The sequence below is a fragment of the Fistularia commersonii genome, chromosome 13, assembly GCF_037954325.1.
Source record: "Fistularia commersonii isolate RoL2024-O1a breed Wild chromosome 13, RoL_Fcom_v1.0, whole genome shotgun sequence".
NCBI classification, from domain to species: domain Eukaryota; kingdom Metazoa; phylum Chordata; class Actinopteri; order Syngnathiformes; family Fistulariidae; genus Fistularia; species Fistularia commersonii.
In genome coordinates, this window is record NC_141296.1 from 6,591,015 (window position 1) to 6,734,502 (window position 143,488).

General features: G+C 40.3%; 10 protein-coding genes across 16 annotated transcripts in view; 3 read left to right on the top strand and 7 right to left on the bottom strand.

The window, feature by feature from the left end:
- Window positions 1–292: 292 nt before the first annotated feature.
- npas4a (neuronal PAS domain protein 4a) lies at window positions 293–4,664 on the top strand. The gene is made up of 8 exons (XM_086157999.1): window positions 293–607; window positions 974–1,134; window positions 1,236–1,338; window positions 1,428–1,725; window positions 1,844–1,953; window positions 2,121–2,256; window positions 2,359–4,118; window positions 4,240–4,664. The coding sequence occupies exons 1-8, from the start codon at window positions 433–435 to the stop codon at window positions 4,266–4,268; spliced, it is 2,772 nt and encodes a 923-aa protein (XP_086014125.1). The 5' UTR covers window positions 293–432; the 3' UTR covers window positions 4,269–4,664.
- A 2,945-nt stretch (window positions 4,665–7,609) lies between these two features.
- Window positions 7,610–58,090, bottom strand: mrpl11 (mitochondrial ribosomal protein L11). 4 transcript variants are annotated; one of them, XM_086158000.1, is made up of 7 exons: window positions 58,009–58,090; window positions 54,159–54,236; window positions 38,688–38,866; window positions 18,569–18,664; window positions 12,544–12,637; window positions 12,027–12,186; window positions 7,610–7,850 (listed from the first exon to the last, which is right to left on the bottom strand). In XM_086158000.1, the coding sequence occupies exons 3-7, from the start codon at window positions 38,808–38,810 to the stop codon at window positions 7,736–7,738; spliced, it is 588 nt and encodes a 195-aa protein (XP_086014126.1). In that variant the 5' UTR covers window positions 38,811–38,866; window positions 54,159–54,236; window positions 58,009–58,090; the 3' UTR covers window positions 7,610–7,735. The 4 variants fall into 4 exon arrangements, with proteins under 4 accessions (XP_086014126.1, XP_086014128.1, XP_086014127.1 ...); XM_086158002.1 differs by having other exon boundaries at window positions 54,164–54,236; window positions 58,009–58,079; XM_086158001.1 differs by lacking the exon at window positions 54,159–54,236 and having other exon boundaries at window positions 58,009–58,078.
- tmem265 (transmembrane protein 265) lies at window positions 24,244–29,794 on the top strand. 2 transcript variants are annotated; one of them, XM_086158607.1, is made up of 2 exons: window positions 24,244–24,370; window positions 27,311–29,794. In XM_086158607.1, exon 2 carries the CDS (start codon window positions 27,313–27,315, stop codon window positions 28,360–28,362), a length of 1,050 nt encoding a protein of 349 aa, XP_086014733.1. In that variant the 5' UTR covers window positions 24,244–24,370; window positions 27,311–27,312; the 3' UTR covers window positions 28,363–29,794. The 2 variants fall into 2 exon arrangements, with proteins under 2 accessions (XP_086014733.1, XP_086014732.1); XM_086158606.1 differs by lacking the exon at window positions 24,244–24,370 and adding an exon at window positions 24,483–24,604.
- A 2,096-nt stretch (window positions 58,091–60,186) lies between the features above and the next one.
- Window positions 60,187–76,357, bottom strand: LOC147227773 (uncharacterized). Its single transcript, XM_086158619.1, has 16 exons — window positions 76,039–76,357; window positions 75,631–75,736; window positions 74,007–74,220; window positions 73,350–73,492; window positions 72,440–72,608; window positions 72,258–72,310; window positions 71,859–72,049; window positions 71,655–71,765; window positions 71,391–71,516; window positions 65,349–65,447; window positions 65,108–65,266; window positions 63,462–64,029; window positions 62,144–62,207; window positions 61,884–62,059; window positions 60,849–60,937; window positions 60,187–60,768 (listed from the first exon to the last, which is right to left on the bottom strand). The coding sequence occupies exons 1-16, from the start codon at window positions 76,225–76,227 to the stop codon at window positions 60,670–60,672; spliced, it is 2,556 nt and encodes an 851-aa protein (XP_086014745.1). The 5' UTR covers window positions 76,228–76,357; the 3' UTR covers window positions 60,187–60,669.
- A 2,639-nt stretch (window positions 76,358–78,996) lies between these two features.
- Window positions 78,997–81,063, bottom strand: slc25a5 (solute carrier family 25 member 5). Its single transcript, XM_086157892.1, has 4 exons — window positions 80,870–81,063; window positions 79,739–80,225; window positions 79,499–79,639; window positions 78,997–79,409 (listed from the first exon to the last, which is right to left on the bottom strand). Exons 1-4 carry the CDS (start codon window positions 80,978–80,980, stop codon window positions 79,252–79,254), a joined length of 897 nt encoding a protein of 298 aa, XP_086014018.1. The 5' UTR covers window positions 80,981–81,063; the 3' UTR covers window positions 78,997–79,251.
- A 164-nt stretch (window positions 81,064–81,227) lies between these two features.
- Window positions 81,228–90,370, bottom strand: slc25a43 (solute carrier family 25 member 43). Its single transcript, XM_086157890.1, has 5 exons — window positions 89,967–90,370; window positions 87,048–87,289; window positions 86,415–86,587; window positions 83,158–83,292; window positions 81,228–82,589 (listed from the first exon to the last, which is right to left on the bottom strand). Exons 1-5 carry the CDS (start codon window positions 90,236–90,238, stop codon window positions 82,377–82,379), a joined length of 1,035 nt encoding a protein of 344 aa, XP_086014016.1. The 5' UTR covers window positions 90,239–90,370; the 3' UTR covers window positions 81,228–82,376.
- An 11,732-nt stretch (window positions 90,371–102,102) lies between these two features.
- On the top strand, window positions 102,103–115,893 carry lnx2b (ligand of numb-protein X 2b). Of its 2 annotated transcripts, none has more exons than XM_086157893.1 (10): window positions 102,103–102,308; window positions 106,373–106,958; window positions 107,791–107,984; window positions 109,368–109,567; window positions 110,742–111,173; window positions 112,097–112,243; window positions 113,163–113,337; window positions 113,790–114,033; window positions 114,115–114,273; window positions 114,354–115,893. In XM_086157893.1, the coding sequence occupies exons 2-10, from the start codon at window positions 106,552–106,554 to the stop codon at window positions 114,487–114,489; spliced, it is 2,094 nt and encodes a 697-aa protein (XP_086014019.1). In that variant the 5' UTR covers window positions 102,103–102,308; window positions 106,373–106,551; the 3' UTR covers window positions 114,490–115,893. The 2 variants fall into 2 exon arrangements, with proteins under 2 accessions (XP_086014019.1, XP_086014020.1); XM_086157894.1 differs by lacking the exon at window positions 102,103–102,308 and adding an exon at window positions 105,674–105,788.
- Window positions 115,894–116,392: 499 nt separating this feature from the next.
- chic1 (cysteine-rich hydrophobic domain 1) lies at window positions 116,393–123,657 on the bottom strand. The gene is made up of 6 exons (XM_086157896.1): window positions 123,512–123,657; window positions 121,824–121,878; window positions 120,290–120,445; window positions 119,870–119,926; window positions 119,370–119,429; window positions 116,393–118,706 (listed from the first exon to the last, which is right to left on the bottom strand). The coding sequence occupies exons 1-6, from the start codon at window positions 123,655–123,657 to the stop codon at window positions 118,656–118,658; spliced, it is 525 nt and encodes a 174-aa protein (XP_086014022.1). The 3' UTR covers window positions 116,393–118,655.
- A 1,540-nt stretch (window positions 123,658–125,197) lies between these two features.
- Window positions 125,198–127,694, bottom strand: cdx4 (caudal type homeobox 4). Its single transcript, XM_086158567.1, has 3 exons — window positions 127,259–127,694; window positions 126,064–126,209; window positions 125,198–125,431 (listed from the first exon to the last, which is right to left on the bottom strand). Exons 1-3 carry the CDS (start codon window positions 127,692–127,694, stop codon window positions 125,198–125,200), a joined length of 816 nt encoding a protein of 271 aa, XP_086014693.1.
- Window positions 127,695–138,082: 10,388 nt separating this feature from the next.
- kdrl (kinase insert domain receptor like) overlaps window positions 138,083–143,488 on the bottom strand; it is a 44,220-nt gene continuing 38,814 nt past the window's right edge. For both annotated transcript variants that reach the window (XM_086158653.1, XM_086158654.1), the window contains exons 28-30: window positions 143,215–143,293; window positions 141,785–141,888; window positions 138,083–138,416 (exon numbers count right to left, since the gene is read on the bottom strand). In XM_086158653.1, the coding sequence (XP_086014779.1) occupies window positions 138,233–138,416; window positions 141,785–141,888; window positions 143,215–143,293 (367 nt within the window). In that variant the 3' untranslated portion in view covers window positions 138,083–138,232. The remainder of the gene's footprint in view (window positions 138,417–141,784; window positions 141,889–143,214; window positions 143,294–143,488) is intronic.

Here is a 143,488-nt window from a genome sequence, read left to right on the forward strand (position 1 = left end):
CCTCTCCACCCTCCCTCCTCCGTTTTACGTCGGTGTTGGTGCGTCGGGAGCCCCCCTACACCGGCGGAGTCCCAGGCTATATAAGTGACCGGCGAGCAGAGTCCTCCAACCAGACTGACGGGATCCGGGACTGGTCGTGCAAAGAGACGCCGATTTTCAACCCCCATCCCCAGAGCCAGCATCCTGGTTCCGGGCGCTGCGGACGAGAGAGAAGGGGTTTCAAAACCCATCTCTGGAGGACAGAGAGAGTGGGGGAAAAAAAAGGGAAAATAACATAAAGCTGACATGAAGATACAATAACAAACCTTTGCAGCTCCGCCACCACCTGACCCTCCTCACACACACACACACACACACACCACCTCCTCTGGCAAACACCACAACTTCTGCACCCGGAGGAATCTCGGCGGCTCCTCAGCGCGCCAGCCCGCCATGTACCGCTCAACCAAAGGCGCGTCCAAGGCTCGACGGGACCAGATCAACGCCGAGATCCGGAACCTGAAGGACTTGTTGCCCATATCCGACGCGGACAAAGCTCGTCTGTCATACCTGCACATCATGTCTCTGGCCTGCATGCACACCCGGAAGTCCGTCTTCTTCACTCAAGGTGAGCGACTCCCAGTACGGCGACCTGTTGATCGAGGCGGCCGCGTTACCGCAGAGCACGACTCACTCCGCTTCGTCTTCAGTTCAATCAACAAGTGTTTTCTGTTTTCTTTTACTTCCCTCCGTGACACGACTGTTCCTAGGTGAACGGTGTTTCACGGTCGGGCGTCGGAACGGTGCCACTCGTTTCAGCACCGCGGACAGCGACTCCCCCGAACCCGCTTTTTACGCGGAGACGAGGCGGCGTGTCGCTGTCCGTGGTGCTGAAACCACCGCGGACCTTCGCGTCACCTCACTCCCCGGCGAGTTTTATTAACATCCGCATGGCCTTCCGTGGCTTTTTTTTTTCTCTTTTCTCCTTTTCCAGAAGCGGCGAGCGGTGCCGGTGAGGAGAGCACACGGTTTATGTCTTTCCACGAGCTGTCGGAGTTGATGCAGGCGCTGCCGGGGTTCTTGATGTTGCTGACGGGAGAGGGGAAGCTCCTGTACCTGTCAGAGAGCGTCTCCGAGCACCTCGGACACTCCATGGTAAGACGACGCAAGTGTGTGTGTGTGTGTGTGTGTGTCAGCCGCGTTCACGCTGGCGGTGAGGGGGCTTCGTAAATAACAGATTTTTTTTTTTTTGTCAGGTGGATCTCGTGGCGCAGGGAGACAGTGTGTATGACATAATCGACGCCTCAGATCATTTTATCATGAGGACCAATCTGTCAGCGGCTCGACCGGCAGAGGCAGGTAAGGCTGGACGGATGCATGGATGAAAATCACCTCCCACCTCCGGCCCCCTTGCATGAGTCGTAACCCCAATCTCTCCTTTTTCCAAGATCGCCTCTTTCGATGCCGCTTCAATACGTCCAAGTCGGTGCGGAGGCAGAGCGCCGGGAACAAGCTGGTGCTGATCCGAGCTCGGTGCCTCTCCCCCCCCTCTGCCACGCCCGCCGCGGGATCCTACTGGACCTCCAACCCGGTGTGGGTGTGTTTCTGCTCACCTTTGGAGCCCCACCCGAGCCGCCCCGGACCTGAGTCCACTCCGAATCCGTCACCGACGGACGCCAACTTGTTCCTGGCCTGTTTCCAGTCCGCGCACAGCCGGGACATGCGGCTGCAGGCCGCCGAGGACAGGTGTGTGTGACACACACGGCATCTCCCTCCTTTTTTTTTTTTTTTTTTGCATGTTTGTGCACATGACAAATGAGAGAACGAATTGTGACCCCCCGCATCGTCCCCCTCCTCCCCTCAGCGTGAGCGCGTATCTGGGTTTCGGCGTGACAGCCTTACGCGCTCGCTCCTGGTACAGCCTCCTCCACCCACAGGATCTGTCACATGCCTCCGCGCAGCACCGCAGCCTATGTGAGTGTACTCATACGTTCCTACACACTGCCATTACAACCGTGCACGCCCACACGCTGTACCCACTATGCGCATCTGCACGGCGAAAAACACGACGACGATGATAATGATGGTGATTAATAGGGTTACAAAATTGAGCTAACGCGAGCTGTGACTCTTCCCGGCAGTGAGAGATGGAGGAGAGGGCAGAGCTGAGATGGTGGTGCGTGTGCAGACTCAGGACCAGTCGTGGATTTGGCTGTACATGGTGCTCCAGCTGCAGCCCGGAGAAATCCCCATCAGCAGCAACAACTACGTCATCAGGTAAGCGCCGCCTTCTCTGAGCCGCTCCATTGTTTAAATTCTACCCACGTTTCAGTCTAACTTCCTGTGTCTCCTCTTTCTTCTCCCCTCCCCTCCTCTCAGTGACTCTGAGGCTTGGTCAGTGCGTCAGCAGCTCAGCTCAGAGCAGACTCAGCTCACTCTGGTTCTGAGTTCTGGTGCATCGCAGCAGGAGACTCTGAGCCTCCAGTCTCCAGACACCCTCTCCAGTCCAGACCAGGTCTTCACCCCAGGAAGCAGCGGCCTGTCCGCCCAGTCCTTTGACTTCAGCACCGCTGGCTGCAGCGTGGGCTCCTCCGACGACCCCGGCAGCTCTGCTACTGAGCCCATGCAAGTGGAGGGAGACCCCCGCTCGAGCATCTCCTCCTTGGAAGAAGAAAGTTTATTTCAGCAACATCCAACTGAGACCCCCTCGGCTGCTTCCTCTCCCACCCCTGTCACTGTGGAAACAGTAGCAGACTTAGACTTTCTAACCCAGAACATTCTCCTGCCGCCATCGTTCCAGCTCGACCCTCCGCTGCCAACGCTCCCCCTACCGCTCCCTCCCGTGCCCACCTCACAAGCTCAGCAGACCAAAGAGTTTGTGTGCACCCCGCCCTACACGCCACACGTTGGCGGGGCTAGCTTCCCTTTCGGCGAACCCCTCTTTAGCTTCGACCCCACCGGCACGACCACGCCTCCTCCCTCTGCCACGACCACCACCGCCACCACGTCCTTGGCCCCATCGACGACCCCGCCGGCCCCGCCAACAACCGCCTCCAGCCCTGCCCCTCCCTCTACCCTGTCTGCCAAACTCCCCCTCACACTGCCCACTCCAACCACTGAGCTGCTTTTTCCAGTTGAGCCTTGCAGCGGCTCGCTTTATGAGAAACTGCCCCCGACCCCTGATAGCCCCAGTGACGGCGACTGCACAGTGATGACCCTTCCTGAGGTACGGGGTCCCCTGTATGTAGATGTACCACTGGGTGCTCTTCAATGTCCCCCCGACGGCCTCCTCACCCCCGAGGCGTCACCTGGTAAGCAGCCGTGTCTTTCCTTCTTCTCCCCAGAAAGGGAGAAGGAGAGGGCAGAGATCTCCCTCTTAGCTCAGCATATCAGCTCCCTGGCGGAGGGATTCTATGTGGACCCGCTGTTGTCCAAACTCTCTCCCCCCTCCATGTCACCCTCATCCTCCCCGCCGTCTCCCTTTCTCACTCCGGCCATAGAAAGCGCTGAGGTGGATACAGTCCATATGGGTCGGGAATTTTATCCCATCAAAGCATGGAGAGGTCTGGACATTCCCATGTTCCTCGATGACGACGACTCTCTGTTTGAAGAGAACATCCTAGAAACTCTCCTCCAAGACGACTATGCTCTACCCCAGTCCCCAGCCCTCTCCTCGCCTTCCCCTCTGGCCTCCCCTGTTCCTAACTCCTCAAGCCCAACCTCTCCTCAGACCCCAGTGTGCTGGCACCAACCTTCCCAGTTTGAGGGAGCGGGCCACATATGTAGCGTCCAATCGTCGCGATCTAACCCCATGGCTGGGTGCGGGGAGACCGTGGCCGCAGAGGCTGTGACCAAGGAAGAGGGCGAGGGGCTAGCGGAGGAAGCAATGGAGATCGAGGTGGTGTCATCTCCTGTGTCCTCTTGCTCCTCCATCCCAGCTTCCCCTCCGCTCATCCTCACTGCTTCCCCGAGCCCCGCCACCTCCTCACCCGCCATGTCTTGCACTCAGTCCCTCCTGGAGGAACTGGCCGTCCTGGAACCCATGTTTGGGGCAGGTGCCTCGATCGCCCCTGGTTTAGGGCAACAACCTGAGTTGTATCAACTCCAGTGTCATCCATCGCCACAGTGCTTCCACAAAGGTACGAGTCTTGGCTTTTACTTCTCATTCATCGCCCGCTGATGTTAAAATGAGTTTGCCAAATACCTCTTTGAAATGGACTTGCTAACGGCCTGTTTTTTTTCCCCTTGTTTCTCTTTCAGATGGGAGTGGAAGTGTTCCTCCGTTCTAAAATAAGTCTGTGACTTACTTCATTAAGTATGGCATATTGTCATATTTTGTGGAGCCCCTTTTACTGAAAAGTAAAAACTAATTAAGTGTATAAATATACATAATGTATATACAACTTAAGGACTTTAATTCCTACATGTCTCCCGAGAACAAAGATTGGCTTTATATTTTTGTTCAGTAATCTGTACAAAATCGGTGCAACCTTTACACAATGGCAAAACCACATGGACCCATAACTGACTGGGTTTTGGGTCCATGAGGGGTCTCAAAGTGTCTCTGTAATGAACTATGATCTGAGAGAACTTGTCTGAACTTGTAAGCATTGTTTAAGTTACAGAAACGCATCTGTATTCACTCGTAGTGAATTATCTGTTGTGGCAAAAAAAAAAAAAAAAAGGGTTAAAAAATTCTTGCTATTTCAATAGGGAGATCAAGTATAGCCTTTGTCTGAGCTGCGGCAATGCAAACCCCAATCTCAAACACTTTGGGAGTCAAATGTTTACAATTTTTTTTTTCTTTTTTTTTTTATCAGAACGAGCACTATTGGCACAACAAACCAGAAGATATTTTTTTGTCGCTTTATACTCTCCAGTCTTTCAGCTCTGATTTGGTTGCATACATCAAGGTAACATGAAAATCAATAATGTAATAGAACTTAAAAATCTGAGACGCTTTGAGCTTTGGGTTTGCAGCTTCGGACCTTTAACATTTCATATTTATCTCTCCATCTAAAATCTTGTGTATCAATGTGATGTGCAAACAAACATACAGACAAAAAAGACACATGGAGAGATCCTGGCATGTGTGAAGATCTCTGAAATGTTTAAGGTTTAAGTTGCTTCAATAGATGTCACACCGGACAAGAGAATTGCCTGGAGGGTTGCCGGAGCTCTGATCACGCAACAAATCCACATTGTACTGTATATTAGACTCTGAATGTGGGCTCTTCAGGTCACTCCTGGCCTGAGATCAGTAGGCTGGATATTCTTGCAGCATCAATATTTGCAATGCTGGCAGCTTATAGCGGCTCCTGTGTGCCTGAAATGGTGCTGACCTGCTGAACTCTGAACTCTTTATCATGTCCATTCAACATGGACAGTTACATCGTTACTCCACTGGAGTGCGGTGCAGTGAGGCACAATTGACTATGTGAATGCGCGATTCTTCTTTTTTGAGAGGGGTTAGAATACAAAAGTTTTGTTTTAAAAAATGAATATAGGGAAGGGGTGCTATTTCTATTCAGTTACCAAGCGACACGGGTTGAGAATGGTACTATTCCCATGGTGTCGACATGCTCACGTAGAGTTGTCTACGGTCAAGTAAAGGATTGATTCCTAGTTCTAGCTATTAAAGGCTAAGTTAATATAAATGTGTAAAATTATATTATTGTATGTGTGATATTTGAAAAGATTAATGCATATGCATTGTTTGTGATTAAGGGCATATGTTCTTTTCAGGAAGGCTGTGCACATTCGTACATTTGTATGAAACAGTTTTGGGTTTGTATATACGAGATTTTTATTGCATAAAATATACTACATTCATCTTACCTATTGCAGAATGGACATTGTGGACCAGTGTTCTATTGTGTTGCTTATAAGTGTATTTGGTTGTCATACAAATGCATTTATATTAAAGTGCACTTAATGCGGCTGATGCATTTGTGTCGTCAGAGTCAAGCCCTCGGTTCCTCCCTCAGTCTCATCATCATACCAGCATCCTGCCTCATTCCCTCCCGCCCATACACTCTCCTCCATTTCTTCCCCTGGAGCGAATTTCGCTCAGCAACAGCACTGACGCACACACATGACGAGACACAATGAGACTATCTGACTCAGACTGACGCACACACTTGGCATCAAGGTTTTCGCGTATGAGCATTCGCATTGACAATTGGCCTCCCACCTTTAATGATGCACGCACGCACACACACACATACGTAGGTGTACGACTCCCACCCTCCCGTCTCCACTTTACAAATCCAACTTGCCCATATTCACTCCATACCTGTGACCATCAGAGCTCAGAATGGCGTTCGACTCCATATATAGGCATTCCTGCTTACGACTTCTGACTGAAACAGCCTCCAATCTATTCTCAGCCTCCACTGAAAAGACTCAGTGAGGGGAGGGGGAGAAGAGAGGGGAGACAAAGGAAGCATGAGGGGAGACTAAAATTAGAGGTACAGTAGAAAGGGATGTGGAGCAAATCAATACGGTTTCTATTGAAAAAAAAATTGCAATAAAATAAGAGAAACACGGCCATTAAAAGGGCATTATGATGGGAATATGCCCGTGATTTTTGTAAGAGTGCTTACATGGGTGTATCCTGTGCAATACAAAAACATAATTTAATATAAGTTACAGGGGAAAAAAAAAAAGCATAGATTTCGTACCTTATAGTTTCTTCAACTGTACATTTTGTTCCAACCCAATGAAGAGCACTTTCTGTAAGCGTTAGCGTGAGCTACAGCGTTACAAGAGTGACTGCTGCTATCTTCTGGCCAAAGGAAACATTGCAACTAGAATGGTCCGTTGTGTAAGAGGCCATATCAGGAAAGGTTATAGAGAGGTTACACATAAGAATGTTATTTCAAAATTGCCATTTGCGCTAAAATAAAACATCACATTAAATAAAGATTCTGTCAATCCATATTCAGTGAGGGGCAGAAACATATGACAGAGCTGATCTACTTAATTTTATATTTCATGAGTCTTGATATTGAAGAAATCAGTGATCTGCTGACGGTTGGAGATTCATTTCCTAATTAAATAGTCGCTTTAGTTTAAAAAAAAGTCTAGAATTGTAAAAAATGTCATGAAAAGGTCTGAGGTGGCTACAACAAACTTGTGGTTGTCTGATTACCAGTTCAATCACAAATATATTTCACGTATGGTAGTTTTTGCAATGAGACATAATAAATAACCTTCGACAAATCTGAAACACGAAGGTCTAACCCCGCATGACAATTCAATATTTAAGGAATGTAGAAAATATGACAGATCAACACTAATCCCATGTGGTATTTGTCATAGTAACATATGGAATCAATTACACATTGATGTGCCGTGGGTATAAGATTTGGGAAAACATCTGCCAAAGAAGGGAAAAAAAGCTAAATTGCCTCAAGTAGTGTTAATAATAGATATAACATCAAAGACTTTGAATATACAAACTCCTCCATGGCACTGAAATTACACTTTCATAAGCCTGGCTCAGTTGAAAAGCAACTTTGGGATCATTGATGCTTTCAATATGACGGAAATATAATGTGAATTATTTGAATAGTTTGCCTAAACAAGACAATATGGCTGTGAGATACTGAAGGACACACAGGAAACATTCAATGTTAGCCAGATGTTCTATTTATCTAGAGCTCAACTCTGCACTGTACACTTATTAAAAAAAAAAAAAAAAAAAAAAAAAAAAAAAAGAGGAATGGGGGACAGTAACAGAAATGGGAGGTCTTCACTTCTTCTTGCCCGTCGAAGCTTCGGCTGCAGCAGCTGCTGCTGCGGCTGCATCAGCTTTCAACTTTTCTTCCCTCTCCACCAGGAAGGCTTGATACTCTTCTGCTGAGAGGCTGACAAAAACGTGGGAGAGAGATAAGAAAAATGGATATCGAGCAACTAGATTTTGTTTGAGTTACCGCGAAAGGAGAGTGTAGTCAGCAGTAAAACGCTGTGGAAAGAAAAAAAAAAATGGATGATGACTTTTTTTTTTTTTCGGCTGGTCTTTGATTAAATTAGGCGGCATGCAGATGAGGTACCTAATAGAATGAAGTTGTTTCAAGAGGAATTATCATAAAATGTAACACTTGATAGCAGAAAATCCTTCAAACATCCATCTTTCAGTGTCATTCCCACAAAATGCCTTTATGTCTTACTCAACGCTATGTTCAACCACCGTTCAAGGCGGATTCCATTAAAATACAGGCACAGATTTATTTCTCTGTAGACAACACTTTCAATAAATCATAATGCAATGGAGCTGCAGGACACGTTAACTTTTAAGTACAGCTGAGAAAGGGATTCTGGGGAATAGTACAATATCATTAACTGAATCACATGTCTGGTTGGGGGAGTGAGGATGTGCTCAAGTAGAAAAACCAAAAATAGTTCAAAGAAAAATATGTGGAATGCTGTGAACCTTGCGAATGATAAGTAGAAAAAGCGTGGTATTATACACAGGTGGAGCTTTAGAAGAAGAACAATGTACGTGCCTGAGTGTGGGCGGGGAAGTCGCACCCACAACAGGTAATGCAATCTAATCAGCATACAAGATATTTGATGTTTCAGAAGCTCACAGAGTTCATTTTTGTTTACACCACTTGAGGCCTTCCACTTCTCTAATTTTCAAGACTGTGGCATTTTCGCCTTGGTTGGGATGATTCACCGCTAACTCCGTTCTTCCCGGTGCTTGTCCTGGACTGCAAATGATTGTTGGTCCTTATTGTACACGTTAATTCAATCCAACAGGTGTATTTTATATGTAAAAGAGGACATTTAGAATTTCTATCAATTTTTTGCAAAGTAATTTCTGTTATCACTTGTGTGAAAGTCAGCCTTGCGCTCTTTTTATTTTCTTATATCTGACCTCTAGTGGCAATTAAGAGGAACAACAATCTCATGATAATCAGGATCATTCACACAAACAACCCAGCAATGAGTGTATGGCTCTCGATATTTAGGAAACTGTGGCCGCGATCCGATCGTCATTATTGGACCGTAAGGTTCCTTACTGAGAGAAATGCACCCCGACAACATGGCAGCCATAATTAGATCTCTAAATGCTGCTTTGGTTCTTTCTGTTCAGCCTGCATCTTTGACCCACGAGGGATGATATAGAAGGGGAAACTATCCACACATTTGAAAGATTATACCAAACACAACAGAGAGAGGTGAGTGTGAGGAGACACTGATAACGCACCACGCAAGATATCAATGATTACAGGGTAGCTTTTATCTTGTGCCACAGCTGAATAATAAGCTTGTATCTTTTGGCCTTTAAATCTCATACTACAAAGAATGAGGGAAACGTGACAACTGAAGCTTCTCCTAACTTATTCTTATTCTTATTTGCTGGGTTTCTTGCTGGTGTCCAAACTACACATATAACACCAACTGGAAAAACAGACTCTTGTTGCACAAAAAACCCAATATGGGATGTGTTTTTTCAGAAAATATTTCTAATCCAAACAGATTGAAAACAAATGATAGCACAGATGGAAATGGTCTAGCATATTCTGGATATCTCACGCTGAATTCTTCTTTTAATATATGAATTGGATGAAAGTACATTCATCCGAGTGGTCAACATCAGTAGACAAAATGTACCCCCCCCCCAAAAAAAAATTATAATAATAATACATATAAATATGATAAATAATAATTATTTTTTACTCAAGTTACAACCTGATTAGTGTGATATTCTTCACCACGCTGTGAATTACACAGTGGAACAACACACATGGACCAATTTAAGTGGCACTTTTGTATTAATTGCAGTTCCACCATGGCGGAGCCCATATTATAACAGTCATCACATTATTAAGCTAGTGTGAGCACAGCTATTATATATTCATAAGTCGGTAGAATTTTTTAACTTCAGTTTCTCAGTAGCAAGAATTATGTGGTGAGCATCCATGTGTCTTTTAAAGACCGTTGCGTGCTTGTTTTATTATTGAGAACACAGATTAATGTGGGTACGTCAGAAGTGAATCAGCCTCTCCAATGACAGTTGAAATGTCTTCAAGGCAAAAAAAAAAGAAAGATTTGACACAGATCATGACCCGGATGACAGAGCCCTCACAGATTTGACGTGGGTATACTAATTTTTAAAGTTTGCGACACGTTAGATAAGAGATTAGGTTATTTTTTGACAAAGAATGCCAGGAGTTTCATGGACCGACTACGGGAGTGTTTACTTCAGTCGTAGCTCCCCGTATCTTTTTCAGAAGCAGGAGTGTGTCAGATTGATGACTGACATTTGACTAAGCCAATGCCAAGGACCTGATGTAAAAATTCTATTTTAATTTGAATGTTGAATTCTTGTTTAGATCTCCCCGTTGCCAAGACAAGAATTCTCCATGATCCGGATGAATGAGAACAGACAATTTGAATGGTGTTTTTTTCTTTCAACTAAGAATTCGCAATCATTTGAACACTACAAGAGCGTCAGGAAAAGTAAACTTCAGCGTGCTCGTATCAACAGTTACGGTTTATTGCTAGATGGGCTGAGTGTCATGTCAGTGGTGTCTACATCAAGCCATCTATCCCGCTGTCGCTATAAAGTCCTGTCTCCTCTCTGAGCCTAAACCGTTAACAATGCATGCTAAAAGTACAGTATGTATAGTGTCAGGTAGATTTGTGCACTTTAAACATTCGCATTGCTGCTAAGCTGTGAACTTTTTTTTTTTTTTAAATAATGAAAGAAGGATGTTTTGTAATGTTCATAAAAAACATGGATTGCTGTGGGTATATAATATTGAGAATGGGTTGCTCTTTTACCAAAACCTTATGAAGGTGCAATTACTGGAGTTTACAATTTGCAATAGGAATTATGGGACAAATTCCCAAAATGTGAACAAAAGCAAATATTTAGCAGTAAAAAAAAGACAAAAAACAAAAAAAACCAGAACATTGAAGTGACTTCTGTCATTGGAGCCAGTTGTCATTAGTTGCACTAACAGCCATATATGCCAGCGTAAATTGTGTTTACCACTGATGACATACCTTTTTCGAGTGTTTTATGGTTGTTCCTGCAAACTACTGCAATAGTCGACAGAAATTCCACGAGCAATGAATAACATTAGCCTCTAACAACCTAAACACTCAGACTCTCCTGCATGACAGGAAAAAGCAGAACTCATATCAATACTGCATAAAGGTTCCTGAGACTGATATCAGGGCACATTCCAGTGTGACTGTGTTTGATTTAAGCTTTCAGCAAAACAAAACCCCTGCAGTTGAGGTACTGTGAGATTGAAAACATAATGTAGACACATTGTGGCTGTATGGCAGATAGAAGCATTCTTTTGCCAAGAACCATAGCAACAGCAAGCGGTTGTCACTGTGCATGGAGTGAAGTGGCTGTATCTGGTGATCAGAATGCAAAGCATGGCAAAACTGTTGGTTTTATGAGGCTGTTTTAATTAAGAGCTCAGCTTGAAAGAAAAGGCAAATAATTATTTTCCTTTTTTTTTCGTCCTTACATCACAACGAAAGTCGCAAACATCATGTATCGACCAGGTCGTTAAAGTAAAGATGGCAACGTCCCCTCCCCTTACAGAGGCAGCAAGAAGTTAACTGGTCAACACAATCCTGGAATTATATTTTGGGGGGGATGTTACAGTAAAAAGAAAGAATCAGAGAGCTGAGCTGAAATATGAGAGCAGCTGTTGCACGAGAGCACCGAGGAACAACGAACCCGAGTGCAAGCGTTACATTTTGAGTGCAATTATAGCCTATTTCGATCAAAGCGAGGCTGATATGACTGCAAGCCTGAATTTGAACGTAAAATAATAAAGGCGCGTTCAATTTTAAAAGGTCACACTACTGAAGAGAAAATGAAGAGAATACAGAACAAATGCTCTCAATTGTTGCCAAAGATGATTTGCATGGGGGCTGCAAACAATTGACACAGACATGCTTGACATATTATTACGCCGGGTACATCTGTGAATCTAGTTTCTTAGCTCTTAGACATTATTACGACCGAGGTTGATAAAAAATGCACCAAGCATGAGAGAAGTACTCACTCGTTGACAACCTTGATGCCCAGTGAACGGGCTGAGCCAATGATACTTTTGACGACCGTCTCGAGGGAGGTGTTCCTCGTTTTGAAGCACTCATCCTCAGCTTTCACCTGTGCAATTTCATACACGGCTCTTATTGAAACCATTCCTGCGGTCTCGAGGCCTTCAAACACATGAAAGAGACGAACGGAGGGCATAAAGTGAATGGAAAATGCAATAAACGCAAAAACATCATCATGAAAAGGAACTGAGTCGAGGTGATGTGCGAGCTGGTGCGAACGTTGAAAAAGTTTTAAAGGTGGAATTAGGTGGAATCAAGGGTTTAGAGACTCTTGCTAAGAGCATAAAAAGGAAATCCATAATTCCCTTTTCTTATTTCTCTACCTTTTCCACCTCCTTCATGTGCTTGCTCAGCATGTAATGAATAGAACATCAATGGAACCCGTGGCGAGAGACAGAGGGAGAGACACGTGTCATTTGAGTGCAGGGTTACAGGGTTGAAGGCAGATGCACATCTCACCCGTCTTTCCAGCGCCTTTCGCAATGCCAGCCGCCTGCTTGAGGAAGTATGACACCGTGGGCTTTCCAATCTGCAGATCATATGTTCTGTCAGGCTGCGGAGATGAATTGAAAGCTTATGAAGTGAGTACACGTACCAAAGGCTCAGAATTCACACCAGATATGTCAGGTTTAACAGTTTAAAGAAAAAAGTAAAGTTTACTAATGCGTCAACGTAAGGAGAAAATGGCTCAAATAATATCCAACCATCCACCTCTCAGCAATGTCGACAGGCCAGTTACTTATATAAAAGGATAATAAATATCGAGGTAAATTAATCCAAAGGAGGGGAAAAAAAAAGAGACTGAAACGCAACATGAAGGGAAACAAAGACGAAACTACAACTTTAACAAATACTGACACCCAAAAGAAGTTAGTCAAGTGCATTCAACTTAGCATTCTTCATGAGCGACTCCTTTAATTTGCTTTAATTTTCCTCCGGTGCCTTTTATTGTAATTTGGCACAAAAAAAAAAAAATTAAAAGACAAAATTAAACAAAATTAAATGTATTTAATTTGATTATCAATCTTACTCTTTTTACATCTTTCACTAAAGAGATGATAGAAAACTACTAAAGTTGCAGGTAAAACAACAGTAAATCAACCTTCAATGCTGCAACTGCATCAGCATCATGATTACTGTGTTTCAGGGCGCTCATCAAGAGAGGGACAGTTTGTTTCGTATTCCATAACTGCTTTGATTCAGGATAGATGTCGGGTGTCCCATTTGCCAGTCGATCACAAGCCCACGTATTGAGATCAACAGCCATTCTCGCTCTCATTCACATTAGGGTCTTAAATTAACCTTTTGTATGTTTTTTGGGGGGAGATTGTGGGAGAAAATCAGAGAAGCCCATGCAGAGAAGCCAAATCCCCCTGTCTACATCTAAAATGTGGTAAATATCAATTCATAGAGGTAAGAGAGGAAAAATAATTTTGCCGGATTAGGCCAGGAATTCTTTCAGTCATGAACCTGTCACACAATTTTGTGATCAAATTTCCCTGTTTGAGGTGGAAGCATATTGTGAGGAAAAGGCTGCAACCTGTTAATTTAATTGTTAAAATATGAAGCAGAAATGTTTCAAGACCCACTGCATATAAAATGTTTTTCATTTTCCCCAACTTTTATTTCAAAGTGAAAGATTCAGTTTAAAAGTACACAGTGAATCTAATGCTACACAGATAATACATCAGATGGGAGATGACATCTGCTCTCTACGCTAAAAGGCAGACATGTCATGATCTGCTCCTTCTACAGCTAATGTTCTAGGAACTTGTATCTTGGTGTCAACAACTGTGGAATGACTACAATTACAAGACACCATAGAAACTAAAATCCCCCAAAATATGTAAAAGAAAATTACATTGGCTGCTAATGAGAAAGGGACTCAGGAGACTTTTCCAGCAGCTTTGCATAGACTGCAATCCTTTACAGAAAAACAAAAAAAGACAAATGTGTGTCTTTACCTAGAGTCGCCATCCCTAACATTTGGTGACAACAATTTAGTGAAAGTATATAAATAAATACAATTGCACAAATCCATTATGTGTGAAGGAAGACTGGATTTGGAAAAACATCACACCCACTCACATCCAAGAAGCGTCTCAGAGACAGCTATGATTACATGTTGTCAACTGTCAGACGCAGGTACATGAAACATTTCCGCTGGAGTTCTACTTGTTAAATCGGCTTCTTGCCACTGAGCCAGGAAATATTGATCAGGACGTCACAAATAATCCTTTGTTCAAGTCACCGGAAACTTAAAATAAGGCTACATCAGTCTGGTCAATGAACGAAAGATAATCTGCCTCTATTTGAAAATCTTTGTATTTTTAAAAGAACTGTGGCTCTAAGCGGAACACAATTGTCTGGTTTTTGCTTTATTTCATAAGGCTATAGATATTCATATAAATAAATGATGAACGATATATATTTTCTATAAATTAATAAAAATGAAGTAGCTACAAATAGATGTGAGATTAAATATTCAGCATTACGTCATGATTAATTAAAATACAGAATTGATTAAAGCAATTTATGGCGTCATTTTCTCTCTCTTATGGCGTCATCAGTTTCTCTTCTATTCATCAATCATTGAATGAACCTTGTGTTTGTCATTTAAGGGACTTCAAAATTGGGAATAACAAAAAAAAGGGGCTGAAAATGAACGGTGGAGCTGATGAAGTGAATCAAAAAGCATAGGGATAAATTCTGCACCGCTTGGACGTTCACTTATTCACTTAATGGCCCACTTTTCACTTAAATCATTTAAATAGTTCTAGAACTCCTATATCCTTTCACTACATATCCTTTCACATTCATTGCCGCTTGGCCTGATTTTTATCGATACTTTAAATAGCATAACTTCGATCAAGGGATGTTGATTTGAGAATCTTCAACAAACGCACGGGTCTGAGGTTCTTCTCTTGAAACTTTACTTTTTCTCTCTGGAATGAAACCCCACAGCTCTTACAGGTTTGAGGCTAACCTTCCTGACACTACCTTTAGGTCTAACTTGATGGCTCTCCTGATTCTAACTCCACTGGTCAAGATCAGCCAGCGGCACAGGTAAGATCTGCTCAGATTCGAGCAATGTTTATCACTGGCGGAGTAAAAAAAAAAAAAAAAAAAAGCATTGTAATGACTGAGGTGCAATGGTTGGGTAACATTTCTAAGATCCAGCTGAAATGTATGCGGTGATAGAGGACACTTGCATTTAAATCATGCTAAGTTGCATATCATTTGTGGTTCCGTATTTTAAAGATACATCCAAAATGGCTGACGGTAAGAACAGCATTACTGAGGATGACATTTTGTCTCCAGAGGATGGAAATATTCCATCCGACTGATGACAGTGCTGAGAGACTTTATGATGGAGCAGATGAATTCTTATTTTAATATTCAATTTTTTGATTGAATTTTCCAGTCATGCAGATGGATCTCAATCTGGAGAAAAAAACTGTTCATTATTGAAGACAGTGGGAACTGAGAGCGAACTAGACCAGTTCGCCATTTCTGAACTCGTATAGTGCAACGTCATTAGAACTTTTGCATGTCAATGTATTCTGTTTTCATGCTGTTTCACTGACTAATACTAAAAGGACATTATTTTCACATTAACCACTTAATTTGTCTGACACAGTCTTTGACTTGGAGGAATTCCACGAGTCACCGGACGTATGAGAGCCGAAGAAAGTTCATGATACTTCGAGTAAGACGGAAATTTTCATGTGAATTCACCTTTTTGTAAACACGGCAGTTTTTTTCATTCAATTTGTGGGTCAAACCTCAGTGCTCTCTGAGCCAAACATGGAGAAAAATAGAAGATTAGATGGGTAATAAAAACAGCAGGCATGCAGTACATCATCTGAAGCCTCCTTTTCAGTTTCTCTTTTTGTGCGAGAGAATAAGCATCTCCTGAGAGCATCTCAACTACATTAATCATTTGGAGATTTGGTTACATCATTTTCAAATACCCAAGTCAGGGAAGAATTATAAATACACTGCCCTTGAATCCTGGCTTAATAGGACCATAACTGGCTAGTGTTCAATATAACGTGAATACTAATGTTAATTGAAATTGATGTGAGTGGTGCATTTTAAAATTAACTTACTAATTTTCGTAGACCTCTAAGACCTATGATAACTCTGTGTGTGCTTCTGTCATGATTTATAACCTCATAATGTGATATTTCTAAAAAAAAAAATAAAAAAAAAATAAAAAAAAAAAAACAATTAAATTGAGGTATTAACTTTATTTTGCCTGTCTGTTTGCTCTCTAGCCTGGATCTCTCTCTACCTTCACCTCAGGAACAAAAACTCTTCAACCACAATGACTTATTTTAGCTCTAAATCGTAATCCAGGCTTATACTGTAAATAAGGGACCACACTTACTAAAATCTGGCATTCCAAGTCCATCAATATGTGAAATGAGGACGGTTTTACTTAGATCATTCTCTAACTGGGCAACGATCCTAAGGCTGAAAAACTGACTTGATATTAAAACCCTTTTTCTATCTCCCAAAGATGACCTTTCTATGGAGCTAACACTTTTTCTCCATCGCTGGAGAAGCTATTGGGTCTAAAGTCTGCCATGACTCAGTGCTTTTGATCGCGATGAGCTTCTTTTTTTTCGGAGGGAAGAAAAAAAAATGCAAACAATCAATGAAAGAGAGTAACTGCAGAAACCATTATCCAGGCAGATATGAAATTAAAATATTAAGGCGATAGTTTGACATTTTGATACCCATTAATTTGCTGTCTTGCAGAGAGTTTGATAAAAATATTAATGGAACTTGGATGTCTGTGTAATAACATCTAAGTTAAGTCCAGGAGCCAATTAGCTTAAAGACTGGAAACAGTTAGCCCAACTGTCGTCATCTGTGCAAGTGAAGCCGAGAGGTAGAGGAGGTGGAGGGCACCTTCATAATGCATTTTTTTTTATCTAACAAGTAATGAGGAATGTTGGTAGTTGCAAGGGAATCTTTAATTTTGCATGTATGAATGTCATTATTCAGTTTGGAGAAGACTATAATGTCTTTTTATTCACTGGTGGTTGGAGAGGTCATTAGCATATTTCTGTATGGATGCAGAGAAGACTACAATGCTGCAACTGCCACATTAGGAGTACATTGAAAACATTAAATTTTGTTTTTAAAGGGACGGAAAAACAAGGATAAAATGTTATCAATCTCTAACATATGATAATATGATAGTATTATGTAATATGATAGATATAATAGTATGATAATAGGTAGTGATACACATTAAACATCGAGAGTTCAAAAAAGCAACAACCCAAAACAGAAAACAAAAGAATTGAAAAACACAAAATAAAACTGTAGACTTATTGCTATGTCCACAAAAAGGGTTTAATACTAAAAAAAATTATTAAAATGATGCCTTTGCCTTTTATCAACAATGTTTAACATTATGATTAAACCATAATTTAGTTGATCAGCATTCCATTTAATAATATTGTCTATTAAATTTCCCTGTTTCATTCAATAGATTTAGTGCATAAACAGTTTCTTACTGTAATACAACATCAGTGTTGTTTTCAATTCAATTATAAGTTGCTTTTGATAAGCCTAAATTTCTCAACACGGGAGCTTCAATGGAATCCTGCAGCAAAATAATGAGCCGGCTCACTTAGGACAAAAAAAAAGAACAGACATTTCTCAATGTAACATTCGTGACAGCCGAGGTCATATCTGTCCCCGACCGTTGATGCAAAGATACAGTTTCATCTCTGGATGTTAGGGCTAACCTAACCACTTTCTGGCTTCAGATCCAAGCGGTAACATCATAAAGGTATCGATCTTTTCATCTCAGGCCCTGCTAATAAGGTGGAATCTCTCTATCTGTTCCCTTGAACTGAGATGATGGAGAGCTGGAGATGGGCTGCAGTGAAACCCAGCTGTGAACCAGTCGTCTCAGACAATGAAACATGCCGCACACTGTAGACGTCTGGTGCACTGTGTGTGGAGTGAACTAACCAGCACTGCATTGCAAGCTACCAGCAGATGGCATTGATGGCCAGCATCAGACAGCTGTTGCTGGATATTGTCAAATAGATTAATCCTTTTATAAAAAATGAAAAAAAAAAAATCAGGCGTCTCCTCTTTCACCAGACTTTATTACAATACACATTTGCTCAGCTCTGAGGATTTATCTCGGGAAACCAGACATAAAGAGATGTGTTCAGGGGATGCTGAGTCAAATTACGTGTGCGTGAATGAGAAAAAAAAACTACCCTTTTGTCTTTTTCCTAAGTAATTTGGACCTCTTGAATGCCAATAATTCTTCTTGTCTCCGTGTTCCTCTGGGTATTGCTTCATTAATGAATGCAAATGGTTTGGCTTAGTAATGTGGTCGTGTATGAATAATGGAGGCACTCTGATAACATTACATAGCTGTGGAATCGACCACAGACGTAGGGGGTGTAAAGGGTCAAGAATGGGTGAGAGGAACCCGCAGACGCACCTTCACATGGATCTTGATTGGAAGAGGGATGCCTTCCTTCAGCTCTTTTGTTTTCTCGTTGAAGTCTTTGCAGAACTGCCCGATGGGGATTCCTCTCTGGGTGAGGAAAACATGGAGAGAAAAAAAAAATGATACGTGAATTGCTTGAACGTGCACAAGAAGCCTGGGCCTCTAAGCATTCAGCTGAATGTAACTTGTGTCACACTGTGCTGTCAGAATACAGATGCCGGAGATGCTGTCACCAATCACAAAGTGTCGGAGTTCTGACTACATTCTCACACATGAGCGGCTCAGGGAATGGACGTCTGACGAGATATATGTGTGATGGCCAGCAATGTGTTTTGGTGCTGGAACATTTCTGAGTTGTTTTTTTTTTTCTTTTTCTCCCCCCGGTTCATCTTGTTACTTTCACAATGAAATACATCTTTGTGTGTGATATGGGAGCTGTTGTTGTTTCAGACTGTAAATATAAATGTGTGTGCCACTCATGTATGGTAGTGCCCACAGCCAAAGAAACCAAGTGATGAATGAGCCCCCCGTTTTCCAGCTCGTGCGAGGCCAACCAGAGCGAAAGTAAAATGGATGGGTGACATTAAGTCAACATGCGGCCAACGCTACTCCTTTGCACCATTCCTCTTTAGGGCTGAACTCAGTGGCGAAGCCTAATAAAGAATCTAATTATTACAGCTGAAATTTATACTGGCCTTCACCCACCATCCTTCCCTGGAGGCAACACGCTGATTGAAATGTTCATTCCAGAATTGCGGGAATGGAAAAAACGGGTTTTACACACGATTTAATAAGACTGTGAGTCCACGCCAAAGCCCATTGAGCAGCCTCTTGATTTTAATAATGGATCATATGAAAAATCATTCATCATAAAGACGTTCTGCGGTGATTGGGAGAGGGATGGCATATTTGAGATTAACGAAGTAGAACATTTCCTGAACGTCACCTTCACCGAAGGTTTCACGAGCACCTGATGAATGTTAAGAATCAGCCATTCGATCACCCGCACCGTCATTATCTTGTGTCTACAACGCATCTCATTACCCGCTGCGGTCGCTGTGCATCCGCCAACACAATAACAACATGCGGACCGAAACTTTCACACGTCACATGAGTTGATGCAGATTACAGTTTCAGAGCTGATGGTTGCTATTTGAATGACAATAAATAAAATGCGGCTACATCCCCGAGGGCTGCTCTTGGCTCTGCGGTTTACCCTCTGCCTCCTCAATAACAGTAATCCTATGTCAACCTCACTACCTTCTCAACAAGCCCATACATCCTGCTGCCTCCCATAAACCAACATAGTAAGGGTACCAACATAGTGAGGGTAAACACTAAAGGAGGGGGCGCTGAAGGGAAGTCCAATTAAATATGGATTAATATAAAGGCTGTTATGTGGAGTATGAGTCAAAGCAGCCCCCCAGGCGCCGCCTCACACGTTCAGATCCCGTTCCTTCTGCTCAGTCCATGCGGGATAATGATCTCTCCCACTGACTCAGACGGCCCTTTCATGTCACACAATGACATGAAAGGGCCGCCCCGTCCAGTCCGAGATAAAGCCTGATGCCTCCGAAATTTGCTTAAGCATGGACAGGGAGACAATAGTTGGGCAGAAAGCACTGTGCTAAAGATAGAGAGCGAAATCTGCAACGGCCCTCCCAGATCAGACTGTCCTTTTTGCTCCTAAAAGGATTTGAACAAACTCGGGGAAACACATTTAGCAAATAAAAGAAAGAGTGGATGCAGTACAAGACGTGGCTTGATGACAAACACACATGCACGCCCACGCACAGGCACACAGGCACACACACACACACACATACACTGTCCTGAGCCACACACACGGTTAACTTTACACCAGGGACAGGTAATCATATTTTAATTAAGCAGCACAGGGGACTCAAACTATGAAGATGACAGCATGAGCAAGTTTTATTTTGGCCTTTGGCTATTTAATAGCTTAACAGCAGTAATTACTGCAATGGAGCCATGTTGGTAATTGCTAGCACAGCTTTTAAATGTGGCAGAGGGCTGGCAGGCCATGAAAGAAAGGCTCAAGGTTGGCTCCACAAACTTCCCATGACATTTATCAGAGTGAGAACTGGAACAATAACATTCATGCCCTGGCCAAATGGCTAACCCCCCTCACTGCATCCGAGCATCTAATCATCCTAGAGTCCGAGCTGCTGGATAAATCCTCTCCCCTCCACCATGACTGATGAGAGCCGGGTGCTCTCCAGTATAAAATGGCTGCAGCCCAGCAGCCGAGGCGGGACCTTCCGTGCTGGATGTAGGCGAGGACTTTCAGCCGCACATCATCAGCCGCACATCTTCAAAGCCTTCTGAGATCCTGGATACTCGGGATTAAAAGCTAATCTATGAAGATATTTCTTGTAATCATATGCAGTGGTGACAGCGGTGAGTAATTGCAATATGATGTATTTTAAATCGGCACAATAGCATCTTATTTCTTATAATTACGAGGGCAATTAGGCATTTGCAATTAAAATTGGAGCAGTGTCCATTTGATTTGACCCTTCAACCAGATTCTTTGCAGCTATTTGACACTCTCTCCGTGTTAATGTGATTGGCCTTTCAGCTTCGCTAGCTCTTTTTAACAAGATGTAGCACTCCTGTGGCCCCACAGTGTATGTGTGTGGAGACGGGGCAACTTGAACGGGAGGAGAAAAGTGATAAGACTGTGGGAATGGGAAACAGTCGGGGTGTATTAAAGTTGTCAGGATGCGGCCAGGGATTGTAGTCAATATTTGAACAATTTAGAGGCGTTTGTTTGACCATGGTGAAAGACGGGAGAGTGAGGAGGCGAGGGCCACAGCAGGTCCTCATGAATATGAGTATATTTCTAGATTAATGCAGTAGACTCATTTCAATCAGACAACACTATCAAGTTGAAAAGTGTACGTGTGTGCATATTAAGCTGCCGGGGACTGCTGACAGCGAGGAAATCTTCACTCACTGTGCATGGTCGCAGGTGTCTCTGCGTCTGACTGGACAGGAGGGGGGAAAAAAAAGAATACGGGAGGTGAGAAAGTGAGGGAGAGTAGGTCAAGAGATGTATTGTGCTTATAGAAGCGTGGCAAACATTAAGGGAAAAGGGACACAGATGTAGGATGTGGCCTTGGGGCAGGAGGCAGGATTAATTGCCCCTGGCACACAAGGCCAGTGGATAAATTGCCACGGGCATTTGACTTGGAATGGGGATGTGATACGGTGACAAAGGCCTTACAGTGGAGGGAGGCCGGTGGGTGGTGAGGTTAATTAAAGTCTTCGGTGTGAAACACTCTCATTCATTACCTTCATTACCTTGTTCATTTAATCTGCTCCACATTTGGCATTTTATCACATCCAGCCCCATTGTAGCATCATGCAGCTGATTAGGTTTCATGTTGGACCGCTCGGCCGCAGGCCGCCCGCCCCACACAAAGGGTCTGAGATCGCCTCTGCCAGGCTGCGTGACGGGCGGACGGACAGAAAACGCCATCGGCCAGGTTTGACTGCTGCACGTGGCACGCGGCACCCCTATTGAGTTAACCTGATGGACACACATTTGACAGGATTTGCCGATCCAGAGCAGGGGTGGATTAGTCTTAAAAGTGGAAAATGAAAATGATTTTAACCCCACGTCTCCAGCGGACTGTGCTGAAGCCAATTTTAAAAAAAAAAAATTGAAGAGCTCTGGTCAAGTGGAGCGAACAACATCCAGGGACAATTTGTGACCGCAAACAGGCTCGGGACTTCTTGAAATGGTGCGTTTTTCTTTTTCTCCCCCCCCACCCCCCCTCCTCTTTCTCATTTTTCGTCTCATGCTTTTGTTTGCACCTGGCAGAACAAGAAGAATCTCCTGTTTGAGGGCACACGGATCGAGACCAGGCGATGGCGGAACAAAATGGATTGCATGAAAGAAAAACATTCCATTTTCAACTCCATTAGGTCTCCCTGACCGTCTTGACAGTGTTGTGCTTTTTGCCACTTCACATGATTAATCACGTGCAGAGGCTGCAGCAGAAACCCAGGAGCCCGAACAGCGGGCAGCTGAGACTCAACGCCGGAGATGACTGAATGGTCTCGCCGAACACTGTCAGCAAGAGACAGAGAAGGCAAGAGAATGGGGTGTTTGTGCATCCTTGACAGAATGAAATCTGACTACTACTAATGGTGGTGTTATTAGAAAGCTTGTTGGAGTCTGCGACGGGGCGGGAGGGGGGTAAACTGTAGCAACAAAAGGTGGAATTTAATTCTAGCCTCAGACTCCGAAGAAGGGGGGGCTTTTAAGAAGAATTTTAAACACTGTTGTACGGTTTAAAACCAGGAATCCTTCCAAAACTTCCCTCAATCATGTCTGTAGCAACAACAACAACAACAACAAAAAAAGTGATGACTAAACAGAAGTGAGGACATGTGTCTGCTCCTCGCTCTCCTCTTCCATTCAGCCTCACTGCCCTTTCTCTCTCCATCCTGAAAGTGAGCCAGAGTGCAGAAAGTGACCTTCAACCACACCCACAGGGAACACAAAAGAGGGATAGTAGCAGGGTGGAGGGTAGAGAGGGATAAACACTGAATGCGAGGCAGAGCTTGGATGACGAGGGGGCAAAGAACAAAAAAAAAAAAAAAAAAAAAAAAAAAAAAAAAACAGGCACAAGTGAGGGGGGAAAAAAAAATGGAAAATCTCTGGTCTCTTGGAAGCCAGCAGAGCGCAAAGCTGAATCTGACAAGAAAGATGACTCTCCATCCCTTTTCTCACAAGTGTGATTAAAAATCACTCTAAAATGAAGCCGACACACTGACAGCCGGAGAGTGTGGAGCCTCCGCTTGGAAGTGCAGGCTCAGATGCCTACAGATGAAGGTGTGGGACCTTGAGGACAAGGTGATGCTGCGCAACCAAAAGGAGGCTAAAATTAATTGATTGAAAGAAGATGGCAGTGAGCTGGATCTAATGACTTAACATGGTGATGATTTCCAGTTAGAGAGAGAGAAGAGGGTAAGGGATAGGGGGGGGGAATGGAAAGGGGGAGGGGTTATTAAAGTTGTAACATCTGCCTTTTGAGTTCTAAACGTGTCCACGGGGCAAAGAGCATCTTTCGCTCTACTTCCCCCCCATCTCTGTCTCTCTCTCTCTCTCTCTCTCCACTAAAATGGGGCGGACGCTAAATAAAGGCGTCAACAATGCAAATAATCTACAAACTGGAAGCATAAAGCAGAGTTGGTTTTTTTTTCCTGCTGCCGGGCGCACTGAAATATTCATCATATCTTCAGCCTAAACTTCCCACAGCTGTTGGTGGAGCGGGATGATGGTGGTGGGTGAGTGGGTGGGTTGGGTGACGGAAAAGAGAGGGGAGGGGGGTCTGGATCGCACGCAAGCTGCCTACAAATGAACGCCACGACCGAAGTCGGACGGCGTGAGTTTCTCGTAGTCTTCATCGACCCTTCTCCGTGGCGACGCGCCCTCCCGGTCGGATCTCTGAAGCGTTGCGCATCGCCGCTCCTCGCCCTCTACTTCTCACCGACTTCCCGGTTCGCCCGCCGGCTGAGCGGCGGCGGCGGCGGCGGCGCACGGATCTCTGCCCCATCGCCGCGTCGAGAGATAAACCAGACACCGCGGATCCCCACCCCCCGCCCCTCCACCCCCCATTCCCTACCCGCCAACCCCCTCCGATGCTGCGGGAGGGGACGGATCCGGATCGAGCCCCCCGCGTCGCCCATCCTGCGTGCCCGCCGAAGCGCGGAGGCATCTGCCATGCCAGATCTGCAAGGAGGAGGAGATCTTGATAAGTATGAGCTGCGTGCGTGTGTGCGTGTGTGTGTTTGTGTGTGTGTGTGTTTTAATCCTCCCCTCCAAACAAACTCGGGTGTGTTTTTTTTTCGGTGTGACGGTCGGTGATGACTTTTCGCTCCCGAACAGTCGCCCTCACGGAGAATAACACTTTATCCGCGGCTGTGAAAGAGAGACTTCACGCGTCACCCGACGAGCGAAGGCGACCGGGAGCGGAGACGCCGATGCTTCGGGTAACTGACAGCCTCACTTTGTGCGATCGGCATTGCCCGGGACGAAACCCCCCCCCAGCGGTTAATAGCACAGTTATAAAACAGGTGTTGCAGAGACGCGTCGATGCGACCGTTGGTTTTCTTTGATAAATAGATAAATAAATGAGTAGCGATCGTTGGATTTTTTTCCTGGATGTGACACGCCGGCGCACGGCGACCGCGTCTGAGGCGAAACCAAATGCGATCGATTCGAGAGAGAGAAGCTCTGAAAAGCGTCACTCGGACTACCTGAGGGGGAAAAAAATCAACAGATGTTTTTTTTTTCCGGTCCTGTGGCTTCATGGCTGGGGATGGAGGACCTGTGAGAGAGGATTATCCCCTTCGCTGTTAATGAATTAGTTTGGACAAACTGGCAGGGATGCTCCTCTTGGAGCTTCTGCTGCCAACTGTACAATAACTTGTTATTTTTTTTCTTTTATGGAGGAAAGAGCTTTGGTAGGGAACCCGGTGCGCTTCGACTTGCAGACAAATCCATCTTTGTTCAACAAGGGGTTTTGTCCGCCTGGAAATCATCCAAACACCTCTTGTTATCTTTGCGATTTTGTGTGTGTGTGTGTGTGTGTGTGTGAAGCGCTTTATTTAATGACTATTTGGATGTGATGAACATGGCTCCTCCTCTGTGTGTACTGGCTTCACATATGATGAGCCCAAAGGCAAGCAGTGGAAAGGGAAGGGGGGCCGGGGTGGGTTCCAGTGCACCAGAACACACGCTTAGTGATGTGTGTAAAATCATAACACACTATTACGTGCCATTATTCATCTTTACAGTCAAATAGGGAGCCTAACCTTGCCACTTGCCAGACAGGGGGATGATGAATCTTACCATTATTGAGAAGAAGAGTGGACACATGGGCTGTCATCCCAGTCCCTCACTAGGGGGAGAATAAATTACACCATGTCAACCGCGCATCAAAATACAAACATGGGCTGACAGCGAGATTTTCCAGGTAAATGTAAACGGCGCAGGTAGAATAATTTAGGAGATGCGACCTGGAGAGGGAGAAAAGCTGGGGGGGGGGGGAGAAAAAAAAACAGCTGCAAAAGAGGCTATCAACTTCTACACCCTTCCCGCCTCTGCTGAATATCAGGTTTGGCACCTCGGGAAGAAAAACCACATTTAAATTCCAATATCCTCTAGATCTGCAGCTTTGTGGAATTCATTCAACTTTGGGAGAATGATAATCAAGTTGCAGAGAGTGGTGAGACAAAAGGCTTCATAGACAATCAGATATTACTGGCGTGATCCACGCCTGTCCTCCCACCATGCCTTCGAGCGGATTAATCACTCCAGATCCTCGCCTCATCTCTTTGATTCATCGGTTTCAGAACAAACCCTATGTGTGATATTTCAGCACTCCCTCTGATGAATACATTTGGATTCATCCAGGCCAAGCTCACGGAATCCGTGTCTTCATTTAAGTGGGTGGAAGTCACTTTCCATCGGCGTTTGAGCCTTTTCCATTCCACCACATTCACCCCCTCCCCTTGAGCTTATTTATGAACTATTACCATCTTGCAGTATCACTTTATTAAGCATGTAGAAAGCCAAAAGGCCTATCAATCTTTTAGTTGGATTCGTCTCCCTCTCTCCCTCTCTCGATCTATCTATCCCAAACCCCTTTTTTCACTCCGAGTTCCTGAGCGATTCAGACAGCGCTGAGGAGATGGCAGGGCTCCTTGTTGTCGTGCGGTGAGGGAAGCAATGCGTCTTCCATCGGCAAGATATCAATACAGATTTTTCCCTTGCAGACATTAGTCAGATGCTGCAATCACACTGACAGTCTCTCACTCGATCACGCTCAACTGTTGCCTTTATGACACACAAGAGCTGGTAATGATTTTATATTACAATGTCATTGATCCATTTGAAGGGTTTACACCCCCGGGGAGCAGCGAACAGATAACGGACGGCCCGTTGCCCGTGTTATGCCGCGCGGTGAGGAGTTGTCGGTTCGATCACAGCATAAAGTCAATGATGATTTCTCAAGCCGAGATCGATAGTGAGGTTTACGCTGTCCCCGGCTGAGGAATGAGCCGCAACGAAAATACAGTCAAATTAGCATTGCTCACATGCACTCGCTGCGATATACAGTGAGTACACAAAGACTGGAGTCAAACACCTCTCAAAATGAAAAGCAACTTATCAATATTCATCTGAAAATGATCGAGGCATTTGTGAAGATTAACGACGGCAGCGCGGCGTGAGGATAACCAGGGCACACAACAGAAGCGAAGGCAGGACACATAGCTGTGCCAGAGCGTAATTAATTAGTAATGACTAAGGTGAGTGCAAAAAGGAATGGAAACAACAATAGAACAACAGAAAGAGTCGGAGCAGAGCTCTTGGGAATATCTCAGATAAGAAACAATGTTATTGCATGTATGGGAAAGCTAACAGATTAAAAGAGCTTCAGAGGGGGGAAAAAAAAAAAAACAACATAATTTTAAAAGCTTCTCAGGTTGAGCAACCATGGAAGATATAACTGGCTGAAGATGTAGGCGGTTACTGTCTCCAAGGCAGCCAGTGTCCTCAACAACAACAAGCAAAGTGAAAAATTACATTCAATTAGTTTTAAGTAATCAGTTTAAAAATGTGTTTGATTATGTGTCACCTAGATTGGAGATTTTTGAATGACATTTCCCTTTCCATGTGTGTATGTCTTCCAGGCATGGTGCCCACGCCCCAGGTGTGCGTATCAACCCTGGTCACTGTGAGCACGATGGCAGTGTTGGACCTCTATCTTCTGGAACAGAGCATGCTGGGGGCTCGGGGTATTCCAGGACCTACTTTGTGGCAATGTGCAGCGGTGTTGCTAGGTGATGCAGGCTTCCTGCTCGCTTTGCGTTTCGTTTCAGCGGGGGTGGTTTCAGAGGCCCGGTCACCGCGTCGTGGTTTCGCAAACGCCCTCTGGTTCCTGTTTCTGTCCCTGCTCCAGCTCAAACTCTTCTTTGTCTGCCATAACTACCGGCAGGAGCGCCGGCCGCCCGACCCGCTGGCCAGGAAGACCCTGACGCTCCTGCTCTCCATCTGCCTGCCCTCCTTGTTTCTGATTCTCACCGGAGCGGACCACATGACCCCGCAACGTAGGAAGCAGGAGGTGCGTGGACGTCTTCTCTGGGTGGTCGTGGACCTGCTGGATGTGCTCGACCTGCAGGCGGGGCTGTGGGAAGCTCAAGGTGGGGCCGCAGGGACTGAGCAGCGGCTGCCCATGTGGGCGGAGGGACTGGTCTTCTTTTACTGTTACGCCCTACTGCTGCTGCTGCCCTGTGTGGCCCTCACAGAGCTGGGGGCCACTGGCCTTCCAGGACAGAGGGGGCCCCGTAAGGAGGCCCTGTACCCTTGGCTCAGCCTGGTCACCATCAACATCTTCACTTTAGCACTCAGAGGCACGGGCATGCTGTGGTACCGGGACCCTCGGGTCTCCACGGTGTTCCTCGGAAAGAATCTACTGGCTCTGGCTGTTAAGCTGAGCTCAGCCTGGGAGAAACACAAGCAGGAGCGCAGCTCCACAGCAGCAGAGACCGTGGCAGGAGCTGAACCCTCAAACTCCACACTGCCGAGCCAGAGTCCAGAGCAGGGAGAGGGCCAGGATCAAGGGAAAACCCCTCCCAGCCATTATCAAACACTATCTCACTCCCAAACCCACACGCTCTCCCATGTCAGTCTGGAGCCCACCGAGACTCCCCTGGGACCCTCTTTTATCTCCCATGAACTCTAGAGAGTTTCATCCAAGTGCAAACGTTTGAATGCAGACTCAAAACACGGACGAGGCAAGGCAGCATTGCAGCCGAGCAGATAACCATGGATGGTATAATGCAGTGCTGTGAAAAAAAGACATTTGGTAAGCTTGGGTTTTGTGGTGCCATAAGTAGCACCAAGACGTTGCTGTGATTTGTGGGTGTTTATTTTAGAATTGTGAACACACACACACACACACACACACACACACACACACACACACACGGAGTGGAATGAATATTTCCGAGGTGTACTGTTCAATGGCACAATTGCAGACGTCGGTCAGTTCTGTCCTGCAACAATCATCTAGGTCTTGGTGTTTGACAGTTTTCTTTCATTGGTTAATTTTAGTTACTCGATAAAATGGGACTCAAATGACATTTAATCACTCCTTGTTGCTGTGATTTCTATTAATATTGGGTAAAAGTGGCAAAGTTCTACAATTAAACAGACATTTTTTTTTTTATGTTGTTCAGTAGGAAAATGTTTGTCAGGAAGTAAGCAGAGTTCTTGGAACTGGGAGAATTAGGTGTCTGAAACTAAATATTATGGGTAAATGTATGGTTAGTCGATTTTCCAGTATTTCACTGGAAATAAGTGACATTTAGGGAAGTGTTGCAGTTTATAGGTCACCTTTCCCCCCCAACGTGAATGTTTCATTTAAGTTAAGGTGCAGGACAAGATAAGAAGGAGACTTTAGAGGAAAACCGATGTTGGTAGTCACTCAGCAGCCGTGGCTCGTGTGTTATATACAGTCAGCTGTCTGTCCCAGTGTTACCCATTGGCTCTTCCAGTGATTAAACACCAGACTCGGGCTCTGCTTGAGGGGGCCGTTGGTTTAAGATCCACCCCGGTACATAAAATCCATCATCTTTACGGTTAGGTGGTTACAGTCGAAATTTAGCGGCAGTGAAAGCCACAAAGATCATTATCATTTAAGCTATAGTTTTTACTTTATACACCATTATGTGTGAAAGATAAAACATGGGAGGTGTGAAATATGGTGTACATCTTTAAAGGGGATAATGGACAAAAAAAAATATGCATACATTCTTTCATAATATTTTCACCATCATACTGTGTGTTATAGTGTTCTTGGGATGCACAATGCAAAACTCTTTGTTTGGCAGTAAATGTTTAAATGCATTGCTAGGAGGCAAAGATATCATCACATTATACACCCAAAGTAAATTGTTTTGGGAATGTTGTGCAATTTTACACAAGATATGATTTGATAAATCCAAAACACTGTCTGAGTTTATTTAATGTAGATGGAAAATTCAGACTAGTGAGCAGGTCTGCTCTCTTGGTATGTCTGCGGTTAGTACAGAGCAGGTTAGTTGGACTTGAAGGTTGAGCTCAGTTCATGTCATTTGTTGGGAGGAAAATAAAGATCAAGACTGATAGCAAAATACGGAGGGTGACCTCTCTGTCTGCTACTTTATAGGATTCTTTAGGAGAAAAAGTTATAGATGTAGGGGACCAGTGATTTATTTTTTTACTTTAGCGCTACAGAATCATAATTCACAGCCATCTACCAATAAAATCCACACACTCTGCTTCAGTGCGTCAGAGCAGAGTTGAGCCTGCACAAAGGTGGGGTTTTCATTCAAGCAATAGCAACACTGGCGAAAATCATGCATTAGTTGTCAGGCACAAGATGTTCTTCAAAGAAATCACTCATTGTGGTGTTTAAACTGTGTAAAATATGGCAACCACTTGGGCGGAGAGAGTGCTCAAACTATTGAAGACAGAGATTTGTAAAAGACCAGCTAACTATTTGATATCAAGTATTTAAAATTGGGGCTTGTTTTGCACATCTACAGCTCCATATCTTTATCTTGGGATGCGATCAGACTAAGTTTGCGCAAGTGACAGTTAAAGAAATGAATTACTGATCTTATACTGGCCCTTTAAGCAACCCATCATCGTCTATCTGGAACAAGCCGTTCCAGCGTCTCTGTGCTTCATTCGTGAGCAGAGCTTTTTATCACAAAGATACATATAAAATACTTGAAGCCAAAAAGCCAAAAGTGTCATACCGGGAGAATGACTATTGTATATCACAACATAGCTCCCAGTGACAGATCTGATTTTTTTTTTTTAAAGCAGACTAAATGAAACATCTGAAATGATGATTCACTGTTTGTGATCTAAAGAGAGCTGACAGGAATAACGGGAAATGTGGGGGTTTCACCGAGCGAGCTTACGTCTAAAAGAGCATAACCTCCCTTATCCAAAATTGCACTTCTGATCATTTGGCTCCAGACACTTGATTTGGATATTTCAAGCTTTGGCCATGTTTAGTACCAACGTGCAACATTATGCAGCATATGCAAGTGAGCATAAAGAAAAGCAAAATGCCCCTTTAGGGCTGCATACTTTTGAAAAAGAAAAAAGAAATTGTACTTATTCTGACTCCTTTTTTTTTTTTTTTTACTTCAGAAGGAATGATAATTTTTACATCATCATGCAATTATTACAGTGTTTTTTATGGTGATCTGTACAAAACAGATGTTTTTTTAAAGACTGTAAAATTGGATTTATAAGCAGAATGCATTATACAATTAAAAATTATATTCTAACACATTTTCCCTTCAACAAATTGCATGTTCCTTATGTTTTTTTTCCCTAAGAAATTGTGCAGTCCCTGTCCCCAGTGATGAAATCCTACAAAATGTGCATAACTCATTATTCCCAGGAACTCGTTTTTGTATAAACGAAACGATTCAGCAGCGAGGCTTAAAGAAGAGCACCAAGCATTCTGCACCATCTTAATTCCCACTTTAAGACAAAATACAGGCCTATTTAATCACACTGTTTGCAAAGACAGGAAATCGAAGAGAGTAATCCCTTTACAGTTATAAAAACACATTGCAAATTAATGTTTGTTGTCTTCTATCGTTTGTACTTGTCTTTGGGTCTGTCAGTCCTATGAAAAGATGGCCAGCTGCTTATAAAGCCTAAATATCACTCCACTGCTCCCACACTTTAGATAAATGATAAATTCGTTGTCGGTGTTGCATCTGTGCCATGGTACTATGGATCAGAGCAGAGGGTGTGGAGGATGCACAGTCAAGTGCCTTGTTTCCCCACGAAGCACCCGCCATGTGGGACCTGGACATCCGCCATGCGTGTGCTGTGAAGTTGCTCCACAGCTGTTGTCACCTACACCCCCAGGACAGAATGCAACCTAATAAAGTGTTTCATACATGCATACTGCGATGACAGTTCACTGGAGATTATTTTGGATGGGTATTGGCGGTCTGTCACCCACGCGGGAGGAGTCTCTGCAAATTATTCAAAGGGCCAGGAGGCCTCAGGGACCAATAACTGCCTCAGTCTTTAAAATCCTCTACAATATTAAAGCAAATCAGTAACCATCCAGCGAGTCTCGGAATATTGCATGTTTGCATGTGCTGCTGATTCTGGATTAATCAAGTGAATGAAGTGCCATACAGATTCAAAGCAGAATATTGTGCTTCATTGCTTTACATGCTGACAGGAGGCCGTCATTAATCATAATTATGCCCCACATCCTCTTGCAGAAATCTTTGACTGTGCTTTTGTGTTGTCTGCCTGGAGGAGAAATTTGTGTTGATGCAATGGCGTGTGCGTGCGTGTGTGTGTGTGTGTGTGTGTGTGTGTGTGTGTGTGTGTGTGTGAGGGAGAGAGAGAAATTTAGGGAAGCTCTGAATGCCCTCTTCAGCCTCTCCTCTGAGCTGGAATGGTCATGTTAATTTATAATTAGGCTATTTGTCAAAATGAAAGTGTTTTTCTCACAACTTTATCTCTATCCTGTTTACAAGATATATTAAAAGTATAAAATATACACTGTCAGCCACAAAAGGAAATTCATTTAAAGTCTCTTAGGGGATTTTTTTCTCTTGTTCGTCGAGTCTTTCAGAGAGGAAAAAACAACCAAGAAGGATAACAAGGGTAGTAGACAGCAATCAAACTCTCGCCGACCCACTTCTATTCATCCACTCCTTCCTCACTCTACATTTCAATCACAGGCATTCTGATTGCACTCCCTGTTGGGCAACGTCTTACATTTCTATTATACTAAAAGCAACAGCATCGGCGGCAGGCACAGAAAATGACTACCTTCTAAAATTTGTTTCACCTGTTAAGCTCTAGATACACCAGTGAGCATTTTCCTGGAATGCCCGCAGACTTTCATTACCTGTTCCTGAAGAAAATTACATGAGCCAGTACCCTATAGTCTGTCTTCTCCTGCCACTCTTTCCTGCATACTCTATTCTTACTCTTCATTCGCTTGTGTTAATTTCATGATGGCCCGTAATTGCTCTCCTGTACCAAAGCTGTCACTTTTTCATTTGTGCCGCCTGCTCCTTCTTTATATTTTTCTTATTTGTAGAAACTTAGCCAACGGTAGACAGGAAACCTATCTTTCTACATTTCTCCCGTCAGGAGTACTAAGTCGGATTTGAAAAAAGGCGCAGGTAAGGCTGGATAAGATGGGGCGATTGCACAAAGCGGAGCCTTAGACAAATGCAATTTACTGGTTGTGGCACACAAAGTGAGCTTGATGAAGTATGGGTGCCAGGAGGGGAAAAGGAACAAGAGCAATGACATCCCAAACGGTCCAAAATGGAATAACCTTTCAACAAACATATGGCCCTGTTCTGAATGGTTGAACACTCGGGTTGCGACACATCTCACCTCCTTATCCCCGACACAGTGACACCGACAGTGTGCCTTGGAGCTCCCGCCCACCTCGTCGGCAGAGAGAGCCACATTCAACGGACAGATGTCTAAATCATTCATCATAGCACATACACTCAGCACAGCCGCTTGCAGAGAGAACTTCAAAGTATCTCTGATGAATGAGAAAGAAATGATGCAAAAGACCCTAACGCTATCAAAATACACACCGTAATTTCACCGACAACTAGATACTCGTGGACTCAGATGCTTGGCTTCGTGATGATCTTCAGGTTGCTGATGCCAAAATAAAGAGCACGACATGAACATATTTCCCTTGTTTGAGTAGTGAATTTGAATATATTGAAAATGTATAGTTTCAAGTACAGAAAGGTCGGCCTCAAACTGCCTCAAACTTTTTCTGTTATCGGCTTTTCTTTGATTTGGTGATTAGCAAAAACAAACAAGTCCTTTTGAAGCAACCTGATGTTTTAGGTGGAATTTTAACAAAGTTTCTGTATCTATGGGTGAATATTCTGCCAAATTTTGTGCTTGCTGCTCCTGCAGGTTTTCCCAGTTGGCTTAGATTTATTTTCATAGACAAGAACTGGTGGCGCAGTGGTGAGCACTTTGGATTCCTACTAGGACCTTTTTGTGTGGAGTTTGCATGTTGTTCCCGTCTGAGCAGGATTTCACTAAATTCTCCAGATTTCCTCCAACAATCCAAAAACATGCAGTAGGTTAACAGAAGATGACAAATTGTCCAAATACGTGAATGAAAAAGTGGATGGTTGCATGTCTTGGTATACTTGGTATATTGCATGGTAAGCAATATAAAGAGTGAACAAAAGAAATAAGAATTGTTTAGCACTAAATACAGCTGGCAGATTAAGAACATTGACTTTCTCTGACAATATGGGCTTGGTAATTTATAGCAATTTTCTCCGCTATCATAGATATCGATAGATAAGATAAACTTTTTTGATCCCCATAGGGGAAATTCTTTTGCCACAGCAAAAGACTGAATATTTAATTGAAAAATGCACTTACAAAGACAGATAAATACTGATGTTACTCTGCATCTCTTTGAAAAAAAGAATAAATGGTACTTTGTTTACCCGAAGGTTTGCTAGTGGGATTTTTATTTTTTTGGTTTTGTTTTGTTTTGCTCTCGAACTTAGTTTCACAGATTGGGAAACAAAATTATGAGTAAGAAAAAAAACTGCTCTCAAACTCTTGCAAACAGAGTAATGAAAAGTGAGTTTGTTTTCATTCTTTGTAATTGAACATACATTGAAAGAGTACTGAGCCGTGAGCTTTAAATTGTCTATCGAACTGACTCGATGTGGCTGTACCATTAAACCGCTCCTCAAGACAGATAAGAAATATAGCAAATGGACATAAAAAGAAAAAGGAGACAATATGATAAAATAGTTGTTAAGAGCATAAACATGGAACAAAAACTGATTTTTTAAAAGTATATTTCATGATGAGCAAGTGCGAAAAATAGAAACCAAAGTATATCAAAAATGATTTAAATTCAGTTGCATATCCATAATTCAACAGGCTTCTGGTTGAAGCAGAATATGGGCACAGGAGACAGTGAAAACCACAAACAGGCAGCAGGGACCACATATAACCAGCCTTAACAACAAATTTTCCCTTTAAGTCGCTTTTTGTTCGAGAGGCTTTAAAACGACCCAGTTCAAAACAATGGCAAGTGGAAACCATGATTTTGGGAAGGAAAGGGGGCACTCAAACCATGTGAAAACACTGGTGCTGCTATTTCTGACAGCCGCCATGATGGGGGAGACCAATAATTGTTGCAAAATGTATTGTTTGTAGTTTCTTCATGTGCTAACGGCAGGCAGTCTAAAGGGGAACTCCGCCAATTTTTGACATCAAACGCACTGGTATTCAGGCAGCTGAAATCAGGTAATTTGCATTTGGTGATAAGTTTAGCCTGAAGACAAGGAGCCTGACTGTCAGTCTAAACTCTTATTCAAGTGATATAGGGGTAGAGGATGAAAGAAAGCTTTTCCTCTGTGGCATTCATTTAAATCCTGAGCAGTGTTATTAATATTGCTTTAGAAAATCATGTGCATGAACAAATGCTCCAATGATATGTGTGAATGTGACGCAAAATACTTGTACAGAATATTTTTCACAAAAGTTCTGGTAACAAACTGAAATAATAAATGATAATAATAAAAAAATAATAATAAAATCAATTATACTGCTAACTCTTGAAGTACTGCTTGGCAGCAATTAAAATCACGGCTGAGGGGATCCAGAAAAAAAGGACGAGTGATATTTGAATTGCAGAAATTAGCCACTCGCTGTTTGCCCTTCAAAAATGAAATCACTTTCGAAACCTCAATCTTGAGTTTGTGAGATTATTGAGGAGTGAATTATATTAACTGATTTTTGCACTCTTTGAAGCCATAGTTCATACAGCCCATCGACTCCTGGGAGAAATATCTGGTTCTTAAGCTGTTCAACAGCAGGTCGATAATGTTGTCAGTCTGCTCTTTGAGAGCTGAACAAATTGGTTGTACGGGAGGCCTTTGTTGAATTTTTTTTTTGTCCTCTGAAATTAGCCGCCTGCTGAGTCTCAGAGGACGGGTGAAGCGAGCGAAACAAAACTGCAAAGTAGTGGGCAGCGCGGCAAGACATCAAGTTTGAAGCTCCACCGAGGAACAGGGAGAGGTTACGTGGTATTTCGAACACAGGCAGCAGCATTTTTCTTATGATTATGAATGATTTGTTAGCATCGCCGAGGGAAGTGTCTTCTTGGCCCGATTGTACACCTCGCCGTGCAACCTGGACAGATCGTAAATGAATGACCTGGCGTCATTGGGTGCTTCGGGTCTTATCTTCAGACACCGTCTTCCAGGCGACCTGGCCGGGGATGATCGGGCCCCAACCTGTGTCCGGGCAGCTAACTGCACCACTCATCACCCCTCTTGATCCAGAGCCACATAGAGTGGAGCTTTTTCAGCAGCTTCCAAGATGTTCTTGGTGGCTTGCCCACAGACTCCTAATCTGGTTGAATATCACAACGTAGAAACAATTTTACTACACACTAGAACTTGCAAATAGTCGGGCAACTCATTTGAAAAGTACTCTGCAAAGATTCAATGACAAACTTTACAGGGGCGCATAAACCGCACTTTACCAGGCTTGCGACCAGAAACATGAACCGACCCACGACAATTTCTGTTTCTTGCAATTCTGCATTTCCCCTTAACACAGTGAGTCCGTGAGCTCAATTTCCATAAAACCTTTGGCAGGCAGATGAGATGTAAAGATGCTGAGGTTGAACTTGATTAGTATTGTTTTAATAATTCTGTTTTGTCATTTATTAAGTCAGTTATCAGCCTTGGTTTCTTAGAAGCAGAAATAAAATCACTGAAAAAAATGAATTACCTCTGAGATTCTCAGTATTCTATGACTGAAGTCATTGGCTTTCAAGGAGGGTAAAGAGGAATGTCATCTTCATAGCCATGTCTATACACCGATGCAAACAATTGAATTTGGAGACAGGCTGGAGCTTGATCCGCATTGCCGTTTGTAAGTCGGACCCATTTGCGGTGAGTTGGACTCCGCCAGGGCTGCCCTTTGTCACCGCTTCTGTTCATGACTTTTATGGACAGAATATCTAGGTGCAGCCAGAGCATTGAGGAGATCTGGTTTGGTGGCCGCAAGATCGAGTTTCTGCTTTTTGCAGATGATGTGATTCTGTCGGCTTCATCAGGCCATGATCTCCAGCTCTCACCGTCTCACCAAATCTGAGACCATGGTGCTCAACCGGAAACGTGTGGCATGCCCACTCACGGTCGGAGAAGAGGTCCTGACCCAAGTGGAAGGTTCAAGTATCTTTTGCGTTTGCTCATGAGTGAGGGACGGACGGAGCGGGAGATTGACAGGCGGCTTGGTGCGGCATCTGCAGTGATGCGGACTCTGTACCGGTCTGTCATGGTGAAGTGGGAGCTGAGCCAGAAGGCGAAGCTCTCAATTTACCGGTCGATCTATGTTCCCACCCTCACCTATGGTCAGGAGCTGTGGGTAGTGACCGAAAGAGCGAGACTGCGGATACAAGCGGCTGAAATGAGTTTCCTCCGCAGGGTGGCCAGACTCTCCCTGAGATATAGGGTGAGGCGCTCGATCAACTGGGGCGAGCTCGGAGTAGAGCTGCTGCTCCTCCGCATAGAGAGGAGCCATATGAGGTGGCTCGGGCATCTGGTCAGGATGCCTCCAGGACGCCGGCCGGGGGAGGTATTCCAGACATGTCCATCTGGGAGGAGACCACATGGAAGACCCAGGACAACCCGACTCCGAATAAGCGGGGAAAGATGGATGGATGAATGGATGGACAGGCCAAGTCAAAACCAGGTTGATGTACTTTTTTTGGTAGTACAGTATAGTATAGTAGTATAGTAATAGGATATCCGGTGGCACAAAATCTGCTTTATGATATGTAGAATGCCAGTATTCGACAATTTAGAGTTCAGAGTTGCTGATGACCAGATTTTTAGACCAGGTTTTTAGACAAAAACATTTTCTTATTATGATGCCTGTGACTCTGCCAAATGCATCCCTTCAACTGGATCGTAAATTATGGCACCAATAATGTAGAAGATCGCATCAGTCACGCCAATACTGCTTTCTGACAACACTTGCAGCATTTTTTTATGTTGTTGTTTTAAGCCATTTTCTTCCAGTTATGTTCACTTTACAGAGATACTTTAACTGTGCGAATTGATCTGGATCTGTAACAGCATCCACGGCTGTTGAAGGGTATCCATAAAAGAGGTTAACAAGATCATTTGTATGTACAGAGCAAGCCATGAGGTTGCTTTCATTCAATTTTGCAAAGGACAATTAAACTTTAATAGCTGAATGACTATTAACTGCCGACAGGTGTAAACTATATTTTTTATAGGATCTCCAGCAACTTCCTTGTCAGTTTAAAGGCAAAATGTGGACGAGTGCATTTAAAAAGATTTTTTTTTTCAACCACATTGTACTTCGAGATAACATTCATTGATCCATGCCTTAGGATTACAAAATCTCCTATTTCAGTTAGCGCGCTAGCATATACATGGAGCCATTTTTCTCAGCACAACTGGAGTCCATCAATGGATGAAAAAGACACCATGTGCATCACTGAGCTCCAGCAAAGAAGACCGACTCAACACTGTCACTCCACAACAATGGAAGCAGGAGCGAGTTCATATGAATTGATGACACAACCTTCATAGTTTCAATCCTGTTTCTTCAATTGGTGTGTAACCGTTCAGGCTTATGCATGTAGGCAAGTGTTGTTTACGTCTCTGGCTTGAATGTTGTGAGAAAATAACGGCAGGTTGACACCCATCAGCGTGATGGATATGTGCAACTGGAATGAGAATGGTAGAATGATTTGGGTTAAGGGAGGAGATGGATGTGGAGGTGGAGGTTGGGACCAAGAGTTAAGAAGCAGTGTCTGTGTGATTGACAAAGTGGAAAAAAAAAAAAGCAAATATCAGGTTTCTTCACAGCTAAGGGCTTTAGCCATAGGCTCTGGGGCTAAATTCAAGCTTCACGCTCAAAATTAGATAAATACTCCTCATTTGGAATCGAAAGTAATTTTACCTGTCCTAGGATGGGGCCCAGTGGCGGTCCAGGAGCTGCTTGGCCTGATCGTACTATGGCTCGGATGACATTGGTTGTGTCCAATTTTTTCACCGCCTTGGCTGCTTTGGAGATCTTTGACATGTTGGTCTGTCTGGAGAGTCTTAAATTTGCCTTGAGGTCAACCAAGAATCCATGCACTGAAACAGCAGAGCAAAAATAAACAAATCAGCCTTCCAAGCACAAACAACTGCAGTAAATCATTTACGCGGCGGGCTCATTAAAACATCATACACTCAAGTCAATACTGATACCCACAGGCAAAACCTGTGCTTTTTTCATTCTGCAGGGGGGCAAGTAATTAAAAAAATCTTTCCCTTCGATCGGCTCAGCGAGAACCACTTTCCAGGAGGCGTTTGAGGTGTGGATCAGCAGTGGAGTGAGATACTCTACATGATAAGGAGCGGGAGAACTGGCAGGATTTAAACATGTCTTTGAAAATCACTGGGTGTGTGCCAAAATGCCTTCCCTCTTGTTTCAGACGTTTCACTACTAAAGTTCCTGTGGTGCAGCAGATATTCCTCTGCATCAGCAGCAGTCAAGAGTCAAGGGCAGTGGAAGGATAAGAAACAACACTTATACTTGGAGGAGGGACGGAAGTGTCATCCTCATATATGAATGCAGAGAGGGGTCAGGTTTTTCATTGCACCTTAAAATGCATTTGACAAATTAGCAGTCAATCAGTGGAGTGGGGAGAATGGCCTGAACTCATAGCTTCTCTCTGGGGAGGCAGAACACATAAAAGCAGGCCTATAATCCTCTGCTGGAATAAAAGTGATACAGACAAAGCTTTAAAAAAAAAAAAAAAAAGAAGAGGAAAAAAAAAAAGATCAATGAGTAGAGCCAAGGGACAAATAGAAGTTTTAAGGTTGAGCCTTGTGATTTGGGGAATCCTGCATTCAATGAAAAATAAATACGAGAGGTTAGAGAGGCGTTCCAGCAATGATTCACCGTGGGCAACAGAGGGTATCCAATTAGATCAGCGGGAGCGAGTACCATCAAAATGTACGAGGCCTCATGCTGCTTTAGAGTAACAAACACAGAGAAACTGCTCGCAAAGAAGTGTTGTGATTCTATCAGGACTACTGATTATCTAGCCGCTATTAAAGTGCAACTACCATGAGGCACTATTTGTAAGAGCATTAAGGTGATCTGCATGCTGCTGAGTCCCAAATAAAAACAATTTAGTCTGAATTCACTCAATAGTTACAACGTAGCACAGAAAATCTTTCACTTCAGAGGTCAAAGTCATGCTTCTAAAATGACTTCTGCAGCAAATGTTCTTGTAGCAACAATGTACACTACTTCAGTCAAATTCTGTGGCCAGGAAGAAAACACAGTAATCATCTCCTACGAAATCTTGAATAGAACTGAACAGATTTCTTGAGTGTCGGTGCAGACCCCTATAGGAGCCAGTACAAAGATTCAGATGGATGAATCTGCTGTTATGTGCAATACTTGTAGCATAGTCTGTGACATTCAGCTCTTAATTGTAATGCCAGAAAGGCACGACAGATGCTACAATTATGTAGGAAATAAAAATTAGTCTGGCGTTGAATTCCAGCAATAGACTTAAATGGCTAAAATATGAAAGGCAATAGGCGTTATGATGTAATGGAGACTTAAACATTTAAATGATTAGAACATTACAGATTTCGGTCCAACAACAACTTGGGACACACAACTACATCGACATTAGCTATCACATATCTAAATCAGCTGTTTGGCGCTGGATTTTCAGACACTGATTTAACAACCGGCCGGTTGTAACTGAATATACAAACTAATCAGATCCTTCATGTCTGAAATATTAAGTTTTATCGTCATATACAGGAGAACATATTCATCTATGAGTGTCCTAAATCAGCTGACTGATATTCTGGGGGAAGTGAGAACACCATCTTGAGTTATCAGTGACTGAAAGACTGCATAATGCAAGCACCAGAACCACTTGAGTGGAAAAATGTGCTACAAAAACTCAAGTTTTACCGAATTTTGTGACTGTGACGGGGGGGGGGGGGGGGGAAGGAGTGCAGGCATCAAATGATGGCTTCAAGTCCAATTTGGGGTAAAGGGAATAACAGTTCTGAGAGAGGGGAAAGGACTGTGTCATGCTTTAATGCACCGCAACCTCAGCCTCTGTTCGAGTATGAATAATAAAACCATAGTTCCCTCTCTCACAAAATTAAATCACTCATCACAAGGCCATGCAGGGAACACTGAAGAAGAATTGACCTACATAAAGGCACCACAACTGCACTCACTGCATGTTTCACTCAGCTGAATTTACATTAGATTAGAAGAAAATAAAAAGGTGCACCAACACAAACCCGGATCATCGTTGTACAAAAAGCCTCAGTCAGAAACGGTTAAATGATTGGCAAAAAAAAAAAAAAAAATCCAATCAAAGCCCCCTTAATCTGAAAGGAATAGACACTATTTTCAACTGCTCTTTAGGCTGAATATGAAATTCCTAAACCATTTACTGGCTGCAGCATCATTGATAACAAGGGATACACAGAAAACCTATTTGTTTGGGTCTATGTTTGGTTATTGCGTAAAGGCACTTTGTTAAAACATGATAAATGACATGCCACAAAGCAAAGATTTAACTCACCACCTCAATAACGCAAAGTGAGCTCAGAGAGAGTGAAATCCTCAGCCAATGTTGGAAAATTCCCTAAATTGCTGTTTCATGCAACAAAGTTAAATGTCTTTGCCCTCAAAAACAAATCACTTAGGATTTGGTAGGAAATCATTGTTGCAGATTTGATTGATTCTTCCCTCAGCAACAAAATCCCAGAAACTATTTCTTGGCTTCTCCGTCAAGAAAATATTTTGACTTCCCTGTTGACTGTCAAATCACCAGGGTTGGAAACAGAGGACCTTTGAAAGAGGTAAACATGTCAATAAAACCCTGCACACAGGGGGGTGTGAGCTGGAGGAGGGGAAAAGCACCTCGAATATTGGCCGGTTTGCAAGGTACTCTTAAATCGGATATTTTAACATAACATTTTGTCACCTATTCATTGTAAACTAACAGAAACTGATGAATCTGCATAATCAGAAGTGACACCACTTCAATGACAAACTCAAGACAAATCAATTTCCTATTAAAAAGTGTGTTTAATTACACAAGCGAAGTGGAGCAATTTGCTGTTTGTTGTTCTGATAATCTGTTTAGTTCATCATCCATGGCTCCTATCATGTCATATCAAATGACATCAATCATGCGTACTCTCTTATTTACTTAAAAGTCCAGCATCTAGACATTGGTCCTCTTCAAAAATCTAGATAAAAACTATCTTTTTAGAGATCACTCTATTTTGAAAGTTGCACTCTCTCGGTACTACAAATACTATTGATGTTGTAAAAGTGCCAGATCATTATCTATTTTCCTGCAGTCTGATGAAAACAAATTTGAATACTAATTGATTTCTTGGGGATCAATTCTGGTTCCCTGACCTTTGTTACGCATGAACCCCCTTCCTATCCAAGAATTTGGTGAAGTGAAATATTTTGTTTTACAAACTCTTTGTTGCTATGTGATTAATAATAATCTGGTCAGAGGAAACAGCAGTGTTTATTATTTCTATAAAAAGCACATTCATGTGAGTACAGGGTTTCTCCACATATCTTACCCTCGACATGTTTTAGCACCTGGAAGGTGTCAAGGATTTCTTCCAGACGAGAGCTTTTGCTGCTTTCCCTCGCAAAGGTTTATGACCAGCATGGGTGGCGGTTCATTTTACCTCTTTGGTGCCAGAAAGTTAACACTGTGCAAAAGTACAAAGGAAATGTTGAAACTACTGTAAGCTCTAAACTTCAAGGCAATATTTATCATCCTGAGGGCAATTTGTTGCCAAGCCAGCAGTAAATAAATACATACAGTGCAAAAAAAAAAAAAAAAAAAAAAAAAAAAAAAAAAAAAAATCAATAGCCACCAAACCACACACGAGACAAGGAATCCCAAAAAAACGAGCCTTTCCACAAATCTGAAGTCAGTGGAATACAGGCCCCTTTATAAGTCTTCAATAAAGATGTTTTTAAGCTTGGATCTTTTGCATTATTATACAACTCATGAAGGATATTCCTGTTTACAGGATGGCCAAATTGCAAGGTCCTAGTTTGAACAATATGCCTACTAGGACTTCTTTTATATCTCAGTATTAAGTCAAATAGCAGTTTATTATGGAAGTGGTGCAATGACAATTTCTATTGGACAAAAGCACAGAAACTATTTAAACCTTTACAATAGGCTTTACAACTTGAGAATGTTTCGAGCATTCAGAGGAATGTTTTTCTACAGACAAAAATTTCAATAGAATCCAATCTAGAAATATTGAAAAATACATAAAATAACTAAAATCATATGTAATACTGCCATGTAACAAAGGCCATGCCGAAAACCTTCCTCGCCTAAGGGTAGATGGAGTTTTTGTTGGCTTGCTGGATGGCTGGTTAGCTGCAGCTGAAGCAAGGATGCATGAAGATGCTGGGAGAGCCAGTACTTCAGAAGCCTCAAACATGTCACGCACTGCTTTAGAAATCTGTAACTAGGGTTTTTGAGAATTGTGCTTTTCAGTAGCTAAATGTACTGAGAAATGAAGGCTGGATAGCCTGGCTGGCCCTGCGTGTTTATGATTGGGTTTGGCTTCTTCTCTACCGCCTGGGCATTTCTTTGATGTCGGTCTCCTTCTGTACGTATCACACTTAATGTCCATTTAAATCCTCCCTAAAGTTTAAATCTCTAACGCCATTCCTTCCTCAAGCAGCAATAAACAATTGTGGAACAGGGGTGCCAGAACAAGTTGACACTTTCTCACCCAAATACGATGTTAAATCTGTCCAATTCAATAAAAATCAGCACAAATATTACACTGCTTAAACTAAATCTTTCCCCCAAAAACATCCCACAATTACATCATACCAAACCAAAAAGACTTCTTTACAAAACATCATATCTGTATTAATAGCGGCAGGTTAAATGAATCTAAATATCAAAAAATGTACCTCTGACGTCACAGCTCAGCCACAATGAAGTAATTAATCTCTACTACTAAATATCAATCACATAAGAAAATTCTCAAATCTTTTTTTAAAAACTAGTAAAATTGGTGAAAAAAAATGAAAGGCAAAGACATGGATAACCCATTAAATGAATGAATATTATAATTAATACACCAAAATACTAAAAGAGAATACATGACAACTTGTGATGTGTTAGATCAATTGTTTTATGACCTCAGCAATAAAATAGCTGTTAATATTACAACAGCAAAAAGGCCAAATGTTGACAATAATTAATTAACCATTACAATTCTAGATATGTCATATCAGTCCAGTGAAAACCATTCAAACAGGATGAAAACCCATCAAATCTGGTATTAGAGTAGCAAAGAGTATTTGTGTAAGGTATTTAGAGGCCATTAGTCTTAAGCATGACTAATATAATAAAAGGCTTAGGCTTAAAAAAAAATTATGTAAAAAATTTGCACTCACTACATTGGGTGTCAAACTCAAAAAGACAGTGGGCCAAAATTTAAATATTGGTACAAGTCAAGGGCTGGAGTGGTTCAATGTTTGTTGAAAAACTTATTGAGATGAACTTTTGCATTTATTGCCCATGAAACTAACAAAGCTTTTAATACCTATTAAAACAACATTACATAGATTAAAAATCAGTTGCAACACTTTCCATTTGCTCAATCTGCAGCATTTCCGAGGTAATATCTAATGAAAATATTTTTCCACATTCAAAAAACAACTCCTTTTAAAGAAAAATCCAACATGCCTAGTGGTATCAAGAAAAAAGTACAAAAAGGAAACATATCACAGCTCAGTTTTCTGCTCTGATGTTTTCTAGTCTAAGGCAGAAACTTGAACCGGGAACTGACAATGCTTATACATAATACGTATATATATATATATTGCCAACGAACAACAACATCAGACATAAAATACAAGAAAAATCTGTTGTATGTATTTCTTATGGCTCTATAAGAAACACATTCTCATACCAGTGTGTCAACTGCCTGACAAATAGAGAAGCTTCCCTCGGCGTCACATACCGACGCATTAGGTGCCCCTTTTTCACAATTTTTCGACAAAGCTGTAGAAGCGTCTAATTTTGTTCCCAATTTTTCATCGTCACATACAGTATCAGCGCATTAGGCGCCCCATTCTCGCCGGAGGAACATAACCATATGCAAAATCCTAACTTTGCTTTTATTTTTGTTAGGTTTACAGAGAAATACAAGTGTTGATCTAGATATGACGCTCCAGGTCCAGCAATAAATGACGAGATAGGGGTTTCTGATGCGTCGGTATGTGACACGAAAGAAAGCCCTCAACATTCGGCAGGCGGTTGACGCATTAGGATGAGAATGGGCTGCCATACCCAGCTTTTCCTGAGAAATTTCCTGAGTAATTCCTCATGTATTTTCTCCCAGATTCTGCCTCTTTTGACCGCACATCGCAGGCGATCCATCTATTGTCAGTGCCACAACTTTATCCCAAGGCAGGCTCATTTCATTTACAGGTCTGCGTACTACATCAAAGTTATCCTCTCCCGTAGTGATGCCATGTATTGATCTTAACCCCAAAAGTCCCTCCTTAATGCACAGATCTGCATCCCCGTTTAAAAATAAACAGCTGCGCAGTATCAGAAGAGTCGCTGCTCTCTCCGCGAACAACTTTGGTCTTGAAACCCCCCGTTTTTAAAGTCCACCTTTCGTTTACCCATTTTTGGGGGAGAGGGGTAGCTGACAGTTGACAACAGGCGACTCACTGAGGCCAGATGAGCTGGTGCGTCTCGCACTCGCCAGCACTCGACTGAGGCGCCACATCACTTGTAGTGCATTGTGGGACTTGCATTATCAATGGTGCTTGCAACATATCGGTGGGCCAGCTCTAATAGTAATAAATATTATCCTGCGGACCAAAGATAATCCCACCTCGGCCCAGATGTGAGTTTGACATATGTGCTCTGCAAGATGTTGGGCCAAAGATTCAATAAGTGCAACTATTACATTCACACAGGGAGTATAAAATGTCTGATAGGAAGTGACCCTTAGATTGTAAAAATTAGGTTGTGAAGAATATCTAAATTGAAAAAAAAGATAAATGTAAAAAATTAACGTTGACAAGGTCAGCAGCCTGGGCAATGATCCCACGAATCAGACTGATGGTTCAGCCCTAATGGGAATGAATTCACCAAATAAGACCGGTTTCTTCGAGACTGGTTCTAAATAAGTTTCCATCTGTCTGTTTCTCGGTCTTCCACATGTGATGTAATGACACGCTATCTACAACTTTTTGTAATTTCCAGGCTCAATTAAGATTATTCCAGTAGATATAATAACAAAAGCTTCTGGCCAAAAGTCAAGATTTTACTTGTGTGATCCCATAATGTGAGATTCTATTTTTCTGTCCCAGGGACTTAATATTAAGATCTTCTTAAGCCAGACGAAAATATTCTTATTCTGGACTCATCACATCGTATTAAGAGTAAAACCAATTTCATTTTCTTTCTCCACATCTATAAACAGATAAAAACCTGTCAGGAACCATTTTCAAACAGCGACAATTAATCTTCTATGAAATGACAAGAAAAGAGGAACAATTCCCTCCTTATCTCCTCAACATACATTAAACCTGTTCTACAAACATTAATGTTCTTATTCAACTCTTAGTTTGGCATTCCATCTAGTGGTAGAATTCACTTTTACATTACAAATAAATAAAATTAGCTGCACAGTGAAGATATTTGTGACTTTCCAGATGGCTTCAGTTGCCACTGGATGTCCTTCCCGGAGAACGAATTTTAGATAAACCAGAAGAAATGCCCTGAAGACAGACAAAGTCCCTGGATACCCCCAAAGCCTAAAACAATGGAAATTAAGACAAAAATTACCTCTTTCTGCCATCTTTGCATGAAAGTTTGAACACCATTGAAGCCAGAATAAATGATGGGCGTCCTTGAATACAAACGATAACATATCCTCTGCTAACAGCACAGAAGGGACCATCACTGGCACTGGGGAACTCTGGGATGTCGAATCTGCTTAGACGGCTGAGTGTTATAAATCTGGAGCAACACATTAATTGGAATTGATGAACCTAATCCCAGAGCCAAAAAGAACAAATATACTGGTTCATGATTTGTCACAGAGCCACAGGAGTTTGGAATACGATGAAGAAATAAAGTAAGATATAAAGTTATAGCTAGGCCAGTCATATGCTATTGCTGTTCCACAGCATTAGTATTCATCCCATCAAACTCTGGCACTGGTACTATTGATCACTGAATGCCAAGTGCAAAAGGCCAGTCAAATAAAACAAAGAACTCATAAGACTATGAATGATCCCTAAAGACTTAAAAGAAGACGACCCGGATGACATGGCATGACCATTGTCCCTTTGAACTTTAATCGTATCGTTTACCCTTTCTCCCCTGATTATTTGGAAAAACAACCACCCTTCATTTCCTAATGTCTTACAAAAACCTTGTATAGTGTTCCAGACAGATATCAGATTTGCAGTCAGCGAAAGAAGAAATTTGTATCTTTTTAAACTTAAATCTCATTTATCTGATATTCAGATATTTATGCATTATTCATCTTATTCATCTCAGTTTGGTAAGTATCAAGCGACATACTGAATACTGATGATAAAGGTTGGTCGCATGTCATTAAGTCCCTTTCATACAGGACTGTGTGCGCCATCTCACAACTCATTTATTGTCTATGTGAGGCAGTGTGACAGTGAGAGCATTGGTGGTTCCATCATGCCACCGGAATCAAAGTTCCACAAGTTTGTCTTTCGTGACCCTTGAAGGGCAGGCTCTTTCTGTTGGGATAAATACAATAAGGCTAGTTAACTTGAAAAACTATACTGGAAAAGTCTGTCTAAAAAAACAACACAAAGAATTGAATTTATGCACATTAATGCTGGAAATGATCTGTGAAAACTGATGTAAGGCTGTCAGCTACAGTGATCAACATCATGTTTTTACATATGAAAGAATGATGGAAAGAAGTGTGACTCTGTGGCAGTTAATATAAAGCCCACCATGTTGGACTTGTTTTATGTTCCTCAGGGTGGCTAGCACAAAACTACACATGGTCAAAATACTGGCAGCTTATTAATGGCAGAAGCAAAAAGTAAAAACAGAGCAGTTCTCACTGAGCTTTTTACCATTTCACCCTCCTTTGTCAAGCTCGTGGGTAGAAAAATTGCAAGCAGAAATTTTAAGTAAAAAAAAATCTTATACTCATTTGATTGTGAATTAAAATGTTGCCTATCTATGGAAAAAAATCAGTAAAACATGACTGAGTCCCTAGATAGGATATGCTCAGAAACTATTCCTGTTCATGGACCTGCATTTTATTTCTCATACTGTAACCTGTTCTTTGAAGAACTGTACAATATCCCAGCTATCAGAGCTCAGACAGGAACAGGACACATCCGCTCCTGCCTGCACTAACAGATCATCCTGCAGCTAGGAGGAGAGTTTTGCCATGCTGCACTGGTCCCCAGTGTCCCCATCCATCAAATTGTCTTCCTTGCCAAAAGAGAGAAGCTGCCGGCAGAAGCAGAGTCTGTCTGTGCCTGCAGGACAGAACCTGTAGCTAATTGCCAACTTTTAAAAGGAGACACTACAGTGACACTGCTGGCGACCCAAGCTTGTAAGTACTGTTGTGCTCACCGGACAAGCAGAGGCTTCCACTTCGAACTGGCAGACTGTTAGACTTCTCCAAAAATCACTGTCTTTCAAAGGGGAGTTTGCAGACTGTTTGAACTCATCACAGAAGTTAAGCGCTCTACTTTGCAATGAGAAAGTCTCGGAAGACCGATGGGCTTCAATTATTAAAAACCTAACTTGAAGCAGCAAAACTTGCGAGAAGTGACATTTTATTGGAGTCTGGATGGCAGATCTGAGCTTTGAACTGCTGTAAACTGTTCTGTTAAAGTTACATTCAAATATTGAATAGCCAGTGGTGAATAAATCAAAACATTATAGATCTTACAGAAAACAATGCCAGTTTATTAGTGTCAGATGTCACCCTTTGGCGCTACAGGTACATTTACAGCAAACTTTTTGGCTCAGGGGCCGCATTGACTTTTAAAATTTGACAGACGGGCTGGGTCAGCACAAAATACAAAACGTATAAAAATAAATAAATAAATAACACATTTGTTAGCAGTACATATCAGACTCATCTAACATTTTCTGAACATTGTCTGATGTTTGCTTGCATTTCATGCACAAAACGTTTTTTCCCTTGTAGCTTCACATCCAGCTTATTCATGTATGTCCGCCACAGTAAAGGCTAAAGCACAAAGCCAATCGGTGTCATTCAGCTCAGGAAAATTCTCAACTAGCTCCAAAAATGAAATGATCTCCTGTTTGAGCTCTCAAATTCATTGATCCAATCATTCAAATCAAGTGTGGAGTCTGTGCCAATCTTTGACGGGCCGGATCGAAAAGACCAACGGGCCGGATGTGGCCCGCAGGCCGTAGTTTGCCCACCCCTGGCTTAGACCATGTTTAGAATAACAGTAGTTTTTCTAAATTGCATTAAACAATCTTATATATAATCTATATATGAGGAGAACACACTGTTGTTGTCTCACCAAGAACATACACCAAACAGGACATTCTCTCCTCAGCATCCTTTCCTGGCAGGTAATCCACAAAAACACCCCGCTGTCACTGGTGTGACAGGAGCAAATGCAATGTGACTCAACCATCCAACATGGAAGGTCAAACTGATGCCAACACAACAACGTACAAGATATTTTATTTATGACCACAACTTCCAGCTGCCTGTCCTCTGCTCATTAAAGGTGCTTCACATATCCAGTCAACGCTGGATTTTCGCCATGTTTTCCAAACTTATTAAAGCAAAGCACTAATGGTACAGCTCACTCAAAGTACTACTTCTAATCCATCCAAGAAAGAGCATTTCAGTGCTGAACAATAATTGTGTCACTGATTGCTGTCATTTCTAAACAGTGCGAAACATATCAATATATTTTTTAATTCTCCACAGCTTTGACAAATGCAGTTTTCTCAGACTAAATAACTATCATTCTAACCTTTTCACTTCAACTTGCAGTCTTTATTGTCACACCTACAATATTCCATTGCATTGAATAACCTGATTAAAACAGCAATTGTCTGATCCCCAAATGACTGCATTTGGCATCAATCCTGGATTCTGAGGTCAACAACCAGTTCTATCATTTTACACAGTCTTATCTCTGCAATAATTTAATTTAAGAGACATTTTTAGTGATCATATATCTGCTTTATAGAAAAATACACTGCTGCCCTCTGCGAGGACCTGTCCAAAGCCTGTGACACAATTTATCATCTTCCGCTCATGAAGAAAATGGATAGTAATCAGTTAGAGACAAAGCCTACGACTGGTTGTGAAGTCATTTGCTTGAGCTTCTCCGTGAGGGAAATGAGGAAAAGTCCAGCCTGAGAAGGTAGCAAATGATGTTATACCAGATAGATAATGAGCCCTCCTTCTTACTTTGACAATATAACCTCCACTTTTAATTTCTGTCAAAGTCATTTATATCCAGAATACATTCCAATTTACTGAATTTCTTACTGTGCTCAGTTAGCAATGAAAAAGCTGCAATGTTCATTCAGCTGCTGAGAAGTCCTGTTGAACATGAACTGAAGAGTTAAAATTTAATAATTAACACCCTGATGCCACTCATTGATGTCCACTACATATGATGTACATTTCAATGTCAATGTCTATATTTAGCTTGGTTTCTGGTATCTCTTGCAAAAAAAAAAAAAAAAACACCTTAAATAATCCTCTATGTCAAAACCACCTTTCGTTTGAGTAGTACAATGTTTTCCAAAGCACTTTTCCAGCCTGTTCTAGATTCAAGTGACGATATTTTCATACATTTAGCTGCCATTGTCCTAGAGCCCATAGAGATGGTCTCACATTCTCCTCTCAACTTCATTACTTGTTATAGGTATGTTATTCCGAATAAAGTGGGGTGGTCTTTTCTGGCAGAGTTGAAAGTAGCTCATCTTCAAGTCCAGAGATGCGAAGCTGCCACCTTAAATTTCAATGAACTAGACTTGAATCAGGGACCTCATCTAACATTTGCAAATGACTGGCTTACAGTTTAGGTTCCAATGGTTCATTCTAAAATTGGGAAAGTGGTCCAGTTTTGTCAGATGACAACACCCAAGTTGCTGTTTTTTGTGGACAGTTTTTTTAATCCTTTCCTTATTTATAGTATTAATCTTCTACTGATTTTTTTCCTCATATTTCATTTTTATGTTATGTTGTCATCAATAGAAATTAAGTTAACCTCCATGAGAATTCAATAAAGGTTGAATGAAGAAAGTCATTTTGGCTCTGCAGATTTATCGATGGGCTCTGGTCAAATTGAGTGCAACAGAGGCAGCTCTTCATTGTCTTCAAGAGGCTCCTCTACACATACAGAATGAAAAGCCACAAGCCCAGTGCCGCAGGCTCACAAAATGGCACAAATCCCACTCTTCTGTCAATCAGAATTCCTCAAAAGGACCTGCTGCTAGGACCAGTAGGTCACCCACCACCAGAACGAGGAGGAGGAGTTCACAAAGCTGCGACTGTGGCTTGATCTTTAGAAAGGGCTGTGGCATGTCATTAAGCAAGAAATAAAATTAATCAAACAAGGTGTACTTAACGTTGGAGGACAAATGAAAGCCATTCAGCAGCCTCACATGCTAACACATAGAAACTGTATCTAAGCATTTTCCTGTGCAAACCAGCTGAAAAGAGCAACATCTAACCACACCCTGCAACCATTATTTTGGTGCCTCCTTTTATTATTTCTGAAAGCTTTTGTCCTTTTAGCTCCACGTGAGCCAGAGAAACAAAAGCTTCAGCCACCCTGCAGGTAATACCATCTAATCCCCTATAATCTCAGGTAGGTATGAAAATAGATAACACCCAAGCCTATTTGCCATTCCAATCAGAAATATCGCTGTAATGCATTTTTCACATCCATTTTGACAAGAAACAACAGAATCGTGTACTTAATCACACACACCTTGTGGTGAAGTGGTCTTTTACTTAGCAATTATCAGCCACTGATCTCAATCTCGGGTCGTGGTTGAATATTGCAATAGACCTCAATCTTATAATAAAGGATAAAATATTTCCATGTGTGTTTGTGAGACTTTCAAAACTGACATACCACCATAAAAATGGGAAAATTATGGAGGGAAGCAGCTGTTTTGTGTTCATGCTTAGGAATGAAGAAATGATAAGAACAGCAGCAAAATCACGCCCATCACTACACCTTGGATTCAATGCAGGACCTCATGCGGGTCTTAGAGATGACACCCTGTCCAATCGCCACTCCAAGCATTATCTGTCTCTAGTCAAATCCCAGGGAGGCCCCTTTCTCTCTGGCTCCTTGAAATTACATTTCTTCCTCCCCGTCATGTTTGAATGACAAGACAGAACGAGTTACAACGGCTTGCAATTGAAATAAATATACGGAGCAACCAACAGCAACCATGAGCAGCATGCAGCACTGTTGGTGTTTGAGAAACTTTTTTCAAACAAAAGAAAACAGCATTCAGCAACTAATAAATTTCAGCTTTCATTACATGTTGTGAATACTGGTGTCCCTTTTTTTCCCCCAATCAATGAAACCAATGCAAATCAAAGCGGTGACTGGGATGTCAAGACAAATTGGAAGCAAAAGTAAAACTCTTTGTGTTTGATTCACAACGGGATGTATTAGGTTACAAATCTGTAAACAAGAATTCCTCTGGTGTTGAGGTAAAAACAAGAACACAAAAGCAAAAAGACATTTTCAAGTAATTAATTGGAGGTGATTTGGCTCATTGCTTCAATGGGCCTCTGGTGTGGATAGTGTCTTGTCTCAATATGCTGACATACGTGTGAAGAGTGGAAATAGAAGAACTTTGACGCAGTCACAGATATAAATGATTAAATCCTCAGGAGAAGCATCACAGTCAGCGCTCAGCACCATCTGGTTACACAAGGCCCTGACATTATAAATTTTGCTCCTCAGAGTTATAGCTGAGAAACTGCAGGCGAAGTGTGACTGGCTTCTGACAGTGAGTAAATTCTCTGAACTCTGGATTCATTTGCTTCTGTGAGTCTGGATTTCTACTGCAGCCGAAGCCCATATTCAGATTATTAGGAAAGCATCTTTGCATAGCTTGACTGGTGGCTGATTAATTTAGATGATGATCATAATATTGAAATCACAGAAAAAAAAAATGCCACTAGCCTCCCAATACATGGAGTTAAGATCAATAAGTGGGGGGTTGATTTTGAGGAAAAAAAGATGCACAGATTTACACGACTAAGGCTGCCATCACATGGAAACCAACAGACAGACAGCAGACAGACAGCCTCTGGACGGTATAGGAAATACAGTCTGGTGGAGCATCGGGTGGCAAAATAATACATTGCTATGAGAAGGTCATGAATAACCAATAGAAAATCAAATCATTTAGTGTATGAAGTTTCATGTAATTATTCTATTAAAAGACATAGGTCTAAATGTAGCTTTGTCTTGATATTCTACAGCAAATTTTTGCTCTCCTTTCAGCTTTTCCATTCAGGGGTCGCCACAGCGAATCACCGTCTCCATCTAACCGAATTCTCTATATACTCCTCTCTCACACCAACTACCTTCATATTCTCTCTCCCTACGTTCATAAATCTTCTCTTTGGTCTTCCTCAGGACATTCTGCCTGGAAGTTCCAATTCCAGTATCCATCCAGTATACATCTATCCTCCTCTTTATATGACCATCTCAGTCTGGCTTCTCTGACCTTCTCTCAAAAACACTTAACATTTGCTGTTCCTCTGATAGACTCATTCCTGATCCTATCCATCCTGGTCACTCCCAAAGAGAACCTTAACATCTTGATCTCTGCAACCTCTAGCTCCTGTCTTTTCGTCATTGTAACTGTTTCTAGGCCATATAGCATCGCTGGTCTCACCACTGTCTTGTAAACCTTTCCTTTCATTCTGGTTGATAGTCTGCTATCTCCACCCATTCCAACCAGCTTGCACCCGTCTCTTCACCCATTTTCCACACTCTCCGTTGCTCTGCACTGTTGACCCCAAGTATGTGAAATCCTCCAACTTCAATGCCTTCCTCACTTCACTTTTCCTAATCTGTGCAACTTTGTGGTCTACAATAGTCACCTCTTCTACCCTTGCCTTGCTTTCATTTTCCACACTCATTAGCTCTTCAAAGTACTCTTTCCATCTTCCCATCACTCTCCCAGCATCCATCTTTATCTCTCTGTTTCGCCAATCTATATAGATTATTCTCTCCCTTCTTACTGTCCAACCGAGCATACAAGTCATCGTATGCCCTTTGTTTTGACTTGGCTACCTCTATCCTTACCTTACGTTGTATCTCCCTGTACTCCTGTCAGTTCTCTTCAGTCCCTTCAGTGTTCCACTTCTTTGCTAACCACTTTCTCTGTATGAGATGAAATGAGAACAACTTTATTTATCCCGAAGGAAATTGTTGTGCCAGAGTTTCAAGTAAAAAACATAACAGTAATAGATAATAGTATAAAGGAGGAAGAATAAGAATACAATGAAATATGAATTGTCTTAACTGTTAACTGTAACTACAAAGATTGAAGATTCCCTGCGGCTGAGGGAAGAGGAATTAAAAAGTCTGATAGCCTCAAATATACTCTAATATATACTCTAATATATATAAATAAATATATATATATACATATATATATATATACTCCTGCACTTCCTCATTCCATTACCAAGTCTCCTTATCTACTTTCCTTCCAGATGATACACCAAGTACTCTCCTACCTTTCTCCCTGATAACACTACCTGCAGTTGTACAGTCATCTGGAACCTCTCCCTGACCACTCAGAGCTTTTCTCAACTCCTCCCTGAAAACCATACAATGCTCCTCCCTTTTCAGCTTCCACCACTTTGTCCTCTGCTCTGCATTGGTCCTCATCCTACAAACCACCATCTTATACTGTCTGGCTGCACTCTCACCTACAAGTACTTTGCAGTCACTGATGGCTTTCAGGCTACCTCGTCTATACAAGACGATTTAAGTTACCCTATGTTCCTGTCTTTTCTGAAAAAAAGTGTTCACTACAGCCATTGCCATTGATATTCTACTGCAAATATAAAATTAATTATTCAAGTCCTTTAAAAAGAGAAGGTAATTTATCCATTCTAACCAAGAATAACCGCACATGGTGCCTGCCTTGCATGACACTGGGTTGTAAATCCTGGCAGACTTCTGGCGGGACAACAATTTTAACTGCGGATGGTGTGTGCCAAAAAGTGTTGACAATGTTCTTTGCTGGCCTCACCTATTCCTCCTGATCGTCCTCACAAACAATATTCAGTTTGTCATCAAATGTCTGTCCAAGTCTATGTGAGTACAGCATAAAGCCATCAATCAATTGAACTAGAACTATTAAGTAATTTTGTGCTCATGCTTTTTCAAAGGGAATATCTGACAAAAATAAGAGACTCCAACCAATTCCAGTCTATGACCTCAGGGCAAATGAATATAAGATGAACCTGCAATCCACTGTTCAAATATTTCCGAAAAACAGGATAAGCTTGAAATGGTCAGGCAAAATTCTCCAGACCATTACCACTTGATGTGTAATATGCACTAAGAAAAACTATATTTTCACAGTCTGGCTTTTTGCAGTATCTTATCTGTGATCGTCAATTGTGAAATAAGACAGAAAGTTCTTATACTAAAGTTAAAGTTTGAATGAATCATGTATAAGCACTTTCACATTATTCCCTCAAGGCAGAGTTTGGAGATTGGAGATTGTGTTGAATAACACCTGACAAATGTCATAATGAAATCACTTGACTAAGCTGGATTAAATAATGAAGTAAGAGAATAAATTAGAACAAATATTTTCTTGTATTTTGTGATTTAACATATGATTTGATTTGATAAAAATATGAGTTGCACTTTTCCCAGAAAATCATAATATAGTACATTATGTAATAGCCAACTCAGTGAATGCATTGACTCATAAAGAAGATTTTAATAATTCAATTAAATTTGTCTTTCCCACTATTACAGTGTACTGTCACAGATATCTTGGAAAAGCACTTATTTATGTCTTGCAGCACTGACTACCCAAAGGATGGAATGGACAGGACTGCCCAGAAAGCATGTAAAAATGGTTAGCATTCATCAAACTGCATCCCACAAATTTCTTAATACCCCTGCAATATGTAATGACTTAGTGCAAAATGCTGAGAGATGTTATTCATACTAACTTAAAGCTATTGTTTACTAAATGTGGCAGATTACAACACAATGCGGTATATTTGTTTTTTAGAGTTATTTCATAAGGTGGGGCTATCTAGGGGGTACCTTATTTTGAGGGTTCTTATAGGGATGAAAAAAACAATCAAAAAAACATCAATAATCATTTAAATGGTGCCAGATATAAAGTGTTTATAACCTAAAATGAAAATAAACTTCTCCCCAGTAATTTTCCACCAATTTATGCATCAAATAGTTGGCATATAGTGCCTATGTTCAAAGGGCTCCATTCTTCAACAATAACTTTTAAAGAGTGCATTTAACATATTAATAAAACCCAACCACAAAACTGAGTAAGACTTTACTTTGGTGAGCAAACCGTGTGGAAACCATTTACACAAGGTATTCAAAGAGCTGATTTTGAATGTTTATGGCCTGTTAAATCCATCAATTATTTTTGAATTATTCAATAAAAATATACACCAAATTATATGTATGCAATAGGGCTATGTTAGTCCCATACTTGGCAATGATATGGGCAAATAATACATTATTCTGATCCTACCACTATATAATATATTGATCGATTCATGAACTGTAGCAGTATATAAAGCAAAAGAGCTCAATCAGATCTTTATATTAATAAAAATAGCAGTAAAGTTCATCAGTATGTCCAAATCTCTATACAAACAATATTTGAACAATAGGCTGTCAGAAGCTCAAATCATCTTATCTGGGCCCCCGTTTGTACTAAAATGAAGTATTCAAATCTGGCAAACATACAAGGTATCACTATGCAAATTTAACGGATATAAGAACTCATTCATTCCTCAGTCAATTCAGTTAGGTAGGTTCCCCATCTCATTGCTGTATAAATAGTACAACAGCGAGATGGGAAACAAATGCAAACAAACGGTGCACAACTCAATTCGGGTCTATGAATACTAAACAAAAAATTGTAATGGATAGGAATACTTGGGGTCTACAAGGGATTGAACTAATATTCAGTATTTAGTAGATCATGACCAACAGCCTAAACTGACGATAAAACTGGCTTGTGGGTTCTCATTTGACAGTAACATTTGACAAAAGCTAAACAATGTTCAAGGCAATGACAAACCTGATGTCTGTACGAGAAAAGTTTGAAAACTCTAAAAATGAAATCAAACCTAATTTTACCAGTATGATATCAATTGCACAAATTAATTTGTGTTTCTTGGGAAAGAAATTAAAAAGTGAAGCAGAATATACCCCCCCTCTCATTGGTTGTTCGGTGGGCCAATGACTGCTAAGGTTATTAGCATTTCATTCTTTCTAAGCCAATAACTTTTTTAGTCATTGTGACACACTTATACTGGCTTTTAGTCTCCAAACATTCGACGCATTGCGTGTGTGTGTGTTCGCAAACTTTAAAGAAGTTTAGTGTGGAACTACAAAAAAAAAGAATAGATTGCCATCACTTTAGGGCTTGCAACAAACTGAGGTGTTTTATTTAGGATGGTAAGAGGATTATTTACGAGAGGGATGAGGAAAAACTATGAGTCTGAGCTAATCCGACCTTTTCTTCCACAATTAGGCTTACTTTTTGTCGTTGTTTTTTTAACTTGCACAGCTGTGACCCTCTATAAACACGCACAATGGGATGAAATCATGTTCTCTACATGAACAAATAAATTATTGATGAAATGAACGAATGATGAAAACAGAAAAAGATTTAGTTTCAAAACGCTTCGTGCTTAACCTTAACGTCTGTCCAAACATAACCCTGTAATTTGGCGACAGATTTCATTTTTAATTTCAGATCAAAAACATGACATGAAACAAACGGCTCTCATTGAGCATCGGCAACTTACACCTTCAAAGAACATCCTTGAGACACACACAACGCGAGATCTTCACATAAAAACTACGGCAAAGCTTGAAAACCCCAACAGAGATTAAATAAAACCAAACGCAATCGTACCTGTCACTTGTTTAACACCTTCACGCCGTTTGCCGTATCCTTCAGGGCGCAGACATCTTGACACACTCGACACAGCAAACTGTTGGCGGTAATCGCAACATTGCCGCCCACTGGTGTGGAAGAGAAACTGCAGGACGTGAGTTTAACACCGTCCTTCCATCCATCCATCGTCTGCCGTTTATCCTGCACTCGGGGCCGCGGGGGATGCCGGAGCCTATCTCAGCTGTCATTGAGCGAAGTGGACTGGACTGATCGCTGGTCAATCGCAGGGTTACATTTACTAACAGAAAATCATTCATCACTCGATTTTCCAATGATGTTTTCTGCGTGTTTTTTGGACTGTGGGAGGAAACCCACGCAGACATGGGGAGAACATGCAACACTTCACACTCCTTTGTCAAACCAGGGCTAGAGCATTGAGCATTGCAACACCGTTCTGCCCTGAGCTTAACACGACAGAGGTTTATGTGCAGTTTTCTTCTTTTCCTTTCGGGTTTTCCCTTCAATGGTCGCCACAGCGGATCAACCTCCTCCATCCAACCCCATTCTCTGTATCCCCCTCTCTCACACCAACTAACTCTATATCCTTTCTCACTACATCCATAAATCTTCTCTTTGGTCTTCCTCTAGACCTCTACCAATATATCCACTGTCCCACCTCTGTACACGACCTGACCATCTCAGTCTGGCTTCTCTAAATTTCTCTCCAAAACATTTAACATGTGCTGTTCCTCTGATGGACTCATTCCTGATCCTATCCATCCTGGTCACTCCAAAAGAGAACCTCAACATCTTCATCTCTGCAACCTCTATTTCTGCCTCCTGTCTTTTCGTCATTGTCACTCTTTCTAGACCATATGGCATCGCTGGTCTCAAGCATATAACCTTATTTCAACTTTAATTTCTGTCTTCTTTTCCTAGAACTATTACACCATCCACTTTAGACTGAATTAACTTGACATTTCAGCTATTTCGATAGGCTATCAGGACATTATATCAGATAATGTGTTGATGTGGTCTATCGCGCTACTTCCAGCATCAGAGTTGTCATGGAAATAAATTTACAGATAGGAAATAAATTTACAGATAGAAATATGTCTCTCCGCCATCCCCATCCCAATACTAACCATGTTGTCATACCAGATGCATGACTCCTTCAAATTTTGGGAACATTTTCAGCACTTTTTGCTGTTTGTCAGCTCAATACTGTTATTTCATTAGAATATTCAGAGGAAAGAGTGGGTTAACATTCACAGACTTTACATAGGAGAAGCAATGTGTGACTCCAACCTGAGATACAGGCTGCCTGTAAGTCAACTGTCAACTACAATATTGACTCAGTTAAGCCAAACCCTGAGGCAGATCCTGCTTTATCAGGTGATTTTGTTTTACAAAACAGATGTCATGCCGTTTTGGAGACACTTGAAACTAGCAAACGAAAATATAGCGAAAGTTTCATTAAGAAAGTTGTCGTTTTTGGTTTTTGAATTCCTTATTTCTTCCAACTTTGTCAACACAAATGGATTACAATACCATATTTAAATACATTTTTTATACCCTTACACAAATTGAGAAAACTGTTATCAAAAGATGTAGGTTTAAAGACTCAACTAATTCCTGACTATCCTAACTAAATTCCTTACTATCAATTCAGCAGAAAAGCCGAGTGCAACTGAATGCTCTCAGGTGATTTATCTGGTCTGCTTCTATTAATAAATCATTTCTCTCAGTCTGACTTGTATTTCATGTAACATTGAAACAGTTTTTGATTGTCTATTTGAATAATGTGATCAGTTTGGGAGGTATTTAAACAATACTGCTGCTGCCATGTAAATATATGGGCAATAACAGTGAATCCTGAAATTCACAGTACACACATTTTCTTTTCACCATATATTTAACTGCAGGCTAAAAATGTACTATCACTTCTCATGTTTGTTCATCACTTTCATTTTATTGTTTTGTGAGGTTTAAATTAATAATTTCTATTATTTTAATAATATCTGATTAAAATGAATTCAAAAGAGATGAATGGATACATGGTCAAAATCCAGAAAAAGGTTTCTTTCCATAACTGATGTTATTCTACTTTAAACTTTTTCCCTATTATTAGATCAACCAGTTTGACATGCTGCAATATCAGATTTTATTAATGATAGAGTAAGTTGCCACATATTTATGAGCATATATTTATTCACTCTAGAACCTATTGACAAAGGCATCAAGTAAAATGTAAATGTTATTTATTAAAATAATCAACCAGGGATAAAAATACATAATTACATCATTTCAAGTGTGATCAGTAAGACAGTCCATTATGTTAAACCAAAAGTTGTATCAAGAATGAAAAAATCCCACCTTACAAAAGTGCTTAATGTGACAGGAAGTAATTTAAAACACCAAACATTTTCAATGACAAATGTGAAAAGACATAGAAAATACACTTCTGATTTCACAACAAATTGATCTGGTACCCAACTGTAATTTAACAATACATAGTACAATGAAAATCAGTACAAAAAAAAAAAAAACATTGATAAATCTGAGGTAAAACAGGGAGAGGTAACAGACTCTTTAACAGTATTGGTCAAATAATCTAAATTCTTAAGCATTCAAAAGATGCCAAAAACTGTCTACTAAAAACTAGTTGAAATTCACAGATCAGGTGGTGGAGTTGATCACTTTCTGGAGTGCCTCAGCTCTCATACTTGAGGAATGTTCATTGGGAAAAAATTCCCGTAAGAGAAAAGAAAGAAGCATCTGTCAAACCCCAAAAAGTGGTTAGGAAAAATTATATTTCACAGGAAAATATATGTTGAAACAATAGTTGCGATACTTACAAAAACCAAAGTTTTGTTTTTCACATTGTTCTGGAAAAGATTAAAAACAGACTCCATATCTGTCTTCTTAAGGACAAGAAAGTTTGAATCTACAAAGAAGAAAAAAAAAACATTAGTCATCAAGACAAGGTGACTGATCGCGCACAGCTCCAGTGTGGTCTGGTTCTCCTCAAGGGTTGTTCCTGTTGAAATGGAGTTTTTTTTTGTCCTTTATTCACATCCCTTACAGCTTAGGATAAATACTTCAAAAGATTTTATAGGGAAAATGGTGTCATACCCACAATGTGCCCTGACAGCCTGCTACTGCACTAACTTCAGCAAACTAATCAAATGATAAACTGGTTGGTGTTGTTCAAAGGGACAAAACTGAGTAAGTGAACTTTTTAAGTCGGGATTTTCAATGTTCTTGTTCTTTTTTTTTAGATTTGAGTGTTACCATATTAGTTGGCATTTCCATATTTTCCTTTCTTTTGTATACTTTGGTGTATGATCTTTAAACAGGTAGGGACACTGAGCTATCAGGTTGTAAGTTATTTTCCATCTGCTGATCTTTAACAGCCTTTCACTGATAAGGTAGTGGGATGTTTTTATATTGAAAGTCTTATTGATAGTGAAATGTTTATTGCTCTGAGGAAGCACAGTGTCATTACAGCTACTACCTACTAAACACAACCAAAGAATTATTTCCTAATCTAGATCTTCAGAGAGGCTGGAAAAATCCCTGGTAGCATTAGGTCAGAGGTAGAGTGCACTCACAACCAGTTAACAGTTGATCACAGGGCCTCATATAAACACATGAAACCCTAAAAAGTCAACACCAAGGGCCTCAATTTGGCTACACACCCACTGCAACTATTTTTAACATACTGAACAAACCAAATGCTCAACCAATCAAATAAAGCTAAAATCCAAATTCAAATGAGGTGCAATGTAAATCGTACTACTGCTTTTTCGCAGCATATTACATTTTTAAACTTGGCAATGTAATGAAGTTCAGAATTCTCTTTGACCAAAATGTCAAAAGGTGATGCCTACATCGAGCATTGATGAGGATGTGTGCTCGTTCTCTGGTCTCATTCTTCTCCTCATCTGTACGTGCAGGGCGGGGAGCAGTTGGAATCGGCGGCCACTGTTTATCACGCATCATGTCAATGTACGTAGCCACCTGATCCTCTGTTGGGTTCATTTTGTTTAAGAAAGAGTTCACTTTCCTGAAGAGACATAGTGAGACAATAAAATGATTCCTTCGTCAGGGTCCAACAAATGCATAGTGTATAGAAAGTTGCCTGGCTTACTTTTTCAAGATCGGCAGTACAGGTTTTAAAATGGCATCAAATATGTTCATCAGAATGGAGTTTCCTATGGAGAAAAAAAAAAGTGGATTTAGCTTCCGTCAACAATGCATGGGTGATTTTTTTTTCCAACTACAATACACAAACATACATATTGGCAATTTTAGACAGGGGAAAATATGATGCAGTTTACGGACTATTTTCACAGAAAGAAAAAAAAACCTCTCCAGTAAAAACTACTGTGGTCTGAAAACTAGCTTCCTGCTACAGTTGCCCAGAGTTCATGAGAGGATGTGTTCTCTCTGACAGGGCTGATTTACTGTGAAATATCTGCACCTTCAGCACTATGGGAGATCTTTTTAGAGCACATTAGTTGTTCATTCATTTCATATTAAATATACATATGAATGAATCTTTAAAACTACAGCCACATTTTTCTAAATCAAACCATGTAAATTTCAAAGTTTATATCTGGTATTGATCAAAAATATTGCCACAAATAATTTATTATGTAAATACTGTCAAATCCAATTATATTTCCCTGTTTTGTCAGTGAAATGTATCCAAAAAACATTAGAGGGATTCAGATTTCATTTTTATTTTTTGTCATCTGTTCACTTCAAAGTTACAAGTCTCTCGCTCTCTCAAGGCTTTTTTCCCACCAAAGCTTGCCAGAATATCAGTAATGCTTCATCCAAAGGTTTGCCAAATTATCTTGTTGTTCAAAAATCTAAATATTTAAGATACAAAATGTACTGTCAAAATGTACTGCATGAACAACTACTGCATAAAATTGCCCAATTACTTGTTGGTGTCAATATTAGACAAAATCAAAATTGTAAAAATAAAAGTCATGTTCAAATCAAAATTAAGCTTAAACTTGGTGTTAAAATGCACTGGACTGAAGCCAAAAAACATTGGTATCAAAAAGATGCCATGTTTGGTGCAGATTAATATTTCTATGATTGGAAGACATCTAGATTATAGAACAGTGAAAAGCTGAGATGTCTTGGCATTGAATTTTTGTCACTTAAATCTACATCCAATGCTATGGCTAATCGTCTGTATGAGAAGTGGATCACAGATGTTTGTATATTGGTTGGTACTTAAAGTTACAAAACTGTTTTCCAACATCATCAATGCAACACTCGATAGAAACGAGACAATATGTCATTATCTTGTTTCTATAGATCGTTGCATATTGAATTTGCTCTGGACTGTCATGTGCAACACATTCTGGTAAGTAGACAGAGTACCACAACACTGATGAGCAGTTAAGAGTGGAAAAGGAAACCTAAAAACATCAATATTAAAAACCAACCAGAGATTTCTTTAAGCAGATCTAATATGACTTTTGTGGCCTCCAGCTGCTCCAAGTCAACGTGGCTTCTCTCGCATTGGGAATCCTCCTCTCTCGGTAGAGGGACCTTCCCTTTAGGCTTGTTAGAACCCCCTGATAATCTAAAAGTTGTTTTTTCTTTTTTATTTGACCTTGCACAGAACTCTGATTGAGACTGGTCTTCATCAGTAATTTTTCTTGAAACTAGAGACTCCTGTGATTTTGAAAGGGTCAGTCCCTTAATGATCATTTTAAAGTGCGAAGTTAGAGAGTAATCAGAGTCTTCAGTTTTGTCTCGGGGACAACTTTCAGTCACAGAGTCAGAGCGAACACTTGATTGTGGCTCCTCTTCACTTTCAGCTTCGGCAGCCCCTGACAATTCAATGTCAGATTCAAACTGGGAAATCACAATGGTTGGAAGTGTTAGACTCGCAGCAGTCATGTCCTTCTCAGTCAGGGTATCATGGTTTACTATAAGCTGAGGTTTAAAATCTGAATGCCCAGGTGGCATTATGGCTTCTTTTGGGACTTCAGTTTGAAGGCTTGAAAACTGTAAAGAAAGACAAAATAAAGTTGTGACAGCTGAGCCTTTTATCGGAGAGCAAGACCCAAGACAATAAATGCATCTGCTACAATAACCATTTATTGTAGAAAAGTGTTAACTCAATTCACTATATGCCACTGCCTGTAACTGAAGGTTTATTCCACATTGTTTGTACATTAGATTTTATTGTTTTAATTCCTAACATAATGTCTGTCAGATAGAATGATGTTGTAGTTAGCAAAAATAATTGCTAAGAGCTTGAAATGAGATCTGGCATATTGCATCAAATTGTTGGAAATTGGCATCTGCTGAGAGTCCAATGAGTGAATTTTCTTCAATCTATCAGTCATAATGGCAGTAGATGAAAGTAGCACACACTCACAAATATCACTGTTGTGAGGTTTTAAAGCACGGACTGAATAAAATGTCTGTTTGTTTTGCTGGTCCCTACTGGAGACCATTTATTCTAGAGTTGCACGAAAGTACATGGAAAAAATTTAGGCAAACCTGTAAATAAGGGTGCCATAGAAATGACTGAGAATCTATAAAGGATGTTGACAAGAGAATCCTTTGTTCATTCTCCACTTTATGAATCTTATACTAGTTTATCGATATATGGATCTCTCTCTAGAGGGGATGGACCAGTTCGTTTTTGAATCCCATTGATCTTCCAAATCATTCACTTAATTATGTAAATAGTGATGCTTGGGTGTTCTGAATCTTTTGTGCGACAGACCACAATCTGGTTCTAGATTCCATGTAGTCTGCATATCAGAAAGATGATAAGAACAAGATTATGGAAGGAATCATCAACAGTGTTTCTCATCAAATGGTGACATTGTTTATATGTCCTATTTTATGATGTTGCTGTTTTACTAGAATGAGGAGTATTTCCTATACCATTATTTCTGTTTACAATAAAGGTCTAGAGTTTCAAGCAGTGACCTCTATCTGCATTTATCAACTGGGGACAGAACAAATAGTTGGGATCACTGTCTTGTGAGGTCATTAATTTACAATAGGAAAAGAAAGGGTCCATTAAGGAAAATAATGTAACAATAGAAGTAAGAATGTTGAACTTTACCTCTTCCTCCTCTTGACCAGGGGTTAGGAAATAAGCCAAGCCACTCAGAATGCCCCACACACCGCCATCATTTTTCTCTTCATTTAGCAATTTATCAAGTGGGCATAGAAACTGAAAGACTGGTTGACTGTGGCCAATCACATGATCCGATATCAGTTCCTGGAAAAGAAGGAATAAGGGAAGCTGAGCCATGCTGAGTTTCTTGGCACAGAATCTCAACTAGTTTGCCTTGCATTTTTACCTGTAGGAAGTGTTCCACTCTAACTTTTGCTTCTTCCTTGAGTTCTTTACTAGGCTCAGACTCCTCCAGCTTAAGGATTTCTGGTAATTGTGTAGAGTCCTGTAAGACATACAGTATATACATTATGCAGTATTTTTTTTGACTGAAAATGATGGGCTCCCCCAGTGTTCCTTGTGAGACTGATGGGATGCACATCCCAATTATAAATAGAAAATCACTGAAATTATCAGCATGTTGACTTACAAATATATGACAAGCAGGAAGGATACAATATGAATGTGCTAAATTGCAGTGAAATTAATAACTTCTAGCTTGTGAAAATTTAGAAACCAAAGACAAACAAATGTTGTTCCTTCCCTAAGCCAGGGTAAAGTTGCCACTTAATATAGTGCCCTCAAGTGTCTGAATTGTTACATAACAAGATTGGTTCAGTTTTTAAATGTAAGGTATGCAAATGAGCACTTCAGTAAGGAAAAAATGATGAAAATAACAAAACAAATATTCAATACTTTAGTGAACCCATTTTTCACTTAGATTTAAGGTCAACCAGTCTGTGCAGCCTTTTAACTTTTCTCACGCATATTCATCGTCACTTAGGATTTAAATTAGCTGGTAAGTCATTGTGGAGCACACTGAGTAAAAAGGCAAAGCTTTGAACAGTAAAATAAGATGTCATAGGGTCCGCCTGTCTATCATTCTGTCTAAATAAGAAATTGTGGTAAGATGTGTGACATTTGCCAATACTAATAAATGGATTCATCCGAAAATGTAAGACAATATCAATTGCGGAAAACAATGCAGAATAAAATGGCAATTTACATATTCTGAAAACCACTAGTTGATATTTTTATTACTTCTATTGAGAAAGGACATCCAAAACTTAAAAGAAAACAGAGATTAAAGAGGTTTACCTCACAGGGTATATGTAAGTGTTAAATTAACATGGAGACAATGTGAAATATATAAATGGGAAATGTAAAAAGGGGTGTCATGAGGGTGAGTGAGTGACAAAAAAGAGAGAGAGAGATTAAATCTTATCAAAGATAAGCAGTGGAATTAAGCATATAGATCAACAGCAGCACAATTTGTGCTGGCAGATCCAGACTTTTCTACTAACTGATTTTCAGAGTAAGCTTAGGAGCAGAACTGCCCTGGTAAATGCACTCTAAGGTGCGGTAAGTGAAGTACCACAGAGTTTGCGAGGAAAACAACTGGCAATTTCTGAATCAATTTAAGAGAACATGGAGAAAATCATTCAGATAAGGAGATGCTGCAGGAGTAGAATGTTCGAACTGGACATCAGATCAAATCAAAAGATCTGGGAGTGAAAGGGAATGGGTTTGCGAGTATATCTGTGACCCCTGATTGGCCCGTGGATTATCCAGGAGTAGCTTTGGTATACATTTGCACTTAGTACATAATACAGCTATGCAATGTCCCTTGTGGTCGCTGTGTGTTTTGGGGTATTGTCTTCTGTGGCACTGTTTTCCCGCTTTATGTGTTGCATGTAGTTTGGAGCAGCTGAGAGCATTTTGGTGATTGATTGCAGTTCCCTATTGGTCTTTTTTTTTTTAGCATTTAAAGTCTTAATTTATCATTTCCTCGTCAGTCTAGCACATTTTTCTGATGCATGTGTACATTTCCATTTAAATAGGAAAAAACTTGAATGAGGTAAAAGTGATAAAAATGAAAGAAGTAGAATGGTTCTAAGCATCAAGTCATTGTCACAAAGCTTACACACGCGCGCGCGCACGCACGCACGCACGCACGCACGCACGCACGCACGCACGCACGCACGCACGCACGCACGCACGCACGCACGCACACACACACACACACACACACACACACACACACACACACACACACACACACACACACACACACACACACACACACCCTCTAGAGAAATCCTTCATATAGAAACTGAGTAGGGACTTCAAACGGGCCTCCATCACATTTCGATGGTAAGACTTGCAATTTAAACAAGCATAACCACTAAATATAAAATCCATTGCTTTACTGCACCCCCCCAAGCAAAGAATATGTTTACAGGTGCCATAAATTCCCTGTACTGAAACACAGGCCCCAACACATGGGACAACAAAAGGCAAATTGAGTGAGAGAAGTAACGGGATTCTAACACTGTCAGTTTTACAGCAGGAATAAAAAGAGAGAAAGATCAACACCTCATCCTCAATTCCCCCCACATTGTTGATTACAAAAGTTTTGATATATCTCTGACAAAAGGAAGTGATTCGCATGAGCCCTACTCTTGTCTAAAGAGGGAGGGTAAAGCTTCAACATTTAAACGGGCACATGGTTTCAGTCATCAGAAAGGAATAATATTCCTAAACTCATAACAGGTTGATAAAGAATTTTCATGTGTATGTAAATCACAGCCATGGTGCTGGCCCTTTGATAGTGGCCATGACAAATAAGAAACTGCAATCTAACAACAAAACGCTCTCAGCTGCTCAGAACTACTTGCAACATATTAAGAGGGAAAGCAGTGTCGTAGAAGACAGCACCCAAAAACACACAGCTACCCCTGGGGACGTAACAAGCTGTTATTGTAAAGTTGAGCTCTTTACCATGTTTATGGCACTAGAGTGGAATGAACAGCTAAACTGCAGCAATGTGTTGGTCTGAATAACTGTTAGGCCAATACATTGCTGAGCTGTTTACCAACTACGAAGTATCTGAATAAGTTAGAAATAAAAACATTTAAGTGCAGGAGGAAAAAAATCGAAAATGGAGTTGGTTAAAAAAAAAAAAAAAAAAATGATCAAAGTTGAGGGGAGAGAACCATCGCAAGCGTCATCAGCAGTATCTAATGCACTGAAGGGAATGCATTTGCATTCAGTATAGAACAGAGTATAATGAGAAGTTGAGGGTCAAAAAGCAGAGAACAAATAATAATGAGCAGCTTGAGGACTGGACCCTGTAACCTTAATAGTACAGTGTTCATTACAGAAAATCATCTAACAGGGCCAAATGATCTTTATACTCGGTCAGAAAGATATTAAAATCTTTTAAACAGGCAGGATTTTTTTAAGGACAGTTCATGGTGAAATAAAAGTGACAGTGCAACTGGTCAACAAGGGGTCATGAAAGATAGATTACATAGCAAAAAGAAATGAGGGAGAATTTATAGGTGGTTTGTAATGCAGCTACATGGATGCCAACTGCAGGAAAACCATAAATGAAGGAAGACACACACCTCCCAGTTATGATGATAAAACACTAATTCACTAATATAGTTTGGCAAGATTTGGCTATATTACTTGGTTGCAACCTCTTTGTAATATATGGTCAGGACTTCATGTCATTGCATTTCATTAGCTATTCGCACCTTTTAAAGGGGGAAAGGGGTAATATGCGCAAAGAATATCAGCCAGAATTAAAGTAAAAAGTGCACAAGACAGTTGTGAGACCAGCTATGCTATATGGATTGTAGCAGTGGCATTGAAGAGAAGACAGGAAGCAGAGCTGAAGGTAGCGGTGAAGCAATGAAGAGGTTGACCTTCTCTTTGGGAGTGACAAGGATGGATAGGATCAGGAATGAGTCTATCAGAGGGACAGCACATGTTTGAGGTTTTGGAGAGGTCAGAGACGCCATACTAGATGGTTTGGTCATGTATTGAGGATAGTAAATATATTGGTATTGGTAGAAGTCTAGAGGAAGACCAAAGAGAAGATTTATGGACATAGTGAGAGAGGAAATCGAGTTAGTTGGTGTGAAAGAGGGGGATACAGAGAATAGGGTTAGATGGAGGAGGTTGATTGATAAAGAATATATTGGTAGAGGGATGCTGGGGTTGGAACTGCCAGGCAATAGGTCTGGAGGAAGACCAAAAAGAAGATTTAAAGATGTGGTGAAAGAGGACATGAAGTTAGTTGGTGTGAGAGAAGAGGATACAGAGAATAGGGTTAGATAGAGGAGGTTGATTCCCTGTGGCGACTCCTGAGGGGAAAAACCAAAAGTAAATGACAATGAACTTTTTGCTGTGACATTAGGGTGTTCAATAAAAGCCAATGTTACAAGATCACAAATCTAATTGAGACTGAAGTGCACATTCCTCTAAATTCAGTTCATGTGGCATGAGGGTCCACAGACTGTATCTGACTTTGGTACTGTCCTTTCCTGCTGCTGGCAGCTTGGAGAAAAAAAAAAACTGAGCTGAACTAAACAAATTGCTTTGTAGCAATTGTCAAAAATAAACTTAGTTAAGACAAGGCAAGCAAGAGCAGCATTTCTGTGTCAAACCACCAGCATTTCACCAACACAAAGGCAGAGATAGAGGTGGTGGGGCTCAGGTGTTACTCATTTGTCTGTTGAGAAATGAAAATGTCAGCACATTGCACTTCGGCCACTCTCTGCCCACCCAGCCAAGATGAAACTGAGAAAGCAATTACCCTCCAATAATGCTCTACTTTTTCTGGGGGCAGAATTTAATCTTATTTTAGGTCGTGGTGATTATAAATTGTTTCACGTTTTGTTCCACAAAGACACATTTTGTGAAAACGTGAGAGAAGTGAGCCTTTCATCGAAAAGAAAAGCAATTTGAAAGATGCAAAGTACAGGAAAGAATATTTTCAAATGTCTCCATCAGTACTGCTCTAGAATAATTCCAATATCTTTATTGAACAAAGTTATCTTGATTATGACTTCGTCTGCAGCCAGATATTACCAGTATTTACGATAGAACATATACAGTCTATCACAGCTCACTACCATTCTGAAAATGAATTAATCCAAATAAAGCATTAACAAAATAAGTTCTGAGAGTCCCACTTTTTTAAGCAGGACTATTGCGTGGCCACTTTCAGCAACAATCCATCTGACAACGCACAAATACCACCCTCTCTTTATTCTTCACCAGCTACTGATTGTTATCTGCACAGCTCGTTCTGCACACGACTGCAGGAGTCTGGAGCAAATTCCAGCTAGACAAGAAGCGAGGCACACACTGGATGGGCCACCAGTTACTCACAGAACCACATATGGAGACATAAAGCCCATAACTTAGATTCGTCACGTACTGAATGTTTTTGGTCTATGATAACCTAGATAAAGCCCAGGCATGGGTGAAAAGAGAGAACATGGAAACTCCACTCTACACATCGGGCATCACTTGTAACTGCTGCACCAGCAACTATATTCCATATCAAAGTTCCAAATAATATCTGCAAAAAAAAAAAAAAAAAAAAAAAAAAAAAAAAAAAAACAGGTAACATTTTCCCCACATGCTTGTGCATTTTTGGCTAGTTTTACAGTTATTTCATCCACTTTTCAGAAATATTCATAATTGTTTTTTAGTTTCATATTATTTTATATAGCTTCTTTAATTTCTGTGTCTGCAAGGTTTCCTCCAATGGTTGAAAAACATGCATTTGGGTAACTGAAATAAATTGGAAAAATTGCCCAAAATGAGTGAATGAATGGTTGTCTGTCTGTATATGTGGCCCTGCGATTGACTGGTGATCAGTCCAGGGTGTACCCTTCCTCTTGCCCTGACAGCTGGAATAGGCTCCAGTATCATCTGCGACCTTGAGTGCAGGATAAGCGGCAGATGATGGATGGATGGAAAAAATGCTCAGATGTGTGAATGAGAGTGAATGGTTGTCTGTCTCTATTTGTGGCCCTGTGATCAACTGGCAAGTGGTCCAGGGTGTACCCTGCCTCTCGCCAACGACTGCTAGGATAGGCTCCAGCATCCCTGTGACTAAGTGCACGAAGAGCACTAGATAATGGATGGATGGATGGATGAATGAATATTTTCTTTTCCAGCATTGTTTGGGAGTTATGCAAAATTAATACCCGCCTACATGTTTATCATGCTGGCCAAGAAGTCAAGGAACACTGTTGTTCACTCTTTATCTGACATCTGGCAGCAAGTTTTAATTTCCTCCAAAGTTTTGAGATGCACAGCAAAGCATTTCTTAAGAGCAGATGGAAGAAAAATAATCTGGACTGGGTCTGAATTAAATTACCATATTCAGACTAAATTGCAAATGTGTGTCGAAAAAGCTCTTTACCTGCCATCTGTTTCGGAAATATATGAAATCTGTGTACGTCTTTCTGATGTCCCACTGTAGATTTTCAGGGCTGTCCTTTTCCTCCAGGTGAACAGTGAAGATTAGCTCCTCATTTTCCCAGTCAGCCTACAACACAAGCAACTGCAACTCAAATTCTGGCTCAAATATTAACATACCCACCAAGGACAAGATTTTACAGAGCCTTGGCAGACAGATAACAGGCCTCCAGGACATTCCACACTGTCAATGATATTTATAACTCACATGAGGGATGCTGACAGCCCAGCAGCCAACGCGCCACATTTCATATGACAGCTTGAATTCCATCAAGTCTTCTTGAACACTTGACAAGTAGTTCTCAAGATCGCTTTCCTCCTAATGATGTTTGGCCAAAAACAACACTGAATGTGCCATGTAAAGCAAACTGTAATTTCAGTTGTAACAAAGTGTTATAAAAAGTAACCTCACCATGTCAGAGTCCTGCCGGCTGTGAATGGAGCCCTCCCTGCTACTGACTTCCTCATTGATTGATGCTTCACTGTGGTTAGACATGATTGTCATTAGCAGCTCCTGCTCAATCATTTTCATTTTCTTTTTCCTGGATTTCTTAGTCTTCATCTTGTGCAAAAATTTGGACCACCCTTGTTTTAACTTGTTTCCTTAAAAACAACAGCAGCCACAGAACAAACTCAATAAACATAGAACCATTGAGTCCATTTCACAAATTTTGTTTGACTGTGAAAAAATCTCAATGTCTTGCTTTTTTTTTTTACATTATCTGTATCTCTTTCAGTGGGGTAAAATTGTATGAGCTACTCATGCGGCTATGAGGGCCAAGGAGCTTTAATGTCATTCACAAATACACACCTTTCTTTTTACCCTCTATCCTGCTGGTTGACACTCCTGCTCCCTCTAAACTCCTAAATTAAAAATAAATAAGTATAAGCACCAGAACAAAACCAGGTCAGGTCCATTTCAAACACAGAAGGTGGCTGATAGTTGCTATGAGACCCAGGAGATCTATCAAGATGAGGATGAAAGCTGCTCACAGTTCACTGCTCTCTTCCTCATCCTCCTGTGAAGTTAAAGAGGCTTGTTCAATGTCTGACCCACACAGGTCCTCCACAGAGCCTTTGGGAATGTCACTGTCAAGTTGGCTCACAACCAGCTGGTTCAGGTTGTCTGGGTCAGACAGCCATTCCACAAGCAGCCCTAAACCTGAGAATATCAGAATGTACAAGAATCATTTAAAATACTAATTAAAATGAATTTCAAAATGCTGTGTCAAAAAAAACATTACAATGTTTTCCACACTTTTTAGCTTCTATAAAGCTGCATACCAACATTTTACTTTGAAGAGACTGACATAACAAACGTACATCATTGTGTTCAATGATAGTCTCCTTCACAGCAGTGTACTTTCAGTCTTCCCTATAAGACCACAGTGACTTTTGCATCACAAATCAATAGAATATGTTTAATAATTTTTATTTTGTTAATTGTGGAGTTCAAGAGAAACTGGAGTGTATAAAAAAAAAAAAACAGCACATGTTTTCAATGTCAGTAAGTATTTGCCTGGAACTCCATACTGGTCAATGCCCAACAGGATTACAATTATTATTTTTAAGCACCAGTTGTACTTTTAATTTGTATATTTTACTTTGTGTATGTATTTAAATGATCACTTAATAACCCAGAAAAAGATTTGCCAGTTAATTACATCATAATGTTTTCAGAAGTTGCTAAAAACTAAAAATTGGACCCAGGACTTGAAACCTATGAGTGAACTGACAAAAAAATGGAAAGGCCCTTTTATGAAAGCCAAAAGTCACATATTCTGCTCAACAATGCTTCTGACAAAAGATTATATAAATTTGACAATTGCAAAGTGACTCTGTGACAGTTCAGTTCTTATGAAAAACTAGCTTCCCATTAAAAGAAGAATCTAATGCCCCTTACCTTTCAAGGCCACAATCTCATTTAAGGCACAGCGGTTGACTTCTAGTCCCCAGAGATGTTCGGGAAAAAGGTTACGTACCACAGCATCAGAAAGCTCTCTCAGAAGAGCAACCTCCTCAGCTCTGCAGCTGAACATTGACTCGCTGGCAAAGAACAAAGAGCAGAGTGTAGTTATAAGTAAGTAAGAGGAACTTAGGCCTTTTTTTTAGGTTCTAATTAAACTCATCCAGACACCTTTAAAGGAGGCTAGTTTCTAATTTAACCCAGGAATTTTACCAAGTCACTGATGAAAATATTACGACCAAATTAAAAAAAAGTGAGAGACATTTTTCTCTAGAAAATGACTACGCAAGTCATTTACAATATAATTGGGAAAAAACAATTCAGTAGAGCTCAGCTAATTTGGTTTAATATTTCACCATAGCAGATTGGAAAATTGCCAAGTCTAACTGTTGAAACTGATGATGTGACATTCATGAAACACTTACCAACAAAAGCAGCAACAAGGGTGTTATCCAGTAAAGTCTGGCTAATTATTCATTGATTGTAAACAGTTCTGAAGGCCTTTGTAGCTGAGACACATTACTGATTGTAGTGCAGCTGAAGAAGCACAAAACATATTGTTTCCAATACGAGGAAGAAGTTGTTTAGTCTTACCTGTTAGACTGTTTCGCATTATGCAAATGCTGAGTCAGAATTCGGATGGAGCCCACAACGGCATGGGATACATCAAATTCTTTGGCATGGGCAATAATGCGATCAATTACGAAGTCAAATTCCCTGCATAAAACACGATGAAGAGGCTGCTCTTCACACACCTCGGAAACATTGTACCAGGGCAGAACCAGCTGAGCATAGGCGCAGTCAAACACTGTGGAGGGAACCACCACAGAAAACACTTATTTTAATATCAGTTCCTGAGCATCAAACTCTGGGACTTTCAAGTAAAATACAGAGCAACTCTTAATTTTTATCATCTTCTTACAGAATACACACACAGCAATTATTATGAAGTTGTTCCAGAAAATGTTGAAGGGTTTTCCCATCAAGTTTTCAAATTAGTGAGACTAATCAAAAGGTTTAACAGCTCACAGAAGTGGATATGAAAATTCTTGTAATCTTTCCTTGCTCTTATGTTCAGTTACAGAAACATTTTACTATCAATACCTACACTAACAACTACAAGGACTGACAATCCATCAGTATATCATTTTACTAATATGTGTTTGTATTTTTTCCACTTAATTTTCCTAAAAATGTCACCAACTTAATATATTTGTCCATTTAACAAATTTTCCAATCTTTTTTAGAATCTTCAAGGTAAAATATGTAAATTAGATAGTATCATGTCATGATACTTTCTAATTCACAAATTTTATATTAATGCATACATTGTATTAATATATGTATTATATTATATATTGTATTATATTATATATGTATTAATTCATTTTAGAATTTTAGACATAAGTTAAAAACAACAAAGTAGTGAATAAATGATAATGAAAATGGTCAACCGAAACATGTGAAAAGAGATGTTGCACATCTCTTCACTTTGTGGCTGCCAGGCCAAACAGCCAGCACTGCTCCCATAATACACCAACAGCCAAATAAATTGATGTAGTTATGAATAAAAAGAATGCACACCCGAGATGTTCTTTGTCACTGGAACTTTCATTTGCAATATTGTTTCTTCTCTGGTGCATCATGATTAATGCTACTACTTTGCAATACTACTGTACAACATGAAAGATTACCACATTGTGCAATAAACTGCATCTTTCTCAAATCATCTTACACTATGTCTATATATATTCTGAAGCAGTCATTTTTATACTCAACCTCTCCTCTACTGATTCCTTTTATTTTTTTTTCCCATGGTTTGGTTATTATTAATATCTGTACTGTTTGAAACTTCTGCTGTTCACCGTCTGCTATATCAAGACCGCGTCCCCACTTTGGTATAAATAAAAAAGGCTATCTTATCCAATGCATCAGAAAACGAAGAACAACTTGGGTTTTGGTGTGGTTATTTAAAAAGCTGACATAATGTTCAACAATGTCAAACTAAGTTCTGTTGCAGATTTCAGCAGTGTGAGACCCAAGTAATAGGGTGTTTCCTTCCTTGACTTCCTCAAAGCCCCTCCTCCGATCACGCAACATGATCCGTAGCAGCTGCTGCCGCGATGCAAAAATGTCCCTTTCCAACTGTTTCAAGTATAAACATAACAGAAAATGTGCTGAACCAGCCCTGTGAGACAAAGCCTCTTTTTTGGCTCACCTTGCTGTAATGACCTTTTCACAAGTGGATAATGAGGCTCTGATACTTCGGGTTGCCCGCTGAGGTGTCCATCAGTCCGGTCACACAGGAGCTGTTCACCAGATTCCTGGAAGAAAGAAGTCCTGCTAAAACAGCAACATTCACAGAACAACACAGAGGTAACTGCTGGTCGTGCTGAAAATACTTTCGAAGCATGAAAGTGGTGCGCCAGGCTCTGACGACTGACTTGGGGCTCCTAAATACGGCAAAGCAGACAAACAACGAGTTCGTACTCGCTACGTTAATGCTAGGTTCATTAGCTAGTTAACGTCAACTCAAACCATCCGACAGACGGGCTTTCTAAGCGTCCGTGTTTTTTGTTTTTACAAAAGCAGTAAAACAGTAAACTACATTGATAATACGAAATACCTGGATAACAATTTCTCGCGTCTCTTCGTCGGTTTGGGTGCTTCTCTCCCGCCAGCCGTCTCCCAATAACACAGAAGTTGTGAAGCAAAAGAAGAAACCTAAGAGGTACAGTGTCACCGTGCGACCCCAGTCCCAGAAATACCAGATCAAACCGAGGGTCACGCCAATGAAGACACGCCATGGACACATCTTTCTTTCCCTCAAATACAGACTCTTTTAGCTGATGTCCCTTACTTTGCACGAATTCGTGTCTGGTTTGTTCGCCCACATTTTTCTTTGGTCCCGAGGTGAAATAGTCGTTTCCGCGAAAAGCGAGTGGTTAAAGGCGGCAGAGAAGGAGAGAAAAACACAGCCGAACTTTAATCAAGTGCTGAATGCGGCGCTATGATTGGCTGGTCGCAGGCAACGCGTGCTCGCGCGCAACGGGATGCCATCTACAGGTAACGCCTCACATCTCTTTCTCTATCTATCTATCTATCTATCTATCTATCTATCTATCTATCTATCTATCTATCTATCTATCTATCTATCTATCAATAAAGCAATCAATCAATCTATCTATCTATCTATCTATCTATCTATCTATCTATCTATCTATCTATCTATCTATCTATCTATCTATCAATAAAGCAATCAATCAATCTATCTATCTATCTATCTATCTATCTATCTATCTATCTATCTATAAAGCAATCAATCTATCTATCTACCTATCTATCAATCAATCAATCAATCAATCAATCAATCAATCTATCTATCTATCTATCTATCTATCTATCTATCTATCTATCTATCTATCTATCTATCTATTCATCTATCAATAAAGCAATCAATCAATCAATCAATCTATCTATCTATCTATCTATCTATCTATCTATCTATCTATCTATCTATCTATCTATCTATCTATCTATCAATAAAGCAATCAATCAATCAATCTATCTATCTATCTATCTATCTATCTATCTATCTATCTATCTATCTATCTATCTACTCTTCAATATTAAATATTATACCAATCAGTGACGAGGTGGCACGATAAAACTAGCCACAGATAATTCACGACATCCTATAAACAAACACCAACCAACTACATTTGGCAGTCATTAATATCCATTGTATCTCTTTAGCATTAGCAGTAGCAATACTTATGGTAATAATCATGACAATGATAATTATTATGAAGAAAGGAGAAGACGAAAATGTTTCTGAAGCGAATTTCAGATCATGCTGCTGTTTTTTCATCATAACGTTTTGTTCTACATACAAATAAAAAGCTATGTTAATCATTTAAATCGACTATTACAATATAAAACCGCACGGTGGTGCCAAAACCTACTCGATTCAACAAAGCAGGAGAGAGGATCCTGCATATGGAGAGGAAATTAAGTGCGGTCTTGACCTGTTCAGCCATGACGTGCGCCAGTCCAACTGCTGAGATTATGTAACTGCTTGTCTGATGCTTTCAGTAACCCTTTGTGACGCGTCAGTGACCCGCTCACCTCCACATTGACAAACATTACTGTACTGGCACCATGACGTCAAGGATGAGGGATTTTTAAATGGTCAAAAAAAAAAAAACATAATTAACACTTATTTATAAAAAGTAAAGTCTTACAAGTGTCCAAGACACTGTGGTTGGACATGAAATGTAAATACGACTTACTAAGCATGGGGTTTTCACAGTTCACAGTTGACAACATTTATTTCTAATTGTAATATTTTAGCTTTAGATGGACATATTATGGATACTAACTCTGGAAAAGCTGTACTTGGCAATGTGACATTGATGTCACTGACAGAATCAGACTACAAAAGGAATTAATCAAGACAGCAGGTCCATACATTTTCATGGACTCGAGTTGCTCATCAGGGTGGCATTAAAATTACAGCTGCAGTGGAGGATGACTTCTGCATGCAGAATCTACTGCGATATTGAAGAAATAACAGTGACAGCAAACCTGCTGATGGTATAAATACTTAGAAGTATTGCTGACATGTACATCACTGCACATTGAAAATTCAAACCACTATGTAACATCTGCTGCCAGTTCCCTTCTTTTGCAACCCTGTAGTGGTGTGATAATCTTTTCCATGGGCTTATAAAATGGATAATAAAAGTGGGTGTTATCTTATATTAAGCATGCAGGTTTTCAAAGTTAGCAAAATGTTCCGTAGTTTGGATATTTTAATATTTTCTAATTAAGTGGTAATGCATTCTTGCCGAATATAAATAACGCTGAAATTTTTAAACCTGTAACGGGCCACATTTTTAGAAAAGGTAGTGCATTAGGAGTGCATGAGACAAGAGAGCAAGACATAGAGCACATAATTCTTTAGATGTCATCAGTTACTACATGGAGGAGTAATATATGACAGTAAACAAAAGATAAAATTCCACTTGACACCAAACGTAGCTTAGTTCCATCGGTCTTTTCGTGATGTATTGATTATGAGATTGGTATTTTGCACATGTACTTGATTTGATGGCTTAATTGCCCATGATAAATAACTGTTGTGTGTCATACTGATTTTGAATGGTGAGGGTTAAAGTGTCAGGTATCAGCAGTTGGTGCCAGAGGAGGCTTTGGAGGAGATAAAAGTATATTTAGGAGGCTGGAATAATCTATGTTGCTCCAGGTAATCCTGGCCCTTTCTCTGCAGGGTGTCATTTGTACAAATATTGTGCTAAATCTATGTCTCAAATAAATTGGGCATCTGACAGCTTGGCAAACAGACCGGTGCTATCATTTTTTTGGAAGTGTCTAAGGAGGAATTACTGTTGGTAGGTCAAGTCGCTCAGCTTATTTTGGTTCAGTTCCAAATACAACCTGGGAGACCTCAGATTATGTTGCACACAAGAGGGTGCCAAACGGCTTCCTGAGGCAACACAGCTGAGGACTCTGTCTATAATAATAACCTTCATAAACAGGATTATATTTCAAAATCAGGCAGAGATTCACTCAGTAGGTTGCCTTTATTTTTATTTTTCAGGCAAGATTCCGGTTGTCAGGGAATGACATTCTGATTAGGGACAAAACAAAACAAACAAACAAACAAACAAAAAGCACGAGTGCATGATAGACTCTCTCGGTACAACTAGTAACAGAATACTAGTTGGTCCCTATAAATATATTGCAGCATTTAAGTCCATCCAAATGTACAAGATATGTTACAGTTACATTTCACAACGTCGGGCATAAAAAAACATGATTACAGCACTTTCTTAAACTCATCGTAAAGGACGAGGACAAAAGCGCCACCCATGCCTCTGAGCACGTTGGACCACGCTCCCTTGAAGAAAGCCTTGCCCCCCTCATCGCGTGCAATCTTCTTCCAGCAGTCAATGGTGCCACTGTACATGATATCAGCTGAGGGAAAACAATGAAACAAGAAATTACAACTCGGTCAGAGCCACACTTCAACAAACATTGTCAGTCATTGTTTTGTGTTCAGTCACCTCCTTTGCGTCCAGACTGCATCATCATACGACGACGAACGGTATCGAAGGGATAAGACACCAGACCAGCAACTGCAGTCACAGACTGAGCGATCATCCAGCTCACGATAATGTGTGTGTTCTTGGGGTCTGGAAGCATACCTACAGAGGTGTGTTAAACACATATTTAGTGAAAGGCTTGAGGTTAAGAAATGCCCCCGGGCGAAAGGAGATTCATGCTGACAGACCATGAAAACTCACCCTTGGCTGTGTCATAGACACCAAAGTAAGCGGCTCTGTAGATGATAATGCCTTGTACCGAAACACTGAATCCCTGGTACAGACCCTTGATGCCATCAGATTTCGTGATCTTCACCAAACAGTCTCCCAAGCCCTTAAACTCACGTTCCCCACCGGCTTTGCCGACATCAGCAGCAAGACGTGTTCTGGCAAAGTCAAGAGGGTAGACAAAACAGAGAGACGTGGCTCCAGCGGCACCGCCAGAGGCCAAGTTGCCTGCGAAGTATCTCCAGAACTGCTTGTGTCTGTCAACACCGTCCAGGAAAATCTTCTTGTATTTGTCTTTGAAAGCAAAGTTGAGGGCCTGAGTTGGGAAGTATCTGATGACATTGGCAAGATTTCCTCTCCAGAACGAAAGGAAGCCCTGCTCTTTTGGGATGCGGATGACGCAGTCAACGATGCCTTTGTACTGCTTGTCAGCTGTAATCTGTTTGCTGGCATGTTGGACCTGTGATTGAAACACAAGTATTGCAGCACATTAATAGGACAGCATGGCCAAAAATGAAATAGTCCTGTTGAAATACATTATGAAAATCTAAAGCCTTTAACCTGGTAAAGTGTGTATACGTTCATAACTATCCACACACATTTGTGGGCATGCCATTGTGCAACTCTGAGACATATTTTCAACAATCCTCACAGCCTCGTCTTATGAAGCCCGAGGCCAATGCTGAGGCCAGTGACCTTGGCTGTGCGTGTTTGAGCAAAACTTCAAAACATTGTGTCAGATAAGAAAGTTTGATACTGAAAACAACGCCAGATTCCCAAGGCTGTCAGTCGATTTAGTTTGCTATGATGGCCTTTCTGCCTTATCTATTACACAACAGTCTGCTCAATCCTCATCTGTTCCTGTTCCACGCTGTGAATTCCTTTATTTGTAATCCACATTATCCTCCTAACAGTGCAGCATCATTACATAATTCAACACATTATCCCTTCTTTTCGACCAAGCCTGCATCAGAGAAGACGAGCAAGAAGACAAACCCAAAAAAAAAAAAAAAAAATGCACGTTACTGTTTTAATGTTGCATACTTGAACGGATCAAACTTAATCGGAATAACGTTTCGGACCTTTAGGAAACATCCAACTCACCTGCAGAAGAAGCTTGACTCTCTCGATGGGGGCAACAGCTGTTTTGGAGATGGCCGCGGCGACACCACCTGCCAGGAAATCCTTGGCAAAAGAAATAGCTGTTTCACTCATCTTCTGATGTCAACGGGTCGACGTCCTTGTACTTGCACGGTACTTTTGACCGGTTGAGTGGAAATGGCCGGTGACAAACTGCAGGAGAAGCGATTTAAGCAGACCGTTCGCAAGAAAAAGCGTGAACTTTGATTCTGTCATCTCATTGGTGGAGGGCGGCGGAAGTGGGCGGGGCTAATTGATGGCCTGCCGTTCGGATTTGGTCATTGGCATCATCACTAAATACAAACGGAGCAAAACTGTCCTACCGCATTTAGTAGTTTTTTATTCATTTTAATTTTTATGATACTGTCGAACCATGGTATCTCATCACCATCAGTCTTGTGTCATTGAAAGCCTCTGATCAACTTTGGCTCAAAGTTGTGTCAAATGTCAGATTGAAGCAGCTGACGCTTTAAGGGCCCGCTTGGTGGCGAAAGGTCATCCCAACTGTGTGTGTCCTTTGGCTGTCCCTTGTATTCCGGTGTAGAGGCAGACATGATTGAATCAGCTGACCAACTCCACATAGGCAAGGATTGCATAGTCTTACCCACACAGTCAATTTAAGACACGGGTAAAACACTGAGAGAAAAATACCTAGTTAACACTACACACTTGTGTATTGGGCTATGGAATCAATTACTTGCAAGCATCATGTGTAAATTGCTGGAGCAAGAACCAGAGTTAAATACACACATGCATCAGTAATTATAAAATTCTAATTTCTTAATAAAAGAAAGCGGACTAGCGAAAAATTAAAAATGGTAAATTATACTGGCATTACTCATCCAGCTGTAAAAACACACATCCATACACATAATTAGCAAATAAAAATCTATTCTTTTTTTTCCCATTTTTAATAACATGTTATCCTCATTGATCGTTAAAAATATAACTTATCACAGAAATATACAACAATGCCATACAACGATATTTTATACAATGCAGGGTAAAATGAAAAAACATTTTTATATGGTCAGTATGATGAAATACATTGTGCTTTTTTGGAAGAAAATAAAGTTATTTGAAGGCACATCATATGCTGCGTTGTCAAGGAAACACAACTGGCTGTATTAGCAAACCACCCAGTATGTAAGCATACAATTGCAGAGATTAAAGTGTGATCAATACAATTTGACTTATGCCGCTTTTCCCATGAAAAAGGTCCATGAAAAAGTATCCAGGTAGTTCTGTGTAATCCTGTTGACAGACAAACTGCACAGAACCATAACCTCAACAGTTGAGGTCATGATAGCGTCAAGATAAAATGATTCGCTAGAGGTAGAGGTTCTTTTTAAATTCTAGTTATAACCTTTCAAGAAGGTATGATACCAAACAAACAAAATGCGTGCTGTTTTTTTCCAATACTTGTTGCAAAACTTGCTGATCCGATGTTATCAGTTCATCTTCTCAAGTTTCACCATCGATTTCCAAAGGATGACTCCCCCGACCCGAAATTTCTGTTTTTCAAGTAGCGCTTCACCTCTTGTAGCTCATATGGCCCGAGGCTCTGGTCGACCCCCGGTGCTAGTTTGTAGCTCAAAGGTGATATGATGTACCCGTTGCGGTAAAGGCAGACCTGCTTACACATCTCAAAGCAGGTAAAGAGAAGGCCAAAGTAGGGTACGATCTGAAAAGAAAGGACAAAAATGGAGAAAATATTGATTATAATTTATTGAGCAGGAAACTCGGTCAAAGCTGGACATAGATCTTCAAATTGAAGTATGTGCTCTGATTTGAGCATCATGCATGGTTACCAAAATAATTCTGTTTTCCCTTCTCAATACCAACTACTGTATTTCAATTTATAATTGACTATCTCTAATGAGGCAGCTTTTGCACAACAATGAGCCACCATGACATTTGCAGTTGAAATTGGAGAGTGTGAGCATGCTGTCCTAAAGGCAGACTTTGCTCACCTTGAATGTGATATTCCAGCTATTAATTACACTCTCTGCCTTGCTTTCCATGATCCTCCCTTCACCCCCCACCTCACATGTAGGCCACAGGTTACAACTTGATCACTGTTGTACTGCTCAACTCCAACTGCTCAGCACATGCACAAGTTATTTCATCTATTTCCTGAATGTAAAACTACAGAAGCAGTCTTGCCCTTTCAGTTTATGTGTACCAGGAGCCGGTTGATAATGTAATGAAAATGTGTCTTATTATTTTTATAATGATTTAAATATTTGTACCTTAACTGTGTTGGCAGTTAGGCCATTCCAGAGCGAGAGGATCCCCTTATTTTTGACCACCTGCATGAAGCAGTCAGTCACTCCATGGAAATGTACATCAACTCCACCAAAATGGGGAAGGCGGGCACTCTGAGCCTGCAAAATAAAATTAATCAAAGTCAAAATGTATGAATGATTTGGAGTTATGTATCAGTTAAAGACTGGTGAAATTTGGCAAGCAGACTCATGAAACGTTTACATTTCCAGCAGAAAGCTAGTGTCCTTGAGAAAGATACTGAGCCTCTCAGCGTCTTAGGCTAAGCTCTACAGTTTTTGGCAACAAGAATGTTATATCAAATTATATACATTTAAACAATATGTAATATTTAACCAATTCTGAATTTTTACAGCAGATGTTGATTCCAAAATGTGAGGGTAAAGAATTATCAGCTGATAAGCTTTTCATAATTTATTTCACATCATATAGTGCTCTTGGAAACTTTAGGAAACTTGGACGATATCAAATTTGGTCAGTCAGTTATTCATTGACTAAACAATAACATTTAAAATCCACACCATATTCAATCGCAGCTTTTGTCAGTATTGTCAGCATTATTTTTAGCCTTGGGGTCCTGACACTGAATTTAGGCCACTTGATTTCACTGCCAATGACACTGTTGTGAAAAATGGATATATGTTTTGACACATCAATGTCAGTGCATCTTGGCAAACAGGCAGATAAAATCTGCTGACCACTATATAAGTTAAACTTTACTACAAAGAGAAGAAATGCTCACATGATGTCGGCTGCCTGAATACTTTTTCTTGCGTTGCATGTGTTTCATTTTCTAAAAGAACAAGAATCTGCTGATTTAATGATCTTCCCCTTTCAGTTGTCTGAAAGCTCCTCCAGTATTTCACATTTTCAAATTACCCCATACCATCAAATAAGATATCATATCTGGTCAAAAGTTTCAGTAATATTTTTCTCAAGTGCTTATTATGACTTTTTTTTTTTTTTTTACTGTATCAGAGAAATCTCAATCCAGGAGGTTTATTTTGTAAATTACTTTCTTTCATATTGGAGCTCAACCTGCCAAACCTGCAACTCCTAAGTCTCCACAGTTGAAAATATCATTTTCTCACTTGGATGCTGTTAAGCAGATGTGGTTGTCCTGAGAGCTGCCTGTCAGCTGTTGGAGACTAAGGCTCTCAGAAATCTGTCAAGTGATACTGTTTCACCCTTTAAAGTAAGAGATGACTGCCTTTATATTGAAATAATGGCTTGTATTCAACTGTTTTAAAACAAGTCCAAATGGTTACAAATACATTCTTATTCCTTGCTTTGTGAACTTTATTTTCAGCCATGACAAAAACTAAATGTCCCTGCACTGGTATTTTATCAAAAACATCTCTGAGTTTCAGCAATGTATTAATGCCAACACACAGTTGCTGCCAAAATAAAGTCAATTTAATCAAGTGGTTTCAGAAATATTGTAAGCCGGTGTTTACTCCATATATGGACACCTTTTGATTACTCTGAAATGTATTTTGTTTTTTCCCCAGTTAAAGGTCATTAACTGCATTAAAAATGGATTATATTTTAAACCGGGGTGTTTTCAAACGCTTAATAATAATTGTAAATGGAAAAAAAATAAATGAGCATAATTATGTAAATTTAGGAAGAAAAGTAAAAGATTAGTATGACTTCATAGAGGAGACTGGTAAAAATTTAAATGCAAGAAAACGTCAACTGTGATTAATGTAAAGGGTCATACGGTGCTTCCTGTGCAGGAAAAGTCAAGCTCTGTCTCATGTCACTGACTTGCATGGTGATCATGTGACAATGGAAATTATTGATCACATGGCAGTTAAAAGATTCAAATACCTTTACTTGGAAAGGAAATACCAATCTTTTTGCAGAGTTAAAGTTGTGATGTAAACAATACTTAAAGAAATTAACATAAGCCTCTGCAAGCATGCTAGCTTTTACATACACACACATTATCCTGTAATATGTGTGCGGGTATCCTGTATATCTATAATCCAGGTAACTTAAGCTTTTTTTGGAGAATGCAGCTGGATTATGAATTTGATCAAATACTTGAGAACAAGTTGTGGTACTTGTGAAGTGATACAGGTGTGCTTAAATGAACAGAACACATAAAAAGGTCTCGACTGCTACTGACAGTAACTGACTATCTTTAGAAAACATATCTATAGCTGCTGCAGAGGCAGGACAAACTCACATTCCCAGCTGCTGCCGAACCTTGTGGTGGCTTATAATAGGCAGAAAAAAATGGATGCGGTACCCTGTCCTTTGCAATAGCATTGTTCCCCTTGTGTCCTTGTAAACACACATAATATATGTGAAACATTATGTGAGAGCACTGTCTGTGGGCCAATGTTAAACCACTCACTATCTATTATGTAGAATATAGGCCTCCATAGAGTTAATTATTTTGGGTGGTTGCCAGGTAAGACTTACTAATGATATCCAAATTTAACAATGTGTTGTAGGCCTCTCATGAGTCAACAAGTGAGACCAGGGCAATTAAGGACACCTACACTGCCCCCCTATGGTGAGAGAACGGCAATACATCCTTACAAAAATATTTTTTAACTTGAGTACAATCATTCAGGAATTTATTACACTACATACATTTTAATTAAACAAATTGGATTACATTAACGCCAACTGAATTCCTGTAGACCTCCTGGAAGAAATAACGCAATGCTGAAACTCCACTGAGCATATTCTCCGGCTCGCCCAGGGTCCTATGATAAGGTCACTGAGTATTAGGACTGCAACTTTTGTCAGATTTAATAAGAACAAATATTGCACTTAATTTCCATTCATGTTGTTCAACACAACTTTATCCTGCTCAGAGGGCTGTAGAAAGCTGGTGTCAGAGACACAACAGGACTCACCCTGGACCGATTAATAACTGGCTCGACATTCAGAGGCAGAATCATTGACTCCAAACTCACACCCAGATTTAGTTTAGAGACCTCACTTAGCCTACTTGCAAATGTTTGGTAAGAGGGATAGCAACAAAGCATTTAAAAAAAGAACAGTCTTCAAGCGGGGAGAATATGCAAACCAATAACAGAAAGGCCCTTGCCAGCTGGCAAGTGCTTAACAGGAACCTCCTTACAGTAAGGAAACAGTGCTAACTACAATGTCACTTTGTTGGCCTCAAGTGCTCCCTTTTTTTTAACCCCTCTTTCTTTACTTAACAAGGTCTGATTTGTTGGAGAATAAAATGGCAACTCACCTGCATCTTCCGTTTTACAGTTTCAAAGGGATAAGAAAGGGTCTGAGCCACTCCCGCAGCAAGACAGCCATTAATGAAGTTCTGAAGGGATGTGAAACGAAAAGGCTGCTCCTGCCAGAGTTTGTCCAAGTTTATGTAGACCACATAGCATCCGAGAGAAAAGGGAAATGCACCTGAATGCAAACAAAATTTGATGTTGAAAGTACAGCTGTTGAAATATGAGGTATTTTGCAAAAAAAAAAAAAAAAAACACAGCAAATTTAGGAAAGGCTGTAATAAAGATTTATCACCAAGAATAAATCTACTTCAGCCTTACTGTTTTGCATTCATGAATTGTATACTTTAGCATGTTGAGGCATTTTCCCTTGAAATGAATGCACTCTTGTACTTGCCTTGTCTTCCAGGGCCACCAGAATTATTCAAGTTATTTCAGTTAATATCGTTAGACTGCGCTAAATCTTTTAATGTCAAAACCTACAATGAGCTGTTTACGCATCCTTTTTCTGATTCAATGGTAACAAGCCAAGTCTGCATTTACGTGTGAATGACTGCACAAAATATCGAGTGAGTAAATATCAATATTGAAGCGTCCTGATTCTTTCCTCAGCATATTGGATATAAATTTGTACTTACCTAAGACAGTGAGGGAAAAGCCTCGGTACAGTGTAACTAGTCCCTCACTCCTTTGGATCTTTGCTAAAGTGTGAATGACTCCAATGTATGTAGGCTCTCTGCAGTTCTGAGCCATAAGCCTGGTCTCTGCCACCTCCATAGGATATGTGACCAGTGCAGCAGCAACACCAGCCAGTCCACCAGCAAATATGGCCCTCCATTGAGGGACGAAGCCCAGCTCATCCATGTTGAGACAGATCAGCCTGCACATAGAGATGGGGTTTAAAAAAAAGCCAGTTGTTAAAACATATTACAGGTAAGCAAATATGAAAAGAGTCAGTCCTGGAAAAATAGTAAAGACTTGCTAATTTGCTGAGGCTGATGGTTGAGGAATTTATACCAACAAGTGAGCGAGCTGACCCACAGCCAAATACATGTATGGAATCCAAAGTCTCATCTTCAACCCAATGAACTTGATGTTGATATAAAAGTAAATTTTCTTAAGGATGGAAAGTAACTTACACAACACTATCAATTTAAAACATTCTCAGTATCACTTCAGTTCTGCACACATAGATGATAACTTGATTCTTCTTCACTGCCTTTTATCAATGTCTTTCATTTGAGCCGCTGGGATATTTAAGAGTTTACCGAATGAATTTGAGATTTACTTTAATTTAGCAGATGGCTGATGTTTTTTTCAGTAAATTATTTCAATATTCCAGAGTTCAGGGAGGCCAGTTCATAATTGTAATACCATGTTAATGTTTGCATCTCTGAAATATTATCTAATGACAATGAAAAAAATGACTATAGCCTTAAATCAATGGTTTCATCCTAAATTGTTTACCATATTAGCCAATATGAAAAGCCGCTGTGATATTTTCATGTGATTGTTTCCACCTAAAACAAAAAAGAAAAGAACAATACCGAAGATAATTCACAGACTTTGCAAATAGCAGTTAATAGAACTTCATATACAAATAATAGCTCTTCAGACTACAGCTGACGATAAGATGGGGCTTTTTTCACAAGGAGGTCAATTTGTTTATTGGATTCACACAAAACCACAGATGGTTATATGACCACAGACAAGAGGAAGAACCTGAACATAATTATTACACAGAGGTCAGATCCCTGTTTAAAACATGACTTGTAATGATTGTCCGAATACTGCCAACACTTTTGAGACTTTGATTTCAACAACTCTTTCTTAAAATGATCTGCTTGATTTTAAAGGGCTTATTGTGAATTAGGCGGTTGGAAAGGGGATGCCATTGACAAGGGGCTTATTGGTCTCCTGTGACAAAGGGAGGCGATGCTTTCACTTCCCTAGAACACTGTGTACTCCAGGACGGACAGGATGGGTGGGATTACGTTAACACGTGTCCTGAAGCGTGGCACTCGCATTGACTGAACGTCACAGATAGTAGTTACTGTATTTATGACTGTGTTGGTTGAATACACTTCACAAGGCTGCGGCTCCTCTCCCGGCGTGTGTTTATTTATTAGCCATGCTATCGCCACTGCGGCATGTCCTATAGTAACCCCCTGACCATCTGGGAGTGGTTTTCTCAGAATGTCACCTCGCAGGCATTGGTTACTCAGTGACGCGAACTGTTGTCTTTTAGTTACACTGTATACGCCACATGCTGATGCCAACACTGTAAATACATGACTTTACACGAGAAGCCTACAAGTAAGACTAAAGCGTCAAAATGTATTTTTGAAACTTTGCACAGCAATTATGTCCCCGTCGTCGGGTGATGTTATCTGTAGAGCAAATGACCGAATTTTTGTGATTTGGCCTTAAAGCATTCGGAATAACAAAACATCAATATATTAAATGTTTAAACTTCAAGAGTAACTCGTAGGGCCAGCAGAGCGTGGATGGTTGTATATTGCTGTGAGGCGGAAAGCATGAATCATTGCGCTGCTTATTTCGTCGCCCATATCATCACCTGTTATTTTTTGAAGTATTTCAGAAAACACAAACACTGAGTCATATGCTGAAGAATAAGTTTTTGTGTTTTTTTTTTTGTGTGTGTGTGTGTGTGTGTGTGTGTGTGTTTTTCTCAAAAAACGACCTGGGCAATTATTTTGCGAAGGTTACGATGGGATAAAATAAGATAACACATAGTAGAGGGAGCCGATTAGCAGTGGTCGGTAATTGATCACACAGCAGATCTCGGCATCATTATTATTATGTTATTTGTGTCATTGTTGTAGATTATAGACGCAGATTATCGATCACAGACTGATAACAAACTTTGATGTTTTTTTTTACTATAATTCTATGACGCTATCTTGTGCCAATGTTTAGCTTCCGATGAGTGGACGCTAGCGAAACTTGCCACTGCTCACAAGTTAACAAAGGTGTACTCTTTGTATGCGCATGTCTCTAAGGTCTCCTTGAGTGTCAAGAAAGGTGCCTTCAAATAAAATGAATTATTATTATTATCATTATTATTGTTATTACTATTTATCGCTTAAAACAAAGCGTGAAGGGACGGCTAAAGGGAAGGCCACCTGACAGGGATAACACTGGGCGAATTTCCCCCCCTCCTATTTAAAAGTCGACAGAGGGAATCCAGCCCCCTGATTGGTGCAAAAGAGCAGCCGAGTCTCGTGCGGTAAAGAGGAAGTAGATATGTTGCTTTACAAGTAAACACACAACATTGGTATACCCCACCCACCCACCCCTTTTTATTTTGAACTCATATTACTCTTAATTTACTTAATTTACTCCATAATATCCCGTGTCCGCTCACGGCGCGGGGTAAATACAGTTATATTACTCGTAAACAAGTTGGTACGTCAACGTCAGCTGACCGTGTTGGCAAACAAGCTAATAGGGTATTAGCAGCCACAGCGAAACTCGCAGCAGCGTCTCGAAATAAACAAGGCAAATGTAGCATTTCAATCTAACTAATCACTTACTGTTTGTATGCCGCCAGGTGGACGGCGCTGTACGGAAACAACCGCAGGCAAGAGACGACGTTCCCCTTCCAAAATCCCCGAAATCCCTCATGTCGATAAATGAGGAGAAAACTTTGCCAGAATCCTTGTTTGCAATGAAACGTTCCCACTTGACTTTTGATTTTCACAACTTCCAACGGTGAAGTAATAGTTTTACTGAAAACACCGGCGAAACCAACGCACAAAAAGCTTTGAGAACTCGTTAATCTGTTATCTTTCTTAACGGTAGCCATAGTTTTACCGAGGCCTTTCTATAAAAAAAGACTGTAGCTCGCCAATTCGTGATCTGTTAATTCCGACGGCCGCGAAGTGAGTTGTTGGTAACGGTGCGACATCTACATTTGGAGACCGCAGCTCTTATTTCCGCTCACAGCAGCGGCTCGATGCAACGATTCACGTCACTTTGACCGGTGCCGGTGATTAGCGGACCTAGCACAGTTCTGCCACTAGAGGGCGCTGTTTGTCCGCTAAATGAAGATGGGGTGTCCGCCTCGTTAGTTGTGTTGCCTCTATTTTTGTGAAACGTTTTTAACCGGGACAATAACAATAACAATAGCAGTAACAATAACAATAAAAAGTCAAATACAGAAAAAAAATATTCTGCATACGAATGACTAAACAAGACAAAGTCATTTTCAGGAACAGAGTTGATATTCTTTTATTTTCATCAAGTCTGTATTCAGGAGCGTTTAGTTTTTAGAATAACAGAATAGAATGGAAATACTTTCATGATCCCAGACTGGTAAACTATTGTGTAACAGCAGCAGGTTGGACCCCCCACACACACTTTTCCTTTCGGTTTACCCCTGGGACCCCCCCACACACACACACACACATCACATACGTACTCACACACTATTTACTATAAATATTTAAGATAAATGTGTAAGAAGGGAACCCTGTACTCAGTAGTGGCAATTTGTCAGAAGAATCTCTAAATAGTAATGGGTAGCAAGATAAAGTGTAATTTAGACTTCTCTTTCACATCATAAAGTCCAATTGCATGTGGCAGGAAGGATTTCCTGTATTTGCCTTTTCGACAGCGGACTTACAGCAATCTGTCAGATGAGGTTCTTCGCTGTCCATCAAGTGTGTGGTGGAGGGGGTGCTCAGGGTTGTCCATGATGGATAACAGTTTGTTCAATGACCTTCTCTCCATCATGTTTTCAAGGGTCTCCAGTCTGAGACATATCTTAATTATCTTATCAAGTCTGTTGTTTGTGTCACATAACTCGACAGAATTTTTATTTTCAGAATCTAGTGTACTTCATTGAGTTCATAGCTGCGATTAGTTCTATTATTATTAATGTTTGTGTTTGTCTTTTAAATATTGTAACTAGCTTTTGAAATTGCACTGCAGTACGATCACTGAGGCCAATGGGACTGGCCAAAAAAATGCAAGATAATGATATTAGTCTTAAATAAATGTCTGTGTCTTGAAACCGAGATGAAGGCAATATGAACTAAAATATACATATCCTAAAGTATTTAATCTGCTACCCAATTTATTCAGTATATTCTTCGATACTACTTGTTTGTTATTTCAGATACTTCAATTATGGACATTCATGTGAAACTAAAAGCAAATAATTTTAAACATTAAAATGTTCATTCATTTTCCAGAAAGGTTATGAACTGAAAGGTGAAATCTATCCCGTTACTGAAGGTGAGGCAGAAGTGTTAAAGGGATAGGAAATAAATCATTTAATTAAATACAGGAGTCGAATAAGTATAGTTTTTCTCCCAAATAATGCTAATACATTGTAGTATTTGTCTGTACAGTGTCCTTGAGTGTCAGAAAAGGCGCTTTTAAATGAAATGCATTATTATTATTGTTATTATACTGTTGTGCGTATGGATTAACAAGAAATAAATCAAAAAACACAAAACCTTCTGTGTAAGTTAAAACATTACAGGAGAGACAGAGAAACATTTGGTACCATGGAAACATGGTATAATCCTCCTTCTTTTTTAAATAACAAACAGTGAGCAAGCTGTATCTGTCATCGAATATTGAGCTGGCCCCTAAATCTTAGTCCAAAAGTCTCAAATTACTCATTACAATCAGGTTAATATGAATGTTCGCTAAACCCTCCTCAGTGACTATGAGAGAACAATTACTGAAATAAAGTAGCGGCAATATCTGGCCTCGAGGGTTACTAAGGTTCTGCTTCGGGCAATGGTTTAGCAGACATATCGAAATTCATGTGAAATGTTAATGTATGCAAAAATATGCAAACAAAGAGGATATTGCTCTTAAATTTCTGTTATTTTCATGTTGTGATGAAGTGTGCCTTTGAGATCAGTATGACTGTATTTCAGCAGGGTTTTGTTGTCCTGCCTGAGAACCATGTTTGTTTTTTCCTACTCTTTGCATGCCGGGAAGGTCTCCCTCCCCTGCCAGGCTGACAACCTCAAATGTATGCAAGCGTTCCACCTTCTGTCTGTGGCTGGACCACTTGGCTCCTTCACAAAGACCACTGGAATAACAGAGCCAGCCAGAGGAAATGACATGCTGATCACAAGAGGTTTCGCTCACTATCTGCCTGCTGGGGTGTTGAGATGTGATAACTGATTTTCCGCTCAAACTCAAGAACTCATGTCAATGTACAGGAGGTAATTTCGGTGTCACTTGAGAAGCACATGTTAAGCACGGGTTAATTAGCAAAGTCTGAGCTGTGCTACCGACTGTATCAAAGTTCATGGACACTGAGCCATCATTGGAGTAAACAGTGCTCTGCTTGTTCATATATATTTAATGTTAAGATGTTTGTGGTCCATGCTGTTCTATAATCAATTCCTAACTCAATGCTGTTTATGAAGCAAAAGTGATGAGCGAAATATATACATCCATAACTGACCCCATGGGGGACATGAAAACTAGATTACCCATGAGATTTTTTTTGCCATTCTAGTGTTTGGTAACCAGAAGTGTATTAAAATTAGTAGTAAAAGGCTTACAGACCCTTCCAAATGAGATGAACTTTTGTAAAAGCTATTGTGGTCTTAATGTATTTATTCAGGATATTGGTAACATAACCAGAATAGGCCGCTGAGAGCAATGTTGTCCATCTTTTGCTACAATGTGTATGATGCCTCTTTACCTTTTGTATTTAGAACACAATACCTTTTTCTAATTAGCGCCACAAATGGACATTAGGATGTCTCATTCCAAGTTTATTTTCATAAAAAAAGCATCATGTATGTAACTACGCACTGTGTAAATAACTTGTACCTCTATTTATTTTTATTTTATAAAAACCTGTACATGCTCCGAGCCAGGAGCTCTCATTGCAAAATTTCACCGTGCCTGCACAATGACAATTAAAAATTTTGATTCTTAATTCTTGATTCTTCACATGATGTTGACTACGCCTCTAGAAATTTGCAATTGTTGTATTTTTTTAAATTGTGAAAATTAACCAACAATCACAACTGCTTAGATCTTTACTTTCACACAGTATGGACCCAAATACATATATGCCTGTGTTTTGTATACATGTTTTTACATATTTAAAGCATTGTCTTAATTAGTTTATTTTGTCAGACATATATTTATATCTAATATTTAGATAATTTAATGTTTTTTTTCCCATTTTTTTCAGATAATCAGATTTTTGATTTATTTATTTTATTTTGGTTCCATCGTTTATTTTACAATTTTACACAAGATGATAAACATTTTACACTTTGTAAAACACACGAGAATACATTGGCTGACATAAACGACGTTGTGGATGTATATCATAAATAAGGGTCTTCCCAAAAAGCTATGAACATTCTCTTTTTGCTCCTCTGTCTCCCATTTCGGGTCTTCCCACCAATGTTTTTGTAGAATACAGATAAACCACTGCCTTCTTCCTGTATGTTTATGTCACTCCTGCATAAAGACTTCCTCCACTGGGAAAGTGGTGCGGGTGCTGCCTGCTTGCCTTTGTGTCTGGTAGCAGTAGTTGTAGGCCAGCTGAGGTATTGTCATTCTCCGAATGTCATGCACAAGTCAACCATTGATCTCTCACTTTGAAGTGCATTGCTGGAGGACCTGAAAAAGGGGTATATTGAGTGCAAGCTTACAGCCAACAGAGGAGGGCGCCCTAAACCATGCAGCGTGCAGTGAGAACCAAATAGATGTCATCCTCACAGACTGGTGCCAGGCTCACAGACTGCTGCAATAAAATTCTCACTTCATTATCTGAAACAGTCACATCACAAGTCTGTGTCAGGAGGGGAGGGGAAAGAGAAGAAAGGATGAGGGTGGTATGGGGGGCAGGCTTCAGTGGGTGACACCAGAGTCTGTCTGTATGTGTGCCTTAAAAAAAGCATGTGTGTGTGTGGTTTGGGGGGTGGGGGGTGCAAAACACAATTCCCTAGGACATCATGTTGACACCTTGATCGACTAAGCTGTGTCTGAAGCACAGCACTCACTGGCTCACTTCACAGGGATGGGAGACTGTATTATGCAGACAAGGCTAATATTAGATAAATGGTTTCTATAATGGCTTAATCTGTGAAAGCCCATCAGGGTTTGCTGTGAAAGAAAAAAGCTGTTTTACACCTCATTATGAGAAATCATCATTATAACTACAAATATTTGATCATTTCAGTCTGGCAAAGTAACGAATGTATCTTAATATAATGAAAATATAATGCATTTGCACGGCTTTGTATTATTTGAAAATGATTCATGAATAATTGGATGCACTTGTGGTGTTTTCTGGAGTTATATAAGGTCATAATTAAAATTGCAGCGGTCACGTTAAATGGAATAATCTTCATTTGAATTTGGTCAAAAAATGTTTTCGGATTCTCCATGTTTCTTGTAATGCTTTAACAAGGATTGATTTGTTACATACTTAACCAGGATGCAGATAGCCAGGAGCCCATTGTCTGTGAGGATGCAGAGATGAAATTCTGGCAGCTGGTGTCCCCTTATCTTCCCATGTACAGCCAATAAATCAATATCAAATCTAAGGAACAGGAAGCCAGATGGCCTTCCCACAACCCACTACGCCGGGGTGCTCTCAGAGCCTCTGTGGCTACTGTACCATCGGTGCGTGCAGCCTTCCTTTGAAGACATACACATTCAACAAGCAGCTCAATGAATGACTAAAGGGAACAAATAAGCTATTACGACTGCTCAAATCAGTGTTTGTGTTTCCATCCACATCAAAGGTTTCGGTTTGTTTGATATGCAGCCCCCACACCTTGATCTGAGCCATGTACAGGTAGAAAGGGAGGAGCAGTCTATTGAGAAAAGAGAGGATCATGTGGTTGCTTTTCTCAGCCCTGGCTCGAGGGTAGCTGACCCAGACGAAGGGTCTGGTGGTGTCTCTAGTTCCCCAGGGAGCTATTGCTTCTTACACCAATCTCTTGACACATTATTTATTAGGTGGCCTATTGATTTTATGCTTTTAAGTTGTCGTCGAAAAAAAGAAAAATAAATAATATGCATCTTACATGTATGCTCGGAAGTGATTTGACAACTGATGGCAGTGATGAAGAATGAACGGTGGCGGTCTGGGAGTAAGGTCGGTTGAACCACTTGCCTAAATATATCCTGCCAATCTCATCTTGATTTCTGTGTAGGCCAGGGGTCAGGTTAAACAGTAGTTTGATTGAATGGCTGTTCACAGGCCTGTGTGAAATGCCAGCTCTATTGCAATGTGGGAGCGGTAAGAGGGGTGGGGGGCTTTTCTGGCCTTTGTGTGGCCCACAGTCTTAGAGGTCTAAGAGCACGGATCCATTGTTAGAGGCTGACCAGCCAGCCCCTCTCAGACTCTCCTTTGCTATGCTTTGTCTCGAGCAGCGTGACCATTTCCTTCATCCAGGTCAGGACAGGGTCATGACTTTGGACACTACTCTTCCCTGTCTGTCTGTCTGCCTGACTTGCATATTCATGGAATCGTATAACGGCCAGACATATGAACTGCTGTCACATAAGTAATAAAAATGTCTACTTCCGGAAGCACTTTCGATTCATGAATGAAGTTTTTCAACACCGGGCTGTACTTCGTAAATTTTGTAAACCGGCCTGTAATTCATAAATAACATAATTTGTATGCTAAGTAATGCCTGTCTTATCCCTTTTTCCCATACATTGAGCTGAGATAACCTCTTAGATGCCCTAAAGTGTCCAAGTTATGCAACAGAAAAGGTTTAGAAGAGCGAACAGCACCCTCCTTCTATCCCCCAGGCTGGACCTGCCTTATCATGGCCTGGTCATCACAGTGATAAGAAGAGGAAAGGCCAAAGGGCCATAAGGAACACTGTGCATGGTTCAGGTCAACAGTGTGAGGAGGCTGGACTCAAAGGGGACAAGAATATTATCTGATAAGAATCACCAAGTTCTTTTGATGTGGGAAGGGCTGATCGTGGGCTACAGGGTGTCATGCTGGGTGGACGAGCAGAACGACATGGCAGGTACAAACAAGTGAGCCCTTGAAGATTATCTGGCCTGAGCATATTTACACAGAGACGACTGGAACGTCTGACACACACACACATACACATACACAGACACACACACACACGTAAAACAATTTGGTTCACCTATGGATATCCCAATGGACAGCAGTCTTGACATACATTCTAGATGATTCAGGTTTCTATATAGTGAATGGGTTAAATCAATAAGAAACACAAAAAAAATGTCTTGTCCAGCCATAAGTATGTAACCACCGCAAACATACTTGAATATCACAGTGTATTTCAATTTTTTTTTTTTGCTCTTCTATTAATTTTTCATTATGGCTCGAACCGGACCTGAGTGCAAATTTTGTACCACATACTGTAAGATGTGCTGGTATGACAATAAAAGTTCCATGAATCCTTGAATCCTCAAATCCTTGACTCCTTGTCCTTAGTGTTTGGTCTCATGAGTCACTGATTAATAGTCATCATGTGGAGGCCAGACAGAACCTGGGGCTGCAGAGCAAGCTGAGACCTGAACCAAATGCCACTGTCTCGCCCCAGGGCAAGATGGACATTTTTTTTTTTGGCCTGAGGTGGCTGCGTGTGTGTCTGCGCTAGTGTGGGGGGTCAAGCTGCCTTAGAGTTTGTGTCCTTGGTTTCCTCTTAGCAACTTAACTTAAACACCATATACTAAAAAGCTGAATAGAAATGTGTGTCAATTTGGGCTGGCCAGAGTATCAATAAGATTGGTAATGATTTTTAAAACAAAAAACTTGTATCATGCATTATAGATATTGCGTTCTAAATATAGAGTAGAATCAATAGATTTGAATTATATATCACTGTCTGGTACATCTTGAATTTTTTTTTGAAATTGCATACATTTCTTTGTTGCTTACTGTCTTTTTCTTTTCCGTATATTCTAATTGTGTGGTATTAAAATCATGAGGAAAAGCGTAGTGCAAACTGAAATACAATCACCTTTAAAAGATCATGAAATTCTCACAGGGGTTTAGGAAGAACTGGAAATTTGGTGCATAGTCACATTTTACTTGCATTTTGGACAAAAAGGGCTGAGAGATCAGAAAGTGACAAAGCATCGACGGATGGACTAAAAATGTACTATATGTTTTTATAGTATAGTATTATTATTTATTTGCACTTCAGTCTAAGACACATTTAGGGGAAGGTATCAGTGACCTAGTGCATCCACGATCCTATTAAAAGAATTAAGATGTGAAGGGCCTTCATTATTAGCTCTATCTCCTGAAGGACATCAAAGGGCCAAGCCATGTGAGAGTGCAGCTGCCCCAATGGTGTGAGTTTCTCCTCTTTCACTCCAGAAGAACTTGTTTGTGTTTAGGATGTTTACTGATCCCAGGAAAGACAAACAGTTCCCTTCTTGTTTGCTGGTACCATGGTTCAAACAGGGAGCCTCGGTCCTTTCTGTGTCAGGATGTGTTGTATTGTTTGGCCTATGTTTATCTTGTCTCTCTTCCCATCACTTCCAGGTCTTCGTCAGGAGCCAATAAAATTCTGTGCTGTGAATTACGACTTGACCAAAAAAAGAGGGGAAAATCCAGCATTATAAAACAACACATTTCCCTACCGTGAATTTTAAAGTACTTTCAGTGCTTCCTTTCTACTCTACATGTAGAGTTACCTGTCCCAATTTCAACCAAGTGAGCTACAATACCGAACTGAAACACATGATGTCACTCTTTCTCAAATTTGCTCCCAACAGGGCCCTGAGATCTCACTTCCTCATACTCAATAGTGTTGACAAGTTGCTGTAGGCAGTGTTTGTGGCTCAATGTATCTTTCTCTGATAGCAAAAACGTGTCCCAATGACAAAAAAAAAAAAAACAAACCAGAAAATCAAGACCCTCTGTCTTTTGTGATATAGCCCCATCAAAGTAGCTTCTCGGAAATATCAGTTTTCCCCTTTTCAGTCAAAATGTATAGTGTTTTTTCTTGGCTACACTGAATTTCATACTATTTTTATATTTGTTGCAAATGTATGGTTTTGCAATAACATTAATTTGGGTTTGACTAGGCTCCTAAACAAACATATAATTTGGATAGCGATTCGGTTAATGATGGCTAATGAATATGCCCATTACCCTGTTATTTGGGCTATTGGCCAGGAAAGAAAGTGGTTTCTAATCATTATATATCACAATATACTGAATTTAATCTTATAGGCAGACTGAAAAAATGCTGCCTCAGTTCCTGTTTGTTTGATAAAAATAAATTAATTGATATCTGTATTGCCACCAGGGAGAGTCTCATTTTCTTAGCTTGCATCAGCAAATGTCACGTTGTTTCCTTCCACAGCTATAAATCCTAGGGGAAACACATTTTCAGAGTGAGGTTTTATGGCACATGGACTTCCCTTCCATTCTGCAGGGGGTATGCTACTTAACACCGTTCGTGTGTCACAGCCCTTTTAACTGGCACAGTCCTAAATCAGTACTTCTCATTCAACCTTATTCTGGTATCCTCATAACTCCTTTTGATCATTAATGAATGCTGGCATGATGCCTAGCAAATCCATTTTCATCATTTATGAAACTGATAAGAATTTCAATAGAATATCAGATGACATTTGAGACAAGTCTGATACCATTTCAACTTGTAATTTCATGATACATAAAGTGATCTGCTGTAAATCATTATAATTAATTCATAAGTGATTATTATACAACTTACTGTGTAATCTGCATTACCTTACATTAAGCTTTACAAAATATACATCTGAGGTTGCAGTGACCACATTAACAAACTTGCAAAACTGCATGGAGGGTCATATAGTTATGTACTGTGTACTATATGCACTGTGTTTTATATCATTGTTTCATTCGGATTTCATCAACAGTATGAAAAGACATACACATAATCAATACATTGGAGAACAATGTGTGTATTATGTCATTCAGTCTAAAACAAAGGCTATGATATTAATTATACTTTTATAAAGATTGTAATTTTGCATATTTAAACTTAGGAAAGATCATCACTATTTTTAATACTGGTTATTTGGCTGATGGAGTAGTCAGGAAAGGGAAGTGAAGGCTAATAAAAGCGGTTTCAATTTGTGAGCAGCAGTATGGTTGAAAGCCAAGGAAGAGCATAAAACATGCAACGTTTGCATTGAGAGAGTTGATGAGGATATACAGAGAAGGTCAGAACAAGTTGAATTGCATCTTTGTGAATTTAGAGAAAGTGTACGACAGAGCATCAAAAGAAAAGCTGTGGTATAGGCTTAGGAATGGAATTACAGAGAAGTATGAGAGTGGTCAAAAATATGAACAGCATGAGGGTAGCATCACAGAGGTGAATTATGAAGTAGGAGTTATACATAGGTTGAAGGTGGAAAGGGGACTGAATCAAGGATCAGCTCTGAGCCCCTTCTTGCTCGGTATAGTGATGGAAAGGCTAAAAGATGAGGTCAGAAAGGAGTCTCCATGGACTATGGTGTTTGCAGATGACATTGATATATGTAGTGTAAGCAGGGAGCAGGTTGAAGAGAACCTGGAGACATGGATATATGCTCCGGAGAGAAGAGGAACGAATGCCAGTTGCAGCGAGACAGAGTCCATGTGTGTAAATGAAAATGAACCATTTGGAACAGTGATGTTGTCAGGAAAGGAGGTGAGACAGGTGCAAGGGTTTAAATATTTAGGGTCAACTGCTCAGAGCAACAGGGATTGTGGAAAAGAGCTGAAGCAACAAATGCAGGCAGGGTGAGGTGAGGGGGTAGAGTTTCAAGGGTTATCTGTGACAGAAAAGTATCAATAAATGAGAAGGGAAAGGTTTAGAATTTGATTTTGGGACCCGCCTTTCTGGGTGTCTTAGAGACAATAGCTCTGACCAAAAGAGCTGGAGGTGGCAGTGCTGGAAATATTAAGATTGTCTTTCTGAGAGACAAGGATGCAAAAGATTAGAAAAGAGCGCATCAGAAAAACAGCCACGGTAAGACATGTTTGAGACAAAGTCCGAGTGGGGAGATTGAGATGGATTGGGTGTGTGAAGGGGAGAGAGTGAGTATATTGGTTGAAGGACATTTGAGATGGAGCTGTCGGGGAGGAGGAAAAGGGAAGAGCAAAGGGAAGATTTGTGGAGGGTGTGAAGGAAGACATGCAGTTAGTGGGTGTGACAGAGGAAGATGCAGAAAGAAGATAGGGTTAGATGGAAGCATGTGATTTGCTGTGGCAGCCCTTAATTGGTGAGAAGCAGAAAGAAGAAAGTGTACAGTATTTCTGGGGTGGCAGGCGGAAAAAGGAAAAAAAAAAAATCTGAGAAAATATAGCAACTTATTTCAATGACAGTGCACACTACAACTTAAATGATAAACATCAATTAACATGACATCCAGTATATCTGTTATAATGAAAATAAGTATCATACAGCAACAGTACTGGATCAGGATAATTTCATTGCTCAAGTGATGAAATGTGTGTCATGTGGTGGCACAGTGGTGCAGTGGTTAACACTTCCGCCTCACGGCAAGAGGGTCCCATGTTTGATCCCAACAGGAGGCCTTTCTGTGTGGAGTCTGCATGTTCTCACCATGTCTGCGAGCATTTCCTCCGGGTTGACGAGATGAGATGTACTTCAATGATTCTCCAAGAACGTACAGTAGGAATTCATCATTAGTTTTCATCCAAATTTTCGTTCAAATTGTTTCAGTGCATATTATTCTTTAATAGGTTTGCATATTTATGCAGAAATTATATGTCATTTCAGTCTTCATTTTAGAATTTATCCCACAACATTAAGCTTACAAAAAATGGGAGTAACACACAAAATGTCATATCAATGATGGAACTGCAGATGGTATTCAAAATATTTCAGAATCTATTGTATACAAATATTTTTACCTCCACCTTTTTACATTTGGACTCAAGGTGTGTCTCATGTCACTGTAACATCCTCAGGGCTTGTGAGACTCAAGTTTCCTCATATTTTTTGCATCTGTTAAATACAGGACCAGCAAAATATTTGCATATAATAATAATAACGTGTATAAATATTTACCAGAAATCACATCACAGCGGTTGCCACTTTGACTGAATGTTAAGTTTCTGGAGATTGTGTACAGTGGCGCATAAACTGGTAGTGCCAAGACAAAATGCTCCCCCCTGTGTGTGGCCTATCCTGCTGTCCATAACATCAGCATTTGCCCATTCTATGCTACTCACAACAATCTTGCTGAGGATAAGGAGAAAAAGCCTAATCCACGCCTCATAAAAGCTCCAGTATGCCCATAAATTCTTATGGTTATAATATTATTAACACAGTCAATTCATTGAGTGACGGAGGATATATTCTAAAATCATTGACTTCTTTATTTCTTCATTTCCACACTTCATTACCCCTCCCAGAACTTTTACAATATTTTAAGAGTGTGATCGCTCATATACAATTTAAAACTGACCTTTTGGTCATAAAAGTGTAATGAACGACCACTAATGTCTTGATGGCAAATGAACAGGCGATGTCGGTGTGTTTGTGTGTGTGTGTGTGTGTGTGTGTGTGTGTATTCCTTAGCTTTCTGCGTGCGTGTGCGCGCGTAATCCTCCCCGTGCTCAACGTCTCCTCCTGTTCGCTCTTCTCAAGTGTGTTTGCTCGAAACTGGGAAAGTCGCCCAGCCCCCCTCCTTCCCTCCCTCCCTCCCCGCAGGTCCAACTACACCTGGGATACCGAGTTGTCATCGTCCAGCGGCAGCGATGCGGGCAAAAATGTCGATAAACTCAAGGCGAGGACGAGACTAGACATTTTTTTTTGTTGTTTCGTGGTTATTTTTTTTTAGAGTTTTATTATCTGTTTTATTTCGTTCTGGTTTAGCCAGCAGTAGGTTAGCCGCTTCCGGGACAAACCTTCACACAGGTAAGACGAGTTTCGGTCTCGACTCGGGCAAATTATGTTCATGTGTGTCAATAAATATTGCGTAAAGCAGTTTGTGGCTTTCGGGGCTTTAATAATCCCCGCGTTAGCACTCACATGTATTTTTAGAGGTTCAATTCGGTTAGAAAAGCACCGTTGGAGTTAGCGTGCTCGGGACGAACGGCTATTGACGTTAGCTCTTTCAGGTAACGTGCTGTAGGTGAGTTGAGCACCCGCATGGGACCACAATGGTCCCGCCGACATCTTACCCATGTGCTTTATCTTTTATTGCCCCTTTTGTCGTGTGGATCCATCACATTCGTGTGGTGATAAGAACCAAACCCTCCGCTATGGACTGACATTCGAGGGGACAGTGAGTTATTTATGGTCCCCACGGTGAGAACACAGGTCATCTGAGCAGGATGGAAAGTTCCCTCACATGTCTCAATTAGCTGGCCTTTTCAGGTATTCCAGACTGCTCAGTATAATTGTAAACAATAACATGGTATTTGTCCCACACTTCTCAACGCTTTTTACTTCTACAGTGTAACACTGTTTAAATTCTGTGGATTTGTCTTCTGGGATTGTAACGCAAAGTAAATTGACATCCAGAATTTGATTATTTCAAGTCATCATCTCAAAGAGCTCGAGTCCACGGCTTCTTCCAGCACCTATAAGGCTGCCTTCACCACTTTTGCTGCAGTTTATCATCCTGCTTGTTTTTTGATTGTACTTGGGTGGTTTTAAACAGCGTGATTCTACCTTGGGCTGCCTTTTTTTGATCTAGCAGCTGCACATCGGCTTATGATCTAAAATTAGTGCTGCTTGAGCTATTTTTAGTGTGAATAATCGGGAAGTTAAAGTGCAGTTCAGTGAAGATGAGAGACAATGTAAAGTTTAACACCTACGTTAGCAAAGTCGGTCATCTGCTAATTAGTAATGAATTTCTCCCATATATGGCTGGTTTCAAATTACTTGTGACCCTTAAAATGAGGAAAGAGCCTCTATTTATGAAATACTGTTCTTTGCAAGAATTTCATGACTGATAAGCTGGGTCATGGGTGGTATGTTTGAGTCCACCTTCATATTTACAGACTAGCACACAGCATGGTGCTTAGTTGTACTGTGTGCTTTTGAGAGAAAAAAAAATGCACATATGTCGCTTTATTTAAAGTGGTGGATTTTGAGTATTATTACCATTGTGGTACCTCATACTCATACACTGACATTTCAATTGTTTTTACAAAACAACTATCAGTTGAAGACGTGGACATTTTAATCCATTCTTACAGTGTTATTCATACCTTTTAAAATGTAAACTGAGACAGGCACGAGCTTCTACTTAATCATGTCTTACTCAAACATGGGGCGTCTCGGCAATAATATGACTGATTTTCCATTGCTGGTGATGAGTAATTATACACAGACGTAAAGGTGTTATAGACAACGCACCACCTGTCTTGCTGACTCAGGAATTTGTCAACCACAACCTTGTTTACTGTGTTTGCTGATAATATGGCAGCACATATGACTAACTCATTTTAACCATCAAAGAAAGCTATTCAGCTGAGCTATGAACTACACCTCAGATAATCCTCCGTGAGCCCGAAGGGACAGCATTTGGCTGGAGTCATTTCCCTAGAAAGCCCAGACTGTCACATGAATACAAGGAATTTGATTTGGATATGGCTGGACTAATGAAATGCCTGTATCCTGCTTTGTGAAAAACATACTTCACCCTAATAATATTGGATAAAGAGGAAAAACAGCTGGAACTCATATGACAGGGAGAGAAGAATATAAAGGTGTGAAAAGACAAGAGGGAAATCTGCAAAAATGTGAATCAATGTGCCGTAGTTAATGAAAATAATTTTTTTAGAAGATCTGTTTGGAGTCACACCACTTTAACTTTAAACAGTGCAGATGTTGATACATGACAATGCTACTTCAAAATATAAATTAAGTATAATGTCAACCCAAATTATTCTTGTTTGCACTGCAGTTTGATGGAATGTGGTTAATAAATATTATAAAATTGTAATAAACATGATGACGCTGAGGACCTGTACATAAGGAAGTTTTCTCCAAATGGGCCTCCTTAAATCATGACTACTACTGTACTATGACATCACAACTGACTATTAAAGTTGGTTTGGTGATCATGTTGCAGTAACCTCTCGCTGTAATCTTCTTGCATCTATCAGGCCAAAACCCAATGATAGACAACTGTGACATCAGTGAGCACTGAGGGGAGTCAGACTTGAGCTGGTGGTTATGAACTCTCTGGAACTCTCTACTAACCACCTTAAATCCTCTCAAAGGAAGAAGCAACAGGACACATTTTCCTAATTTTATGCCTGCCAACCACCCACCTGAATGAAGGTTATATTTGCCTTGCTTTTTCATAATCAGTCAGTCAAGAGCACACACTCTTAACACGTGTTACGATGGTATTGGCCTTGATCATTAATGATATCGGTACATTTATGTTCACTGATAGACATGGGTCTTTCAACAACAGTCTTTGGCAATCTGCTTATAAATAATTTTTAATTTTTGTGGTTAAAATCTCCTTTTTGTGAAGAAGGGTAACATTCTCCATGTGAAGTAGTAGGTATGTAATAGTAAGAAAGTATGCAAGATAGAGAAATTTGGATTGGCTTCATCACTTTCCTGGGAGACATGTTCACAAACTTGAAACCATTCTATAATGCATACAATGAGCTAAAGATTCTTTTTTTTCATCCTCTGTGATGAAGGCAGTGACATGAGTGCACACTCCATGTCAATTGTTAGATCATACCCCATCATGTTTAAAAAGGTCAAACAATGGGTTGAAAAAGAAACAGTGGTAGAAGTAAAATATTACCGGAAATCTTAAAAACATGCTGTTGTAAGAAGCAACATGAAAGTCTTCTTATTCTCAGTATACTGCGTTATTTTTCTTGTTTCACTATCTGCAACTATGTAATGTTGTATCCAAATATACTGTAGTACAGCCCTCTAGCAGTGCATTCCTTTCTGTGCCACAGGATCCAAGATCCCTATCCATTACAGGGTATCACTTCTACAGAGTAAAGAAATGTGGCTTGTGTGACCGCAGCTATTGTGTGCGCCAATGGACACATATCTGTAACCAGACTGGGTGTGTTTTCAGTCAGTCAGTTAATAGTCGTATACCTGTGCGGCATCAGCAGTCCCCACATACTCAGAAACACACTGCCACTCCTCTCTCCAGCTGAGCTCCGCTCTGCCTACTTCTACCAGTTGGCCTCTGCATTCCTTACACCAGTTCGGCCAGAGCTTTTACACATCCACACACCTTCAGACTATCTGTAGCCTAACATACATACACACAGTCAGATGGTGATGGTGTACAAAGGAGGCTGGGCTCTGGTTTCATTCAGAACAGTAGCTGTTATGTTAGTCTAGTGTTTTTGTACTGTGGCTACTGTCGACTTGACAACATACTATTTATCTTTGGTGAGTACCACAAAGGCAGCACTTCAAAATTTATTTGAAATCTCTCCAGATATGTATATCATCGTATTTTAATGTGTGTTCACTTATGTTTATTCTTATTTGAACAACGCAATTATGTAATTTTGTTCTCCCATCTGTGTTTTAAGTGGTTAATAGTTTCCCTAAAGAATGTATTCCTAATCTGCACCCCTCCACATGAGGGGGAATTAAAGAAGATTATGAACTGCTCAAAGAGATGGAGGCCACTGCTTATTGGCTGCAAGAGACCACTGGTGATAGGAGTTGCATTTCTTTCCTGTTCATTCAAACTGACTCTTATCGTACCATTTCTTTTTTCTTTTCTATTGGCAGAGTTTTAACTTAAGTCTATTTTCTCCCTCCCCATTTCACAGCATTTAGTTATTTCAGTAGAGTTTGCAGTGACTTTTTAGCTGAGATGACAAGCTCCTTTGTCCCTCAGGAAACTGACTTTTGGGAAACATCTGCAGCTTTCTGCTTTGTAGATATGTCATTTTCTGTCAACTACAGTTTCACAGGATATTTTCATCCCTACATTAACTCTAACTGTGCTTCTCTTTCACCAGAAAATGAAGAAGTGGAGAGAACGCGGTTGACCATGGATATTTTTTTTTTTTTTCATGTTAAAGAGGATTCACCTCTTGACAAGCAGACATAGCCCTCTGTTTCTGAGGAGCCAGTAGGTCCAAAGAGGAACCCAAACTATTGCAACACAACAAAATTGTGGACTAAGCATCTTTGTTCAATGGCCACAACAGAAACCAAGCCCTCTGGCAGCAGCAGTACTGGAAGTCTTCCATGGGCTAGGGTGTGTAAGGAGTGTGGACAGCAGCATGAAGGTCAGGAAAGTCACCTGTATGAGTACCAAGATGAGGTGGATGATGAGCTGGTATGCCACATCTGTCTGCAGCCCCTTCTCAGACCAATGGACACTCCATGTGGTCATACCTATTGCTTCCATTGTCTGAGCAGCTTCTTGAAAGATCAGGACTTCTGCCCTGTGGATCGCCAGCGTTTACAATTGCATCAGTGTCGTCCTTCCAGCTTGCTGGTCAGGAACCTGCTGGACAAGCTCACAGTTGTATGCCCGTATTATGCAGAGTGTCAGCAACAGATGCAGCGTTGTGAATTGCAGCCTCACCTGCACCACAGGTGAGCCTCAACTGGTTGAAGACGGAGAAACAGTTGTATGTCAGAACTGAACCAACTGTCAATAAGTAGATCTAGGTGGAACAGTTTGGGCACCTTGGGAACTTCAATACTGCCGGCAGTGGGCTAGCTTGGCTAAATATAAGGAAATAACAGTATGAACAAACACCAAGCGCTATTGTCACTAGCATCTTAAAAAATCATGAAGCAAAAGTGTCATGTTTATTTAAATTAAAGAAAATAAATGTGGTTTTATTGCATTGTATACCAGACTAATACTAAAGAATATGTAAAAATGTATGTAGTGATAGAATGATGGTTTAAAACTGTCATTTTACTCCTCTTTCAAGTTATAAACTTATGCCTCCCATGCAGAAGACAGCCAGCTGATCAGTAAACTTTTTCACACATGTTCAGTGATGTACTTATCATGTTGATAGTCTGGGGTGACACATGCCGTTGCTGTTTGCAGGTTGTTCTGCTGCAGCCTCTCTGCAAACATCAAGAAAGCAAAGTTCACATATGAGGAACAAGTAGCAGTCTAAGCATAGGAACTGACTTGATTAGACTCAGCTGTTCTGACCCACTCTGCAATGCAGTGAAAGTGTCCATTCATCTGCATAGTGTACTTTCACAGAGTTCTGTGTTAAGTCCTTTGCCGTTCCCTATTAATTTAAAATCAAAGTGCTTACATCCACTGTATCTATATTTTTGGTCCACTTTTGAAATGGCATGTTTAAATTGGCTGTTTGCATATTCTTCTAAAATGGCTACTGTCATGGATCAGGCATCAGCCATACAAGTTATTTTTTTACTCATTTTTCCATTTCTCTAGATGTGTTGCTTTTAAAAGATTAAGAGAGGAAGCAGAAAAGAGGAAGAGGCCATCGTGGAATGAGTTTAAGGGACGAAAGGGTGAAGGAGAGTTTCCTGGTGATGCTAAACATTCAGCAATTCTTCCCCGGAATTCCTCCAGAGATCAGCCTGATCCCGGGCTCATAAATCCTGCCTATGAAGAAAGTGAAGACGGTATGAAGGCTTTATGTTTTTGTCATTCATTACAGAAGGGATTTTTTGGGACCAATTCATTATTCGAGTAGTGGCATGCTTTGAAAAAATGACCATGGTCATAGACTGTAGACACTTACTCTGCTTTCCTGAAAGTCCTTGATTGAATGGAAATTATCTGGGATTATTGTCATAAATTAAATGTGCTGCTTTGGTGGGGGTGCCTCTCAGGACAGGCACATTTTGCCTCCAGGGTTTGATTTTGAAATCTGTCAGAGGTGAATCATTGACATAGCTGTAACAACATGCAAAAGCTCATGGATGACTTAGCCAAGCCCCATTTACTGGAAACCAAGGCCTGAAAAAGTCTGGTTGATCAAAGTCCACTAAAATCTACTGGTTTAGCAAATCAGTGTCCACACAGTTGCATTTGACTTGTATCAAATACGATGCGCTTGTACTTTTCAAATTATATCTGAAAAAAAAATTCAGTATTAAGCATCATAGGATCATTTTTCCAGTCAAATTTCACACAAAATAACTGAAAATTACCAAAGACAGAATTCAGATTCATATCATTTTATCATCCTCAGTATTGCAAATGTCTAGACTGGGTCAAGCATGATAACCACCATGGGTTTCTCTCCCTGATACAGAGGCCGTAGCAGAATTTAATTCACTTATTTTAACTGGCAGAGATTTATTGTAACAATGAAAGTCAAGATGTTATATCAGAACCATCCATCTAAAAGGACATGTTCTTTTTTTTTTGCCCATTGGTCATTTCAGTTAACAGTTTCCTTTGGTGGTGAGTCAACCCCCCCCTACCTAGTTTCATTTTTGGATGCCCTAAAAGCTGGAACTTGTTTATTTTATAAACTTTTTGAGATAACATGCAAAGAAGTATGTCACCACGATGAATACAGTTAGGTTCCACAGTTCTTCACATATTATATTTAATATAAAAGCAAACCCTGTTTGAAGAATCTGAATAGTTAACATGGAATTTTATTGATTTATGGCTGCTTAATTACATTTGAGCATGTTGTTTTATTAAGTCATTTTTTTTTGCTGATATCTAGGATAATGGAGACTCTTCCACAACAAAGTCCTATAGGCAAGAAACAGAAACAGTGATACTTACAGATAGCTTGTTAACAAACAAGCAAACATTTTAGTCTGATAACGTAAACCAGTTTACTTGAATTTCAAAAATCTAATGGTACATACGGTGTGCCTTAGAAATGCAAGTCTATTAAGTCGTTATAACTTGTAAAGACACTGTCTTTGTATGTGTGTGTTTTTTGTTTTCTTAATTAGTAAGGGGGACTAAAACTTAACAAGTACTAGGTAATGTCAACTAAACCTGTTATACCTGACTCTTGAACCCTTTTTTTCCTCTAGACAACACACCCCTGCGGTCAAGCCTGGTTGCAGAGTCCAATGTGGTCGAGCTCTTCCGAGAAGAGCCTGACGAGGAGCTGGGCCTGCGCATTGTTGGAGGGAAAGATACGCCGCTAGGAAACATAGTAATTCAGGAGATTATACGGGATTCGCTTGCAGCTCGTGATGGCAGATTGGCACCAGGAGATCACATTTTAGAGGTGACACTGTTTATAAGAAAATAAGTTATATATACCTCCCATGGATGTTGTATGTTTCTTCTCAGTTTCCAATTGACTAATGGAAGTATTCTGGCAGTGCTGCATTACACAGTTAACCTGAACCCTTTTGGTCCAAGTCATGCTTGTTCCCTGTTTTGTCAGTGTGGTACATTTCAGAGAAAGTTGATATTCCAGATAAACAAGTTATAGCTCCATGACAACAAGGTGTGGTTAATATTTCCAGATATGAATTCTTCATGTTACATCACTGTTTGTGCTTGTAGTCACTGATTGACCTAGGGTAAATTTTTCACTTGTCAACAAAACCAGCAAATGTACACCCCATCGGAAAAGATGTTAATCATTTACCATGCTCTGTATTTTATCTTTGATAGATAATTGTATGCAACTCAACTTATTGAGATCACCTCTGTAAAAGAAGTTTTATATATATATATACACCCCCCCCCCCCCCCCCCCCCCCCCCCACACACACACACACAAGCAACATTTGGTTCCAACAGAAGGTACTGGAAGTAGAGAGTATGTGATTAATAATTCAAGCTTGTTCTACTTGGATTTCTAACCTCTAGCCCTCTTGGATTGTACCTGTTAACTGATTTTATGACTACAGTCTTGGGTCCAGTGACCTTGTTTCACTCCATTTTCTGAAATGCAGAATTTGCTCTATACCCAAGCAATTCCAAACCTGGCCTGGAAAACAGACACCTCCTTGCCAAAAGGGAGCTTCCAGGACCTGAAACACGATCTGTAGGGTTTTTGTATTTGTGGGAAGCTGATGAATCCAAAATAGACATAATGGCATCCATTATTCCTCTTTTTCACAAATCTGACCCTGTTCTTTTATTAATCAATGTATTGAGCTTCGTGAAATCCATCACATCAGCATGGTTAATAATTAATGAAATGTTCAGATTTAGGGATGGATGCCCTTTAAAAGCAATTTCCGACTAACTACATTGCTATATAAATATTGAGGGGGAAAGATGTATTGTTATGCCACAATTTGAAATTCGTTATCATAAAAGACATCCTATTTTCTTTTTGATTTTTGCATTCTGAAATTGTGTGGAAAACATGCATGTAAAAACTTTCCTGTGGGTAGTGACTAGCTTAACTAAACACTTTTTTGGTTGGTCTCTCTGTTTTCCAGGTGAATGATGTCAGTTTGGCTTCCGTCCCTCATACTCAGGCCATTGCAGCGCTGCGGCAGGCTTCCCTCCTCAGGCTCACAGTTATGCAGGAGAAAGGTTTCAAATCAAGAGATACGCGGGGTGATCATCACCCTCCATCGTCCACCTCTTCCACTGCCTCCCAGACGTCTCACAGTCCCCATGGCAACACTACCTCCTATCACAATCCCGGCACAGTCTTGCAAGTGACGCTAATGAAGAGTCAGCGCACCGAAGCACTAGGCATAAAGCTGATCCGCAAATCAGAGGAGAGTGGGGTTTTTATCCTGGATCTGCTGTCTGGTGGTTTGGCAGCCAAAGATGGAAAACTGAGGAACAATGACAAGGTTTTGGCCATCAATGGGCATGACCTGAGGCATGGTACACCTGAGAGTGCTGCCCAGATCATACAGGTATTTGTCAGTCATGCGCTGAATAATCCAATTCAAAAAGGGAGCTTGGCCTTCCAAATGTTTTAGGAAGCCTGAGACCCTGCCCACACCTGACCGCATTGATCATAAATAAACACACCTTAATAAATGTGAATGAGATGACAATGGCTCCAAGTAAGTCAGATGGAGGCACATAACTTTAAAACTACAAAATGTGATTTTACTTAATATTTCATAAAAACAAAAACATTAAGTATCAGGAGTATCTTATATACCTCTGATCTCATATACCTTGTGATCGGAGATTAGTGTTACCGTCATTTTTTTTTCCTTCTCTCAGGTTATATTTTTATATTTTTAATTTGACATTTGGGTGATTTTTAAAATCGCTATACATCTGCATCAAAGTTGTGTTTTTTTGAGTGCATCCTTGGAGACCTCAAAGGACATATTGATGAGTCAATGAGTAAATTTCAATGTTCATGGATTAGGGGAGCAAAGCAAACTAAATTTAATACCTTGAGTTATTGTAAAATACACTTCAGTTCTGTAAAATATATTTAAAATGAAAGTAGGCACCATTTAGGAACATGCGTTTTTTTTTCACCAATACCACCAATAGTCTAATAGATTCGTAAAAAAAAAAAAGATCTGCAAAAGTATTTGAATTTTACTCATCAATAAAACATCCTTTGTGAAATTAAAAGTTCATGTGAGCTGAAGTTTTGTCAGGATCTTGCATATAATTGCATAATTAGATGTCAAAATAAAAATGATTCTGTTTGATTATTATAATATTGCAAACATTATTTGAAACACAGCCCTAATATAAGGCATGTTTTTCACAAGACAAAAACCTTTCAGGCCGATCAGCAAGTCTGACAGGACATTATATAATCTGTTGGTAAATTCTTTGAATAATGTATTCTTTGATTTGCCTATAGGCCAGTGAGGTGCGTGTGAACTTTGTGGTAATGAGGCCATCAGAAACTCAGGAGGAAGGTGGAAACAGCAGAGACGGACACCAGAGCCGTGCAGGCAGAAGGGTACCTGAGCCACAGTACTTCAGGCGGCGATCCACCTACATGAAGGTAATGCCAAACATGTTGCTTAACAACTTGTACAATTTTTCCCGTTGCTTCCCTGTTTAAGAAAATTACATAGCGCCCTCAGCACCAGGGCTTTGGAACTTCTAACCCACAAAAACAAACAAAGCTGGTTGCACCTTTTAAAAAAAAGGACGTTTGACTTGGTGTAATTGTGACGTTCACCCCTTTGTCACTCACACTCAGTTATTCCATACACTAAGAGCAGGAAGAATAGCAACCCCCCGGCTGGGGGAGAATTGCTTTGAGAGCAGACACCTGCGTCAGTGAACAGAGATGAAAGGTCCTCTGTAGGGCCTCCTTCTGTCCTGATCAAAAGGCCTGGGGTGCTGCTCAGTCTGCTGCTACAGGGCCACTGTCGTGTTGTTTTTTTGGGTTGTTTCTTCCAGTGGCAGAGGATCAAAGCTGGTCACAGTTAGCTTTCGCCTGCAGAGTTGAGCCTTTTCGTCTTGCTGGGGGGGATGGATTCCCTGCTGGGGAGGAGGAAGAGCCTCCCCTCCTCCCCCGAGCTTCCCTTCTGATGGTTTACAGACTCCAGAGCAACACGGAGGCTGGTCAAAGCCGTCATTTTCCACACATCTCTTCTATTACGAGAGCTTAGTGTTGATCCTCACACATAGCCTCGACCCTCACCTCTCAGCTGTATCTCAAATGTTTCACATTTGTTGCCACAAGTGATTTTGCAAGAGGAATCAATTAAGTCAATGGATCCTAGGAGGCTTTAGATAATTGGCAGCATAATTCAGTGTCATGTAGGAGTCAAGAAAGAATTCTGGTGTACACATTGGTCTGATTCTTGAACCACAGTATCTTCAACAGTGACACGTACTCTGTATTATATGTTCATTTTGCTATTAATATAAATATTACGAGTGCAAACTATTGAATGTCTTATGTCATTCAGGATCCACCAGGGGGGTTTTCTAGTCAGGAGAAGACTGTGAGCCTGAAGAAGGAGCCTCGGCTCTCCCTTGGCATTACCATTGCCGGTGGTCGAGACTGTCGCAGCCGCCTGCCTGTTTATATCACAAGCGTGCAGCCAGTGGGGTGTCTGCATCGTGATGGCACCATCAAAAGAGGTAGCTTGCAGAATCTAGCAGAGTGATGTAGTTATAGGCAAAACATTCTTAATGTAAAATCTTTCATTATATTTTAGCCCTTTGGAGATATCTGTAATTGGTCAAATTCTCCAATTTGAATTTGAAAATGGAATTTATAACCGGTTTTCGATTATTGTTTTTTTTTTTTGGTTTGTTGTTTACATTATGGTTAATGACAACAGGAAACCACCACATTTTTTCAAATCCACTATGGTTTTGTTTCCAGAAAAATATCTTCTTTGATCCAGGTGCATGATGCACTGCTTTCAAAACAGTTCATTTCACATCTTTTTGAAGGCATATAATGTGTTTTCCCAACTCATCCCTCTGCTTGAATTCAAATCAAATCCACTGTGGTTCTTGTTAAATTATTAAAAAAAGGAAAAACCTTTTGAATTGCTCTGTTCACCCAAAATTCCGTGCCACCTCAGGTGACATACTTCTGAGCATCAACGGCGTTGACCTCACCCAGCTTACATACAGCGAGGCTGTCTCCGCACTGAAGGCCCAGACGGCCCAGTCCCAGGTGGTGCTGCGTGTGATCCAGACCATCACAGAGGATTCAGAGGACGACCCTGAGGCTTCCAACAAAGATGAAGTGGACCCTCTGAATGATCCGCGAGAGGACACCCTCAACTGGATACCACTGTGGACTCGCTGGCTGGGTTTACCCAGGTAAAGACACGTGACATAAACTGGAATGAAAGTGAAATCTATTCCTCCGATATCTGCTCAGAGTCTGCCCTTACATTTCAGTCACATGCACTGGTGCCGGGACATTGTCTTGCATAAGACCAACAATGAGAGTTGGGGTTTCAGCATTGTTGGAGGCTATGAGGAGAGCCATGGGCAGCAGCCCTTCTTCATAAAAACCATCGTGCCTGGTACACCTGCCCATTTTGACGGCCGTCTGAAGTAAGATGACCCCTCCAGAGTGCTATAAACTCCTCACATTTTTTTTAATTGACATACTGATGAGTTATGTTTCCCTTCAGGTGCGGTGATGAGATTGTGGCAGTAAACGGAGCCACAACGGTGGGAATGAACAACTCGTCTCTCATCCCCATGCTGAAGCTACAGAAGAATAAAGTCACACTGACAGTGGTCTCCTGGCCCGGGAGTTCAGTGTAGCAAATCCCTCACAGTTGCACTTCTTCTTCTTCCCAACCTGTTTGGTGCGCACAGTCAAGCCCCTTTTCCACAACTTGTTCATATATGCGGTATGGCACTGCTGATCCACAACACCATTCATAAGAAATTGTAGAGAAAGCTCACCGGAAACATAGACACTGTTCAATTACCTGTTTTGCACCTTTGCTGGAAAATCCATTCACACCTCGGGTGGTAGTGCAAGAGAGTTGTTTAATTCTGTGTTAACACAGTCCAGGCATCATTGTTCAATCCCTGTGTAAACGAGGGTTTACACACAGCATTTTTTGCAAAGCCACTTACTGTCTCCCCCCTATTACTATATTGCTTTTTTTTCTAGAACATAAGGCTGTATTATGTAATATAGAAAAGGTGTGTGATTTATAACAATCCCATGCGCAGCCTTCACTTGATCTCAGTAGGTACTGTACCTGTGTGTTCTAATGTCTGGTGCTCAAAGGGCCATTGATTATACAACTCTTCTGGTTTAATCAGGGTGCAGACTTGATGACAATCAGTGAACTATATGCGAAGCACAAACTGAAATACTTGTTCCTGAATTCTCTGCAGAAGCTCCTTAAATATTGTGTTTGACTAGTCAGATGATTGACATGAATAATTCCCTAAGATCCCGCTCATGCACCCATCACTAAAATGAAGAATTAAGCTACACATAACGAAACAACTCCAGAACGCCAAAGACAGTCAATTCGTCTCTTGCACTTAATCAGTGATTGTTTAAAGTTTCATGCCAAATATGCTTCACAGAAAATAATGAAGCCGAAATGGAAGAAGGTTATGGGAAGCTATGCACTTGTTTCAGGTGATTTCCTGGACATGACACATGCGAGTCAACTCATTAGGGCTTAGGGTTGGATTACTTGTATACATTGAGGGCAAAATGAAAATTGGCTGGAAAAGGTTGATTTTTCAACCTTTCCCAGACCCACTTAGTTTTGGGGTTTGTTTCTTGACAGAAGTACATATTGACTTGCACAACAACAGGAAATCTACTGGAACTGGTTCTACAGGAGAATATACTTTTATCACACATTCATTACTCATCGTTCACAAACTTTTGACATATTAACAGATCCATACTAAGTTTTGTGTATTTATTTCGACTATATCCGGATTATAATACATTACTTTGATTGGCGGGTGCCTTATAGACATTGGAAGACAAAGCAGAATGTATATTTGCCTTAATTGCCACTATAACCCCCCATTATTTATGTGCATTTTATACTTGTTTCTAAAATCTTTAAGGACAATAACCTCATAAAATCATTTGTGTGTCCAGTTTTAAGTCGAGAGGCAAAGAAATAGTTTGTAATGTGTGATTGGCCCACCCAGTGTCATTACTATCAATAAAAATACAACAAATTACGGTGTTCTTGTGTTCATTACATTTACAGTCAAGTTCAAATTTGTTTTATTTTTTAATCATCTCAGGAGTTGACAATTTTCTAGACATACCTGACAATTATATCAATCAAGTTGTCCAAAGGCTAGTTGGTAGTTGCCTGAAAAAAACCTAGCAATTACTGCAATAAAATGCCATTGTGAAATAGGTTGTGAATTAGAGCATAATTTGAAATACAAAAACTAATGAAAAATCTACTTCAGCACGTGATCAGGTAGAGGAAAAATCAAGAAATTGCCTGGTTTTAGAGAACGAACTACAAAAGCATGTTACACCTAAATCGGATAGACTTCCCAGCTCAAAAAAAACATCTTGGGAAAAATAGAAACTCTAAAATATGGAGGTGACTAATGAAGCTAAGTGTCTGAAATGGTGCTGAATCTTTCTAACACTTTTATTAATGTAATTTACTTGACAGGTTGACAGCTGGTCATATTTTCAATGACTTGGCAGACATGAGGGGTTTATTGTGCTGAAATGCTGCAACATTCACAGTGAACCACAGCATGAGTGCAATGACTTGAGTAACTGTCCTGCACACTGTGCAGCCTGTTCATGGCTCAGCCTGACACCTAGTGGATGGAAACTACATGAGCTTATCTGAGTTATGGTTGATTTTCCAAAACACCGGTTTTATTTTTGTAAAGTTAGCAATGACAAAATTATAACCAAATAAACTGGTCTCCCTCACTGAACACACATATATGTGAATGACACATTAGTGCATGCAGCTAAAATTTTTACTAGACCTAACATTTACGTTTGTAGTCTTGTGTGTTTACACAGATCAGTACAACTTGCAGAAAATACACTTGCTTAACACACATGATGAACAGCGTCAGGTGAAAACAGAAAATTGCATTAGGATCATCGTTTTAAGAAAACCTAAGCCTCTTGCTAATTCTTTTACTAGCTATTAGCTTCAAAATGTTTTGAAACAATTTTCCATCAATGCTTTGAAACGTGGGTTCGGCAAGTGTTAAAACTTTAAAACCCTTTGACATTACAAGGTGCAACCATCAGTTACTATGGGTCATCCAAAAACCTCCGTCTAAATAGAGGCAGACTGCGTGAAAACAAAAACAAAGGGCAATAAAACGAAGCACACAGAGGGCCACCTCTGTGGTGTTGAGGGGTTTCAGAGTGTGGACACACTGGCCTCTGAAACTGCATTAGAAAGTGGTAGCAGATACTGGCATTAGCATTCCTGAAATGTGTTGGGTAATTGCAGACTGTCTAGTTAAAGTTAACGATTCAGCACCTTGTTAAACCTGACCAATAGCTGCATTTGTGCAAGTTGGCCTGCAGGTTAAAGTCTACCATAGTTGTTTTTTTACAAAGACGATGAATCCTTTTCTTTGACTTCTTTGACACAAAAGTAAAGCCAGCAAAAAAAAAATCAAAATCGACAATTTATTTTCTCCTTATAGGGATATGGTCATGATGAACATTTACAAGAATTGTAACAAGGACAATACTGGGAGGAGGATTGAAACCCTCCTTTATACAAGAGAGTAACTCCTCTTGTACTTCTCTGTGGTTCAACAACTATTCTGGAGGCACTCTAACACAAAGCAATGCAGCCATCTTTTGACCAAGATACGGGAAATTTACACTCGCACTGGAAAAGTAATTGAGACAGTGGAGCCATCTGCTCACAACGCCACGTACTGCAAATGTCCGGGCTTCCACAACAATCAAAGAGCAGAGGGAAACGCTCAAAACTATAAAATGAATGCAAATTTGAAATCAAATCCTTGAAAACAATAATAAATACATGAGTGTAAGTGCAGAGTTCAAATCTTAATCTAACAACTGCTCACTGGAAATGCAGGCATATGCATGTTAGGCGACATAACACTAAGTCAACCTGATTGGCAAAAAACACTTGTTAACAAGCACTGTTTATGTCAGTGGATGATTCAGGACGTCCCGGCTTTCCACTGGGCTCCAGTGCTATTACAAGTTTCAACTCTGGCAACATGTATACTGTAACTATATGGCTTACAAAGTAAACAGGTCCATATAAACTAGAAAGGTACATAGACATCTTTCATTATTCAAAACTATGGTACAGCAATATATTGGCAAAAAAACCCTAAACGGCTAAGATACTTTATGTAAACAATGGTATACCACTGTACAGCTTATCATAACATAGTATTTACAGGTCAAGTTTTTAACTAGCTATTTCCCATGTATAGAGGGTTGAATGAAAAGTGAAAACACGGGCTGACGTACATTGTACATTAGGCAGTTTCAACCATCCGGTCTACTTGCAAAAAAATGGATTAAGAAAGAACAAAAAATGACCAACGGAATCAGCGAGGCCAAATAGCTGATACCCGCCAATACAGGAATCGGTTAAAATTCATTTATAAGGCAATCACATTCCTTGCAAGGGATTACTGATATAATAGATGGGACATGGGTTGATGGTTCTTTGGGGTAAATGCACTTTTTGTGGGTAAAGTCTTTCTGTTATTTGCAACATCAACAAAAAAAACTGTGCAATGAGGGGTCATATCTAGTTCTGTTGAAAAATGTGCAAAATCTGCTCTAGAGCAAAGTGACAGTGTTTCAAATTGTTAATGTACAAAGTACTGGGAGATATTCGGGGGTTGTCACGAGAAGCCAGTGCAGACCCTTATTCCAACATGGTGTTTACAAAAGGCACTCAGGAGAAAATTGCAGGGCCACACATCCGGTCAGACCAGCTTCCTCAGTCCGGTCGAAAAATAGGATATTTTGGTAAGAATTCTATAAGAATTACCTGTAAAGGGGAAAAAGCATGAATAGAATGTTAAGTGGAGTTGCAGACTTAAGCGTTATTGAGATATTCATCAAATACATTTCTCAGCCTATCGATGTATTATCTAACAGATATATCCGTTTAAAATGAAAAATAAAATGAGGATAATTTTGCTTTTAACATCTGCTACCCTTTACAGAGTAAATGGACAAACATTCAGCTTTTAAAGAAATACACATACACCTTAATAAAACATTACTTGAAAATTATTCCGAACTTATCTAAAAATCTGCAAAATTAAGTAAAATAATCTTAAATGTGGAAAAAAAAAAAAAAAAAAAAAAAAAAATAATAATATCAGCTGGATAAGTTAATTCCAACCAGACTTTGTTATTTTGGAAACAGTTGATTTATTATGCTGTATATTTGACACCTCAGCAATATCAAAGCCCCTGTGACTAAACAGATTTTAAAACTGGCCTCATAATATCTAAACCTTCATTGTTCCATCAGCCTACATAAGTTACTATCTTGTCTTTCTGGACGGCGGATTAACGAAAAAAGACCTCTTAAGATGTCTGCCGCCCTTTTTCTGATACTTTATCAACTAATTGGACAACCGCTAAAGGAAGTGCAGAATAAATGCTTAGCTGGACAGGAAAGTTCTTGTGACTTCACACTTACATATTCCATCATATTACTGCTCTCACATTTTCTTTTGCTGAGTTTCCAGTGCAGCCCCAGCTGATCGGAGAAGAAAGACATGACACAATGAGTGAAAATCTCTTGCTCTCACACATTCACGCACGCACGCATAGATACAAAAGAAAATCTGTCTAAAATCTACCCTTCAGTGTCAGGGGAATTTGGAGAAGAGCTGTCTGGTCTCACTGGGGTCAAACTGTGGCCAGACACCCTGAAGAGCTTCCTTTATGTCATTGCACAGCTACTAGCCGTAATTTGTTGCTGTGAGACAAAACAAAATTAACGTGGCTTTTTTTTCTGCTGACCTCATGGTCTTCTCAGGCAGTTAGGGTCAGACCTGACTAGACCAGCTCTGCGACTTAGAGCTCAGAGTTTATAAAACAGATTACTGGTCATTATCTCTATACTTACAACGATCCCTAGCAGACAATTAAATGCTTCTACACTGGTGCTAATGCGAACATTGCTGTCAAACTTACCTTGTGGTACAATCGATTATTTTCCCACTCTAATAACTTCTGAATGGATCTTCTCGTCTGTTAAAATAGAAAATTGGGCATGAATGCAAATTATTCACCTTATCAGGTCACTGTTAACGCCTTCACTGTTAGGATTTATAGAGTAGATTCCCAGTTTGCCAGCTAATAATTCTCACTTTGCTGTCTGTTATTCAAAGTGTTAACACCACCTTTAAATGGTGCAACCTGGAGCGGAGTAGAGATGGAGGTGTGCGGTGCAGTTCCTCATTTCTTCAGAGCCACTAATTGAAAACAGGCTGTTAAGGCCCTGTGAGCGATAGGCGGTTTGGCTGGACTGACATAACAGCCTTTAAGTAATCAGTGCTGATGTCAAGACGAGTTAAAGTGTCCAGCTTGTGTCACTGGAGGTGCGGGACTTACTCTCTTGTTGAGGCAGATAACAGGCCATAGACTGCAGCCGACTGTACAACAGCAACACAGGCAGCCGCAAAGAAGCCACTTCACATTCACTGGCAAGTTCTTCTTCAAGCAAGCATTTACCCTGCTGATGCTTGTTTTGAATTCTTCTGGTGCTACCTAAGGAAAAAAGGAAATGATTAGGTGCAAAATAATAAAAAAAAAAAAGAAAAAGAAAAAAAGTGATTTGGTTGGGAAACAAGAGCAGAGAATCTATTAACAAATCAAATTGTATGTTTGTTTGATTTTCTTATTGGCAAAGTCTAACCCCCAAACCCCCAGTAAATTCATTTTGTCATTTTCAAAGCATCGCACAATGTCATGACTTAAAGTTTAAGAGTGAGAAAAACATTACCTAAATAATGCGAGAAGTTACTTTAAAACAGTCCGTGATTACCACTGAAATTCAATGAGGGAATAATACCTATAAAAAAATAAAAAAAATCTGTGAAAAAAAGAAAACTACACTATAGGAAGCTGGTACATGAAAATGGCCAGCTTTTTTCGGTATTTCCAAAGCTCAGGTCAAAACTGCTCCTCGCAGGACGAAAAGTCTGTTTTTTATTTGTATTGTGTATCTTGACCTTTGTTTTCCCATACACGAACAGATGTGATCAAACAACTTGCCAGTTACACAGCTAATCAAAACAATTGATATACAAGGTAAAAATTTGGGAGTGCACAAGGGTGTGAGACAACTCCAGCGGTCTTATATGGCGCTGACAGGTAGATATTTGTAGATGTTGACCAGAGATGCCCCTGACTTTCTAACCAAGCTCTTGTCTGTTCAAGGCAAGGAGGGACTCAAAGGACAGATAAGGTCCGTGCCTGTGGCAGTGCCGGCCAAACAGCTTGAATGGGTGCTCATTCCTGGCTGAGTCTGTACGCCATAAAACTGGGGTCGTAATCTTTTATGACAGGATACAAAGGTCTCTTTGCAAACAGCCAAAGACCTTAGAATAAAGCCCAGCAGGGCCTGATCTGCACCCTTCAATCATCATAATTGTGACCTCATCCATCACATGTCACCCTGGGTTACAATACGGAAGGTACTTTTTATTGCCCCACACTTCCCTCTGCCTGCTCTTACCCCTGCAGCCTTTTTGTGTTTCTGTGTCCGACCCAGGAAGCTTTCCATTCTTGTCTACAGCAGAGTCTTCATTTCATTATTTTATCACCTGGAGTTAGACCCTTCGAAACACTGGGGTCCCCGCCAACCAAGTCCCATAGACGGCTTACTCATTTACAGAGCTGGACGGCAGCACATTCACACTCTTTTCTATGCAGCGTGGTGTGTTGCTTGAAATGCATCTCCATCAGATCAAAACCACTTTGGGGAGTTTTGAATGGGGCAGTGTAGGGAAGTCGGGGTTGTTAAAGGCCAAGCGGAACAATAGAATTACTGTGGCTTTAATTGTGTAATTCTTCCCACTCGGAACAGGAAAAAAGAGAGCAAGCCACTAGGCTGAAGTGCAAGAAAGCTAGAAAGTAAATGTACCTTCCCCGTGAGAATAGAAGGAAACTCTGTATCAAATCTGTTGCTCAATCCGAACCTGTAAGAGAATATTGAGAGAAAAAATATTGTATTAAGAGCTTAAAGTATGAAAAACCGTTCATTTTACAAATCAAAATTTAGAAATCCAAAAATTTGATATCCGAGTCAATAACTTCACAAAATACTGTTTTACAGAATATTTACTGGGGAGGGACTCCCGTAAAGCTTTGATAATGAATTAGTTAATCCAGCTGTTGATTGAAAATAAATTCAAATTAAAAATTGTTGAGTTATTAAGCAAGATCACAAAGAATTCACTGTTTGCAGCCTTGAAAATATGATTTTTGGGACATACATGGAAACAAGAGTTCTGAACCTAGCTGTGTATAAGCACTGAAAAAAAATGAATTCTGACACTTCACTCTGCAATGCTATGAATAGAACTGCATTTCTGTCATCACACGCTTGTGAAATACATTATGTTCCTGATTTTATTTTCACAATGTTTATAAAAAAAAAGATAATGAAATATTTTAGTCTGACTTTTCACATGCTTACAAATTAAAACACTGGACTCCAACTTGCATGAATAATCACCACATTACCCTCTACCTCAAACAGTACTGTTTTCAGTAGAAGGTTAAATTTTTTGTTTTTATCTGCAAGAATAAGGGTCTGGGGTATGACGCTAGGAAGTCTCTTCATTTTTTGTTTCCTTGTTTTGTTTGGACTTTTGGGTGGGTTTTTCTATTCGTGTTTTGCTTAACATCCATTAAGAGCATAAATATAATGCAATGAGAATATGACTTTGAACATCATGTAGGCTTATCTTGCTTTGTCTGCTGTTGCCAAGGTGACAAGACATGTGTTTGACCACATTCACTGAATGGAAATATGACACAGCAGATAAATCTTTTCCTTCATTCCTATATTCAAATAACAGGCATTCCTTTTCCACATCTCCTCTCAGGGAGCACGCATACATTTAAAGCCCATTATTCTACACCGGCTCTGCTTTCTCTCACAGGCTTTAAGTATGAAATTACAATACCCGTTTCACGTGTCTTCAATATAAAATATTGTCTACATTTGTGAAAGTCTACCACAAGCTGTGCAACTTTCCTCCTACATATTATACACCTGAAGTAAATTCAGAGTCCAAGTATTGCTGCTGAAGATGCTCAGGTCGGCTTCCTCGGTGTGTTTTGAATAGTTCCCGAAATTATTGCATTTGGGGGGTGGCATAATGCTTCACCTAACAACATTATTTGGGACCACGGCGTTAATAAATAATGTCAGAGTAATGTCAATTCGGTTTAAGAAGCGGTGATAAGCAAGGTAAGTGATATGGGTTTATCCCGCTGCAACGCGGTCAAGTTAGTAAAGAAACAATCTCTCAATAAATATCGATGGCGATTATTTGGCAAGTCTACAATTCAAATAAACTTGCCTTCCAACTAATACTGACATCGAGAAGACCACGTACACGCTTGTCATGGAAATATGTAACTGTTAGCTTGGCGTCGTCTCAATGTCGGTTACCGTTCGAGCCTCGAGAATCAACGCGGATCACAACTGTTAGTTCCTGTGATTGGCGTTAGCTAACAGCAGCTAGCATGCTAAAGATACACATAGCAAAACAAGGCGACGAAAGCGGGGCGGACGGGAGCGACAGGCGCTTCCCCGCTTACACTGTGATGTGTCCGGCCCCTCGCATCACCACGGGCTCCGGACAATATCTGGGCAAGTGCTCTTCGCTCACAACGCGCTCTTCTTCTTCGTCTTCTAACTCATAAATTGTATCGAAATCCGCCATGTTGGGCAGAAAGACGCTCATGACGCGCTGACGCGGGGGCGCGCACGTAGGCAGCGCCTGAGCGCGCCGCCGCGAGATTCGAAGGGAAGGAAAGGAAACAAGGGAGCAAGGGAAGGAAGGGAGGATAATCTGGAAAGATGAATGTGACATGTGTGAGAGCAGGCACGCGTAACCCGCATTAACTTGCATATTTACGTTTATTCACGATCGTAAATCATACAGCGGGCAGGTTATTGAGTCATAAAGGAGAGGTCAACGTCAGGAACGGTTCCAAAAAGCCAGTCTAGCCAAACGCAATTGACTCCCCGTTACGCGCCGATTGACAACAGCAACTCTATCTTCTCTCTATCAATATCAATAATCGCCTTCCCGTACGTGGATCATAGTGATTATATTGGCCCTGTTTTGGGGTGTAATTCGGCCTAGTGGAGGGCTTTCTGGCACAGAGGGTTATTGTGTCAGGCATCAAATAACAGACATGTGTTACTTAATGTTATGCGAAAAAAACACAACAGCTGAAAAAACCCATAAATATTCTGCACATGGACGTCAATATTTGAATGATCCACGCAACCCTCCCGACGTGATTTTAACATTTCAACCCACACTGACTTTGACCACTCACAGCGAAAGTTTTCGTAAAATTGTGGAAAAGTGAGTCAATCCCGAACAGTTTTCACATGTATTTAATTCGAATGAGTCATTCTAGATCACGATACATCGTCATTTGGAGAGACTGTTTTGTTTTTAACGATTTGATTCATGTAGACATGATATTAAAAGGCGCGCATTGTTTGTCCACATGTTTCTGACACAAGACAAGGAAATTGACATTATTAGTAGGGAAAAAGATACTCAAAAATTCAAATTCCAGTCGTTCTAAATCACATTTTCTATGAGAATCCAAAGTTTTAAAAAGTCCGATCTTCGCAGATAAAAGGGAAAAAATACACAGATTTACTGCAAAAAACCCAATTTATTTACATTTTGAACGTGGCAATCAAAACAGCGTTCTACCCGTATGTTTTCTCACTTTCTTCCGCTTTATGAAGCGGTTAAAATGTGCAGGGAGGGGAGGAAAAAAAACAGTGTGAAAAATAAAATAAAATAAAATCTAAAAAAAAAAAAAGATTCGTCCGGTCGGGTCGGTTACCGGGGTGACGTGAGCTTCATCCAGTCCCGACCCTAGACGACACGGTCCCTGAGTTCTCACAGTAGTCACAAACACATCATCACATACAAAAACCATATTTATATCTTATTAACTCACAAACAAATTTAAAGCTTTTGAAACACGTCGATTTTTTTCCCTTGGGTTTTTTTTTTTTCGTTATTTTTTTATCCCACCCTATCCCTCCCACCCCAGCCTCCCTCCCCACTTTATTATATCTATTCTATAAAAAGCCATATTTTTTTCTCTCAAGAGCCTCCAGTATTTGGTTGCTATGTCTGAACTCTTCGGCCGCAGCTCGGTGCTCCCGGGCGGGAGTCCGTCTTCCGCTGCGTCCCGGCAGCGTGGCGGAGTGCTCGGTGTGTCACAGGGTCCACGGGCTCTGCCCTCCTACTGGGTCACAGTCACTTGCTGTATATTCCTGATCGAAGGCAGGGTGTTCACGCCCTGTGGAGGGTAGAGGGCTCCGTGGATGTCCGTGGGACTGAGGGACCCCGGAACCGCCAGAGGGCTGACCGAACCCGGGTCACTGTGCACGGATCCCCCGCTGCCGTCGGACTGGCCCATCTTCTTTTTGATGAGCTTCCGTTCCTTGGCTCTGCGGTTTTGGAACCAGATCTTTACCTGGGCGTCCAGGCAGAAGAAAAATATGCACACATTTCAGCGTTTTTTTTTCACCCCCACCCCCAATAAAATAAAATAGAATAAAATAAAATATCAACTTGTTTAAACTTGAATGTTCGTTGCCCAGCCTCTGATTTTCAAATGCCCATTTGGTGATCACACAAAATAAAATGAAATAAAATAGGGAACATTAACTACTTTTTAATAATTTGTTTTATACTGATATCACTTTTTAAAATCACAATAAGAGTGATCCTCTTTATTTGGCCCTTTATTTTCCCCATTCTTTATCAATCTAAAAAAGTGCCTTAGCAGATATAAAGCTTTTTTTAGATTGTCAAGGGATAGGGAAAATAATCACCTCAAATAAACTTAAATCTCCAAACACACACATTATCCAGAAATATTTCTAAGGGGGAAAGCATATATTTGTATATTGAGTGTAAGAAAATGGAATAAAACTCCCTGCCAGGCAACACAAACTGTTAATGCAGACGCTGACATGCGTGGAAAAGGCCATCCTTATGGATCAACCCACAGGAACAAATAATTGTCTACATACTCGTATACAAATATATGTGCCATCATTTTTTTTTAAATTCCCACGGTTTACAAATCGTCTTTCTACCAACCTGTCTTTCCGACAAGCCAAGATTGACAGCCAGCTCGGATTTCCTCCTGATCGTGATATATCTGTTGAAGTGAAACTCTTTCTCCAGCTCCAGCCTCTGATGGTCTGTGTAAACTACCCTGTATTTCTCCTTCGTCCGCGTTTTTCCTGCGAAGTAACGACATGGAATGATGAGAAGCCCGTTTCCAATTATTATTTTATTAATTACTGTTATTAATTGTATTATTGTTGTTAATATTATTTGAAATATAATCCAGGTTGATGAAGCAGCAAGGGCCAGGTGGTTGGACCTGAAGCGGAGGCTGCATGCCACGACCGGCCTCTATCTCAAGCAGCATCTTTATTAGCTGCGCCTCAAATTGAGCTTTTTGATCTTTCTCCGATGTTATCTACTGTACAGTGAATTTCGGGAGAAAAACAAACAAGAGATAAAACGCGGCGAATGAAGATCGCGGTCTTCAAATGTTTGCAATTGTTTCGTGGCTGCACCGGCCCCCGAGAGGAGGGACCATTCAGACGCGCGTCATGGGAATAATAAAGATCCCGACGCAAAAGTCTATTTATTTTGACTCTGTGCTGTGTGTTGGATTTTGTTCATATCGTGGATCCCCTGGCCTCGCGTTTGAGACCCGAGCTGTGAAAAACGTCACGCTTTCCTGCAATATAACTCAGAGGAGAGGGAAAGGGAGGTGGGTGCATATCAAAGTGAAAGAGGTGTCGAAAGCGAAGACCACCGCCTGGATATGACGGCTAACACTCCAGAAAAACACCAAACAATGTCACAGGGAACTCGGCTTCACATCTCACAGGATCCGTGACATTAACATCACAAGTGGACCTGGCGCCGGCGCTTCACACCTTCTCCGTTTCCACGCCAGCACTCGGGGCGGTCCATGTTTCCATCCAAAATGACCGGTTATGGAAATAATGCGCACACATGTGACTCACTGAGCCCCAGTCGTCGATCTATTTACTTTACATCTACACTTCTCGACTGTCTGGTCGTTTTTATGGCCTGTTTTCCCTTCCCCCCTCAACCCCAACAGCACAATATTTGAGTTGACCTCACTAAGACACGCTCCGCGTATTTATCTAACTTTACGCAGGGAGGGGGACCCCATCGAAAACCGCGCTCAGCCTTGTACCCTATCGCAGATCTTTTAAAATAATGATAGAAAAAACGAAGGTGGTCTCACCCGTGGAAGACGACTGCGCGGTTTTACTCATCCACTGGTATGAATTGCGTCTTTCTCTGTCAGGAGAAAGTTGCGCGCCGGTAACGTTCTCCGGCGGCGGCTGTAACGCAGAAGATCCAGGAGGATGCATATGACTGTACTCAGAGGAGCAGTAAGGAACCTGTCCCGGAGATGAGTTATTCATTGGCGCGGGGATAGGGTTAGGTGGTCCGAGGCCATACGCCCCCCAGTCCTCCCGAGGAGCGCCGTACGTAGGCGCCCAAGTCCCCGCAGATTGTGCGTGCGTATCCATGTTTGGCACATGATGGTATCCAGTAAAGTCGGGGTACTGAGGCGTGGAAACAAAGTTCTGTGGAGGCAGGTTGATGCTTGATCTTCTAACAGGCCCTTGGTGATACATGCCGCTTTCTTTATCCAGTAGGTATCCCACATACATGATTTGCAGTCAAGCAACGAATTGTGATGGATCAGCAGCGGGAACGATGGCGGCCTGTTTTAAGGCGACATGGTTGCCCCTGGAAGTGTTCAAAAACGACCCCTCTGCGGCTTGTGTAGTCCAAATGGCCTCCCAGAGTGAAATGCAACGTAGTCCCAGCCTTTCCCCCGTCTCACATGATGTGTCTCTGTTGACAAGTCGGAAAACGTATACTAAGTGCCTCCCTGACGTCAGCCCACTCCTCAAGTCTTGGGACATTTGCATTCAAAAGGAAGCGGTGGGTGCTGCCGGCGCAGCTGTCCCCCTGAGCCTGTGCCGTGCTGCGTCATCGGCGCACGGCGGGCCTATCCCGGCCGGGGGTTCTCCATCCCATGAATAAATTAAACATCGCGGCCTATCAGCTCCGAAGGCCACACGTCCACAAAAGCGCAAAGGGCCCTGCGCGTAATTTTACGCAGAGATATTTAGTCGCTAGACCCAACTTCTGCGGGGAACAGTTGTTTCGTTCGCAAAAAAAAAAAAAAAAACACAAGCAAAAAAAACACATCACACACACATAGTGACGATAGTGTGATTTTCGGCGCGCGTTTTTATCCACGCACGATATTTAAATTTCCAGCATGGCCCGCTACTGTGAGAATCCAGCAGGTTCCAACCACGCTTTTACGCGTGAATACGCCGTTTTTATTTGTTAGGATATTCACTTGCAAACGAGGTGAAAAGTATGAGAGACTTCCTTGTAAAAGCAAGCCAGAGCTTTTTAGTCCCTGTTCGCACCTCAAGGTCGCACTTCACAGCTAATTCCGGTTACAAGGAATCTCTTAACACGCTGCGCCCCGCCAGCCTCCCCCGCAACAAACAGCAGTCCGGCGGCCTATTCTGACACCAATAGCCATGATTTGTGGTCGTGCCTGGTTTTTGATGCAGCACGAGAGTACCAGAAAATTAACATTTGTGAAAGTCCCGGTCGCTGTGGTTCATACAAACGCGCTGAGGTTATGCGGGGGGGAGGAGGAATACAACACGACGCAATTAAATGTGGGAAGTGAGATGGGTTTGAAAAACTTTACTCTGCAAAACTGCACCGCTTTTTTAGGCACACAGCGAGACAAGTAACACACACACACAGACACACACAGGCACACAAGCACATTGTTTGGCCAGTGTCGACATTATTTCTTTCTCTCTCTTTATATAAATATAAATATAACATGTGTTTATATATGTATATGTGTACACACACGCACACAAACATAGACATACACATACACACATACTGAACACACACATACACATACACACACATACACACATATACACATAGACACATATACACATTCACATACACACACATATACACATACACACATATATACATACACACGTACACACACACACACCCATACACATATACACACTCACATACACACACATACACATAGACATACATACCCATACCCATTTAAACACACACACACACACACACACATTCATACCCATACACATATACACACTCACATACACACATTTACACATAGACATACATACCCATACACATTTACACACTCAAATACACACACACACACACACACACACACACACACACACACACACACCCATACACACACCCATACACGCATACACATACACACATATATTTGGAATTATATTAACATCATTTTTCAGCAGTGAATACATTGGTATCCGGATAGTTAACAAATGCTCTGCAGGAATTTCAGAAATGGTTGACTTTCATCTTAAGAATTCAATCATGGATGTGTCGTTTTATTTTAAATACCCTTTAGTCCATCAAAAGTTATATTCATTTTCGAGAAAAGTTGACAAACTGAACATCGTTGATAGAAGTAATCGAGTGGTTCAACAGAGATTTGCTTACGTCTATTTCAGTGTCCAAGGCTGTAAATGTTTGTTTTTTTGTACTTGTTCTAAGAAAACTCTTCCGCTGTCCTCACACACTGTTGCTCACTGTTGCTCTCCTGTGGCAAAAAGAGGCAGCGCTGTTCTACAGGGATGACAGATGGAAGAAACGCGTGATCTCCCAGTCGTTGGCTTACCTTCAGGGGGCAGCATCCACCAACAAATAATACATTATCCTATATTTCATATTGCAAGAACATGGGATAACTGAAAATTCAAAGGGCTTGATTCTTATTCTTCATGTATTTGTCTTGGTGGTGTGAAAAGCACAAATAATGCGGATGAGAAGTGCCAGAAGTCACTCTGGCACAACAATTTCCTTTGGGATAAATAAAGTTGTTCTCTCTCATCTTAAGATGGTGAGGCAATGTTAATAGGAGCTAAAGTTTCAGTGGTCAATATTGTTATTTTGTGTATAAATATAAACTCCTAGCATTCTCCCAGCACTGCAAAATTTGACCGTCCAGTTTCTGTCTCAGAGCTCCAAATCCCTAAATCATCTGCAAACAGATTCGTTCCACGCTGTAAGTTTAAGTTGGATAAACCGAGTTAGTTATAAAACGTAAAGTCAAATTTATAAGGAAACATAAAATTTTGCGCAACAAAATCGTTGATGTGTGGCTTTAAATGTCAAAAGTTAAATTTGAAATACAACCATTTACTCTAGAAATCCACAGATGTTATTTTCAGCAGTTTCACATGGAATTATTTTCTGTTGACCTAAAAGCATTTCACATGTAATTGAAATACTTTAAAATACTCTTCCAAGACAACGCAAATACATATTTTCATTATATCATCATGGAGGATAGCTCAAAAAAGATCAGAAACATGTATAGTTTTGATAAATAAACAACACAAAAGCAAAATATGGAACTGTCCCGTTTAATATGTAAGACTGGATTTAGTCTCAGTTTGTATAAGACATATACAAAGATGGAAAATCACAATACTATTGTTCTGATACTTCCAATAGTACTTTGGCAGATTTTTTTTTATTTTAAATCCCCTCAGAACATTAAATTATACTTAATGAATGTACACCAAGGGCTGAGTGTATCAGTTTTGACACAGTTTTAACCTCAAGTGAATTTATTTGGCATGAGATTCGGTCGGCTATGCACAAGAAGCCAGTGGAAGAGGGTAATGAGTAAATAAGTGGGTGAAAAACAGCAGTGATTTGGCAAAGATTAAAGTCTTATTTTTCCCTCCAAGTAACTCAGAGTAGATTAAAAATGTCTGGTATCTTGCTAATTCAGCAGTTAGTATGGAGCAAAATAATCAGATCCATGGGTGAGTTCACTAGGTGGTGCAATGGGGTTATTTTTGTGAGGTCTCGTGTTTCCATGTGTATTCCTGAAAGGCTTCATCTGGTTTTCATCTGAACTTTTATTCATACTAAATGTTGAATTCTCATTGGAAGGCATGAGAACAGAAATTTTTTATTTGTTTTTTAGGGTAATGATTCTCTGATTTTCTTTTCGGTTTCGAACGAGGTGGGGGGATTTCGGCTTCATTATTTGGGGCATAGGAGGGTGTTTTGCTGACATTCATTTGATTTTGATATAATTTAGATTTCTTAAAGCTGTTTCTCATGATTTTGTTTTTTTTTTTCCTCTTGTAGTTTTCAGCCCAGGAGCCTGACACATATTCAGCCTTTGTCCACTCAAGTTTTAATTGAAGTAATGCTTGCCTCTCCAATCAATTTCTTCTGAAAACACACTTGTTCGTGAGTCTCGTCTGTGTCCAAACCATTTGCCATTAGCCAATTCCTGTGGGTCAAGGCACAAAAGCCAAAAATTGGATAATCCAGCCTAGCCAGTATCCATTTCATTTTTTAGCTGTTGCTTGAATTATTAAAAAGGAAGTCAAACATTCTTATTAAACTGTATAATTACATAACAGCTCATGCATGCGATTACATATACAGAATCGGTCCGAAATCAAAATGTCAAATCGTTTTGACAGTGTTAATGAGTGGTCTCTGCCTTGTTATCCAAGTATTGGCAGCATACATGTTGATGGAGTTACCATTAATGTGAGAAAATGTGGAGCTAAAAATAGAATGGATTGTTCACATAAATGAACAAATTACTTCAGTTCCTAATAAAATGGACCGAAGCAAGTAAAGTGGCCTGTATTCCTGCCCTCAGTGGCCTGTTTGCGGTGTCCGTCAGTGACAGTCAGCGGTGAAGCAGCCCAAGAATTCATTTTATTGCATAACTGCATTGATGTTGTTGAAGCACCCACAATGTTTCTCTGCAGGAAAGAGGTAAAACAGGACCATCTGCTACTATTTTTAGAGAAACCGCCTGCATGTCTGACACAGGCACAGATCCTTGGTTTTTCATCTGTAACGTAAAACACATGTAAGCCAAGATTCAACAAACACACCATATTTTTTATTGATTGATTTAGAGGATGCCAGAAAGCGATACTGGCAAGCTGTACAAGATGTTTCTCGAGTTGTTTTTGTTTTGTGGAGGATTGTTGAAAAAATCAGGCATTCTGGTGTGCTTTTGCAAATTTTCGTTGGTATCTTAGTTTGAACCCTGCAGAAAAAAAAAAAATCCTTCTTCAGAAAAACAGTCATGCATTCCTTCCTACACATGAAGGCACAAACAGGATCTTCATCCTGTTGTTCTGGACATGATGGTAGAATCTGATATTTAAAAGGAGAAGCTGCTCACAGTTAAACTGAATTGCAGAAGTAGGCAGAAAATCAACCATCTGGTTATTCCAGAAACTGCTCATAATGAAACAAGGCTCGAGTTGAAAGTTTTGAGCTCTCGAAACAAATTTGAAGAACTCACCAAACCTAATTTAAGGCTGTCTACCATGTCTTTACAATGTCAAAGTGTCAAATATAAATCTTACAATATCATTGGACTTCCCCTACAAAAACACAAAAAAAGCCAATGGTTTTTCCTTAAAATAAAATAAAATAAAATAAAATAAAATAAAATAAAATAAAATAAAATAAAATAAAATAAAATCATCTGTGTGCTTCTGATCACCTCTGAGTTGTAACAACAGAAAAAAATGCAAAGAACTTATCTGATTTTCTGACTTCAAAAAGATTCCAATGACAAGCATGTCAGGCCTGCAGCCTCAGGAGCCTTCAGACTCATCAGTGCCCATTCAGGCAGGGTGTGAGGGCTGTATAGAGTGGTTCTACCCCAGGGGAGCATGGGAGGGGGTGGCTGAATCACCGGAGTGATTAATATGAACATGGTGAGAATTTGAAACTTTTTTGGCATCAATCATCTTGCCACTTCTACACTTATTGTTTCTCTATGGATTCGCTGTTTGAATTTGATAGGCTATGTTCGCAGGATTTTATTTTTCTCAAGTCTTGAAATATTCCCCTACTATCACAGTCATTTTTTTTGGCTAAGTTAGCCTACTAGAGAGTTTGATGCCCTCATTGATGGGTTCCTATTTTCTTGAACCTAGAAAACAACTCAGCTGTGGTTTCGCAGTACTAATCTAATTTAATCAGTTTTAGTTTGTCTAAGGACTGAGTGAAGATCATCCTGGTTACCTCTGAGGCTTTTTAAGAGTCCAAGTCTGCAAGACAAGGGCTGGTGCTTTCACAGGCTACACTTGCCTGGAGTAGAGAAAGAGAATGGAGAAGTATTTTGGACCATGTAAAGCAAAAAACAACAGTCTACAAAAAGAGCTAAATAAATTCTGCTAGAAGTAATTGCACACAGTAAAATACATAAATCTGGTCCAACCCCTCTGTATGCAAAAGGGGATATTTATTGTTCTTTTTTTATGGCCAAGTAGGAGATTAAGCCATGTAAAAGCAAGCAAAAGTATTTTAAGGGAAATCCAGAGAAGACATGATAAAACAGAAAAGATGTATGATTGCTTCACCTGATTAAAGATGGAATAAATACAAGATTTTTTTAAAAGGTTCAATGGCGGTTACTGTAATAGATGAGAAGAAATTTCAGCATTAATTATCATCTTCATATTTCAGTATGAGTTATATCTCGCTGGCCCTTGATGTGAAACAAACTTGCATATGATGGAGCTTCAGCAGATGTCCTCAATACATCTGATCATACGATGATAATGAACATTTGGGACTCTGGGTTTGGATCTATATTGGCAATACTCAGGCATGTGTTTCTATAATTGGTGACATCAGTTCTGATAGAGCTTATATTTTCGAAATCTTTGGGCATGAATGCTTCACTGATCAATAAAACAAGGTCTCGATGGCTCTCTCATTTTCTCCCCTCTTTTTTATGGCTGTTCTGCACAATGAATACCATTTTTTCTGCCCCGTACTTGTATTCATATAGATTCACATATTTCTTTAAACTGCATTTGGTATGACTTACGATGTTAAGTCTCTGGCGTTAACTCAGGAAAGGTTAAAGCTGTATGGAAAAGTACAGTATTCTGTAACAATTCTGCCATAACAATCCATAATACCCCTCACCCACACAGTCATGTGCACGGCCTCCAAGCACGCACGCACGCACAAATGCACGCATGCACGCGGGCACACGCAATTCACATATCCGCAGTGAAAACTGGTGATTGGTTTCATGTTAAGTGCTCCACAAACCGATCAAACAAGTCCTTGAGGAGGGTCCAAGGTCCAACATGTCCTGTGGCCTATGTTCCCTTTGGACACACCCAATGCCAGTAAGCGGGGGCACTGCGCTCCCAGAGGAAGTCTTGTGTGTGGCGTCCTCCTGTCGTGACCAAAATGATTAAGAGTTCCTTCCTTTCTCACTCCAAGGGGTATTGTCCCAGTGAGTAGACAAGCTGCCGACACCTTGTCCTGACCAGGAAGTGAGTCTCTTACTGTCCAAAGAGCTCTAAAGGGCCTGTACACGGATGGCACATTCCACTCTAAATATACATTTAATGAACATTTTAAGTATTCAAATGGGAATAAAAACCAAGGAGCATTTGTTTCTGTGCATCAACAGGAAGGAGGAAGGTTAAACTGCTGGTTCTCAGCCTGAAGATAATTTCAGACATGCTGATGATATTACAACCTTTTCACCAGTTTCCATTAGATTAAAAGGTTACCAGTCAAAAAAGCTGGAAATCACAAGCTCACAATTTAGTCACTCGCGTAATTAACCTTTTTTTTGGTGTAATAATGGAGCATTTGATTGAACAAAACTAACTGTTTTTGGATTTTAATAATCACTGTGTTTATAACAAGAGTGGACCAGACTATAGGGATCAAGCAGACTGATGGGGGTGAAATGCTTGATGTACAGAATCGCAATGTTCAGTAGATAAGGACCAAAATCAGATGATAGAGTTAGTAAAAAAATGGAACATAGATCATGAATGTGACCATCCATTTGCAAAAACCTCTGATGAATAATTTCCTTAAGACATTCTGTATAACAGATGTCAAACTGATGGTGGTGCTAGAGGAGATGTTGGGAGAAAAGAGAACAGCGTCCTCTGGATCAACTTTTCAGATTCTGTCTTCATACATCATCACCCTCTCAAAATAATCGCCTAAGTCCTTTTTTCAGATTTTTCAGGAAACACAAAAAACTGAACCATATGACACACCTCTGACATGGGCAATTTCTACTAAAAGGGGTAGAATGGCACAATCTTTTTAATTGAGGATGTAGGCAATTTTGCCAGAGGTGGTCAGCATCATGAGTAGATGATTTAGGAAAAAAAAAACATTTTTGTCAAAAAATGAGTTAGGTTTTATTTTAAGAGGGTGACGATATGAAAGTGGCAGAGACTTGAGCAATCCTCTGACTGACCACAGAATTTGTTCAGTCATTTTTATGTGATTCTCTCAGATTTACAAGAAATTTCTTGCTACTGTTTGGACATGACTTATAAAGTAATGGATGACAAATTTTCCCATTTTCTACAAAACAACCTTCAAATTAGCAAATTGGTCAAAGTAATTTGTAAATCAACGCATTGTCCAGGATATCTTACAGAATTTTAGATATTTTTTTTAAAAGGTAAAGCCATTTGGTATTTCACTGAATCTCATTTTGAAAAATCCCTGTCCCCTACCCTCTGCAGAGGACAATGGGAAGTTGATAGCTATTTCGTGGAAATCCATATTTATATGTATAAGCAGTCACAGATATACAATATTCCTTTTTATTCTCATTACTCCTCACACTGGTGAAGAAAACATGTATTTGTTTAAAATATAAAATATCTACATTTGCTGAAACCAAAGATCCACTGATATCCTTGCTTCTAATCTGTTTCCACAGGCTTAATTATACATCTCTTAGCAGTATCAAGCACAAAATATATCATTTGACATAATACAGACTTTATTAGACAGTGCGTGATGTATAAATATATAAAACTTTATTTATTTATTTAATTATTATGCTCAATTAACAGTGTTGAAGAACATCACCTTCATTAAAAATACCTTATTATAGCTACTACATTGACAAATACATGTTTCATACTGCTGCCAGTTAACATAAAGATTGAACTACATCCAGATGTCTATGTATTTATGGTGAAAAACATTAAAAGTAAATACAGATATTAAACAGAAATGTTCAGATAAAGCTTGACACTTAAACTGGATACATTGTGAACATAATCCATTAAAGGAAAACAGGAGATTGATGTTATGTTAGCAAGAACTTATACAAAAATATTATGAATGTTAATTTAGGCTACTGGGATTAGGAGATAAATACATGAGCTCTTTGTTACATCTCACCTCAACACTGTTTAATGATAATAATATACCTTCAGAATACAAAGAAAAAACATTGCTATAAAGTATCAGTGCATAATAGTTGTCTCTCCATACAAAAAAAATTGTTCCACAAAGTTCAAAATATCCACTTCTTAGTATCCTAACGATAAAATACTATCTCTTAGATGTCAAAAAGCTCAAGTTAGCAACAACCCAACAGAATATGTGCATATAAACTCACGTGAATGTTTAGTTCATAGCCCTTTCAGCAAATCCCCACCCACATGCACATATATACACAAAGTTGTTAAAACACAGATATCCTATATATGTGAACATGTGGGAAAAGCAGGGGAGACAAGTGCTAACTTCACACACGTGGAGTCTCTGTGGCCTGCCCTGCAAGCTTTAATAACTCTTTGCACAAGACAAAGGACGGAGAATGCCCTACAACTTTCCTCCGCTGAATCATATCAGTGAATACAGCAGCACAAACAACATATACATCTGGACTGAAGTTATGGTGTATCCTAGCCATAGGTTAACCTTTAAATATGAATTTTGAATGAACAACAGGAATGGATTAATAAGTGACAGTGTTTACAGTCTAAATAAATACATAGGTTTACTCATGATTTTGAAGATGTTCCTATAAAGCTGTTTTGATTATCAGGAAAAAAAACTCCAACATAAAAGTATGAGGATCTCTGGGTTCCCAATCAACTTATTTTGAGTGTTTAAACCGTAACACATCATTTGAGACCCCCTTTTTCTCCCAACTAACACTTGATTTAAGGAGCTGATATTGATGTTGTACTGATGTTGTCATATTGGAGCTGATGTCTAACAAGCTGTACTGGATGTTCACATGCTAATGGGAAAAAGGACAATTTAAACTCAATGGTCTGGCATCATACATCCTGACGTTAACTTCCAAACACTGTGTCCATTTTGGTTTTTACTCAAGAGTTTTTTTTTCTTTAAATCATCAGATTTAAATTGATCAGCCAGTTTGTTGAGTTTGTTGATGATCAATTGGTCAATAAATACATTTTTTGGTGAAAAATCTTATGAAATCAGCTGACTGATGTTAAGCTGGGGCTCTGGTCCCTTTAATCAGATACCACACGATTACAACTTTTCGTTTCAATACTTTTGTAGTCAGGCTATAAAATATAACCTCATTTATTTTTTTTCTCTCCCCATGAATCTGTGATTTAACATAACCCAAAGAGATTCAAAGTACCCCTCACCTCTATCACTCTGGTTTAACCTGAGTTAGTTGAGCATCTCTCAAAGTAATATGCATAGACCCCTCAAGGAAGAGAACTTTCTCAACTAATAATCAATACTGCTACATTATCCATTTGCTTTTTGCATTCAGCATGACAGAGCCGGTCTTCATACAGGGAGATATCACTTCAGAAAGGAGCATCTCTTTATCTGTATTTTGAAAATACTGTCCAGTAATCAAAACTCAATATTAATGCAAAAAAAGCCTAGACTATTCTCGCTTTTTTGATTTCCGTCATCGATACAAATAGTTTATTGTAAGATTGGTATCATCTAATGTTTTCACAGTAAATTAGACGATACATGATACCTGACTAATACCTGAGCCTGTTTTCAGCTGTTTGACATGTCACAGTAAATGTGGAACGGACCAGCAGCATTAATGTCATCCTGTGTCTGAAAAACGGAAAGGGAGGAACACTCTGCACATTTCCTTTGTCACAGGTTGGACGAGACAAGTTACAGTTGATTCATGAGTCATTTCAGTTTGACAGATAGCGGTTCTCACATTTTTCTTCCCAACAGTTGATGAAGAATCCACAGACTAGTGCCAAAACAGAATCCTAACAAAGCAAAGGCATCAGTTTGTCAGATTCTCTAATGGTAGAGTGGAAGGCTAAACAGGCGGGGTGGAGTAGCGCACAACATAGTTGTAATCTGGCGGTGGGCTGTGACACTCCAGGTCGTCATCCAGGGCTGAATCATTCAAACTGAAGTCCAAAGAGGGAACCATTGGTTGATATTTCTCCTTGTCTGTGTCCGCCAGCACAGATTCTTTACTTTTACTGGTTGCCTTCATCCTGGAGGATACACAGAAAAACAAAGCACTTATAAACAAATGTTCTTATTTGACAGGGGTGTTTGCGTCATAGTATGTAGTGCATGTGTAGTGTTTACAATATTGCATTGACAATATGTATTATGTATTGTGAAAATGTGGCATTAAATGGGAACACCTTGGAAAAAAAAGCCAGAGGAAAAGGAGGGGATAATTCTAACATCCCTGTAGAAACTGAGGTGGTTGACAGTAGAAAGTTAACAATAAGATAAATTATTCTTATTGTGGGCTACACTCGACTCTTTTGTGAAATGTTTGAAGCTGATAAGAATCGGCTTAAACTACTACATTTCACTTGGTTTCTGATGTTTTTATAAACAGTCGTAGTAATTAGACTGTGACTATTGTGCACTATACAACTAGTTAAAATTTGATAACCAATGATCTGCTTGTATAGCATTGCATGCATGGGGTATTGTTGTTTTTCTTGAATAGATATTCATTTTTTCCTTCAATGGCTTAATCTCAATTTATATATTTTGTCATGGTTAAAATGTTATATATTGAGGTTAAAAAACAAACAAACAAAGCCCCGCAAACACAGGGAGAAGAAAACATTTCTTACTTAACACTGACACATTCAACTCTGGTGATCCTGTAGGGCTCCAGAAATTAGCTCTAATGTTGAAGACATGCAATCCTTGTTTTTTTTTTTTTTTTTTTTTTTTTTTTTTTAGTTTTTCAATTTTGAAAAAATGTATCTACCGGTTCCAAAACCCTGGCCTTTCGCAAGCCTCATAATACATAATGGATGAACACACCATTGCCCTTCTACAATCATGTGAATGTGCCAAGTGAAAAACAAACAGGACAAAACAGACACAATAAATCAGTGTAGCGTGACAAGATGATCTGTTAACATCCTGAACAAGAAATTACGCAGAGCCTAAATTTGCCACTGGGGTTTTCTCATGCTGTGGTGCTGTATTCTCACCCCATGCCTTGACTATTTATGAGCTTTTTATGTGTAGAGCAGTGAATTAGCTGTCTAAACAAAAAAAAAATGTGTTTGTTTATCTCAAAACCATTTGACTTGGGACCCAAGAGGTACTTTTAATATTCTCAGATTTAAAAACGTACCCTTTGTGAAGCTGCACAATCACACAAAACCTTCCCCCATTCATATATTATGTAATCAATCATACTGAGCTTTTCTGCTTCATTTGAGGCTCAGAATATGAGTAATTGTCCTCCATTGTCTTTGGAGGTTGCTATGGTTATTCAGAGCCGGTCTCAAGAGGCCATAGGGTCACTGCTCAGCAGGGGTTTTGTGTACTGGAATGCCTTCTTGATGAGTAACTACCTGGTAAACTGGCCATCAGATATAGTTGTAGCCAACTGAGCCAAGTGTGTAAATGCCAGTGTGAGAAAGCTTACAAAAATGTTTGCTCTCAGCAGAGCTCAAGGTTTAGAGATGAGTGAGTGAGGAACAGGTGCAACCCCGAAAGGATTCACAGCTTTCTGGATTACGAAGGCTTCTAAGTTCAAAGATAGTGATTAAGTGGTTGCCTGGCAAGGAGGTCCTACCCTCTTGCATGCCTGGACTGATTCTTCTTTCCATGGTGGATGTCCTGATGACACATCAGGCCACGAAAACCCATGGGTTCCAAGTTTGAGAAACTGATACTCAGAGGATGTGGATGTCTGCAAGGCCAAGCTGGATGTTCCTGTTCTTGATAATTGTTCTTTAGATTGTAAAAACATCTCCAATTTTTTGTCTTGGTAAGCATGAGGGTTTGCTGCTCATCATTTAAAGGTTGTAAAAGGATCATTCTGGACTACTACAGGGATATATTATATATATATATATATATACATATATATATATGTTTGAAATGTTTCTCTCTCTCTCTCTCTCTCTATATATATATATACACATATATATCATATATAATTGTATATATTATATATAATTATATATATTATACTATATATATACATATATACACACACACACACACACACACATATATATATATATATATATATATATTGACAAATTTCAAGTTTTGGAAATTCTCTCTTTCATAACAGTGCTGAAATCAGTTTTGGTGCTAAAAGTGGCCAAATGTACATTTGAAAAAAGAACAGGAACAGGATTTCTTATGACTAATTTCCTGTCAAACACTTCACATGATAGGAGTAGCAGAGTAGTTCTTCATAAAAAGGATGAAAATAAAGATGATGCATTCTCTTGTTCAAGAGGAACACATATTCTAGAAACTGATGGTAAAGCTGAGCCTCTTTTTATGTCATTTTTCGGAAATTTTAAAACAAAAACCACATCCAGGGGTGGCAAGGGGATGCAGCGATAAATTGGAAAAATTGGGAAATTGCCCAGATGTGTGAAAGAGAGAGAATTGTTGCGTGTCTGTATATGTAGCTTTGCGATTGACTGGTGACCAGTCCAGGATGTACACAGCCTCTCGCCCTGTGGCAGCTGGGTTAGGCTCCAGCTTCCCCTGCAGCCCTGAGTAGGAAATATGGTGGTAGATAATGGATGGATGGAAACTACATCCAGTATAAATGTAATGGAGAGAGGGCAGATATTCTCTACAGTGAATACCTGCAGAAGTTTGCAACTGATGACAGAGTACTCTAGATGAATAAACAACAGTAAAAAAATTGATTTAGGTATGAACTGCTTCCTCAAGAGGACAGTGAAAGTGTGAAGTTGGACCAAGAGGGACTGCCGCACAGGGAGCAGTATAATGATGCCATGAGGTTCCCAGGAATTGAACTGCTGCTGTAAACATAATACATAAACCCCTCATAAGAAAAAGATTTACTGACAGGTTACTCAGATTTGATTTGATCCTCATATAAACCCCTTAAGTAAGAACATACCGTCTGTGTTTTCTTGCTTTGTGACAGTTTTACACACTTGCCCTCATAGGATTCTCATCTTGAAATAAAAATAATCCACAGGGTTTGGAAGCATATGTAAGCTAATGTTGATTGAAATATAGCCATGCCTTTAAGTCATCATCACCATGATGCTAAATCATTTTGGGAGGTATCTTGTAAAGGCTATTTTGACAACAAAGGTTTTTTTTTAGTGTTTTAGGGCTCTTGAGTGCCTCATCCACTCTGCAGTTTGATGTCTCCGGGCTTCAATGCTCCTTTGTGCCTCTGTCTTTTACAAATGGGTTTCCCCATCATAATGAAAAACATCTTTGTGTGAATATGATAATGATTGCATCAACATTCCTGCACAACAGGGGGTATCCATGTAAGTATTGTGCACTCTTTTTCTTTGGTTTTCATGTCAGTGTGTTGACGTGTTGTCAGTAAATGTGGAAAGGCAGTTGGGAGGTTTAGTTTACATACGCCAGAGCCATGATGCTCACGGGTCGGCCAACAAGTGACTCCAGCCGCCTCAAGGTATTCATGTTGTCAGAGGAGAGCCCCATCCCACTGTCAGACTGACCACCCTGTTGAGGAGAGACAAGGCAAAATAAGTTAACTAGACCATAAACAGTAGTTATTTCCATATTAGGTGGAAAAAACACTGGGACATACAAAATGGGGTAAATTACATTTCACAAAAAACAAAAAAAATTCTTGGAATGATTGAACACAGTCAAACAATTCTGGGTATTAAGGCAAAAAAAAAAAAAAAAAAATACTGACTGATTCTTTGAGTCAGTATTGTCACCTAGTATTTGTCAACTCTCTGAGGCAAGCAATAATAAAACCATTAGGTTCAGGTGAGAAGACATTTGGAAGACATTTTGGGATGACATTACAATTACTCAGAATTCTATAATTAATTTCGATTTTGACATAACAGAAAACATTTTGCAATAGAAAAGATGAATGCATAATACACTCTATCCTAAATTAGTGACAAATGGAGTTTCTCTGATACCATCCAGTACTGCTTGTATGACTGGTCCCATTGTCACTTTCCTGAGCTCATCATTAACAGACATGCCCTGGTACCTCAAAAGTATGTTTATATCAGTGTACCTAAAACCTTTGTTTCGTAATTTTGAAGTGATCCTGTAGTACCAACAGTACCCTATTGTGGAATTAAACTCATTGACGTTTTTGTAGCTGAAAGTTTCCTCCAGTTTATTATTTTTTCTTTTGTCATACTGTATTAGCCTCTGAAGCGAAAACCTAGATGAACATATGAGTGGAGGGTGTTGTTTTTCAAAGACAGACGAATGCAAATAGTAAAATCATTCAACTGTGTTAGTTGTTATTGCCTTTGCACCACACGGTCACATTGCTAATGTCAGAGACAGGCTGATCATGCTGAAAGTGGCTGCCATGATAACCGCAACAAAACTTTTGGGAACACAGCATAAGATGCAGAGGAGGGGCAGAGTGACCAAAGTACATCTTGATCCTGTCTGACTATTGTAATATTCAAAGTCTGACATGCCAATACAGATCTCTGTCCAATTCTTATTATCTTGTCCTTCCAAAGCAACACCCAATTGCCAGCATAAACATAACTTTACTGTTGAAAGAGGTTCCAGTCTGTCAGTGTAATGTGGTATTAAATTTCTCCAGATGAATGGATCAAGTAAGATAACAGGCTTTTAGTTGCTATTTAATAATTATACTTTGTCAAAATTTCACTCTCATATGCAGTTCAGTAAAGCAGTTTTTACAATTCCAATTCATTTTGCAATATAGATTTTTAAAATAAACCTTGTATGTCTGATATGGAATTTTGCTTAGTCTAGGAAAATGCCAGCAAAGACTACATGTCTGTTTCTGGTTTAGCCTTTGAAAGAACAACTCACCTCATGACCCTCATTTGTCCCATTCTCCATGGTTACCTCATCGAAGGTTTTCACACTTCCAGGACGGATTTTGATGTTCCTGGAAAAAATATTCCCAAAGTAAGTGTCCGAAATACCTGTTTTTCTTCACTTTTATATGGAAAATCACAAGAGTACACTTAAGTCAAAAGATTTGAGAGTTAGGTAACAGAAGCACAGGAACTTAATCACTTGGACAAACAGAATATCGCATCTATGACATTGTACTTTGAAAACAAAGGCTGTTGACTTTGCA

Excerpts from the sequence above, each read along its gene's own strand:
- npas4a (XM_086157999.1), top strand. The coding sequence starts at position 433 with ATGTACCGCTCAACCAAAGGCGCGTCCAAGGCTCGACGGGACCAGATC. Across the intron at positions 2,257-2,358 it reads AGCAACAACTACGTCATCAG|TGACTCTGAGGCTTGGTCAG; the intron begins GTAAGCGCCGCC and ends CCCTCCTCTCAG. Across the intron at positions 4,119-4,239 it reads GCCACAGTGCTTCCACAAAG|ATGGGAGTGGAAGTGTTCCT; the intron begins GTACGAGTCTTG and ends TTTCTCTTTCAG.
- tmem265 (XM_086158607.1), top strand. The coding sequence starts at position 27,313 with ATGGTGCCCACGCCCCAGGTGTGCGTATCAACCCTGGTCACTGTGAGC.
- mrpl11 (XM_086158000.1), bottom strand. The coding sequence starts at position 38,810 with ATGTCAAAGATCTCCAAAGCAGCCAAGGCGGTGAAAAAATTGGACACA. Across the intron at positions 12,638-18,568 it reads CAATCAAGATCCATGTGAAG|CCTGACAGAACATATGATCT; the intron begins GTGCGTCTGCGG and ends TCATCTCCGCAG. Across the intron at positions 7,851-12,026 it reads GGCATCAAGGTTGTCAACGA|CCTCTCAGCAGAAGAGTATC; the intron begins GTGAGTACTTCT and ends CGTTTTTGTCAG.
- LOC147227773 (XM_086158619.1), bottom strand. The coding sequence starts at position 76,227 with ATGTGTCCATGGCGTGTCTTCATTGGCGTGACCCTCGGTTTGATCTGG. Across the intron at positions 65,448-71,390 it reads ATTTCCGAAACAGATGGCAG|GACTCTACACAATTACCAGA; the intron begins GTAAAGAGCTTT and ends TATGTCTTACAG. Across the intron at positions 62,060-62,143 it reads GTACTGCCGATCTTGAAAAA|GAAAGTGAACTCTTTCTTAA; the intron begins GTAAGCCAGGCA and ends ATGTCTCTTCAG.
- slc25a5 (XM_086157892.1), bottom strand. The coding sequence starts at position 80,980 with ATGAGTGAAACAGCTATTTCTTTTGCCAAGGATTTCCTGGCAGGTGGT. Across the intron at positions 80,226-80,869 it reads GAGTCAAGCTTCTTCTGCAG|GTCCAACATGCCAGCAAACA; the intron begins GTGAGTTGGATG and ends TTTCAATCACAG. Across the intron at positions 79,640-79,738 it reads TGTCTATGACACAGCCAAGG|GTATGCTTCCAGACCCCAAG; the intron begins GTGAGTTTTCAT and ends ACACCTCTGTAG.
- slc25a43 (XM_086157890.1), bottom strand. The coding sequence starts at position 90,238 with ATGGCTACCGTTAAGAAAGATAACAGATTAACGAGTTCTCAAAGCTTT. Across the intron at positions 87,290-89,966 it reads CACCTGGCGGCATACAAACA|GCTGATCTGTCTCAACATGG; the intron begins GTAAGTGATTAG and ends CTCTATGTGCAG. Across the intron at positions 83,293-86,414 it reads CTGTAAAACGGAAGATGCAG|GCTCAGAGTGCCCGCCTTCC; the intron begins GTGAGTTGCCAT and ends TTTATTTTGCAG.
- lnx2b (XM_086157893.1), top strand. The coding sequence starts at position 106,552 with ATGGCCACAACAGAAACCAAGCCCTCTGGCAGCAGCAGTACTGGAAGT. Across the intron at positions 106,959-107,790 it reads CAGCCTCACCTGCACCACAG|ATGTGTTGCTTTTAAAAGAT; the intron begins GTGAGCCTCAAC and ends CCATTTCTCTAG. Across the intron at positions 112,244-113,162 it reads GGCGATCCACCTACATGAAG|GATCCACCAGGGGGGTTTTC; the intron begins GTAATGCCAAAC and ends TATGTCATTCAG.
- chic1 (XM_086157896.1), bottom strand. The coding sequence starts at position 123,657 with ATGAGCGTCTTTCTGCCCAACATGGCGGATTTCGATACAATTTATGAG. Across the intron at positions 121,879-123,511 it reads GGGGCCGGACACATCACAGT|GTTCGGATTGAGCAACAGAT; the intron begins GTAAGCGGGGAA and ends ATTCTCTTACAG. Across the intron at positions 119,430-119,869 it reads ATAATCGATTGTACCACAAG|CTGGGGCTGCACTGGAAACT; the intron begins GTAAGTTTGACA and ends TTCTCCGATCAG.
- cdx4 (XM_086158567.1), bottom strand. The coding sequence starts at position 127,694 with ATGTATGTGGGATACCTACTGGATAAAGAAAGCGGCATGTATCACCAA. Across the intron at positions 126,210-127,258 it reads CGCGCAGTCGTCTTCCACGG|GAAAAACGCGGACGAAGGAG; the intron begins GTGAGACCACCT and ends GTTACTTCGCAG. Across the intron at positions 125,432-126,063 it reads TTGGCTTGTCGGAAAGACAG|GTAAAGATCTGGTTCCAAAA; the intron begins GTTGGTAGAAAG and ends CTGGACGCCCAG.